Source organism: Thamnophis sirtalis, unplaced genomic scaffold (assembly GCF_051295495.1).
Source record: "Thamnophis sirtalis isolate CommonGarterSnake01/CBP01778 unplaced genomic scaffold, rThaSir2_p1.2 scaffold_4, whole genome shotgun sequence".
Lineage (NCBI taxonomy): Eukaryota > Metazoa > Chordata > Lepidosauria > Squamata > Natricidae > Thamnophis > Thamnophis sirtalis.
In genome coordinates, this window is record NW_028261384.1 from 101633242 (window position 1) to 101755137 (window position 121896).

General features: G+C 37.9%; 2 protein-coding genes across 4 annotated transcripts; one reads left to right on the forward strand and one right to left on the reverse strand.

Annotated features, from left to right (window-relative positions):
- Positions 1-9601: 9601 nt before the first annotated feature.
- On the forward strand, positions 9602-81894 carry IGF2BP1 (insulin like growth factor 2 mRNA binding protein 1). Its single transcript, XM_014075005.2, has 15 exons — positions 9602-9998; positions 11505-11565; positions 58529-58577; positions 61150-61201; positions 62715-62778; positions 68326-68607; positions 68997-69131; positions 70091-70213; positions 72378-72513; positions 73905-74027; positions 74985-75101; positions 75448-75522; positions 76464-76595; positions 78341-78454; positions 81079-81894. The coding sequence occupies exons 1-15, from the start codon at positions 9824-9826 to the stop codon at positions 81169-81171; spliced, it is 1731 nt and encodes a 576-aa protein (XP_013930480.1). The 5' UTR covers positions 9602-9823; the 3' UTR covers positions 81172-81894.
- A 15577-nt stretch (positions 81895-97471) lies between these two features.
- On the reverse strand, positions 97472-121234 carry B4GALNT2 (beta-1,4-N-acetyl-galactosaminyltransferase 2 (SID blood group)). Of its 3 annotated transcripts, XM_087711879.1 has the most exons (11): positions 121135-121234; positions 116139-116312; positions 106892-107029; positions 106087-106193; positions 105410-105447; positions 103209-103389; positions 101813-101899; positions 100143-100330; positions 99583-99723; positions 99084-99303; positions 97472-97904 (listed from the first exon to the last, which is right to left on the reverse strand). In XM_087711879.1, exons 1-11 carry the CDS (start codon positions 121155-121157, stop codon positions 97693-97695), a joined length of 1509 nt encoding a protein of 502 aa, XP_087568005.1. In that variant the 5' UTR covers positions 121158-121234; the 3' UTR covers positions 97472-97692. The 3 variants fall into 3 exon arrangements, with proteins under 3 accessions (XP_087568005.1, XP_087568006.1, XP_013930368.1); XM_087711880.1 differs by lacking the exons at positions 116139-116312; positions 121135-121234 and adding an exon at positions 107159-107422 and having other exon boundaries at positions 106892-107024; XM_014074893.2 differs by lacking the exons at positions 116139-116312; positions 121135-121234 and adding an exon at positions 107159-107422.
- Between the last annotated feature and the right edge of the window lie 662 nt (positions 121235-121896).

Consider the following 121896-nt stretch of genomic DNA (forward strand, 5'->3'; position numbering starts at 1 on the left):
GATTTAATATAAAGAAATTGAACCTGTAACATATTTTTGTAGCTTTGGGTGCTGGTTTTCAAGATTGCAGTTGCTTCATCCCACCCTACCCCCTTGTTTTTTTCTTTGCCTTTTAATTAAAATTGACTGCATATTTTCAGTCTTCATTGGACATCTTTTCAGTGGTTTGCTCATTAGGGTTTTTTTTCCTCATTCAAATCTTCAAGTGTCTTGTACTGTCTCAGAAAAATTTCAGCAAGTATGGGTGGGTATAAATGTGTATGTATGTATGTATATGTATATGTATATGTATATGCATAAGCATATATATAAAAACAGGCAGTTGGGAGTCTTTGTACTAGTTACTTTCTTTCATCCCTAGCCAGTTGAAAACATATATCTGCCATCCCATCAGATTTCAGCTGATTTTATATATGTATGTGTGCATATGAACCTGCACTTATGTATGCATGTACCTCTAAACTAAAACTAAAATTTAAAAAAATCTGGAGAGCAAGAAATGTGGTGCTGTGGATTGCTCAATGAAAGCATAAATTCAAGGGTGTTGTGGAAAATATTTTGAAAGAAATTATAAAGCAATCTTTGTGGCTTTAAGATGTGTGGACTTCAACTCCCAGAATTTCTCAGCCAGCAATGCTCTCTGGGGAATTTTAAGAGTTGAAGTCCACATATCTTAAAGCCACGAAAGTTGAAAAATACTGCTGTAAAGAATGGTACTGTTGTATAATGTTTTTACATCAGTCTCTGGTGCATCTACATTTAAATTTTTACACACATTCTGATTGTTTTGAACAACTAAATATAATAATATAAAAAAGATGTGGAGATTCTAGAAAGAGTGTAGAGAAAAACAACAAAGATGATTAGGGAAATGGATGCTAAAACATATGAAAAACGGTTGCAGGAATTGGTTATATCTAAAGTTTAATGAAAAGAAGGACTAGGGGTGACATAATAGTCATGTTGTAGTATCTAAGGGGTAAAGAAAAGGGAGTCAATCTATTTTCCAAAGCACCAGAAAGCAAGACAGGAAACAAAGGAGAAATTTCCTAACAGTGAGAACAATTAACCAGTGGAACTGCTTGTCTTCATAAGTTATAGGTGCTCCATCACTGGAGGTTTTTAAGAAGAGGTTGGATAACCATTTGTCTGAAATGATATAAGCCAGTCTGCTGTTTCAGCAGGGAATTAGACTAGAAGATTTTCATAGTTCCTTCCAATTCTGTTACTCTGTTCTGTTCTATTTGTGGTATTGGGGAAGGATCAGAAAATGTATAGTTAGAAATAGCAAGTGTTTGAAACATCTGCTAAATGAAGAAAACTTACAATGTTCTTCCCTAATCTCTTTCAAATAAGAAATGGGCTGAAAATCCAGAAAATTTCAGTCCCAATATATTTGGGCTCCAGGTTGGGAAGACTGACTGAAGTATATGGGATATTTTACTTTAATAGATGATAATTTTGGTGGTGGGTAATGGTGTAAAAGGGATGCCATGGCTCAGTGGCTAAGACACTGAGCTTGTCGATCAGAAAGATTGGCAGTTCAGTGTTTTGAATCCCTAGCGGCACATAACGGAGTGAGCTCCCATTACTTGCCCCAGCTTCTGCCAACCTAGCAGTTTGAAAGCATGTAAAAATGCAAGTAGAAAAATAGGAACCACCTTTGGTGGGAAGGTAACAGCGTTCCCTGTGCCTTTGGTATTTTGAAACGGAGATGATGTTTGAAATGACTAGCACATATGTGTGAGGGGAACCTTTACCTTTATCTTAATGGTGTAAAGCTTTGCAAAATGCTAAATGTAATGAAGAGAGCAGATCATTTAACTCACAGTTTTTCAAACTTGGCAATTATAAGATGAATAGACTTCAACTCCTAAAATTCTGGCTGGGGAATTCTGAGAATTGAAGTCAATCTATCTTTAAGTCACCAAGTTTGAAAACACACAGATTTAACTCTTCTTCTCTATGCCTGTGTCACTGAAAATGTTTTTGGTAATGCTTCTTAGTTTTACTGAGGAAAGATTTCTTTGAACTGCAAATAGCAATTTTGGAGAGGCAATATCTATGGAAAATTGCAAAGGTTATGTATTGTAGAAACATACATGTGACATTTATTAATGTGTATACAGACTGTGCTGTTTTTTCACATTCCCCAAGAACATAACATATAAAGATACATAATTGGGATGAAAGTAATAATTCAAATATGTACTGACAAGTACTTGCACTTTAAATATATTCACCATGCTTTTATATGCATTTGCAGGTTTGTACATGTATTTAAAGATAGCAGACGACATTTATAGGTTGCGAGTCTTTATATCCCCTTATATGTTCCTATATAACTTTCACTGTGTAGGTATTTTTCCATTCAATTGTAGAATTTAGTGTTTTAACATAACTTTAAAATAAAAATATTGTAAACGTAGCACTGTGTTTTGGTAATCAAAATAATAATTGCAGAAAAATCTACAGAAAAATTGCCTTGTGACCATTCTTCCTCTGACATGGAGCTATGGAGCAGTGACATTTATGAGGACAAGTACAAAAGGAGAAGGGGGCTGTTGAACCCACAAGCATTTATAACTTTAGTTTGCTATTGTATCCATGTGACTTTTCACTGATTCCTGATTGTGCTGGGTGAGGAAAAGAAAAAGCAGCTTCTGGGTTTAAGAGGACAACACTTTGGGGGAGCTGTCAGGCTAGGTCTCTCTCCTCTTCCCTCAAATGAAAGACACTTGTAAAAGATGAGTATAAACTTACCAAGCAATATATAGAATGGGAAATGCAGGCTACCAATAAACAGTTGGAACAAGTTGGTAACCTCCTTTGCTGCAGTAGAGGCAGATCAGTAGTTCTAAGGGAAAAGCTATAAGGCCCCCAATGTAGAAAAGGGGATTTTTTTTCCACTCCAGCATATTCTTGCATTACATTTTGCTTGTGACAAGGTTCCAAAACACCCAAAGGAATAGAAACTGTTTGTGTGTGTTTTTGATTCTAAGGATAATAAACAGTCCCCTTCCTGCCCAAATCTCTTTTCATTTTCAACTCCAGAGCTTCCTCAAATTGAGCCCCTTTTATATAGGTTGTACTGTGCTGGATAACAACACTGTGGAGTTATATAGGCTTACTGATGTTGGTAATCTGCCTTTCAGGATGAAAGGTACACCAGAGGCTTTAATACCCTGCACTGACCAACTATACTGATGTCATTGGGTAGGATAAAAGCAGGAAGATGGTGCTACCATGTTTTTTGTGCTCATATGGAAGGTGAATATATGACCATGGATTTGGAAAATTAATGATATATAGATTGATAACTTCTTTCTCTTAAGGCATCAATCATAAAGATCAAAAGCTTGATAGAATTATAAGTTTCATTTCTAAAATAAAAGAAGAAAATTCTGTGTAATTATCTTTACCCAATTATTCAGTTCTAATATGCAGCATGACTGTCCTTTTAAATTGTTTCTTAGGTATGTCAAACTTTATCTCCAGAATGATTAGATGAAATGTAATCCCTCTAAAGATCTACATCATTATAAATGAAGTTGTTTCGAGCAATACCACATTACCAGACAGAAAAATGAAAAGCTATACTCTACTTAATGAAATTGCCTCTAGTAGTATTTGAACTAGAGTATCTCTGTTTCAGTATTAGTATCTTTGTTTGAAGGTTGTCTTTTTACACAGTGGTACAACTTCTGTTCTTCATTGTCTTTCTATTTTGACTCACAATACTCAACAGATTGAAGTAGGATATAGACAGTACAATAAAAGAATGCCAAATTATAATATGATGAAGTTGGGTTAATTTTGGCTTGCATGTTTGCAAATTTAGTTACTGTAATCTCTTAATTAAGGTTTCTGGCTGAGCATGTTATGTAACCTACTAGTTATGGCTTATTAAATAAACCATTCTTAACCAAAGTTTCATTGCAACAAAAACAAAATGCTGATAGTAGATAAGCACATGAAATGCATGGGTTAATTTGCTAATGCAACCTACTACCTGCAGATATGCAGACTGCTGGCTAGTATTGATGTGATTTGCAATCTAACACATCTGGAGAAAATCAAGATTGTAGAAAGCATTTCTAAGGCTTAGTTTTAAAAGGAGAAACTGCTGTCCAAAATCATGTTGTCTAAAGTTAATATGCAACTTTCTAACGGAATGACACATCTTGATGAATCTCCCTTCAAATATTTTTAAGCAAAGAAACTAGTTATTCTAAAAAATATGTTCAACATCTGATTCAATGAAAAAAACCTTGTCATTAGTGGCAATAGAGATTGGAAAGTGATGTAAATATCAAAGGTGACAAGGTGAGACTAAGGCTGGGGGAGGAAGATTTCTCTTTTTGTCCATTATTGAAACTTACCTTGTTATTGGTTCAAATGGGAAACATATTTGGATTAATTAAAAATCAGAAGCAACTTAAAAGTTAGCTTTTAAAAAGACAACTGTTTTTATCCTTTCTAGATCTTACTAATTATATACTCTATTTTCAGAAAAATATAGATTTAAATTTTATTAATTTCCATGGGGAGAGGCAAAAATAAAAAAAATCATAAAGAGATTGCATTAAATTTCAGGCATTCTTATGTAGTGAAATAAATTTTGAAATAATTATTTTGGAATCAAATATATAAGAAACTCATATCTAAACAGAGTAAGATAATTCATGAATTCCCAGACTTTAACTCCTTTTATTCCATAATCAATACACAATTCTTTAGGGTGATTTTTTAAATTTCTAATTAAAATTCCTATTTGTTTTATATCTGAAGTTCTGATACACAGTTCATTATCAAATAAACTTTAAATATTAGAACTTATCTTAACTAGTTTTAAACTATAGATGTTTCAATATAATGTACATTTTCTTCCTAATTTTTCAGCATATGTTTGGTTATCTGGAAATATTTTTAAATTTTTTAAAAAAATTATTATTAATTTTATTGAGTGCTCATCTTACCACAGGATAATTTTGATACATTATATCTTCCTGGGCAATCTATTTACAGATACATTCCTAGGACTGCACTCTTATATTTAAATTCAGCTGTTTATGAAAATATTAATTAGTTTAGCAGGTATTGAGTTTTCAGCTTAAAAAAGAACTAACTGAAATATAAGTTTGATAAAAATAATTGTCAATTTCAATGGTATACAATGAATTTTAATATACAATAAAATACATTAAATGTGTCTGATATATACAAAAAATAACTGATTTTTGTACATATTTGATGCAAATCTGCCAAACACAACTAATGGCTTATTGAGATTATAAAGAAGAAAAATTAAAAAGGTTTTAAAAGATTATTTTTTATCAAATTTATATCACTTATGAGAAAGCCTAACAATACAGATTAAAGGAAATGAAAATGATTTGCTTTATTAATAAAACAAATAATAAATTTCCAGAAAAATAAGTTACATTGGGCTGTTAATAATTAGAGGAAAATCAGATAAATGAGAATTTCAATTGAAAAAACATTTTATGTTTTCAATTTAACTTTCTTATTCAAATGAAGTATCAATTATCCCAAGGGGCTTTGAATGTAATAATATAAGATAAAGGAAATATAATAGAAAAAATGAAAAAATGAAATGAAGACAATAGAGAAGTTAATTCTGCAATATTCTGAAGTTAGAGGCAATATTCTAATTTTAAGAAGGGAAAAGAAAAAACTTAATAAAATGTAATCATCAAATGTTAAATTATTATTAGTTCTTTTTGCAACAACTGAGTAGAGGCAGATTTCCCCATTCTTAAAAATGATTTTGCAAGTTCTTGTAGTTTAATTATTTAGCTGTATCTACTGAATACTATATCAGTATGCATCTACTGAATCCTTTTCACTTAAGACTAACATTTTCAGTCAGAAAAGGAGCAAAGCCTCTTGGCATTTTAAAGACTAATAAATGTGTTGGGACCTAGGTAACATTTCCAGTTGCTCTCCTTCTCTCTTTCTCCCCCTCTCTCCCCACCTCTCTCACACAAAGGGAGAGAGAGGGTGAGGCAGGGAGAGAAGGAGGGAGACTGAGAGAGAGAGATGGAATTAGTTACAGAGGACTACACAGGAAAACAAAACAAAATTAATAACTTTAAAACTGTTTACTAACTTCATAATAAAAGTATTGTCATGTTTATAAAACACAATGTAGATACATATTTTAAAGTCAAAACAATTATATTAGGAAAAAATTAAATTCAGTATTATCATCTATAAATAAGTCATTGAAATTGCAAAAGTGAGATGTGCTATTTTTGCAGGCATATGTTTAAAATCTGGTGTTTTAAAAGATCTCAAGTTCACAAAAGTTATTCAAGACACCTTGATTATTCAATCTGAAAGACCAAAAAGCATTCAGATAAAAGTTCTCTTTAATTGCAAGCAACTATACCTCAAGGAAAGAAACAATGTGTCAGGGAAATTATTTTAATATCTTTACTGAGAGGATAAATTGGTTTGGGAAATCGATTCAAAGATGATATTCAAATATATGTGTACAAATGAAAATAATTTTAAACTATCTCCACACTACTTTTTAAAGAAGTTGCTAGGTTTTAAATATTTATATAAACATTTGTTAGTTTTTGCATGATTTGATATTTCTGAAGTGAAATTTAGGATATAATTTTAGGGGGAATTCTATAAAAATAGTTTAATAATTGTAGGATCTTTTTTAAGTAACCAAGTTATTATTAAGTTGCATTCTCATTTACAAAGAAGTTCGAATTAATTTGTAGACCTTTAACGTAAAAAAAAACGTTTAAGGATTATCTCTGTCTAGATCCCTATTACTATGAATTTTATTCATCCAATCTCTCCGGAAGACTTAAAAAGATCAAAGCCCCAGATCGCTACCATTTTAGGAGCCCTATTTCGCATTTCTAAAAGCAGAACGGAATTTCAAGACTGCTGTTCTCTGTAGATCAAATTTCTAGTTCAATTAGAAAATCGATCTCTCCTGCCCACCTTTCACCCTCAATAGTTGTAATGGGGTTTTTGGTTCAAGTCATGTTTTGCTTTTAAACAAAACAAAACAACCTTTGGCAACCTCATTGCGAGTTCACTACAAGGACTCAAATCTTCCATTCATAAGCCCTGTGCAAATCAAAAATCCAAATGAAAGTTTTACTCTAGCCGGTTTATGGAAGAGAGCATGCACGCTGACGCTCGCACAGCAGCCATTTAAAGGGCCAGCACATTCCGACGATGCAAGCTCCCCATCCCCCCCTGCCATTTCCCTTTCCCGCCCCTCCCCCTGCCAGTCTCTAGATTGGTGGGTTGTGACTGGCATGCTTTAAAGATTTCCATCTCTGCTTGATAATGGCAGGCACCCACGTTGCTGAGGGACAGTTGGCGTCTCTTCAGAGGCAACTTAGCTATTGCCGTGACTAAATCCTTTCATTCCATCCCCTCCTCCTTGGGAAGATGGAAGAGCATTAAAAGTGAGGCTGGGGGGTGGGGTGGGGTAGCTGCTAGGAGGGTTGCATCCACCATCTTCCCCTTTGTCCCCGGCTCCCTATTCAGAAAAGCGTCCTTGTTCTGCCTGGATCTTGTAGGCTTCCTTCAGCTCGCCAAAGTAGGATGCGAAGAAAGCCGCGCGATTTTTCTACCTGCGTAAGGATAAGAAAGCCCTAATGAATTCACGGGACTTTCTTCGTAAGTTGTTGTGCCGCAATGCTAAACAGCGGTCTTTTAAAAGCTCTTGGACCATTGCACAAAATTGGGACAGGCGTGCGCTCCGACTGGAGGATAGATCCAAAGCTGAATTCAAAAATGTTTTAGGCGCGCGAGACATTTTCTTCTCTCCGTCTCGCGGATCAATAAGACGGCTCTCCCTCTCCTTTCTGTGCCAACCAAAGCGCCTTTTTCAATAATTGGACTTGCCTCCCCCCCCCCCCCAAAGAAGGCATATGGATGGCCGCTTGAAGGGGATGGGGTGGGGGAGATAAGGTGCACATGTTGCCTCGCGCGACACAAGGGTTAAGCGGAAGCGGCTTCCCTCGCCGCCCTTTTGGTTGGTGGAGAAATATATAATTATTTTAAAGATTTTTTTTTTTTTTACAAATGTCCATTCGGGGAAATCAAGCGAATGTTCGCGCGCCTATCTCAGAAGCCCGTGCCCCTTTCTTGTCATTCCTCCACTTCCTTTTAAAGCATTTGTATTGTTAGGTCGAGGATGAAGAGTTGATGAAGTAAGAAACCAACCAGTCAGCCATCTCGCCCTACAAATTTAAGGTGCGGAAAAGCAAGACACTTATAAGGAGCAAGGTATAGGGCGAGTCTAGTGAGGTTTTTCCCCCCCATTCATTCCGGTGAGAGTAGGGTTTTTTTAAAATCCATCTCTTCTCCCATTTTAAGCTTCGGTATTTGAGTCTAAAAGGGAACCCACGAGCCCTTGATTATAAAGGGGGAACCGGTTTTAAGAAATCGCCTGGTCGTTGCAAAGGAACACCGTGGCGTGCCGATACAGAAATAACTTCCAGACACACTCTTGTTCTTGCTTTCGCACAGAAACTGTATAGGCATTTGCAACTATCCAAAAGTGGAAACGCTTTTCTACCTTTCCTTGTGATCAACACTAAAGTGGTGGCACGCGTAAATAAAGATCAACTTGGAAGCAAATGCGCTTTCGGGCACTCAAGCTCTTTTCTCCGGTACCGCAAGTTCCAAGTATACTGGTTTTAGTTCTTGAAGATTTAATTTACATCGATAAAGAAGGTTCATATTGTGTTCGAACTCACATACCCCTTTGTCCCGCGTCACCCATTCCCACCATAGTATTTGGCTAATCCCGACTTTTTAAAATTCCATCTCACTAACGTGATCCAAAGCCTGAAAAACAGCATCTGAAAGTCCAGGTCTGGTGCGCCCACACACTGAGCGTCACCTTCCACCCCCTTCGCTGTCTTTCCTTTCTAGGGAAGCAGAACTCCGATTAAGTTTACACCCAGAAAATCTCATTCAAAGAAGCTTGGGGGGAGGGTGGGAGAGCAGGCCAGGAAAACAGGAGGAGGGGGTCTGCGATGGAGGCTGGGCTATGGCCCTCCTGGCAGGGAGAGGAAACCAGGAATTGGCGTCCTATAGCTGCGCTTGGCTGAATAATTGCGCTCGATTGGAAAAAGCGGAAAAATTTCTCTTCGCGGGAAAACCGACGGAAACTGTAAATAAAAAAACTCAGTAATGTTGAGAAAAGATAACATGCTTCGGAACAGGAGTCATTCTATGTGTAAAAAGGGTGCCCCGCCCCTTTTTGGCTCCACCACGTGGCTTCCTCTTGCAAACATTTTCACTCATTTTTCCAGGTCTATTTTATTTAGGGGCGGCGCTAAGTCCTGCCTCGCAGTCGGAGACGTCCTTTGCCTTTCTCTCGGTGTGCGTGTATGTGTGTGTGTGCGCGCGCGTGTGCGACACACATGAGTTGCGACTCAAAAGGAGTTGGGGGGCCACTGGAAAAAAAAGCCATTTTCCCAAGCCCGCCGTACGAACTTGCATCCAAGTCAACCGGCCCCATTGATTCTGCAAAACAGGGAACATTCCCCCTTCTTTCCTCTTAGATTATCCCCCTCCCCCTTTCCTTCCCACAACCAAAATAGCCGGTTTTTCTTACTTTGCTAGCCCCCCAACAAAGAATAAGAAACTTTTAAAATATAAAGCAATTGTTAAAAGTTTCGAAAAGCCTAGTCGTCTCCCCTCTCTCTCCACCCGGTGTATGTGAGTTATTTTCTTCTTTTCCCTCCCACCTCCCGTGACTCACTCCCGTTTTGGACCTACCCAACATTTTGTGCAAAAGGCATCAGCCATGAACAAGCTGTATATTGGAAACCTCAACGAGAACGTGACTCCGGCGGATCTGGAGAAAGTCTTCAACGACCACAAAATATCCTTCTCTGGCCAGTTCTTGGTGAAGTCTGGCTACGCCTTTGTCGACTGCCCAGATGAGCAATGGGCTATGAAAGCCATCGAAACTTTTTCTGGTAAGCCAATGGATTTATCGCTCGCTCGTTCTGTCTTTTTCATCTCTTTTTTCTCCCTTTCCTTTGGAAACCTTTGAGATTTTGGAATGAACAATTGTTTTTCAAAAAAGGAGAAAACCCGCGTAATTTTATAAAACGGATACTGCCACTCAGAACCGCAAATACTACCGGGCCGGTTCTTTTTGTGTGTGCAAAGACTCGTAAAACGTGGTGTACAAAGGATGCGACCAGGCAGCCACACTTTGCTCGTACTCGCGCTTCCGCCCTTTCTTTCTTTAGCTCTCTGTAGTCATCAATGAAAGTTACTTTCGTTTCGTATTTTTCTCTCATCCACGGGAGGGGGGCACCCCTTCGTTTCCCCCCTCCCACTTTTCTCCTTGAGTATTGAACTAGGTGGCGAGTATTTTAACTTGTTGGGCCTAGAATCTCCTATCAACTTCCATAGGCTTTCTAGAGGGCTCTTGTTTTTATTATCCAGCCAAAATGTCCTCCTCACTTAATAAAGTACCCTTATTCTTCTTCTACTACTAGGATATTACATAAATCAGGCCTTTCCTATAAACAAAATTTCGTTTGGCAAACCATGAATTAATATTCCATGTATCTGTGTAGGGGAATGGGTGATTTTTTTCCCTCTTCAGAAAGCCCCCCCCCATTTCTCCCCTACAAATTAGTCATCTCTTAAATAAACAAAACTCTCCATCACTTTTATATCTTCTCTGGGATCAATGCTGCCCCACTCCACGTTCTTTCAATGCCATTTGGGATTTATCAAGCAATCCAGTGTTGTATTTTTGCATGTTAAGCGTGTGTGGTACTTCAGGGTGGGAAGTGTGGAAAAAGAGGGGAGGTGTTGGACTTTGGCCATTTTGATTTAAACAGGGGTTTCCTGGGGCATGTGATGGGTGTATTAGCCTGAAGGTCGCCATGCTGTTTAGAGATTTGAGACAAGAGAAGCAGACGGAACTAGCAGAGCAAATCTAATGTTGACTTTTGCTGAGACCAGATGTTTTGTTCCCTATTTAAAATACCACATCAGAGTTCTGGCTCTTTTTAATGTCACTTTCTTCTCAACTGAATGTTTTAATTTATCTTCTTTTAAAAAAATGAAAAGATGATATGAATTATCTTGATAGCCAAGCAAGTTGGACATTGGAATAGGCCTTACAATTCCTGTTTTTTCCTCTCCATTCTCTGGTAAAGCAGATCTTGTAATGTGTATATGAAAATGAGTTAAATTGTTACCCTTGGAATAAAATGTGTTTGGTTTTTTTATCATATATTCTCCATTTGAAATCCATTTAATTTTTTTAAATTAAGAGTAGAAAGATAAGAATATCAAGCAGGAGTTTTTATAGTAAAATGCACCTGAATCTCCCCCTTAGTTGAATTAAAACATGAAAAGTAGGAGGAGTAGAAGTTGAGTTATATGTGACCCATTGATATCCACCTTTTACTTTTTTTCAGTGTACATTTTTTTTTTAAAAAGCAAACTTGTGTTTTTAGGCAAAGTGGAGTTGCATGGGAAACAACTCGAGATTGAACACTCAGTCCCTAAAAAACAAAGGTAATCCAGTTGTTTGTTTTCTTTGAATTTATCTATGTTGAAATGTGACAGAGAAGATAAAATGTGCTTAAAATGCTAAGATGGCATAAACAAAGCTACTTTGCAAGAAAATATTTACATTTTTGTTTTCCACTCCAAAACAAAATTACTTGAAAAACATTTTTAAAAGCCTTTCTTAAACTGCTTGTTTATTTCTTTTCACCCCAAATTACTTTGGATGCATTAAAGAAACAATTAAATTTAGATAGATATTATTACTCTTTATCAACACTAAAAGTATGGTATTTTGGCTTAAATTGCAATATTTATATAAATTTCAGCATGACATGACTTCCTTATGCTATGTTTTTTTAATGAAGCTGTTTAGTTTTAAATTCTTGTTAAAATTGAAGAAATTAGAAAAATTTTGGCCCAATTTCTGGATGTAAAAATACTTGCTTTCTACTTATTTTTGTAAATATTTTGTATTTTTGTGTATGTTTTTTTGTTATTTCATTTTATTCACTTTTGATCTTTTGTTCATTATATTGCTTATCTAGCTTTATCTAGGTTTATTAGTGGAAGCTTTCACTAAATATCTTATAGCAAACAGCTTTTTCCTTCAGAAAAAAGTTGCAATCAATCCTTAGTCATATAAATCCTAGAAAGTGAACATAAAATGTCCAAAGTGTATTTATATTAGAAATTGTGATTCTTTTTTTTAGAAGAATCTAATGGGAGAGAAGGGTAGTTTAGCTGCCTGTTCATATAATTCAAAAGATTATTTTTGTGCATGATTGACATCACAATTTCCTGCTCTTGTATTCACACTGATTCTCATACTTCTTGGACTTCCAAACCTTATGTAGAATGTATTGCTGAAAGACTATAAATAAATATCAGATTTTCTGAAACATTGCAAGAGTCCCAAAATCTGTTTGATTAATTTATTGGACCAATAGTATGGATTTTGTATAATGGATGAACAGTAATGTTTGTAAACAGTCTTTGTAGGTTAATATATAGTATGTATGGTGTTACAGGGTGCCTAAGAGAAATGTATTCAGGAAGCCAATTACACAGTGAAAAAAACTTAAGAAATATTATGGGGGGATTGGTAGCTGGAGGAGTAGGAAGAAAAGGAACTTTTATTCTTCAATGATTTTAAAAAAATCATTTGTATAGATTATAGACGATTCTGAAAGGTGATTGATTCTTACATAATGCTGAAATCAGCCAATGTATGCAAATTAAATCAATTGCAAAATTATCTACTTAGTGAATTGCCTTCAATCCTTATAGATATAAAAGATAATTTTAAAAAATCAAATAATTTCCCAGATTAATATTACCACATTCTTCTCATTGGCTGGGTTCAAGATTTTAAAATCTTCCCAAAATTTTAGATCATATCATTTAGTATATGCTAATATTTTATTGATAGATTTCCCTGATATATTTTGAACCTTGTATTCAAATATCGTAATGAGGTTAATGTAATGATTTTTTTCCAAGAAAATTTATATTTAATTATTATAAAAATAGATAGTTGATTCTTCTGTATTGCTGGGTTAAGTTTCAAATATGTGTGTCTTTTCAACTTGTCTTGGGACTTGATTTTCCTGTTTGGAATGATAATCAGAAGAGGAACTAGTTAATTCAGAATGTTTGTAATAGTCTTAATAATAATGTAGCTAGTGAGAAGTTTTCCACCACTTATCGAAACTTATAAATATTGCCAGCACTTTAGAAAGAAATACCTACAGCTCTCTATATGTTTCAAGTTATCAAAATAAAATAAATCACACTCTGCTTCTTTCATTAAAAAAAAAAAGAAACTGATCCACATTCTTCAGCCTTGTTCAAACTGTTTCCAGATGCATTGAATTGTAGTTCCCAGAATCCCCTTCTGGTATGATTCATGCAGACAGAGAGTTTTCGTTCACTATGACTAGAAAGTGCAGGTTGGAGAAGACTGAATTAGACAATGAGAAATTCAGGTTGTCTAAGGAGGATAGTTTTGGTTAGCTTACATATTTATTAAATCAGAATGCAAAAAGTGTAAAAAAAAAGCATTTAATACATATCTTAAAATTTATCTTCACCAGTACTGAAAGTTGTTTCAAAAACCTTTCTTAATTTTACTGAATTGGCACTTGAAAAATACAATTTGATTTTACTTATTTTTAAAATTTGTATGCCATCCATACAAAAAAAAAAACAAGTTTGAGATCATACATACAGCATAATTAACAAATGCTTTTTGAGGTAAATATTTTGCTTTAGAAATCACTTTTGCGCAATGATAATTGTAATAAATCTTACAAATTGTAAAAGTTGCATTGATTGAAAAGAACTTCTTTCAAGAAAGTGTGCTTTAATTTGCCACTTAAATATGTATAGATTTAGGGAAAAAAGATTATTTGTGTTAGGAGTGTTTTCAGTTGAACATTTATTGAAAGAAAAATAAGTTGGAGAAAATTTGCAATTTTGTCTCTTTAAAAAGCAGCAAAATTCTGTTAGTGAAGGAAAGAGTTAATTAAAACAACCTCAGAGATGTTTTAAGAACTCAAGAATGTTAAGAAATGTTTGGAGGTTAGGGGCGGGGTTGTCTCCCTCTGAAAAGATTGAAGTGGATAGAATTAGAGAGAGGTTTGGGGGGGACAGAACAAATAAGAATGGGTAAAAAAAACAAGAGGAGGGGAAATCAAGTGAATCCATCAAGCAAACATTCCAAATAAGAGGATTTATTCTAAAAAGAATAAACCTTTCAGAACTGAAGTTACAAAAAAAATGTTTCAGAAGCATATTTTTAGCAAGTTAGAAAAAGGTATAGTTTTAAATCTTGTTGCCTACAAAAGGATTTTTAAAATCAGGATGTGTGTGTTTGTATGTATACTGATATTTCCTGTTGATTAAATGTTATATAAGTTAGTGAATAATGAAGTTGCACTGTGGCTTCCATTCTTTTAAGAGTCTGAGCCCCATCATGATAGCGCTAAAAAGACAATTTTGTCTACATTGCCCTACATTTATATATTAAAAGATGTTCTCTTAGTTATCTGCTCATTTATATTGTGTGTGTGTGTTTTTTTGTTTTTTTTTAATCTATGTCCTATCTGGACTGTTATGCCTTGCCAGCAATGCTGGCCAGTACCATTCAGCATTTTAACGATAAATATAAATATTCAAGGTTCTGTAAAATGGGGGATGAAATATTTTGATGGATATTTGTGTAATCCTGTATGGCTTCAATTGAAGTTGGTAGTATTTGTGGTTCTCTGTACAAAAAATAAAGATATCCTTTATTAATCTGTTCAGATTATGCCATCAAAATTCCATGGTAAATGCTGCAGACTTACAATGTAAAGTTTAAAGGAACAATTTACATTATTTTCTTAATTTTAATTTATATTCATTGTTTTCCAGTAAAAATATTTGTTTGCATCAACTATAATAGTAAAAGATGAAATTGCTTCCTGATGCTAAAAGAAATTTTAAAAAGTTAAAATATATTATTCTATAATTTTTTTGTTTTTCTTTCCATAGAAACCTTTGGAGGATTTATTGGTTTCTTTTGGTATAAATAAGAAATAATCTCAGTTTATAAACTGGGTTTGCATGTAGTAATAACTTTAAATAAAAGGAAGTAAGCAAGATAAAAATTACATATTGATTTTGCATCTATGTATTATGAATTGGTTTCAAATCCAAGAATTTGCGGGACAACTGATTACTGATTTACCATTGCTGTTCAATAATAAAATTAAGATGAACTCTCGAAATAATCCCACTGTGTTATGCAACCAACATGGAAATGTAGGTATGAGAGCATATGATGAAAGACACCTCAAAAGCACAAGTTCCTGGTGTAGAAATGTAATCTCATGATTCTGTTTGGGATAATGCATGTTTCATATATTATGCTATTACTAGATATATATTGATGTTCCCATGCTTTACACATAATAAATCCTCATAAAAGAAACTTCACAGATTTTTTTGGGGGGGGAAACTTGCTTTCTTATTCCTTTAGGTTAAGAATAGACATCCTACAGGTCACTTGCACCTATCAAAATTCTTCTGGAGGAATTCATTGGCCAAATAGCTTAATTTTTGGAGAGGTTGATAGAGAATCAAGACAAGTTTGCCTTTGAGAGATCTGCTCTCATATGTACTTTAAAGTTTCCCTAAAACCAAAAGAAGTTCAGAAACAATTGTGTCCTATCTGGTGATATCACAGGATCATTAGTTGACTTCAGCTAGAGTGTTGTAGTTCCTGAGCCCTCTGATACTACACACGCTACTTTTAACAATTATATATAACTCAGAAAGTTGAGTTATATTGTATAGACATTTGAAGTGTAATCTTGTTGATGTTTACTCAAAAGATAAACTGCATGTGAAATTGCAATTTGCTGAGTTTTTATCATTTTAAAGTGTCAAGGGAAGGAAGTAGGAAGTTGCAACCTGTTTCATCTAGTAAAAACAGGATTTTTTCACTAGTAAAAAAAACTCTAGGTTTGCAAAGAAAAAAAAATTGAGTTAAATTTTTACCTCAGAAGTTGGATTTCTGTTGTTGCAATCAGTACTTAGTTTACAGAATAATGAAAACTACATTCAGTTTTGAAAATCTAGGCATAAGAGAAAATACGTAACATGCCAGTTTTAGGAAATCTTGTGTAAATGGCTTTCAGTTGAAGAAATTTTCAGTTATGGCTAGTACTAGATTTGATAAAAGGATTGCAATGTGAGAAAAAGTAGTGGTTACATGATTTTGGGCCATTTACTCTGTCTCAGTCCAATCACAAGGTTAATGGAGAAAAAAAATGAAAAAATGGTATATGCACTGCCTGAATTCCTGAAGGAGTGTGGGATATAAATTTAACAAAATAAGTAACTTCATCTAAGGGACAGTGGTTCTTGTTTTAAGCTAATCAGATATATTAATATGTATGTGATCAATTGCTTGTTCAAGTATTAAAGACTGGTAGAAATAAAGCATATTTTTTATATTCCACCTTGTGCTGAAATCCATTTACAAATTTAAAGCATTACCAAGCCTAGACTGGAAAATTAAATGAAAGAAAATAATTCCTGAGATACAAATTGCCTTGAAAAATTGCAAGTTGGAATCCTGTGAAATTGCATTCTTACAATATGTTTCAAATTTGCAGTTCCCCATTACCAAAATGATAATAGTATTCATCCTCAGAGGTGAGTTATGAGAGCTTGAACTTCAGAAAAGATCTAAAGTAAGAATTGGCGTGCATAATGTGATATGAGCTACTGATAAAGAATTCCTCACCTCAAATCCTGCTAGTGTCATGTTAGACTTAGACAAACCACTTTCCCACTATAATATCAGACTATATATTGTTTTAGCTTACAAAATTTTGTAACAACTATAACTAAATATAGAACATAAAGTACTGAGTATATATACCCAATTAACCTACAATAAGCCCCACTGAAATGTGTAGGACTTACTGAAGGGAATTACTTGGGTTAATAATGGATTAAACCCTAATGATTTTCAATAGGATAGTAACTAATCAATTTCCTAAACGTGTACAATAACTACACATTTCAAAATTTTATACATAGTAAATAGGAAGATTTCAGCATGTGTTTTCCAGCATGTAGTCTGCTTTACATTTTTTTAAAATGCTAATATTCAAGGCCACAGCTTTTGTCACTAGAATAATTTATTTTAAGTGATTACCACTCTGATCTAATTACAATGATGGCAGCAACATATAGCTTCCAGTCAATGCATGCATACAGCATAAAAAGGTGCAGACACTTAGTATTGGTACCCAGGTGCTTAAAATATTTAGCTCTGATATCTACAAAGCCTGGTACGCTATAACGTCATGTTTCAAATAGTAATAGTGAAGAATTTTGTAGCGACTTAAAATAGATTCCTTCTTCTGGTAGCATACCTTGGAACCTCTTTGAAAGTTTTTAATATCACAGCATATATCCTTGAAGTGTGTGTGTGTGTGTATAATAACATAACATATTTCTAAATTACAACTTTGTGTTACATGGATAAAACACTGCAAGTTTGAATTAAATTTAGGTGTCCTATTTTTCTCACTCCTGTGCAATCAGTTGAAAAACTTAATTGATTTAATATGAGTTTCTACAATTTCCAGTGGGATATTACATGTGCTAGCAATGGAAGTTGAAGACAAGTTCTCATTAATTACATAAACAAAATAAGAATTTGCATAAAATTGACTGTCATGTTAAAACTATGATGCCTGAATTGCATGAATTAAAAAATTATGTTAAGGTATAGAAAGAAGAAAGAAAGATGGGTGCTCATGTGATTTTTTTCATTATATGAATGTTTTACATAATGTTATGTTAAAGAAAAGAAAAGAAGAAGAAAGAAAGAAGGATTTGTGTATTGTGTATTATGCTATTACTAGATATATATTGATGTTCCCATGCATCATGTGATTTTTTTCAGGTTTATAGGGTTTTTTCATATAAAAGCTTTACTATTTCAAGTATTGTCTGCTATACTTTTTGTTTTATTTTTCCTTTCACCCAAGATTTAGCTTAACTTTTAGAGACATTGAATCTAGAGATAGAATATGCTGAACAAGGATTGAATTATTTTATCCATATACAAGATTCCATGGATGTGCCCTTTTGTTCCTAAGCAGACTATTTTATTAACACACAAAAATGGAGGAGAAAATAAAATTAGCTAGATAGGAAATAGAATTAGCTAGAGAAGCAAAACAGAGGAAGAATAATCCAGAAAAAGGAAAGCAAGACAAAAGCTTTCAAAAGAAAACAGACAAGAACAAAAGTGGAGGAAAAAAATCCCATATCTGTCTGCTAAAAGGGACACAGCTGGCAAAGGGACATGGCTATGGAGTCAGTACTGCATTGACAGTCTTAAGAGATCCTGCAGCAATGCCTCAGGGACAGATTAAGCACATAGGAGTAGTTGCCTAAACCGAGTAAGACCATTGATGCATTTAAGATAGTATAGCTAACTTTGAGTGGCAACAGCTGTCCAAGATTTCCAAACAGAGTTTTGGCCCTATCTGGGGTTACTGAGATCTGAACCACAGATTTTCGATAAGTTGGGCTGATGATGTTCTATCACTGTTATGCCCTTTCAGTGCACAAGAGCCAGCAGATTTATAGGATCAAGTAAACTGTGATTGTGATATTATATTGTCTGATCAGGTTTATTTGGAAGATAAAGTACCACTCAAGGGATCTCCACAGAGTAGCATAGCAGAGAAGTTGCCAGGGACTTTCTGTTCCAAAAATGATGGCTGACAGAGTAAAATGTTCTACTACTGATGCTTCTATTTTTATCTTATTTTTTGACGCCTTCAAGTCAGTCTTGACTCCTGTTGACTGCCTGGACCAGTCCTTGCAGTTTTCTTGGGAAAATTTCAGAAATGGTTTGACATTGGATTCTTTGTAGGACTGAAAGAGAGTGATTGGCCAAGGCCACTAGTAGGACTAGAACTCATTGTCTCCTGGTTCCCAGCCTGGGACTTTTAATTGTTATATAAAATCCACTCTTTCTGCTTTCCTAACACTTGTTAAAATCTTACCAGTGATCCTCATCCCCATAGAAAAATTACTATATTTTTTGGAGTATAAGACTCATCTTTTTCCCTCAAAAAGGAGGCTGAAAATGTGGGTGCGTCTTATACACTGAATACAGCATTTTCTGTCTCCCGAAACCCCGCCCCCTTCACCAAAATGGCTGTGCATAGCCTTTAGGAACCTTGCAGAGTGTTCCTAGGGGCTGGGGAGGGCAGAAATGAGTGGGAAATGGGCCGTTTTTTGCTCAACTTTTGCCCTCCCACCCCCCAGCCAGCAGGAACACTCTAAGCCTCCTGAAGGCTATAGCAATAGCAGTTAGACTTATATACTGCTTCAGTTCTGCAGAGTGTAAAAACTTTTTTTCTCTTCAAAACCTAGGTGCATCTTATATTCCAGTGCGTTTTATACTCCAAAAATGGTAAATTACAAATCTGTAATGTGTAATAAAATTCCTTATTGTTGCAATTAAATGATTTTGACCAAGGTTTTTTCTCCATGTTATTAGATTTAAACACAGTTCCTTAAAGAAGATAATTCTCTCTCTCTTTTTTTTTTTACAAAGTACTAAGAAATTCCAACCCTTTAGAACTTGGCCACTATTTATTTTATAGTAGAACATAATTAGAACCTTTGGCAGAGGCGTTATTAATAAATCTGGTAGAAGGGAGTAACATAGTCATTCATATATAGGTAGTCCCCAACTTATGACCACAATTGAGCCCCACATTTCTGTTTCTAAGTGAAACATTTGTTAAGTGAGCTTTCCCTATTTTATGACCTTTCTTCCCACAATTGTTAAGTTAACACAGTTGTTAAGTGAATCTGACTTTCCCTCCTGACAGGAGGTCACAAATAGTGATCACATGATCCCAGGACACTGCAACCATCATAAATATGAGTCAGTAGCCAAACATAATTTTGATCACATGACCATGGGAATGCTGCAATAAATGTGAAAACGATCATAAGTCACTTTTTTCAATGTCATTGTAACTTCAAATGGTTGCTAAACAAACTCTTGTAAGTCAAAGCCTACCTGTAGAGGGAACTGGATATATTTTTTGTATAACCAAATGGGTCATTTCCCATTTACAACCTTCCTGTACAAAGCAGAAATCTCCATGTGGATGTTGTCTTCAAAAATCAAAAGTTCAGATGTGGAAGAAACCTGACATGGACCAACTACTTGCACCTGTTCCGAAGGTCACAATCTTTCAACTGCTAACCCTCACCTCCTCTACTTATAGTCTCTATATTGTACTCTAGTATGAGAGCAGGTGTGACATACAAATGTGTAGTAACAGAAGTAGCTCTGGATAAAGAAGTCTCAGTTGGTCATAAGCCAATCTTAACTGTTTTCCATAAAACAGAAGGGGGGATTATTTCCTGATCCCAAACGTAGTTGATCAGTCAGATGTGGATTTTCTTCTTCATATTATTGCAATTAAGAGATTTAGGCTAGTAAATAGTTTGACAGTTGCTGTTCTACAGTCCAGCCTCGCGGATGAGATCTTGGACTTGGGCCTAGAAGATTTTATTTCAGCTCTGGGCTTATCCGAATGATGAGCCGAAAATAGGTTACTATCATATTTTAGGTATTGTGGAATGGTCTTTCAAAACATGATTTAAAAGTTTCATCTAAATAAAACACCTCTTTATTTTTTGACATATTAAAAGAAATAGATTTTGTCAGGAGAAATTTTAGACTGGTCATATAATTACCTCAATATTTTAGACTGGTCAGTAAGTATCCAGTAGTTCATGATAGCACTTCATTGTTTGATCCTTCCACTACATAAATTATAGGCAATTTATAATAAGTCCCTATGGAACTGGCTGACTTGCAATCAATCATTTCAACTGAATCCTTTCATACAAAAGTCTAGTTATAACCTAGCGTGTTTATTTTAGCACTCCATGTTAGTCTTTTATCTTTTGCTATTGTTAAATAATATGAGAAATTAAAATCCTTTTGCAACATTTTGCAGCTCACCCAGAGAACCGCCAATATAAACCCTGTTCTATCTACAATCTTTATGCTCACTCTAGCTCAAATAGCCAGAAGAAAAACGACATTTCTGCATAACAGAAAAGTATCAACAGGCTTGGGGCAACCACAAATATTGCCTAACTGTAGCACTTTTTAGAACACAACATCTCATGGGGAGGAGGTTCCCTTTCCATAGGGACTGAGCATGCTCCAGAGTCATACAGTACTGACTCTTGGGAGGTGGGGAAGAACAGAAAACCACAGTGGTTGGGAATGGAATGGAGTAACTGGAGTCTGGCTGCAGAATTTTGTGCAAGTTCCATTTATTTTGAATTCATAGATTCTTTTACTTCATAGGGTAGGACAAGTTCAATGAAAATCCAGTGTTTGTTTTTCTTATAAGTGTGAATGGGGAGGAGGTTTCCCCAAGACTCCTTTTGTTCCTTCATCAGATGGGTCATTGATTTTATTGTGGGTGCCATACGAAAAGCCCAACATGATCAGGAATAAAATGAATTATTTAATTGACTGCCCCAGTGGTTTCAAACATATATTTGCAACAGAGTAGGCATAGCAGGCCTGGATAACCCAATTTGGTGGTAGGAGCAAGAAACAAATAATGTTTTTTGTTTGCAAAGGTGATATAAAGAAAGAATATATTTTAAACAGTTCTTCTCCACAAGGATACAAATAGATCCAAACGTATTCCATACAGATTATTATGAATGAATATGGTGTAAGCACACAGTACAGAAAACTTGAACATATTCATGTATGGATTGCATTCACTGGACTGATACTTTCATACAAAACATAAGCAATACATAAGCCCGAGATGATTTTGTAATCTTAACACCACTATAGCATGTTATGTTGGGAGAGGCTGCTGTGAGCTGCCTATATAGATTACTGTGTCCAGAAGGTTTTTCTACAGTTCCCATTATGAGGTTCAGTGTGTTGGGATAGTAGGAATTGTAGCATAATAATTTGGACTATGATAATTGTTGTCACATTTCATTCAGTAATATTGAGTGTGAATTTTGGGCTAGTACTAATGGCCACCCAAAATTCTTGATGGCAATGATTTTGTTCCTGGTGAGAACGGTGCTGCAGGTCTGACTTGATCCCAAATAGAATATAAGATCAAATATTTTCTCCTTCATAGATGACATGTTTTCTTTTTTCTGGACTTAGGAAATGTGCAGACATGACTAGAATTAATTTAGTGGGTCCAAAGGGGCACCCATTCATGGACAACACACCAGATTTCGAAAATGCACTCTTACAGTTTCACCACAGTGATTTTATTGCCTTTTCCAACCCTCCAAAAATCCACTGATCTAAACTCATCATCCACTATAAACTAAAGTACAACTGTGGACACAACTAGAGTTGTGTCCAGTCAACTAACTGCCCAGCATGTTAGGGACACTGAGCTGTGATGACTTTTACTTGCAGTTTCATGGAAATCTACTTGTCTAAAACTCTCTTGTTCAGGGCTCCTGGAGGAAGCTATTACTAAATGCCAGTGGACTTAGACTCAGTGCAGTCTTTTGTATATTGTGATTGAGCCCTTTGAACTGAACTTTAGAATCATTTGAGAAAGAATAGTTAATTAATGTTTTGAAAAATTAAGAAACTAATCTTGTTTGCTGCTATCTGTTAACATGACTGTTGCTCTGGAATTCAGAATCAAAGTTGCTACAGTCCGGTCAGTTTCTGCCCATTTTTTGGGAAAAACGTTTAATGACTTTTTCTACCAAATCATCAAGAACTGCAAGAAAGTTATATCATTGAGGCAATAATCTTTCAATTATGCTTTTTACCTTTTGGAGCAGATGTGTTTAAACATTATTAGACCAGTTAGGTATTCTGTTGCCATCCCTTGTCTTTACTATTTCTGCTTGTGCAATACTTTCTCCCCTTCCTCTACATGCTTCGGACTGCAATCTCCATGGGTACCGGTCAAAAGCCAGATATACTTAACTGTGTCATTAACTTAATAAATAGCAGTGTTTCATTTAACAACTGTGGCAAGAAAAGTTGTAAAATGGAGCAAAACTCACTTGACAAATGTCTCACAGCATAGGAAGATAAATTTTGGGCTCAATTTTGGTCGTAAGTTGAGAACTTTCAGTACAACACAAACACATTTTTGTACTGCCCCCCTCCCCGTCCAAAAAACCCCTCTGAATCTGCAGGTGCTTCAACCACATTCTGCATGAAATCAACTGTAATTATTAATCCTTCTGTTTCTTTTAAGGAAGGAACACTCTCAGATGTCTGTCCAATTCTGAGGCATATTTACTCCCATGAGTATGAAGATAGCTTCTGTTTTTGAGTTTAACTCCTTTTTTTTCTCCCTTTTCTGAAATAGCTACCATTTTCCCTTCTTCCTGGCTGCCTAGTCAGTGGTGTAGTTAATTTTGGAGGCTTAAGAAAATTGTTGCCATGTTATTGAACTCCTGCTGGCTCCATTATCACTGCTGTTGGCAAAATGAAATATATAATGGTGGGCATTGCCTTTGCCTTACTGCTGAAGCATAAACACCTTCAGAGTTTGACAAACTTCCTGACATAATAAGATAACACATCTACCTATTCTTTTATGAGCTAAGCTACCTATTTCTGGTAGTTTCTGCCTGAGGTTGACTCAGTCTTCCATCCTTCTCAGGTAGGTAAAATGGGGACCCAAATTGTTGGGGTCAATATGCTGACTCTGTAAATCACTTAGAGAGGGCTATAAAGCACTGTAAAGCGGTATATAAGTCTAAGTGCTATTGCTAAGTGCTATTCTGTACAATCGGATTCAATATATTCTAGATCACTTTGCTCTACAAACAAGCCTTCTCTGTTGTGGCATCTGCCCTCTGGAACAGCTTCCACCCTCCATAGCTCCCATCCTGAAGATGATTGAGAAATCTTTGAAAGCTTGACTGCTCCCCCAGGACATGTAGAATTCTGTCCAATATAGAATTTATAATTTATACACATTTGAGGTTTTTGTTTAAATTTGATTATTCATTGCTTTTAATATTGGAAATCATCAGAGTTTAATTCAATTTGATGGCCTCTAAATTACGTAAGAACATAAGAGGTGCTCTGTTGGATGGGGTCCCTGGAGTTGAACTCCATATATCCAGAAATTGCTAAGATTGAGAAACAAGGGTTCTAGATGTTGCTAAACTGCCATTCTAAGCAGCTGCAGCCAGCATTGTCAGTAATGGAGGAAGCAAGAAGTGATAAAGTTAGCAACATTTGCCAAGTCAGAAGAGAGTTTACTGCTAGGTTGTGCTAATATAGATAGTCCTCGAATTACAATCATAATTGAGTGCTAATTGTGATGGTCCTAAAGCAGGTTGTAATGTGACCGGACCTTATTTTATGACATTTTTTGCAGTGAACATTAAGTGAATAACGTCATACAGTGAATGTAGTGGTTGTTAAGCAAACCCATTGTTTGTTACGGAGCAGTTTTTACCTGAAATGATAAGTAAATACTTGTTTTGTCAAAAACATGGCATGTGACCACAGGATGCTACAAATAGCTGTATCTTTGAACGGTTGCTAAGTGACCAATCATAATTTGAGGACTACCTGTAGTTAACTCATTTTCTGAGTGTGGGTCTGTTGATTGCCTAAAGAGCTCCTAAGTAGCACCAGCGTGATATGATAGGGTTGATAGGATAGAGTGGATAAAATATGGTAGATAGGATCACCAATCTTCGGAGGAAAAAGCAAGGAACATCCCTCTGGAATTATCTCACAGGATGCTGTTGGCTCTTGGAGGAAGGAGACAGAATGGAATATTCTAAAAAAGTATGTGTCTTGTTGGAGTTCTGACTGGGGGTCTTTCACCCTGTACTGCTTGATGCATATGAAATATGTCTGTCAAGTCAGGATGGAAATCACAGGGGCTGTCAAAGCTTGTGCAGAAATTCCCCTAGCCCGAAAGTGCCAGGGAAGCCCCCACAGTGGCTCTCCATGCAGCTGCTGGTCTTTGCTTTGTGCTTGAGAAACTTGGCTTTATCTACTGGGAAATGAGAATAATAAAAGAGAGGGATCACAATGTTCAGTGCCTGGATTGGATTTGCAGCCTGGCACGTGCCCATTTTTCAGTCGCAGCTGGCTTTTCCCAGAGCTTTGCCAAGTCTGTCGGCTCCATGGCTTCTGGTGAGATTGCAGCCTTTGATACCATGACATGCAAGGTTATATGTTCCTACCCTGGTTTTTTAATGCTGCCCCTGATGTCTAGGAGGAGCTTTCAAGCCTGGCAGGGCTAATATAGCAACAGGTTGCTGGAGTTTTTGCTCTTTTCCACGTGTGAGAGTCTCCAGTCAACTGAACTTGGCAGCTGGTGCATTCTAGTTCCTTCCTATTAATGCTGATAGTAGCTGACTCACTGCTTCTGAATTAAGCCCGCCTACTGTTTGTAGTCACTAATTATTCTCCTTTTATGTTAGACTTGAGCTATGTTACAATTAGGGATCCTGGACTAGATGGACTAAAAAGGAAATGTATTTTTATTGCTTTTATTCAAATTTTCTACATTCAGTGCTGCTTTCCTCTTCAAATTCCTATTAACTGAATGATATTTTCCGGAAAAAGAAAATTAATGCAGAATAAGATAAGACATTAGGGATAGCTGTTGTAAATAATGGTGTCACAGAAAGCTTATACATGTATTGAGACAAAAAAAAATCTAGATGTTATTTTTGCAGAGTTGAAATTGAGAGAAGAGGACGAAGAATGGAAAAAAAGAAAAGATGATTAAATGGCCCTTCACCTTTGAGATATTGTACAATTTCACTTTATCCAATTGTCATATAACACACACATAGATTCCAAGTGTATATGCTCACACATACATATATATGCACTGAAACCTGCTATAGGAGATTGCATAGAGATTTGAAGAGATACTTATCCTAAGTGAATGCTACTTAACAACTGCCTTGCTGAGCAATGCAAGTTCCCAATTGTCATAGTCAAGAATTAACTTAATGTCCTTTAATAGAAACAGAAGGAGAGATAATGTTTATCAACTTTGCATATGATACACATTTGGGGTAATTCATAAATAGAAGACAATAAAATATTGATAAGTTAGAAAATGAGTTGGAAATAACAAACTTAATAGATAAATGCAAAGGTGTTCATTTAGGAAACAAAAAGAATGTAATTAGCACTTGTGGAATAGTAATTGAGTGCAAATTAAATATCAGTCAACAATGGGATATGGCTTCAAAAAAAAAGTCATGTTCAACTGTGTAAATAGAAATAAAGTTTCCAAGTCATGGGGAAATAGTTCCACTTTATTCTGCATTGGCTAGATTTATTTCTGATATTGTGTCCTGCTCTGAGCCCTACACATTAAGAAAAAATTACAAAAATTGGAAAAGGTTCTGACAAGGATCACATAGAGTCTAGGATATAGATTCTATGAAAAGAGATGGAAGGAACTGGAAATAGTCCTGAAAAAACAGAAGGGCATATCACTCTTCAGACGGATGAAAGGATGTCATATGAAACAAGATCACAGCTTGTTCTCCACTATTCCAGAGTGAAAGAACAAAATAATGACCTCAAGTTACGGGAAGGCAGATTGAATTTTAGAAAACACTTTCTAAAAGTAAAAGCAATAGGATACTGGAAGCAATTGTCTCTTTTTGCTGAATAAGTTAGGCAAAGGCTAGATAGCCATAGAGAGGGATGCAGTTTATTTTGGCTTCCTGCACTCGGCAGGGATTGGACTCTGTGAACTAAATAATCTCTTCCAACTTGGATATTATCAATATAATATGAGAGTTTCCCTTCCTGTCTAATCCCAGGCGAGATAGGAAATAGAGATTCTGAACCAGTATCTGTGATTAATAATGGATTTCATGTGATTAAACAAACTAAATCTTACACCAGGCAAGTTGTTTAAGTTAATGTTGTTTGACTACCTGGGACCTTGGTGGAGATCATATCTTGGATGAATTACTTTGAAGCATGGGTAGAGACTCCATAGTCTTTCACATGTTGTAACTCCTGAATACCTTTAGCTGTAGCAAGTAGAAACTCTAGTTAACCAACGTTTGTTTGGTTGCTCTTAAGATATTAGACTCACATCTTGGAGTTGCAGAAGTTTTGCTGTTATATGCAGGTCAAAGAGCTGTGTTTATTAAAGTTTTTACAACTGTAATTGAGTATTAATTGAGTCATTAAGCAGGTCCACATATGACCATGTTTTATTTTCAATCATATTACAAAGACCTTGCTTACCGTGTTCATTGTTTAGCAACTACTTAAAGTTATAATGGCACTGAAAAAGTAACTTTATGGCCAAGTCACATTTATGGCTTGTGCTGTGACTCTGTGCTCACATAATTGACATTCAGATGCTTTTCAATTGGCAGGCATTTAATATGATAGCAGCATCTCATGGTTGCTTGATCTCTGTTTGTGTGCTTTGCAACTGCCTTATAGTAAACAGAATGAATGGAAAAGGTGGCAGCAAATCAGACGTCATGGTCATATGATATCTCACTTACTGACCACAGTGATTGTTAGCTTAACAATCACAGTGGAAGGGAAGCTGTAAGTCTGTCACAGTCATGTCATGACTTGCTTGATGACCTGGTACTTAGCAATGGAATTGCCGATCCCAATTATGGTAGTTAAACAAGAATTACCTGTATTCAAGATTTCAACATTTTGTTTTACATGAATCTTGATGAAAAGCATACATTACATATACTTGTTGGGTGCCCTTATTCAGTGCAAATGGAAGTATCATTTATGATATGACAATGGCTTTGGGAAGCATATATATGTGTAGATCTAGTAGATATTGAACCTATGTTTTCACTATTCTTTATTAGTCCAGACAAATAGAAAAACATTATGATTTCAGTAAGAATCAACAGAAAAAAAGTGGCAAATAAGCTTTGCTGCCAGAAATGGTTAAAGTAGTGGGATCTAGGACAAGTTCTATCCTCATATTTGTCGGTGGGTCCTTGGGCCTATCTATATATGAGCAAAACATGCTTGTCTTTCTGTTTGTAGCTTTCAGTTAGCCCAAACGGTTCACCACATCACAAATATTTTTGGATCAGGATATTTCAAATCTGGTAACTTAAAGGATGCATACAAAATCCCGGACTCATTATTTCCATTTAATTGAAATTTCAAGCATATTCACACCAGTTGCATTTATAGTATTGTGGCACTCAGCATCATTGCAGTCAATTACAGTAACATATTTGTGATTTCAGATGCTCCCTTCCTGACTTCCCATGAAGTCAATGGGGAAGCCAGAAAAAATTCAGAACTCAATCCCGCTCCCACTGCTTTTTTGCCCACCCATGGTCATTCTGTTTATCTGCTTAGGTAAGGAAATATCTTTGAAAGGATGACCATGTGGGTCTTCGGTTGTCTAATATGTTGCTATAACCATCAAAGGATAGAAATGGGAGAGGCAAAAAAGTTGTAGTGTATCCTCTGTCCTTAGTGAGATATTCTCGAACTGTACAAGGAACTATGAATCTTAAAGAAGAAAGAAAATAAAATGATTCATCAGCCGTTGCCTCTTGGCAACCTTGATTGAATAGTATTCCTGTAAAATTTGAGTATAATTTGAATCCACCTTCCTTCTCCAAGCTCAGGAAATTTCAATCTCAATACACATAAGTATGGCCATAGGTATTTCATATTCCCATTTAAATATCCAGAAACAATATGTGTGGCCTCAGAGTCACCCAAAGATTCCTGAATTTAAAAAGCAAACAAACAATTGAAGCTACAGCATTTAATTACTATTTTTGGAGTATAAGACATACCTTTTTTCTTCAAAAAAGTGGCTGAAAATCTGGGTGCGTTTTATACATCGAATACAACATTTTTCTGCCTCCCAAAGACCCACCCCTTCACCAAAATGGCCATGCATACCCTTATGGAGGCTTTCAGAGAGCCCCTGGGGGCTGGGGAGGCCAAAACGGGTCATTTTTTGTCCCCCCAGCCCCCAGCAACACTCTATAAGCCTTTATAAGGCTATGCATGTAATTTTTTTTTGACAAAAAACATTTTTGCTCATCTTTGCCCTCCCCCCAAGCACTCTGCAAGCCCCCCTACCCCCAAGGCTATTCATGCCTTTTATTTAAAAAAAAAACACGCTCATTTTCGCGAAAAACAGGCCGATTTTAGGAGGTTTGCAGAGTTAAAAAACTTTTTTTCCATTCTGAAAAGCTCTTTAACTGATTGATGAGAATTATATTGAACAAGTGCTGTGCCAGCAGAAACAAAGTCTTCAGGTGCTGCAGATTGTCAGCGATTTCTTTCTCCAGCACATGGATAAATACATCTGGAAACATCTACCTACCTTCTCTCTCTCTCTTCCTACCTACCTACTGTATTTCTCGTCTCTATCCCTCTACCTACCTATTCTCTCTCTCCCTATTTATCTACTGTATTTCTCTCTCTCTATCCCTCTACCTACCTACCTACACACTCTCTCTCTTCCTACCTACCTACTGTATTTCTCTTTCTTTCTCTCCCTCTCTATCTCTCCATCTACCTACCTACTTTTTAAAAAAATTTGCCTCTTCAAAACCTTGGTGCGTCTTATATTCCAGTGCATCTTATACTCCAATAATATGGTATATTTCACCCTTCTATTTAAGACTTTACAATAATAAAACAGTAGATTACAGAATACAAGTAAACCAAAAATTTTTAAAAATAGTCATCTATGTGTTTATCAATTAAACCAACCATTTATTGTATTTTTCGGAGTACAAGATACATCCCCCCCCCAAAGAGGGTGAAAATCTGGGTGCATCTTATACACAGAATACAGCATTTGTGGCCTCCCAAAACCCCACCCCTTTCACAAAAATGGACATGCATAGGCTGAGGAGGCAAAAAAAGAGTTTAAAACTAGCTGGTTTTTTTGCTTGTTTTTGCCCCCCAGGAGCACTCTACAAGCCTCCCAAAGCCTATGCATGTCCTGTTTTTTGCTCATTTTTGCCCCCCTCACCTGCACAGTCCCCAGAAGCACTTTGCAGGCCTCTCAAACTCTCTGCATTGTTTTTCACAAAAAACAAGACATGCAGAGGGTTTGGGAGGCCTGTAGAGTGCAAAAACTTTTTTTTAAAATTTACCTCTTCAAAATCTTGGTGCGTCTTATACACCGGTGCATCTAATAGTCTGAAAAATATGGTATTTATTTAACAAATAAAGCCTTGATGAAATATGAATTTTTACTATCTTCCTAAATACTGGGACAATGTAAACTCAATGAATATTCTGTTCAAATTTTTAGAGGAAAGCAAGACCAAATCGCCCCAAAACATAGGATTTCAACTAAAAGGCTGCTTTCTCAGCTCTACTCACACTAGCTCTTATTCTTTTTCATCCCTTCCCCCTAAACACTGGCATAATACTCTAAAGTTATACCAGCCTAAGACTGTCATAACCTGGACTGAAGCCAACATAAGGAATTCAGTTGTAATCCTATCCTACGTCCAGCTGGCATAATTCAAATATAAGTTTCACTGGAACAGAGGGGGGAGGAGGAAGAAACTAATTTTGTGCCATTCAATAGGAATAGGATGGTGAAATCAGGAGCCAAGAGTTGGCATAGAAGAAGACTTAGTGCACTGCAGAAGATCAGTGTGTAGGCTTTAAACAGCTAATTTCAGATTTTATATGTTTATAAACTTTCTCTCCAAGCTCTAAAGTGTATTTTTAATTCCTTTTCTTGCCACAAATTGTCTTTCATCCTGTTCGTATTTATAATTTTTATTAAGAAGTTTGATTATAATACTAAACTACTGAACAATAGCTTAAAGACAGAAAAGAGAATAGAAAGGAGTAAAAAGTTCAAAAAAAGAGAAAACTAAAAATATAATAAAGAGGAAAATGAAGACATGGCATCAATCTACATCACAAGTATTTAGTGACTCTTTATCCCCTCTAAGGTTACAAACATTTATATTTTCACCCATATCCCATCTCTTATCTATAAACAAATTATAAAATATCATATTTTAAGTCCTGGTGTCAGCAGAAAGTCCATAAAGGCTTGCCAGAAGTAACAGAAAATTAAATTTCACCCTGAACAATTTTCTCTCCTTTTGTTCTTTTTTTCATTCACACTATCCTTTTGAGGAAATCACATATCAATTAAGATATACAGTAAAGTCAACTTTATCTTGCATTTTTCACACTGTTTCTATGTTAAATTTTCTGTTAAACAACATAATTCTTTCCCATTTCTTTAACCACAAATGCAATATGTATGTGTTGGCTTTTATTTGTTTAATATATTTCTTTCTCAAATATCATTTGGCTACATGTAACAGATGGAAATCTAACTCCTGTATATACTAAGTAAAATCAAATCAATCAATCAATCAAACAATCTCTCTCTCTTCCTTGCTCTCCACCCCCCCACCCCCCTTGTATCAGAGAGATCTAAACACTTGTTTATGGTGATTTTTCTTGGTGGCATTCAACATCAGCTAAGCGAATTGTTCTCATTTTAGGATTTTCCGTTTTTCTTCTATAAATGATGACAGGGAAAAGCACATTATGTTTCTTTTGTGATATATTTTAACAACTCATTTTTGTGTTCCAAAACATCCATCTGACAAACCAGGTGGGAGGATTGGTTTTTCTCATTTGAACCTAGTCTTTAAGAAGATTGCAAGCAAATGTATGTGAAAATATTCTGAGGGATAAAGGTTCATCACAAATTTGGCACATGTAGCTGGCAAGCTGCCTTGAGGTTTGCCTGCTTGCTGCATATCATAGTTTTTTGAAGTCTAAAGGTAGACCTTGACTTAACAGTCATTCATTTAGCGACTGTTCGAAGTTAACGGTGGCTCTGACGAGTGGCTTTACCGACAGTTCTGATGCTTACAAATGTCACAACATCCCCACATGATCAAAATTTGGGTGTTTGGCAGTTGACATGTATTTATAACCTGGGCAGCATCCCAAAGTCATGTGATTACCATTTCTGACCTTTCCAGCAGCTTCTGGCAAGCAAAGTTAATGGGGAAAATGGGTTTGCTTAATGACTGTATGATTCACTTAACAACCATGGCAAAAGAAGGTTATAAAATCAGACGTGACTCATTTAATCTTGCTTAGCAATGGAAATTCTGGTGGCAAATTGTGGTGTCTTCCAGGTGTGTTACCCTATGTCTGCTTTCATCCCATACTTAGTTTATGAATCATTTGATTACAGCAGTCTTGAAGCCCTCCCCTGATTTTAGACAGATCTCTAATCCAGCCTGCTGGGCTAGAACTATGCCTGGTGGTGAGTGATCTTCTCTAGGCACAGAGCAAAGAGAAGAAGGGATCTGGTTCTCTCCTGTTCTTCCATCCTGGTTACTCACCTGCATAAAGTTTCTCATGCCAACCTAATATTTGGCCACCGAAGTTGTTATATATGCGCCCAATATTTTATGATCCTGGCCATTAGGTCACTAGGTTTATTTTTATTAAAGTTAAAATTCAGACATTTTTTTGTGGGGGGGCACCAGCTTCATGCTTAAGGATGTGGCATCTTTTTTTAAAGTACAGTGGGGATAAAACCTAGTGTCTATCAGGATCTGATTCCTGCTGATGTTTGTTCAAGAGGAAAAAAGAGAAGTTCAGCTAGCTGCTATTTAGGTCATCAAAATTCTACATATTTTTTTATTAAACATGATCAAACATAGGAATGCATGATACATGTAAACTCATAACTGGTTGCTTAGCAAGCAGCATTTGAAGTTACAATTCACCTCCCAAAAATGGGATTTATGACTTAGTTCTGGTCCTGCCCCCCCTCTGCAATCATATGACCAAATTTTGGTGCATGGTATGGCCATTTATAGTATCTGCGATCACATGGCTGCTCTTAGTTTCACTTTTCGGCAAAACTACATTCATAGCAAGCTATTTGCTTAATAGCCATTGCTTAATAACCTCAACATTCACTTTTTGACTGCTGCATTCACTTAATGACAACTGCAAAAGTTCTAAAATCAGTTCCATCATGTGGCTGAACCATGTAATGACTTGTGCCCAACTCTGTTCAGGGTTAGTTTGTCAAAGACTGACTGTACTGCCTCCTGCTTGAACCAGATTGTGTTTCTCTCTAGTTCAGTGTTGTTGTTGTTGTTGTTTTGTAATGGCAATCTCTTAAAACCTACCTGAAATATCTTTTTCTATACAAAGCATATACTATGTTTTTCGGTCTATAAGACGTGTCTAGCTTTTGGGGAGGAAAGCAAAAAAAAAATTTTTTTTTTACTCTGCCTCCCAGCATCCATCAGTATTCATCTGGCTAATGTCCTTGCAGCAAACAACATCCAGGTGAGCTTCAGCATGTTATCGCAGCCTAATTCAGCATGAACAGCTTATTGGCGGTTGGATTGGCCTCCTGGAATGCTACCGATCAGCTGTTCCAGGCTGCAGGGATTGTCGCTGCCTCCACGCATCCCATATTTGGCCCATTCCAGACAGCAGGGATCGCCACCTATTGCCGGTGATGAGCAGCAATGATAGGTGGTGGCAATCCCTACCACCTGGAACAGGCCAAAACCAGGATGCATAGAGGCCAAAAGTGGGTATGCGGAGGCTAAATGGGGCATGCAGAGGCCAAAAACGGGATGTGTAGAGGCCAAAGGGTGGGAGTGGGCAGGGCTTCGGCAACATTTGCTCAATAAGACACACAGACATTTCCACCCACTTTTTTTGAGGGGGGAGTGCATCTTATAGTGCAAAAAATACGGTACTTAAACATCTGAGCAATGGCTCCCAGTTTTGTATTACAGGAATGAGAGATAAATTCCAAAATCCTATGCATCCAGCTACATAATTCAGTCTGGAAAACGCACAGAACACACAAGGAAATAAATATAAGGTGAGTTGCATAATCCAAACCAATTCAGTTTCTACATAAGAATGAATTCTTCAACCTTTAAAAATAATACATATTGAGCAATCATGCATACTTCTAAAAATAAAAGCTGAGATTTGGGGAAGCTGAACATTGGTCTTTCTTTATTCAATATGCCAGTGTGCAGAGCCTCCCCTTTGTGCTTGTTTCCTGCTTGCTTTCAAAATCTGATGAAATTTGTTTCTTTAACTCAGCCATTCTACATATTTCTGTTATTCAGTTTTTAAATATGTCTTTAGTAGTGAAATCTGCAACAAAATGTAGCATTCCAAAGAGATTCTATCTAGTATTCTACTTAGTAAGTGAAGGCTTTCCTTTTCTCTGCACGTTTCCAAATTTTCTTCAGTTTGTAAGGCGTTCTGTGGCCAATGAATTTTGGGAATTCTCATCATTGGAGACATCTCCTAGACATGATTTTGACCTTTGCCAACTTTGGGTTTCAACTAAGCCTGCTGATACTTACCATCTATGAGTATAGGAGCCATTTTGGCTACATAAACATATCTACCTAGATAGAAGCCAAATTACTGACATGGTTTGTTCATTCATCTCCAACTATAATGATCTGTTCTTGGTTTTGATTCAGATCAATGAAGTTACAGCAGGGGTTTATTGCTTGTTTTACTGCCATGGTGTTTAAAATTGTACTAAAGTGTTCTCTTGCTGTTATGGGAGGAGATAGGGGTCAACCAGGTTGGAGTGGATGAGGGCATTTGCTTATCAGCCCCTACTCTTCTTCATAGATGGAAGCAATTCTGCTTGGAATTCATCATGTTCCTATAGGTTAGATTTAGACTACAGGGACTCTTTGTCTTATGACCACAATTGAAACCTGATTCCCAGTCATTGAGTGAAATACTTGCTATGAGAAATGTCACAGGAGCATTTTGCTCATTGACCAACATTCCCAAAACTCACATGCTAATGCTCGTTAAGCACCTGGCGAGTGGTTAAGCAGTGTCCCTGATAACCATGGGATGCCTCAGGGATGGGGGAGGTGTGGTGTAAGCTATGCTTGAGTTGTGGTTGCTACTGCAGTTACTCCTTGGAAACTTCATTGGAAACTTCCACCCAGCCCACCAGCAAGGAAAGCTGCTGTGGCTCAGAAAACCTCATTGCCCTGGCAATGCAAACCTGCTGAGACCAGGAAAGACTCAGCACTCACCTGGCACACCACCATACACAAAGCACTCTACTTCACTGTTTTTCTCCAGTTGTTCAGAGGTGCACCCATCCTTCTTATTGAGACTACTTCATTCTCCAAGCGGACTCTATTCTTATATTCCTGTAAGACAGTGATCCCCAACCCCCGGTCCGCGGACCGGTGCCGGGCCGTGGAGTACCTGGCACCGGGCCGCGCAGCGGCCGGGGGCCATGATCGCTGCAGCAGCCGGGGGCCATAGTTTCTTTCTGTATGCAAATTAGGGCTAACTGGCACAAGGGGTGTTACTGGACCGCTGGTGGCACTCTGACGTCACCAGTGGCCCACCGCCCCCCTGTGTCCAGCGCCGCCCTTCTCATTCCTTTTCAGCACTTCAGCGCTGGCCGATTCCTGAAAAAAACCTAAGAGCGCCTGCGCAGCTACGTAGGGCTAGCGTAGACAGCGCTAGTAGCGTAGCCTTACACTTTATATTTATGTAATTGTATTTTATTTTGTAAGGCATGTTTAAATACAATAAAATAAAAGTTGTTTAATCAAAACAATCTGATATATAAACAATGTGTCGTCGCGAACAACGCCCGCCCACCCCTGCGCGCGCTCAGCGGGCCACGGTAAAATTATCAAAGGCTGACTGGTCCGCGGCGATAAAAAGGTTGGGGACCACTGCTGTAAGAGACCCTTTCTCCCAAACTCTGTACTCTGGGGTTGAAAATCCTGTGTGCTGAAATTGAAACAGGAATTTCAGCCCCAGAGCAAGGATACAAGTCCTTCCATTCTGGGACTGAAATCCTTCATGGCTGAAAATCCTGCTTGGATTTTGGCATGGACCTTTTTCAGCCAGCCCCCATAGACTAGGGGGAGTCTTGCAACTTTCTGTGCTAGCTTCCCGACTGACGTTCTGGGGAAGCTGGCAGGGAATATTGTAAATGGTGATTGCAGAGCATTTTGCAACTGTTCATAACTACATATGGGTGGCCAAGTGCAAAGATCACAATTATGTAGTCACAGGGGTACTACAACAACTGTTACTGTGGTCACTTTATAAATTTCTTTGTTGAGTACCATCATAACTTCATATGGTTATTGAAATGTTATGCTGAACTTTTCATATTGACTTCAATGGATTCTAACCCCAAGTTGACTCCCAGCATCATAGGTCACCTTCTACCTCCCATAGGCATAACCAAGATAGGGCTCTTTCCCTATCTGTGGTTAGCGAAGGTTCGATTCTGGGAGAGGATACCCACCAAGATATGGGGTTCTCTGAGGAGAAGGAGGCAGTTCCTCCTAACCCCCTGGTCTTTTCTGGCCTTTTTTCGCCACCTATGTTCAAGACCCTCCTACATAAGGCGAAAAGGACCACCAAAATAGGGACAGGGATGATTCCGGTGTCAGGACCCGAACCTGGCCATGTTTACTAATACCAATATGGATAAAGCAGAGGTCCCTGCACCCCCATTATTTCTGGAGGTGGTCAAAAATCAGTGGGCTCGGCCTTCCACCTTGCCCAACCCCGGAAGCAACGACGGCCGCTTCTATAATATGGAGCAGGCCTTCTCCCAGGCTCTACAATTACCAACCATAGAAGCCCCTATTGCGGCATTAGTCAATTCCCCCATGGTAGTGTCAGGAGATGTGGCCGATAAGCTGAAGCCGGAGGACAATGGTACGGAACTCATGTTGCTTTAACGCTTTTGCATGGGCAATAAAATCTGCCGCGGTGGCCTCCTATTTCAATCGCACAGCGGTTATATGGCTTCGTCAATTGCAGGATCGTATCCCTGTCCAGGATGAGCATCTTCACCAAGACCTCACAAAATTATCTCTGCCACGCAGTTTTCCGTGGACACCACCCTGGATTCCATTAAATTTGGGTCCCCAGCCTTATTCACCTTGGTGACATCCAGGCGCCTGTTATGGCTCCATAGCCATAACAGGCGCCTGGATGGACAACAAGTCCAAATGGAACCTGGCAACAGCACCGTATACCAGTTCCAATCTCTTTGGAGAATCTCTTGATCCGATTCTCATTTAGAATAAAGAGAAAAGGAAGGTCTTACCCATGAACACTAAGAAGCCGGATGCTTGTCTGCCTCCTCATCGTAGGCCTTCTTATAGACCACCTGACACACATTACCGCCAACAGCGGTATTTTCCCTATAGATCGGACAGGCAGAGCCAGCATCCCTTTTATCAAGATGGGCAGATACCAAGGGCAGTCTAGACGGCCCTTTCGCTGGGGGGGGTGGGTGGCAGTCCCTTCTGCAAAGGGAAATGACTCCAACCTGCGTCTTCCCATCAGTGGCAGCTTAGCATTGTTTGCGGATCAATGGAACCAGATAACATCAGATGCCTGGGTCAGGTCCACCGTCAGGAATGGTCTTCGTCTGGAGTTTCTCTCCCCTCCCCCAATGCTCTTCAGAACCTTTCCACCATCCCGGGATCTGGAATGGTGCTGTCTGATGGTCCTAGCCATTCAACATCTGCTGGACATTCAGGCAGTAGAGCCGGTCCTGGCAATGGAACACAGGTTGGGTCACTACTCCAACCTGTTCATTGTTCCGAAGAGCTCGGGGGGCTGGAGGACAATCCTGGACCTGAAGCACCTCAATTCTTACCTAGTTTACAGAAGCTTCAAGATGTCCTCCCTCATGTCCATTCTCCTGGGGATCTGATGGGGGGATTTTCTGGCATCCGTAGACTTGACGGAGGCCTATCTGCACATCCTGATTCTGCCAGACCATTACAGGTACCTTCGGTTCTCATACATGGGGCAACACTTTGCAGTACAGGGCTCTCCCATTCGGCCTAGCCTCAGGCCCACGCATGTTCACAAAAGTCTTGGTAGCATTGGCAGCTCACCTACGGGCCACTCTGGTGAGACCCCAATGTTATTTCAATGATGTGCTTGTTAGGCCCCATCTTGCACGCAAGCGGTCCACGACTTACACCTGACCATTCAAACTCTACAGTCCTTGGGGTTCTCTGCCAACTTCCCAAAAAGTCATCTATCGCCCACGACAGAGATCCTTCACCTGGGGCAATAATAGATTTTGTTACGAGACTGGTCCGTCTCTCCTCAGAACAGCTCACCAACCTTCAGTCTCTGGCATGTCAGGTTTGCGCAAGTCAGTCCGCTTCCATCTTGACATTAGCTCGCCTTTTGGGCAAGATGGTCTCATGCATCGGGATAGTATCCTGGGCCCGCCTTCACTCCCGACCTCTACAGTGGGTGCTTATTCCATTTCAACGTCGCCGCATGAGCAACTCCCTGAGGACCATCGTCACCGGGGACTTCGTCTCTCCCTACAGTGGTAGTTGTCTCCTGCCCTAAGCCAAGGGTCGAAGATTTGGAAGCCGGATAGTGTTACGATTACAACAGATGCAAGTTTATACGGCTGGAGGGACTTGATGGACTCCAGGCTGGCGCAGGGTTGTTGGACGATCTCAAACCTGCACCACAATATCAACTGGCTAGAGCTAAAGGCAGCTCGCCTGGCTCTTCTACACTTCAATTGTAGATAGTCACATGCTCTTTCTGATGGACAATGTAGCCACGAAGGTCCACATAAACCATCAGGGGGGCACTCACTCCAAATGCCTCTGGCTGGAGGCTCTGAAACTCTGCTCTTGGGCGGAGACGCACCTGGTGTCAATCACAGCGGAGCACATATCCAGCATGGCCAACCATCAGGCCGATTGGCTGAGCCATGCGACAGTCAACCATGACTAGTCGCAGGTCATTGATGGGCTACTTTCGAACTGTTGAGAATGGTATATTTGAGACTTTTGTCACTGAAGTATTTCCGGTAGCCGTGACAACTGCAAGGTTGATATCCGAACTAGGTGCTTTGTCCTCCAAAGATGACCTCTGTCAATTCCAACAGGATAGGGTGGTCCTCTGTCTGGACCCGACCTTCCTCCCATAGGTCAATTCCCCCTTCCATAGGGGGAATCCCCCTGTCACCGGGACTTCATCTCTCCCTTCCATAATCAGGAGATCATTCTCCCTAATTTTTGTCCAGCTCCCTCACATGAGAGAGAACGCCTTTGGCACTGGCTAGACGTCCGGTGCACATTGCGCATTTATCTCAGGTGCACGTTGTCGATCTGCCGTTCCAAGGCCCTTTCTATATCCTTCCAGTCTGGCTTCCTAGGGGCCAGGGGTTCTTCCACCACAATTGGTAGATGACTGCCACTACGGTGGCCTGGGCCACCAGATCTCCATTCGAAGATATTTGTTGGGCGGCTACCTGGTCCTCCCCGACTTCTTTTATATGTCACTATTGACTGGATAGTTTCCCATCAGCGGAGGCGTTCTTTGGACGCAGGGTCCTGCACAAGTGGCAACTGCACCTTCCCGGGATCTTAATTCCCTCCCTGGGACCTAGCTTGGGTATGTCCCAGCTATAGCCCTACCCACCATCTCTTCTGGAAAAGGGACATTGGTCCTTACCTGAACATCTCTTTTCGGCAGGATGGTGGGAGGGGCTACATCCCTCCCTAGTTAGCTATCCATAGTTAGTCAGGAGAGGGAAGGGTGGTTGGTCGTGTTTCTTTGCTTGTGGTGTCTGCAGCTGTTCCATTCGACTTCGAGGAAACTGGGAGCCAAAGGGGAAAGGAGAATACTTTAAGAAATTTCCCTCAGTCTTTGGACCAATCAGGCTTTGATAAACCCAGCTGTTGCCCCACCCACCATCCTGCCGAAAAGAGACGTTTAGGTAAGGACCAATGTTCCTTCTTTAAAATAACCCCAGAATCATGAGATGATGAAACATTGCTTCAAGAGTAATGAATTTTCTTGCTTAGGAAGTTGATATAATAAAGATAATTACAAATAATAAATTATTCCTTTGATACCTAATCAACAAAATGAAGGATAGTTAATTTCCAAATGAATTTCTTGTTTTAAAGGCTAAAAATATTGTCCTGAATTGATAATTTTTCTTTGCTAGTTTTTGCATTTATCAAAGTCTTTGGAAACAAAGATTTTTAAAAAAATAAAATAAAATAAATACATTATAGTTATACTAGATATTTCTGATACGGTTTGTAGTAAAAATAGGAAATGAAAAGGAAACAGTAACGTATTTTTCGCTGGAAAGAAAGCTCTGCCTCATTTTCTCCCCCTCTGCCCCCCTTTTTTTTGATGGGGGATGGAAATTGTAATGAAATCTCTTGCTTGAATGCCCTTCCATGTCCCCAAATGAATGGAGGAGCCATTGTTTAAGAAGTCTGGAATTCAAGGAATGCAGTACTATAGGAAGGGTCAGAGGGATTTAAGTTGATAGAGGAAAACATGTGTCTAACCAATTCCTACCCCAGCCAGTTCTGCCAGACATCTACTGAAAAAGAGTGTGTTGGGGGAGGGAATTGGGGATGGAGGGCAGAGAGAATGGATATTCTCTCATATTTTATGAGAAATTCAAACTGCACATATAACATAAAGTAACTGCCTATATATAGGGTGTTAATCAACTACTTTCATTAATAATCAAAATATGCCCTTCCAATTTCAAGGTAAATGTTTGCTTACTTTCTCTTGCCAAGTTTTCTGGGTCATAAAGAACAAAAAAAAATAGCCCACCTGAAACCCTAAAACACGAGCTTTTCTTTCCTAATTTCTTATTTTAATATTTCCAAGTGAAACTTCTGATACCCTCTATTTTAATCTCACTGAAGAAAAATTAAAGACAAAAAATACAGCAGATTTCCACCCCACCCCCAAAAAACCCATCATGCGCCTTCTGCAGTAGTAATGAGTGTTAACCTTGTTCTGGGGAGCACTTGAACCTTGTACATGGGTATGATAGAGTTCTAACTTCCAAGTGTAAGTTTTGTCCCTATTTATCTAAATATTTTATTTCGCCCTTCATTATGATACTTTTCACAACAAATTATAGCCTAACATCAGGGTCAACCATCCCAACAAGATAGCAGATAAACATTTAAAAGGTTGTGATTGGTTCAGTGAAGACTGTAATTCTTTTCAAATTTGATGGTAGAAACATCTATTAAATCCAGCATCTAATTTATGTGTAAAACTCAAGCCACTACATGGTTATTTTGCTTTTGGTTTAGGGGATTAGCAAAATACCTTGTTGTGGCTTAGCTTGTTGTTGGAAACAGGCTGTAATCATTTATTTAGCAACATGTAGATTTAAGTTCTCAGCTAGTTTTATGTTGAGATAGTGCTCCATTGAATAAATAACTGTCATAAATGCGGAGATTTATTATTATTATTTTTCCTTTTCTTACACAATTGGGTGAAAAACCCTGCTAATTACAAATATTGTCCAGCTGCATTCTTGGATGCATTGGAGGAAACCATAGCTTATTCCAGATTTATTCCAGATTTATTTCATGTAGAGTTGGGAAAGACTGCCCTGAGACTTTGGAGAAATACTGCCCACAGTACAGACACTGCCAGATATAGGCTGGTAGTTTGATTTGGAATAAAGCAGATTCTATTGTTATACAATAGAGTTCTCTAGAGCCTAGCTGTTGTTTTCCACTGCTTTCATCAGTTGGCACTTTCCAAATGTATTGGACTGTAATTCTGGCATACAAAGCTCATCAGTTATCATGGGCTACTGTAGCATCATTGCCAATTCCATTTAAAAGTATAAACAAATGCTATGATTTTCATCTAGTGGACAATATTTAGGTTTGAAATCTTCCAACTCTTAAGACTCTAGTGAGTAATCTTGTCCATCTTGTTTCTCTTTTTAGATGCATTTATTATTATTTGTTTTGTCAATTGTTATTAATTGTGTAACGAAAAGCACTATGGCATATGGTTGCTAACATCTCACAGTTTTGATTGTGATGTGTCGCATCAAGTTGATATCTAACCTTTTGGAAATACTAAAGGCACTGCTTCCCTAACATTTTCTCTAATTACCCAAAATGGCTTATTGGAAAGTGTTACCAAAGTTTGAGGATCACATATGTATTCCTTAAGCACTAGTGTAACTTCAAATAATGGCTAAATGGCTGTAATTCAAGGATTGCCAGTATTCCAAATACAATATAATTGAACAATATTTGTCATTTCAACAGATTACCATTGGTAATTCATTGGTTTTCGTCTTAATAGGAATATTTAGCAATAGCAATAGCAGTTAGACTTATATACCGCTTCATAGGGCTTTCAGCCCTCTCTAAGCGGTTTACAGAGTCAGCATATTGCCCCCAACAACAATCCGGGTCCTCATTTTACCCACCTCGGAAGGATGGAAGGCTGAGTCAACCCTGAACCGGTGAGATTTGAACAGCTGAACTTTTGGGAGGTTTTCAAATATATTTTAGTAAACATGGCAGTCTTCATGTCAGTTTAAATGTTTCTGTTGTGGTGGGTAATACGTTTCTTGTGTCATTATTCAAAGAGGGGGGGGAGCACTTTTGGGTAATGCATCTAGGTTTGGGAAGCATACTTAAGGGCTGTGGCAAGAAATCTTTATGTCATCTGTAAAATGGCAACTTGACAGTATTTTATAGCTATTTACCAAATACCCAATCATTGTGGAATTCCAAAATTGCTTAAACACTCTTGTTCTATCTTTTTGTTTTATAATGCCTTATGTCAAGGATCTCTACCATCAAAGAACTCAAAAGAGAATTAGGCAGAATGAGAAATAATACAGTGAATTATTGCTATATATTGCATATAAATTGTACATGCAAATAAAACTGGTTTCCCATATTTTGTGAGTGGGTGGTGGGTTAGCTGCATAAATTACAGAAACTGGCAGGGGCCAATAGATAAAATATAGATTTGTCTTGAAATATAGTCACAGCAGGTAGATAATGATACATATGGCCATGGATCTGTTACAGTATTTGCATTTCACCACTCTAAATCGCAGCTGTTTAGTGAATTTAGGGACCTCCTAGAAGTCTGATGGAATGGACATGTTCCACCTGTAGTTGTATACGGCAGCTGTTACAGAGCAATGAATTATTTTGGCACTGAAAATTCTCCCAGTTTCTATTTTGAGAAGTAGGCATTACAAAGAGTAAAATCGGGAAACGAGAAGTAGCTATTCCCTTTGTATCTGAGGACTTATTAAAATCCTCTGTTGACATTATTCTTCCCCCACCCCCTTCATACTACATCTTTGCTTCAATCTTGCCTAGCTGTTAAAATATGTTTATAGACAACCCTTAGGCTCTTTATAGAGATTCTTTCTCTTCTTTATTAACCCCCCGAGATTCAAGCTGACGCTCTCCAAGTGTAATTTTGTTCGCCACATCTCCTTCCAACAGATGGGATTTTCAGAATGCTCCGGAGAGTCAAGAGGAGACAGGAATCTAGTCCTAAAGACAAGAAACATTAGGAGACTGGATTTAATGTCTTGGATTTTCCTACAGGATGTGGTAAACGACAAGAACCAGGGAAAGCTATGCCAGTGGGTTTATGGTTGCTAGATGCCATTTTCACATGGCCTTTGGCCAGTATTTGGGAGGGGGACTATCAGATTAATGCACATTGCAGTATAAGGTAAACATCCTATTCAGATTCAAAGATCATTTCTTGTGGTTTTTACCTGGTGACTGCTTCTGACTTAGTTGCTTTTAAAGAATATCAAGATGCTGAAACTAAAATGTCTCCAATAAAACCGCCACATTAAAAATTGAGGACCCATGCTGTGCTTATCAGTTATATGAAAAAAAAAATGAAAACAGGCAAGAAACATGCTATTTTTAAAGGTTTTATGATGGGTGAGGAATTGTATTTATTGGGAAGTTATAATTAAAACAATATAAATATAGCAGATACAGAATAGGAGAAAAATAAACTTCCAGAGATGGAAGTGTTAGGCAGAAAAAGTGTTAGGCAGAAAAGAGGTGTGTTGCATTTTATCATCTTGTAAGAAATCCCTGCCAACTTAATTTCTCTGTTTTTGCTGCTCCACAGTGGAAAGGGAAGGGTGGGCAAGTTTGGGATGAATTGGGTAGGCTTTGATTGCATTGAAAACAAAGTTATCCTGTTTACCCAATGGTTTCAAGAAGGAAATATAATTTATATATCAGTTCTGGACTTCACTTCATGAATATCTATCCCACGATTGCATTGTTCTTTGAATTCTTTCCAAATTCATGGAAGTCAGGGCTCTGTACATGCATACCATTCTCTGTTTGTCAAAAGGACAATTCCATTTGATGTGGCTGAAAATGGAATTTGAAAATGTCCAAATCTGAGAAGAGTGCAGGGAAATCCAGAGGAAAATCCAGAAACTCCAGAAAGCAATCCCCGGTGTATCTTTTTGGAAGAGGCAATTGAACAGTGGTTTGTTGTTGATTCTTTTATTCCAGGGGTGTCAATCGCGTTTTCATTGAGGGGCAAATCAGGGTTGTGTTTGACCTTGGGGTGTGGGTATGGCCAGGGTAGGTTTGGCCAACTCAACATCACTCGTGTCAAAGTCACCTCTGGTGGCCCAAGTGTTCTGCCAGCGAAAATGGGCTTCTGAGCTCTGTTTTCAGCTACCACAGCCTCCTGCAACTTTCTGTCAGTAAAGACTGAGGTCCATTTTTACTGGCAGAGGGTTGCAGGAGTCTCTAACAGCCGAAAATGGAGCTCTGGAACCTATTTTTGCTGGCAGAAGCACCTTCGCTATTTCTAGGGTTAGGGTTAGATCTAAGCATCCCAAAGGTAGATCCAGCACCCGGGCCTGTAGTTTGACACCTCTGCTCAATTCCATGCCCATATCTTATTCCTTTCTATCTTATGATTTAAAACGTAAAGAGGAAAGAATATCGAGAGTTATACTCTGCATGCTTTCCTTACCTTGTTTCTGTGACTTTTTGCAGGTAATATCCTTGGAATGTTAGTGTTAACACCAGGACCCCTGGTTGGGGATTGTTTTTTTTGTTTTTTTCCCCCATCCATCAGTATAATTTTTGTGCCCAGTCTGCATTTTGAACTATTGATCTCGGGTTGGAACTCTTGAAACTTCCTGTCTTTGCATGTCCATATTGACATTGTTAAGTTATGGACAGACATTTCTCAAAAACACTATACCATATATGATCTGTCCCAAAAAGATGTACCTTCTGTGAAGAATGATTTCCAGATCTTGAGGTATGAACTTAGTAGTGTAGGTTGTAGGCTTATCTTTTCAGAGGTTTTACCAGTATATAAGGAACAAAAAGGGAAGGGCCAGCGTGTAGCAGAGTTTAATTACCACCATTAGTTACCTCCACTAGACCAATTAGATCCCACAGACTAGGCCTCCTCCGAATTCCATCTGCCGGCCAGTGTTGACTGGCGACTACCCGGAGGAGAGCCTTCTCTGTGGCTGCTCCGACCCTCTGGAACGAACTCCCCGTGGAGATTCGTACCCTCACCACCCTCCAGGCGGTTCCACCACAAAATCGCGGAGGACAAAATCGCGCTCGACGAAAGCGCGCATTTGACGTCATCACAGCGCGACGAAAACATCGCGCTGTGATCGAAAAATGTAAAAATAAAGCTAAAACCTTCCCCTAACCCCCCCAAACCTAACCCTAAACCTAACTCTAAACCTAACCCTTAACCTAACCCTAAATCTAACCCTAAACCTAACCATTAACGTAACGAAAAACCTAACGCTAACCCTTAACCTAACGCTAAACCTAATGCTAACGCTCTAAACCTGACCCTAACCCTTAACCTAACCCTAACCCTAACCCTTAACCTAACCCTTACCTTTATGTGAATCGGCTTGCTTTAATTTTAATTTTATTTCAATTTTTAATTTTTTTCGTCACGCTGTGATGACGTCACATGCGCGCTTTCGTCGAGCGCGATTTTGTCCTCCGCGCTTTTGACGGGTCACGCTCCAGGCCTTCCGCATAGCCCTTAAAACCTGGCTATTCCGACAGGCCTGGGGCTAAAGATTCGCTGCCCCTATCTCGAATGGTATGATTGTTGTGCTTTTTAACTATGTATAGTTTTGTGTTCTTGTTAAACTGTTTGTATCCCCCCCTTCCCTTTTTGAGTTGTGAGCCACCCTGAGTCCCCCTAGGGAAAGGGCGGCATACAAATGAAATAAAACTCTAAACTCTTTAATGTGTGACTAAAGGAGTGGTGTAAAAGGGAAGGTTTTGGTTTTATTATGATGCCTGCACTGGTCCAATGAAAAACTGTACAAAAGAGATGGTTTGCACTCATCCAAGAAAGGGACTGAGTTACTTGGCATTAAATTCAGAGATTTTCTGGATAAACATTTAAACTGAACAGCAGGGATGGAGAATTAATTGATACAGAACATTTCTGTCCCCAGCAATCTAAAACTCATAGGGTTATCAGTACATTTAAAATAGATGTTTGTGTGGGTAAGATTATCACTCCTGCTGTCAAGCAAAACCAAGCATTTAATAGTGAGTATCATACCATGTGCATGAATCATACAAGTGGCAAGAAAATAGGGGCAGTCAGGCATAACACAAGTTATGTAGACAGAAAACACAGGATCAAACAAAATGGACTCAAATGTCTATACACCAATGTACAGAGTATGAGGAATAAACAGGATGAATTAGAAATTCAAGTATATGAATAAAATGGGGATCAGCCATATTGGACTTAATTCTCACTAACAGAGAGGAAATTATAGAAGCCATAGGAACCTTGGGGGCAAGTGACCATGCAATATTGGAATTCAACATTATGCAAACACAAGTAGTAGAACAAAGTCAAACTAGAGTCTTGGACTTTAAGAGAGCTAATTTCAATGAACTTAGAGAGAGCTTGGGAAGAATTCCATGGATGAGAATCCTTAAGGGGAAAACAACTCAAGAAGCTTGGAAAATTTTGAAAAATGAGGCTTAGGCTAGTACAGTACCAATGAAGAAGAAAAATAACAGCTCCCAAAAGAAACCAGCATGGCTGCATAAAGAACTCTCTGACAAATTGGAAGACAAAAAAGATAAGTATAAAAAGTGGAAAGAGGGAGACATAACTAAGGCAGAATATCAAAAATAGCCCGAGCCTGTAAAGATAAACTTGGTGAGGAGTGAGGAAAGCTAAGGCTCACAATGAAAAAAGGCTTGCCACAAAAGTAAAAAATAACAAAAAAGCTTCTTCCAACATGTTAAAAACAAGAAAACATTTAAGGAAACAATTGGTCCATTGCTGGGAGAAAGTGGCAAGAAGGTGACAAGCAACAGGGAGAAAGCAGAACTATTTAACTCATTTTTTGCAACTGTCTTTACACAAAGGGATATAACAGTCCAACCTATCAAAAACAGCACCGCAAAAATCAGATTAGGAACACAAATTGAAACAGGGAAGAAAATGGTAAGTGAGCACCTGTCTACCCTAGACGAGTTCAGTTCACCAGGACTGTACGGATTACACCCCAGGGTTCTGAAGGAACTGGCAGACGAGATCTCAGAACCACTAAACTATATCTTTCAGAGATCCTGGAGCACCAGGGAATTGCCAGAGGACTGGAAAAGAGCTGATGTGGTTCCCATCTTCAAAAAAAAAAAAAAAAAAAAACAGATCCAGGATACAATAGACCTATCAGCCTGACCTCAATACCAGGAAAGATTCTGGAAAAGATAATCAAGCAACGAATTAGCGAACACCTAGAAGTAAACAAAGTAATAGCCAAAAGCCAACATGGATTTGTCAAAAACAGATCATGCCAGACTAATCTTATTACATTCTTTGACAAAGTGACAGAATTAGTGGACCAGAGGAATGCTGTCGATATAGTTTACTTAGACTTCAATAAGGCATTTGATAAGGTAGATCATAACCTACTACTAGATAAAGTAGAAGAATGTGGGTTAGACAGCATCACCACCAGATGGATTCATAACTGGCTGACCAACTGCACTCAACGTGTAGTTCTCAATGGAACTGCATCTACATGAAGGGAAGTATGCAATGGAGTACCCCAAGGCTCAGTTTTAGGCCCAGTATTCTTCAACATCTTCATCAATGATTTGGATGAGGGAATAAATGGGGAACTCATCAAATTTGCAGATGACACCAAGCTGGCAAGAATAGCAATACTTCAGAAGATAGGCTTAAGATATAGAAGGATCTTGACCAACTTGAACATTGGGCACTATCTAATAAAATGAAATTCAAAAGTGAAAAGAGTAAGGTTCTACATTTAGGCAAGAAAAATGAAATGTACAGGTACAGTATAGGTGGTACCTTGCTCAATAGTAGTAACTGTGAGAGGGATCTTGGAGTCCTAGTGGACAACCATTTAAATATGAGCCAGCAGTGTGCAGCAGCTGCCAAAAAAGGCAACACAGTTCTAGGCTACATAAACAGGGATAGAATCAAGATCACGTGAAGTGTTAATACCACTTTAATGCCTTGATAAGGCAACACTTGGAATACTGCATTCAGTTTTGGTCGCCACAATGTAGAAAAGATGTGGAGACTCTAGAAAGTGTGCAGAAGTGTGCAGAGAAGAGCAACAAAGATGATTTAGGGGACTGGAGACTAAAACATGAGGAACAGTTGCAGGAACTGGGCATGTCTAGTTTAATGAGAAGAACAACTAGGGGATACATGATAGCAGTGTTCCAATATCTCGGGTTGCCACAAAGAAGAGGGAGTCAAACTATTCTCCAAGGCACCTGAGGGTAGAACATGAAGCAATGGGTAGAAACTAATCAAAGAGAGAAGCAACTTAGAACTGAGGAGAAATTTCCTGACAGTTAGAACAATTAATCAGCTTGCTTCCAGAAGTTGTGAATGCCCCAACACTGGAAGTCTTTAAGAAGATGTTGGATAACCATTTGTCTGAAACGGTATAGAATTTCCTACCTAGGCATGGGGTTGGATTATAAGACCTCCAAAGTCCCTTCCAACTCTGGTATTGTGTTGTATTGTATATACATGTAAGGCAAAGAGATAGTACTCTTGCAAGCAAGTCTTTGGATCTCCATTAAATATTGAAAAGCATCCAGTAGGCCTTCTTGGTCTAGGACCAAGGCAAACCTATGACACACATGCCAGAGGTGGCACACAGAGTCCTCTCTGTGGGCACGCATGCCATCAGTAGCTGCTTTTCTGGGTTTCGTTGCACGCATGTGCACTGGCCAGATGGTCTTTGCGCGAAGACCAGCTAGCCGACGCGCATGTCCATGACGGAATTCAGAATAGTAGCTGGCCGCTGCGATCTTCCCGGTTCCGGTTCTGAGGAAGTGGACAAGGCCATGGGAGCGATGAGTGCCTCCACCTGTTTGCTGGATCCGTGTCCCTCCTGGCTGGTCTCGACTAGCAGGGAGGTAACACGAGTCTGGCTCCAGAGGATTACGAACTCGTCTTTGCAGGAGGGATCTTTCCCGCAACCCTTGAAGGAAGCGGTGGTAAGACTCCTCCTTAAGAAGCCTTCTCTGGACCCAGCTATTCTTAAAAACTATCATCTGGTCTCCAACCTCCCTTTCTTAGGGAAGGTTGTTGAGAAGGTGGTGGCCCTACAACTCTGACGGATCTTGGATGAAGCAGATTATCTAGATCCCTTTCAGTCTGGATTCAGGCCTGGATACTCCACCGAAACCGCCTTGGTCGCACTGACCGATGATCTCTGGCGGGCCAGGGATAGAGGACATTCCTCTATCCTTGTGCTCCTTGACCTCTCAGCGTCCTTCGATACCATCAACCATGGTATCCTTCTGCGATGGCTGGAAGAGGTGGGAGTGGGAGGCACCGTTCTATGGTGGTTCTCCTCTTACCTCTCTGACAGGTCGCAGTCGGTGTTGGCCGGGGGGCAAAGGTCAACCCCTAGGCCCCTTAAATGTGGGGTGCCACAGGGCTCAACCTTATCCCCCCTCCTATTTAACATCTACATGAAGCCACTGGGTGAGATCATTCGTCAGCACGGGATTAAATACCATCAATATGCGGATGATACCCAGTTGTATCTCTCCGCCCCAGCTCAGCATGGCGGTGGAAGTGATGGGCCAGTGCCTGGAAGCTGTCAGGGTCTGGATGGGAGTGAACAAACTCGCACTCAATCCTGACAAGACCGAGTGGCTGAGGATGTTGCCCCCCAAGGACAGCCCAGATAGTCCATCCCTAAGCCTGGGGGGAGGAAATTTATATCCCTCAGAGAGGGTCCACAACTTGGGGGTCCTCCTGGATCCGCAGCTGACTTTAAAACATCATCTGTCGGCTGTGACCAGGGGGGCCTTTGCCCAGGTTCGCCTGGTGCACCAGTTGCGGCCCTATTTGGATCGGGAGGCACTTCACATGGTCACTCACGCCCTCGTCACCTCAAGACTTGACTACTGTAATGCTCTCTACATGGGGCTGCCCCTGAAAAGTGTTTGGAGACTACAACTAGTCCAGAACGCAGCCGCGCGAGCGATATTGGGTGTACCAAGATACACCCACATTACACCTATCCTCCGCGAGCTGCACTGGCTCCCTATTGGTCTCCGAGCACGATTCAAGGTGCTGGTTATTACCTTTAAAGCCCTATATGGCCTAGGACCCGGATATCTGCGAGACTGTCTTCTGCCACATACCTTCCAACGACCGATAAGATCGCACAGGGTAGCCTTCTCCAGGTGCCATCAGCCAGACAATGTCGGCTGGCAACTACCCGGGGGAGGGCCTTCTCTGTAGCCACTCCGACCCTATGGAACGAACTACCCCCAGAGATCCGGACCCTACCCATTCTCATGGCCTTCCTAAAGGCTATTAAAACCTGGCTATTCCGGCAGGCCTCGGGCTGTTGACCTCATGACTGAGGTCCAGCCTCGATTAGACTGGGTGTATGATGTGGTTTTTTTAATCTGTGTTTCCTCGTTTTTTAACTTTTTTACTTTTTACAATGTATTGTTGTAAGCCGCCTGGAGTCCTTCGGGATTGGGCGGCCTATAAATTAATGCAATTCAATTAAAAATTCAAATGCGCACTCCAGTTTTGGCACTCAGGGCTGAAAAGGTTAGCCATCACTGATCTAGGATATGAGATGCAACTCACAGACCCACCAAGTTACAGTTTCCCCCTGCTGGGTTTCCAGAATTAGTTGGTTGATTATTGTTAGCATATCTTGCCAATCAAAGCTGTTGTAGGCATAAGTTCAATAGAGGATTTCAAAAGCTGGAATTTCATATAGGATGATGTGAAATGCCAGTTTTGTGTTTTGAATGACATTTTTGTATTTAAAATGGGGAACTTTGTGAAGTTTTGTGTTGGAAATTGTTACAAAATGAAGAGTGTTTTATACCCCTACTTGTTGTTATTATGTATGTATGTATGTCTGTAATAACAACGTAGTGATATAAAACACTCTATGCCATGTATTCATCCATCCATCTATCCACCCACCCATCCATCTATCTATCTATCTTTATGGTATATAACAAACATAGATTGATAAAGGTTGCCTGGATCCCAGAGAGCCATTTACTTAGTTTATTATGTATGTCTGGCTTAGACCCTGCCACAATTATTCTCAGTTGGACTAACTATGAACCATTTTTATCTATGAAGAATTTCTAGGAACTTAAAAAAGACCTCAAATGTTGAAATCATGAATCTTAATATGACGGTCAAAGACAGAACTGCCATTGTTCACATCCCAAATTTGGCTGTCCTATTTTACATATTATGAAAATTGAATAATCTGCCTATTCTCTGTTTTAAAAAATTTTCAGGTCATTTTGAGGAGAATAATAAAATCACAATCAAACAGAAAATCAATAATAGAAGCAAATATCTCTGATAAAAAGCTCTGGTTTGGGCAATAGAATATCTGTCAACTGGTTTGGGCAATAGAATATCTGTCATCTTCCAATTTGGAACATATTTCAATGTATCTTTATCAGATTATTTATTTGTTTATATGAAACTGAGAGTTTCCAAATAAAAATACTGTAGTAGCATGCCAACTAATTATTTCACCACTTTTGTGTGTCTTGCTCTATTAATGATAATTAATTGAAGATGATCTTTGGTGATTGATTGCTAGCACTCATGTGCTTTGAAGCCTTGAATGCTTATTGTTTGCTTGTAAGTGAATTTCTCCTCCTGAAACATCAGGGAAGCATCTGCTCACTTGTTCATATGTCTACTCTTCCAGTCAGTTACTGCTGCTGTTTCTCTTGCACTTTTCTGTCCTGACTCATGTGCTTTCTGGCACAATGCACCGCATTGCAACTGAGAATAGGCAAAAACAAAATATAAATGGCCTGAATGAAAACAGCTAAATCCAAGCACTGTCTAGCTCTCCAGGTCACATGGCTATCTCTAGTTATAGTGACTTAGAATAACTTATACATGCTGAATACATAGGCATACTTAATCATACTCTGCAGTACACGATGCTTAATTTGCAGTTTATCCCTATGATGCCTGGATTGTTGCAGTTTTTCTATCCCACAAAATGCGAGCTGAATAGGGATTTTCCTGTGCGCTGCTTGGAGAGTCGAAGCATGGGTTAAATTCTATCCTTCTGCCCAATGGACTGGATTGAAATTTCTGGCCACGCCTCCTTGTCTCCTCTAATATCCAGTTTTCAATACAGTCCAACCCATTCGGACATATCTTACAGTGTCTCCTAATTTATTGCAAATTAGTTAGTTTTACTTTGGTGTGAGAGTTTTTGGTTTGATTTCTTCCTTGTTTGAGTGAATGTAGTGAGTTATCTCTTTCCTCTGTCAGTGAGCTGGCTTCAGCTGAGGCAAGCACAGCTGTACCGCCCTGAGTCTTCCGAGAGTGGGCGGCATACAAAACTAATAAATAATAATAATAAATAATATCACGCGTGCTGGGCTTCCACCCGGGCGCAAGGAACGGCTTTTGCCTTTAAGCGGATCTTCATTTGTTGGCAACCCGCGTGGCTTGCCACTCTGCTTGTTTTCATCGTGTGGCTTGCTACTTGCAGCATTGCGAAGTCCGGAGCAGCGTTTCCTTGCCGGAGCCGATCAGCATGTTCCTCACTGGGGGTGGCCATTTTGGATTTTGATCTTCCGGTGGCCATTTTGGGTGTGAATCTTTCCCATACTCGTATTGTTGCCACTTCCAGCAGGGTTCTTGTGGCAGCAGAGGTTTGCTCATGTGTTGGAAGCAGTGAGGCAGCATTTCGGAGGTTTTTGGCTGCAGCCATCTTCCACGGAGCTCCATTATCTGCTGACCATTGGAATTGTCAACCACCTTCCATCCTGGCAGTGTCGTGACCGTTTTTTTGGTGCACACTTTCCCAGACTTCAATGAGGACCTCCCCAGCGACCATCTCTCCCACAGCATCAGAGTCTAGAGGTCGCGGAGCCATCGTTACCATGGCTGATGACCTCGTGGAAGCACTGGAAGCGACAGGCCTATCAACCATCCACCAGGTCAGATGCTTTAGCAGAAAGGTGGGCAGGGCTGCGAGGGAGACCATTAGAAGGACCAGACCCGGCAAACCCTATGCCGAAAAGGCCACTTAAGGGCCAGGATAAGGATGCCTTTAGGTGCCAGAAAGCAATTGAAAACAGATTGCCAAGGCCCAAAAGCAAGTAGTTGCCCAGGTTCATCAGTCAGCCCTGCCAGATTCCCCTGTTGGACAGGAGACTGCCCAATCTGCTATGTCCATTTCAGGCAGCGAGGGGGCCTTTAGTGCTCTATCCCCAGATGTGGCTTTTGCAGGGTCCAGATTCCCCTCTCCTTCCCTCGGGGAGATGCGGAACTGTTTGATTGTGAATTGGAGTCGGATGGGGAGAGCCCTTCTATCCCCCCTGGACAGGGGTTCACTTCACAGGCCCACCGTAGCGGGAACCTGCCCGGTGGAACACCAGGGCCTGGCACTCTTAGCGGAAATACACGTGCCGTGACTTCTAATGTCAACTCTTCGCCAGAGATCAAAATGGAAGCTGGCCTCAGTTATATTCAAGGGGGGCAAGCTGTTTGGGGAAGCCCTGGACTCAGTATTAGTTGAGAATAAGGACAAGCTGAAGGTCATGCCTTTCGTGTTGTGCAAACTGGACCGCAGGTCTTCGTCCTATTTTCGTCGCCAGGTTCCCCGCTAGGCTGATCCGCGGCCCAATACTTCCTCTTTTCAGTGATCGTACCAACAGAACCAGGATAGGCAGTCATTTTGGGATAAGAGTTACCAGTCCTTCTCCCAACAGCCATTTCGAGGAGAGTCTGGAAACAAACACGTCAGACGAAATAAGTGACCAGCATCCCAACCCTCCCATAGGGAGGTGGCTACATCTATTTGCCACCCGTTGGGAGGAGATCACCTCAGATGCATGGGTCCTCCAAACACTTCTATTAGGCCTGACATTGGAATTTCTGTTCCCCTCCTAGTGCCACTTTATTCGTTGCCCCACTCCAAAGTGTCCTATCAAAAGATGTCTCATGGAGGCCGAGATCAGTCATCTCAGGGAAATCAGGGAAATCGAACTGGTTCCCCCAGGTCAGGAATGCAGGTGTTTTTATTTCATCTTATTCCTAGCCCCTCGATAGTCCCTTGGACACGATTCCACACACAACATCTGCAGTGGTTTCTGCTCCCGATGCAGAGAGCCAATGGCAACAACTCCCTGACCAAGGTGACACTTCCTCCCAAGGTTCTTCACTCCTTCAGATGGTGGCAATTCCCATCCGTAACAAAGGGAACCTTCTTCAAGAAATCTGTCCGTCAGACCATCACGACGGATGCCAGCCTTTTCGGCTGGCTGATCCATTTTCGTACCCTGGTTGCACAAGGTCAGTGGTCACCTCACGATCCTTCTCACAACATAAATTTGTTGGAGTTGAGGGCAGTGAGGCTGGTTCTGCGTTGATTTTGACCAGACATACAAGGTCATCATATTATCGTCCTCACTGACAACATAGCAGCAAAGGCGCACAAAAACCACCAAGGGGGGACCAGATCCAGAGTAATCAGGAAAATTCTAGAAGAGGGAGTGGAAGTTCTACTGGTGGCTCCTTACCGGTGCAGACAGACTTGGTTCACCGATCTGACCTGCCTCTCCCATCGCACACCCCTGAAGAATTTCACAGGAGTCAGTCTCTCTCAGCCAGGGGGTGGTTCTTCACCCAGAACTTTAGTTCCTCAACTTAACCGTCTGGCACTTGAGAGAGACCTTTTGAAAAGGGCCGAGTTTACCAGCAAGGTTATCAGAATCATACAGGCATCCAGATGTCCGTCTACTAACAGAATATATGACGCCACCTGGGGTTCTTTTGCTGGTGTGCGGGTCGGCAAATTCAACCTACCACAGCTTCCATCCCATGGATCCTGGACTTCCTCCAGGAGGGCCTTGAAAAAGGGTTGGCCCCTAATAACCTGAGACACCAGGTGGCTGATGGAATCACCACCCTGATTCCATCTCCTACTCTTCAGCCTCTCAGCAAAAAAAATGGAAGTGCATATTTTCCTGCGCGGGGTTTCCAATCTTAGTCCTCCAATCGTCCACTGCTACTCATCCTGGGATCTTGCCACGGTTTTAAGGGTACTCTCCACTTCACCTTTGAACCCCTCTGCAACGCTTCCTTGTGACACCTGACTCTCAAAACTGCCTTTCTTGTCACAATCTTGTCGGCACGCAGGATCTCAGAGCTAGCGGTCCTGTCTATCCACAGTAATCTGTGCATCATCCATCTGAACAGGGTCGTTCTCTGTCTCGATCCCACCTTTCTGCCGAAGGTCAATTCATATTTTCATCATGCCCAGGAAGTTGTCCTTCCGATTTTTGTCCAAGATCAAAGGATCCCAGAGAACTTTAAAGCGGTACCTCAAGTGTACATCCTCTTTTCGTCGGTCTGAAGCCCTATTTGTTTCGTTTCAGCCGGCATCCATAGGGCGCAAGGTCACCTCGTCCATCGTGGGAAGATGGATCAAGGTTTGCATTTCTTTTGCCTACGAGCAACAGGGTAAACCAATTCCTCACAGGTCACAGCGCACTCAACACGGAGTGCAACCCCGACAGCTGCCTGGGCCACCCAAGCGTCGGTTGAGATCTGCAAGGCGGAGACTTGGGTGTCCCCTTCATTATTTGTCATTATTTGTTGGACAAATTTGTCTTTGCGGATGCTGCTTTTGGCAGAAGAGTTCTGCAGACGATTGTAGCTACCCCTTGATAGGGTTGGGTTATTTTTTCTCCCATCTGTGGACATAGGTTTACTTGGGTATGTTCCCCGCTTGAACTCTCCAAGCAGCGCACAGGAAAATGACCATTGGCTTAACTGAAGAGTCCTTTTATGTGCTCTGCGGGAGAGTCCAACCCCGCCCTGGGGTGAGACTTCCATTGAATTGGGTTGCTTCTAGTCGGTTGGATTCTATGGATTATACTCAATGGATTTACTACATAGTTGTCTTCGGGACCATGCCTTCATTGAAAACTGGATATTAGAGGAGACAAGGAGGCGTGACCAGAAATTTCAATCCAGTCCATTGGGCAGAAGGATAGAATTTAACCCATGCTTAGACTCTCCTGCAGTGCACAGAAAAGGACCCTTCAGATAAGCCAATGGTCATTCCCCCACCACCTATGAACATCTATAATGAATTAAAAAATAGAGGGACATAATATTTTTGCTCTCAACTAGGTATAGCATGTACTTGGATCCTATCATGCAAATAGACACTGAAAATATCAAACCTGGAGAGGTCTTTGTTTTAACAATCAGACAGCTTTTAGGATACAGAAATAGAATGGGAAGGATTTCTGCTTCCTTTCTCAAAGTTACCACTTGTCTTGAGTATTTTTTCAAATGATGTGGAAAGTTGTTTGGTTGGTTGGTGGATTGACTTCCTGTCTTCATTATTTTTACAAATAACTTGGGGCAGTGAATACACACAGTACTCATTCCTCCTCCTATTTCCTCCATAACAACAATTTTGTAAAGTTGTTTAGCCTGAGAGAGAGACCGAGACCGAGACCGAATCAACCATGTTTTCAGACCTCAGGCAGAACTAGACCTCAGAGTCTCCTGGTTTCTAGCCAGCATTTTAACCACTAGACCACACTGGTTCTTCTTACTTAGAAAATTGGAGACCAATCTCTTATAGATTATCTTCAGTTTGTGAATGTAGTAATCCTTCTTGCCACTTAACTCACCCTCCATTCCAGCTTTTCTTATGTGTTCAGTCTTGGTACGAATAAAAAGGTGTTATCATCTTGCCAAGGAGATGAATAAAATAAATGATAGAAAGTAGGGTATGATAAGTAGGAAATAATAGAAAGGAAGTAGAGATGCAAAACTTTTCATTTTATTACTTTCTACCTTTTTATGTCTTGGTTCTGCAATTACTTGAGAAACTCTATTTTTAAGCAAAATATGATGGTCAAATCAGGGTTGCTGATGGACATGGGAGAAAGATGTATTGTAGAAAAAGAAAACTTAGGGATTATGTTTATGTTTGGCCATTCTCCCACAATGTTGGTTTAATTTTGATTAATAGTTTTTTAATAGTAGATAATTTGTTTTTAACTGTTTTTGCTCTGGCATGCCTTCCAGAGTCATGTTTGTGAAATGGGAAGATATATAAATTGGCTAAATAAATAAATAAAATAAAAGTAGATTCGATTCGCTATTAAGTGAAATCCATCTGTATCAACAGAGAAGAACAGTGAGACTTAGTTTGTTGGATGTGGCAAAAGGGAACTTTTACTAAGTTTTATAGGAAAGAGCTCAATAAATATTTTCCTTACCAAAATATTAAATGTTTCATTTAATTCATTGAAGTCAAATTATAAATTCTTCCATAAAATTCTTCCTCTTTTATATCAGTATAAACTGTTTGCCCTTTAAATGGTCACCAAATGATTTGTTGATTTTTCTGTAGAAGAACTTGCAGTGTAGAGAAAGCTACTTTCCCACACTTTTTGTCGGGAGAGTTATAACTCTGATATAATATCCTGTGAGAAGTTGTAATGTATTCTCCATTTCTATATAAAGTTATGAACTATCTTCAATATGAAACATTTGTGCTACTTGTAAGTACATTTCTTTTACTGAGCTACCATAGTTGGATTGCAAATATCCAGACAACTGTTAGAAGGCAGCAGATTGTTAGAATTTTTGTATTCTTTGCTGACATCTAGAGGTCTTGATATATGATCACAACTGGGACCAGAATTTCCTTTGTCAAGCAAGGTGATTGTTAACCAAGTGGCCCCTGATTTTGTGAGCTTTTTGCCACAAATGTTAAATGAATCACTGCAGTTTTTAAGTGAATCACATGGTTATTAAACAAAACAAGCTTATAAATAAAATCTCATGATCATCTGAACTTTTATAAGATCTAGTATACTGAAACTATAGTATTGCACATAAACAATAGTTTCAAGGTAGAGCATGCTGCTAATTTAAATAATTTTCTTCCTCTTTTCTTCTTTCAATTAGGAGCCGTAAAATTCAGATAAGAAATATCCCCCCTCAGCTTCGATGGGAGGTAAGTCTGATAATATGAAAGAGATGTGGGGTTAGCACACAGCCAGGAATTGTTTTTATTTTTAAATCAGAGCTTTGGTATCTTTTGAGATTTGTGTTTCTGACAAAATATAAGAAAATCTCCTTCCTTTGTTTCCCATCTGTCTTCCTGCTGTGACATCTATTAGAGCAGAATAAGAAAAATACTACTATTTTAAACCAGATTTTCCAGTTGTGTTGAGTTATACAAATAAAGGCGGAATATAAATCTAATAATAATTCCTAGTTGATAGCTATTTCTTCTTTTCTATTGTATAAGGATTGAAAATTGTCCCCTATCCCAAGATCATCTACAGAATGTCATTGATCAAGAGTTATCTGATGTATTAATTGGCTTTAGAAAAGGGTGTGTCACTCAAGATCACATTGTCAATATTAGATTGATCATAGAAAAGGCACATGAATATCAAAAGGATATATATCAATTACAGAAAAGCTTTTGACTGAGTAGAACCCAATTAGCTATGACTGACCTTGCATGATATTGGTGTCCCAACCTATCATATTGTTGTACACTGATCAAGAAACAATAGGAGAACACTAACTTAGGCTGCACTGTAATAGTTAGCATGAATAAGATCTGGAATATCAGAGATATTGATATAAATACTAAAAACTGCCTATTTAGAGCAATAGTCTTCTCTATAATGATTTATAGATGTGAGAGTTGAACACTAAGAATGTCGGATCAAGAAGAATTAACACCTTTGAACTGTGGTGCTGATGTAAAGTATTGTGTATACCATGGACTTAGCCAACCAACAGAGAGGAACTGAAGTGTATAAAACTAAACACATCCTTAGAAGCCAAAATAACAAGATGACATCTTATTTACCTTGGCTACGTCATGTTGCAAATTCACTTGAGAAGCTAATAATGCTAGGAGCTCTTAGTGAAATAAGAAGAGGCAAGCAAAGAACATGCTGGCTTGATAACATCAAACCTGATACAAAGATGAACATCCAACAACTAAAAGAAGTTGTGCTTGATAGGTTAGCATGGAGAACACTTGCCTATAAAGTTAACAAGAGTTGGACATGACCGAATGGTTAAAATAAATGTTTCCTAAAAACTGAGTTCCCCTATAGCCCTGTTGGTGAACCTATGGCACATGTGCCACAGATGGCACGCAGAACCAACACAAGGCATTTCCCTGTCAGCTCCAGCATGCATGTGCGTCCTGGAAAGCTGATTTTTGGCCTTGATTTTCAACCATTTTTGCCCAATAGGGATGGAATTCCGGTTTGCGCATTGGGCTGCTTTTCCCCATCCGGAGGCTTTAGGGAAGCCGCCTGAAGCCTCCGGAGGGCAAAAAATGGCCCAATGGGAACCTGGAAGTCCGTTCCTGAACTCCCAGTTTGTGTATTGGGCTGTTTTTCACCCTCTGGAGGCTTTCCTGAAGCCTGAGGAGGGCAAAAAAACAGCCCAACGCACCTCCCGGAAGTCCAGAGGCTTCAGTGAGGCCTTTGCGGATAAATGGTGTGTGTGTGTGTTTGTGTGCACATGCGTGGGGTGGTTCTATGCGCATGCGCCGGGGGAGGGCATTGCATTATGGGTGTGGGCACGCACATGCGTGGCACCCTTCACTCCCCCTGCTTTTGGCACACCTCGTCAAAAAGACTAGCCATCATTGCCCTATAGTGACCAGTATTTGAAATCATGAAGTTATTTATCTTTGTTTAGCCTTGTAAAAACTAAGACAGGATATGGGTAGTCCTTGAGATATGACAGGTCATTTTTATGAATATTTGAAGGTACAACGCACACTCCAAAGCTACATATGGACCAGTTTCAAAGTTACAATTCCTGCAGTACCCCATGGGTACCAATTCCAGAGATAGTACAACACACACAATACTTCAGTACTATAGTGACAGGCTGCGTCACAGAAGAAACTTTGGGGAGCCCAAGGGACGGAGCAGAGCATGGAATATCTCAGAGTGGACTTGAAACAGTTGCCTACAACAAGAAATGACTAGTACCTCATAATCTGAAATTTGTTTACTGTGATAGGAATCAATCTAGACTCCCTTTTCAGGCTCCCACTAAGAATAGCTAATTGCAGAAACATGTCAGTAATTTCTGTGCGAACTTTGCCTGTTTTATTCATTACAACAAACTTGAAATAGAATCTAAGGTGGGAATCAGTTGCTACAATGTATTCATCATGTTTATCATTTATAAACCAATCTGTTTCAACATTTATAGTGTGTTCACCTGTCCAAATGTTATAGAACGAGACATTCTGGGTTTGTTCATTGGTCAAGTAAAGGCAAATGCGGAAAGGCTTGTAATAATGTATAATGATATTATTTGGATTTGAATTGCCAGTTGAAAGCCTTGGCTGTCTCTAGTTTTTGTTCTAGATTTTATAGACTTTTGGGGTAGAAAAGGGTAGAAAATACCTTTTCAGTTTTGTGTTGCTTTTTATAATTTTAAGCATGACTTAATCTTTCCCTCTTTTCTATGTCTGTGTTTGCGTGTCATATATGTGTATGTTTTTAACTGAGTAGTTTTTTTAAAAATCTGAATAGGTCTTGGATGGTTTGCTAGCTCAATATGGTACTGTGGAAAACTGTGAACAAGGTAAGTTTTCATGAGAAGATTTGGGAAATAGAGGTAGTACTTGACTTATGATGGAACACCCCCGCCCCAAGCTACTTATGACCCAAATCTGAATGGCCTTTTAACAGAAACATGACAACATTTTGGGCACTCAGCACCCAGCCCACATTTATGGCTGTTTGCAGCATACCTCGTTCACATGGCCTCAATTTATTGTGTTTTTGCTGAAAGCAGGCATTTACATCTAGTTTTTGGCAGAAACATCTCATTGCAAACAATGGATTTGTTTAATTACAACTGCAAAAAAAGGTTGTAAAATTAGATAAGTTACAGTGATGACCCACTTTATGCCTGTCGTGACTCACAATCATTATTGGCAAACTCCGTTGCAGTTGTAAATGGAGGAAAACCTGTATATCTGTCTGTATCTTAGTGACACAGATTGAAAGGAGGAATTTCTAGCCTAATCCTAAATTTGTTTCCTGCAAGGTAGTTTCACTGGACTCATAAAGACATACTTTTGAGGAAATATCTTTGTGCTATTTTTAGATTCTGATTCATCTGATCCTGAACGTTTGCTTAACAATGTATTCCAACCTCATTCCTTCAGTTGCTTTTAGTGTTTTTTTTTAATGTGTTTATTTTTCTTTAAGCAAATGTACTCCTTACATGCATTTGATATACCTTAAGATGCATTTAATATAGTTTTGGAATCAAGAACAGTGCTTGGACATTCTGAAAATACAAAAAAATATTGGGTAAAGTTAGTTCCAAATTGCACATTAGCATGGAAGGCAAGAATGCAGTCAGCTTGTATTGGAGTTCTCATAATTAAATTGTGAAGTATCTCTATGTGGGATTAAGAGTATTGCCGTACCCCTGCTTTCCTCACCGTTCATTGTTTTCCCCTACTCAACAACTCAAGCAATAATGTGGAAGTCGAACTCTTTACAGCCACATATGAAGGAAGCACTCTTGAGAACTGTAATTAGTTGTAGTCTAGTTGTGTTTAAATCTTGAACAATGATTCTTAATCAATACCTGGATTAAATTGTAAAGCTAAAATAAGGATTTCTAAATAATAGCAATAGCACTTAGACTTTTACACTGTTTCACAGTGCTTTTATAGCACCTTCTAAGTGGTTTACAGAATCAGCATATTTCCCCCAACAATCTGAGTCCTCATTTTACAGAAGGATCGAAGGCTGAGTCAACCTTGAGCCGGACTCAAGCTGCCAAGCTGCTGACAGCTGACAGTCAGCAGAAATAGCCTCCAGTACTGCCTTCTAACCACTGTGCCACCACAGCTCCTATAATGATGTGATAAATAATGTAATAGCCTATTTTTCTCATATATTCAAGCTATAATAAGTGAGGTTCACACATCCTACTGAACCAAAAATAAACAAATCATTTTACATGTATTTGTTATTCTTGGAAAAGTGGAGATTTAGCTACTAATTCTAAGCTATTTTAACCATAAAGGGAATCTTAACTAAACTACATGTATTTTTCTTCCTTTTTTATTTGCAAGTGAACACAGACAGCGAGACAGCAGTTGTTAATGTCACCTACTCTAACAGGGAACAGACCAGACAGTAAGTTTAAAGTGATTTATTGGTTATAGGTGTTTCTGGTTCAGTATTTTTGTGTGCATATAATCCTGCAAAGAATACTGAAATCAAAGCTAGCAGAAATATATTTATATTAGCTGGTTCTGACAGATTGTTAGATCTGCAACATATTTATGATTTATTTATCTAAGAATCTGTGTCTCATCTAATTATAGTCCATCACTTGTATGTTCATTGCTTCTCTGAAATCTTGGACACGATCAGGGAAAGATTCTCTGAATTACACATGTCTCTTTCTGGGGCTCTAGGAGAATATTTTTTTAAAGGAGAATAAATAGATGCTCACAATCAAGATATATTGTTAGGTACTGCTTATTTTTGTCTGGATATATTATTCCATTCTCTACTGGAAGAGAAGGAAGTTCTTAAAATCCTAGATTGTCACATATCGTCATCATCACCACTGTCATCCTTCTTTGTGGAGCAGTCCAGGAGTTCTTGCAGAAAAGGGTACTCCAAATAATTAGGGAAAACTGTAAGTGCATGTAGGAATGCTGCTTTAGTTAAATATTGCAAACCAGTTCGGATATGATCTCTGGCAAATTCCGTGACATATTAATTATTACTTAGCCATCTAAAAGCAAATGTTTCCTAAACAGAATTATTTGCTCTCCTTTCTCACTGCTCCACTATGTGGAGACAATGTGTAAAATTCATGGAACTTGGCAGGAGAATTTTAAACCTAGGTTTCAGATAACAGATTTTAACCGAGTGGCAAATGTACATGGGATGCTTGGTTGCATATAGATTGTCTCATGCTAGGTTATAGTTAATGTTAACACCCCATCTATCGTTAGCTTTATGAATTGCAGCCCATTATCAAAGCCATATACAATTCTTGATGTCTTTGGGCTATTCTCCGTTTAAGGGGCTTTCCCTGCTGTTTGGGAGCTACCAGAAAATTAACCCTGCATCGTTTTTGCTGCCCCACTTCCCAATCCCAATTTCCTCTGTTCTAGCTTGAAGCTTGGGGGTGGGGGGGAGTGTGGATCATTATCCTTATTTTCTCTGAAGGAAAGGCTTCCCTGTACACATTCCTTCTAGATATGTTCAGACAAAAGAAGACAAGTTTATTTTATATTTATTTACACTTTCTAACTAAAGAAATCTTAGTAGGATAAAAATAATGCATATTATGGAAAAAAATAGTGAAGAGATCAGACAGAAAATAATGAAATAGAAAAGAGGCAGCTTCTGATCTTATAAAGTTATAAATACTTTGCCCCTCTCTCTAAAATTGCATCATAATTTCCTTCTTTCCACACAATCCTTTTCAGTAGTTGCTCCGACCCTTTGGAACGAGCTCCCCGTGGAGATTCGTACTCTCACCACCGTCCAGGCCTTCCGCACAGCCCTTAAGACCTGGCTAGCCCGTCAGGCCTGGGGACAAAGATAATCGCCCCTCCCGAATGATGAATGAATGTTGCTCATTATTTTTACTTATATGTGTCTACGTCATTGTTTGTATTCCCCCTCCTGATTTTATGTGAGCCGCCCTGAGTCCCCTCAGGGAAAAGGGCGGCCTATAAATGTTAATAAACTAAAAAAAAACAAAAACTAAACAATCTGTTGCAAAGGGAGGGGAGTTTAGAGAATTAGACATATGCTTCCCTGTGCCCCAGCCAGCATAAGCTTAGCCATCTGTCATTACTCAGTGCTCCTTGTGAAGGGTATAAAGCCCTCCTCTCCTGCCAACCACACTCAGTGTTTGTCAACTATTAATAAGGCTCCTTTTGAGTACTTACTTTTCTGGAAAGTCTGTGTTATTTGAATAACAAGAAATGGGTCCCATTGATGGATATGCCATGAAGTAGCAGAAGATAAGCCAGCTCTCTTTTCTCTCTCATGTCTCACACATAGCCTCTCTCCTATCAGTTCTGTTGGTTCATTTCTGTTTGGAGATTCACATAGAGATCTAGGAGATTAACAGAGGAACTCAGAAAGAATATTTCAAAGAAATTTTTAAAACAATCTTTCAGAAAGTGATATGCTAGCCCTGTCCATAGTCAAAATGACTAGAGTCACAGGAAATATGGAGCATGTCTGTACCAGTATAAAGTGGTGAATAATTTGGACTATTCCAACTTCTAAGGTGCCCTGACTGTGACTACTGGTAAAACATGTCAGGTTATATAGTCAAGGTAAGATTGGCTATGTTGCTCGCTTAAGGCAGAATATACTACAAAACAGCTAAGGATGGTCTGGCTGCCTCAGTTATGGCTGGATTCAATATGAAGGTAATGATTTGTGGACAAGGCAGAGAAAAAGGTTTCCAGAGTATGCCTGCCGAGTTTAGGTCCATCTGGAAAAGGGCATTTTTTTCCCCTTTGGTCCTCTGCACAATTTTTAGTTTTCAAAATGTGTTAGTCATATAAATTTAAAGGAATGTGACCTATTAAGAGTAGAATTAACAGAAAAAGTGTGCGAAGAAACCTTAAAAATGCTGTTATATAGAAGTCATTTAATCACCCAGACATAGATGATGTAGAAATAATATGTAATATGTGGATCAGCAGAATAGAAAAGACAGAATTGGAGAAAATAAAAAAATATCCAAGACCTGCAATTAGGAATAGCATGATGACAAAAGGAAGCAAAGATAGTGCCAGTAGTGATAGGTGCCTGGGTGCACTCCAAAATATCTAAAGCACCACTTGAACACCATTGGCATTGACAAAAACGCTATCAGTCAATTGCAAAAGGCAGCTTTACTTAGAACAGCTTATATCTTGTGACAATATCTTTATCACCATCAAACAATGTCCTATCCCAGATCCGTGAAGAAGATTCAATGGAGAGATAAAAATGCCCAATCCAGCCACAGCATTTAATTGATTGTGTAATGAAATATAATAATAATCATCATCATCCAGCCAAAGCATTTGATTGATTGTGTGATGAAATATAATAATAACAACAGCAACAAAATTCATAGGGTCAGTCATCGCCTGGGTCAACAAGGACCACATCAGATGCTATGGCTCCTGGACATCTGACGAAAAAGGGGCTACAGGGCTCAGTTTTTACTGTCAGGGAACCAGGGCATGCAACTACAAAGCTACTGGAACCAAAGCGCAAAACCTGGACAACCAAAGAAAATCGAGAAATCATCAAATGTGATACCCATTGTCATCAGGACATTTGGTACCATGTCCAAGAATTTTACAAAACACATCAAGAAATTATAGCTTCCTGCAATAAAATCGCGGAAAATAGCACTACTAGGAACATCATATATTTTAAGAAGATACTTGGCTGATACCTAGGATGCTGGGAACTATGCCAGAAGTTTGGATTTGAGTACAGCAAAAACCACTGGGAACATCAGGTTGAGAAGGTTCTACAGAATGAAAAAGTCAAGATCTTGTGGGATTTCAGAATTCAGACTAAGGCAATTGGCCCACAACACACCTGATATAACAATAGTTGAAAAGAAAACAGTTTGGTTCATTGACATTGCAATACTTGGCGATGCGCGAATTGAAGATAAGCAGCAAGAAAAAAATCACAAAGTACCAGGACTGGCAAATTGAAGTTGAGAGACTGGAAAAAGAAATTGTGTGTTGTCCCAATTGTGATTGGAGCTCTTGGAGTAATACCTAGGGGGCTGCCTCGCTATTTGGGAATTCTAAATTTATTGGAATTAAACATTCTGATTCTACAAAAAACCATCCTACTTGGAACAACTTAGATCCTCCGACGTTACCATAACAGTTCCTAGGTTGTTGGTTAGGACACAAGCTGTTGAGCTACCAAACAGCCCCAAAGACTGTGAATCTCACCAAAGAATAACCACCTACCATATTATTCAGAGTATAAGACGCACCTTTTTCCTCAAAAAGAGGCTGAAAATCTGGGTGCATCTTATACATTGAATACAGCATTTTTTTGCCTCCCGAAGCCCGGCCCCTTCACAAAAATGGCTGTGCATACCCTTATGGAAGCTTTTAGAGAGCTCCCGAGGGTTGGGGAGGACAGAAATGAGCAAAAATTTGAGCTTTTTTACCCCACCCCCCAGCAGCACTCTATAAGCCTCCATAAGGCTATGCATGCAATTTTTTTGACAATAAATGGACCCATGTTTTGCTCATTTTTTGCCCACCCCCACCCCCCTAGAAGCACTCTGCAAGTCCCCCCCCCAGGCTATTCATGCTATTTATTTGGAAAAAAACGGGCCCGTCTTTGCGAAAAACAGGCTGTTTTGGGGAGGTTTGCAGAGTGCAAAAAGTTTTTTTTTCCTTTCGGAAAGCTCTTTAGTTAGAGTGATTGATGAGAATTAGATTGATCAAGTGCTGTCCCAGCAGAAACAAGTCTTAGGTGTTGCAGGTTGTCAGCGATTTCCTTCTCCAGCACATGGATAAATACACCTGGAAACATCTACCTACCTGCCTACACTCTACACACTCTACCTATCTACTGTATTTCTCTCTCTCTATCCCTCTATCTATCTACCTACCTACCTACTCTCTCCCTACCTACATACTGTATTTCTCTCTCTCTCTATCCCTCTATCTACCTACCTACTCTCTCTCCCTACCTATCTACTGTATTTCTCTATCCCTCTATCTACCTACCTACTCTCTCTCTCCCTACTACCTACTGTACTTCTCTCTCTCTCTATTCCTCTCTCTCCCTACCTACCTACTGTATTTCTCTCTCTCTCTCCCTCCCTCTCTCCCTCCCTCTACCTATCTACCTACTCTCTCTCTCCCTACCTATTGGATTTCTCTCTCTCTCCCTCTATCTACCTACCTACTTTTTTAAAAAATTGCCTCTTCAAAACCTTGGTGTGTCTTATACTCTGGTGCATCTTATACTCCGAAAAATATGGTAATAATAATATAATTCCCTACTTTGAATTAATAGTCAATTAAAAGAATTTTCCATTTGTTACATTTTTCTTTGACAAAATAAAAGAGCAGACAAGGAAAAAAAGATTGCATTGGAAAAGATGAAGCAGCATTGAGATGGGGAGATGGTTTTCAGTTTATCAGTTTAGGAAAGGCTTAATTCACTTACTATACTATGATTTTAAAATATCTTTGTTTGCTTTTCTTTATCCTTTTTTGTGTATGATTGATTTTAATGTAATTTTACAATTATTTTCCCCATAATGTATATCTAAGTTTGGCAGCAAAACACCCATAGCTGTTCAAATTGAGACAAATCGCTAAATTTTCAAGCTTCTGGTTTTTCATATATGAATTCATGTGTTATTCAGTAAGAATGGTGAAAAAATCCTTTTAGGATATTCTTTGACTCCTTTTGCAAGCTTTGACATGGCTTCTAGATTGCTGAGACCATTTTGGAATAGACTGTTTATTCTACATGAGTGTTGAATTCCTAAAGGCTTCAGGACTAATATATAAGATACAACTAAGATATTTAATAATAAAATTGCTAACCCAGGCTGATGGTGCCTTATCCCTTTAAAATTCCTTCCTAGCTATCATAGCATAACCTCTCACAGATTAGTTCCCCATCCATTTTATCTCTCTTTTTCTTCTCCAGAGCTATCATGAAACTTAATGGACATCAACTGGAAAACCATGCATTGAAGGTCTCGTACATACCTGATGAACAGATTGTGCAGGGTGCAGAGAACGGACGTCGAGGTGGTTTTGGAACACGGGGTGCCCCGCGGCAAGGTTCTCCTGTGGCTTCAGGAGCTCCAGTAAAACAGCAACCAGTAGATATCCCCCTTCGGCTTCTTGTTCCTACCCAGTATGTGGGAGCCATTATTGGCAAAGAAGGTGCCACCATCCGCAACATAACCAAACAGACACAGTCCAAGTAAGACATCGTTTTGTTAGCAAGCATTTTAGCTGCTGCTTTTTCACGTGTTGCTAAATTCCATACAGGGCACAAAGCAAATCCAACCCAGAAAATTACATTTTGGCTTATATTCCATCTACACTTGGCATCTCTAATTCATCATAATCAGTCCAGAATCAGTTTGAAATTTGGATTGAAATGGGTTTTCTAATTTGTTTCATTGCTTAAAATTGGCAACTGGGAACAAATGAGAAATGAGGCATTTGAGGTGTTTTGTAAAGATAAGGAATCCAAGCTTTTGAAGCATCTTATGGCCTTTTAATTAGTTTCTGATTCCTTGGATATATATACCAATATTCAACTGTTCAAATTGAGTGATTTCTTGCTTTTCTTTGAATTCACTGTAGAATTGATGTGCATCGGAAGGAAAATGCGGGGGCAGCTGAGAAAGCAATAAGCATCCATTCAACTCCAGAAGGCTGTTCTGCTGCTTGCAAGATGATCTTGGAAATCATGCAGAAAGAGGCAAAAGATACCAAGACGTAAGATAGGCCATTGTCAGTGCCAAGATCAGCAGGGCTTTTTGGAAAGGCTACCCAGAATTATTATTTTTTTCCTAGCATTATTGCATGAGATCTTTTCCAATGAGAGGCCAAGAAAATGGAAGATTCTGTAGCCAGTTTTGCTTTGCTTCTGATTACTTGTTACCAGGTTCTTTTCTTTCACAAGTCAGTCGGATTTCATGGATACTGTCTATGAGAAGGAACTCAGTAGATATAGTGGCTCCTTTAAGATAAATACCTGCATACATCTCGCAGTTTTTGTTCCCTAACTTTGAAACTCGGAAGAAACTATGCAAATTAAGAATGATACAAAAAATTACTTAATTGTAAATAGAGCAATGAGAGTATATTGGTGAACTGCTTTGGGAAATGGAAGTTCCTTTTGCCTTGTATAACTCTTTCTTCTTGTGATCAAGCAGTAACTGCTCCAAAGACACGAGTCCAACTGCGTTCTGACCTTGCAATAGCTGGAACGTCATATTGCTCTCAATGCAATAAACTGAGGAATAAGATTGGAGGCCAAAACAGGTTTCTTAGAAGATACAGGTGGTCCTCACTTAGCAACAATAGTTGGGACTAGCAACTTGGTTGTTATGTGAAACAGTCACTAAATAAAACCATCACTGTGCTTATGACATTACTTCAATTTTATTTTATAGATTTGTGAAGATCATAAATACAGGCATTGGTTGCTTTTTCATCACTGTCGTAACTGCAAACAGTTGCTGTACAATGTAGGTCCATCTGGTCCATTTTTGTTGATACCAACTGCCTGGCTATGATTCTCCACTGTTTTAGATAATCGTTATTGTTTTAGATAATCTTTATTCAATCTTTATTGAAAGGCAGGTGATTGAAGTGGGGGAACTTTTCTGCATGCCTAGCAAAGAATTTGACACTTGAGTTTTAATTCACTTAATTTATTTTTCATATACCAGTGCTGATGAAGTACCTCTGAAAATCCTAGCCCACAACAACTTTGTGGGACGACTGATTGGAAAGGAGGGCCGCAACCTAAAGAAAGTGGAACAGGACACAGAGACAAAGATTACCATCTCCTCGTAAGTCCTCCTTTTAAATGCAGTTATGAACATTTTGAACTTTACTGTTCTGATGGAGAATATACAAACTGTGCTTGTGTGCATATAATAACAATCCTATTCATCCCTCAGCCCCATTTGCCAGGGTTTTTTTCACAAGTAATCGTCTACTTCTGCAAAAATAAGGGTCTAACGTACAAATAAACTTCTGAATGGGTGCCTTAGCCCCGGAATCCATTACTGATTGATGTAGAAGGCAAAAGGCTGGGAAATAATTGGGTAGGATTATGGGAGCAGAGAAAGCTTCTTTACAATCTAAGCATTTCAGAGGAACAAATTGTGGAATTTTGTCTCCCAGCCTGTAGCCATTATAGATCAAAAAGATTGCATAACACGTAGGAGTTCCTGTGAGCCATGCCTTTCTTTGCCTTAGAAAATAATGCCAGAAGACTTCCAGCTGACGTCACAGCGATATCAGATACAGGGAACGGGTTTCTATTTTCCCTGTGCTGAGTTTTCCCTGTTTGTGGGCTCCCAAGAGGAGCCAAAGCCACCTAGTAGAGTGGCAAAGCTAAGGAGGGGTGCCCAGGGAGGTCGCGGGAGAGATTGCAACTCTCCTGCTGAATCCCAGGCTTTTTTCCCTCTATGCCATGGCAAGGAGAAGAGGCATCCTAAAGATGGCTGCCAGAAGCTGAGACAGCCGAGAAACACCTAAGCACTGTACTGGAGCGGAGTCGGTGAACAGTGTCTGGAACTGGGTGAGAAGAATCCTTTTTATTTAAAACTCAACCTACAAAGAATATCCAGGAAAAAACAGCGATTTAAAAGCTATGATAAGAATTTCAAAATAGAAGGAAAAAGGAAGGGAAAAGGAAAAAACTTTGTAAAATAGAGAAAATTGGATTTCTAGATTGAACAGACATTGTTTTGCCTAGGCATTTCAAAATTCTGGAACTATTTACCTAAATGGAATAAAACTGGTTAATATTGAAATTTGACTTATGAGTGTCACCTGCTGACAAAAGGAAGGCATAACCCATTCCCAAAGTCCTAGAAATACTTTGCTGTTGGAGATTTAAACGTAAGAATAAGAAAGATATTATTACTATAGTGACTCCTGAAAGCTACAACACAAGACAGAATATATAGAGGGACTTAAAAGGTTCTGGAAAAATTTTGAACTATCCAAAGGAACAGGTTTATTAGCTGTGGGATATAAAGACTCATGAATATTGAACTTTTTGAGAAGTAACTTTTAAGTTTGAATATATGGTTTTTGGACTATTGGACAAAAGAGGGACAAAATAAAACTAAACAAGATGTTCCACCAGCAAGAAATGAGTGGAATTTGGGGAGAAACAGCATCGATAACTTAAAGTATTAAGGATATTTTGACAAGAAGCTACAAGGAGATTATGAATAAAATGCAGAACATAAATGGAGAGCTAGAAAATATGATACAAAGGACAAGGAGTGATCAAGATTTCCAGGAAGAGGAGGAGCCAATTGAAAAAGGAGATGAAAAAACAACTGATAAACCAACAAATAAAACAAGATGACAAGAGGGAGATAACAATAAAAATAATAATGACTGATGAAACAAACCAAGGGGGAGAGTATTTTAAGAGAATTAAGAAAGGAACTGAAGTTTCAGGAAGACTTTTAGAAGAGAGATGTTGCAAGAGTAGATATTTTGAAAATTAGACAATGGGATAGGGCAGAGAAGGGAGAAACGTTTAAATGATTGGTCAAGCTGTGGAAGCAGATAAGAGATAAAGATCCAAGAGAGGCAATGAGAGGAATATGAGAGGCAAACTAATAAACAAACAATTAAAGCTTTAAACAGGGCAAGAGACAATGGATAGAAAGGGAATATTTATAAATATAATAGTGGCATAATTAAAAGTTAGAATAGGGATAGAAACACTGTTCATGCATTGATATGTTTGTAAAAAAATAAAAATAAATAAAAACTGGGCAGGAGGGGGGAAGAAAAATAATGCCAGAGCATGTAATAGTGCTACCTACTTTTAAATGAACATTGCTAGAATTATATGACAAAGAAGATTCTTGGGTCGCTTTCTTTGATAAACTGGCTGAACTGAATGCAGGAATGGAGTCTGAAAGATTAGTCAGGCAAGGGTTTTTGACAGAACCACTTTTTTGTTTTGATATTCCCACTCAGCCTTCAGGATTTGACATTATACAACCCTGAAAGGACTATCACTGTAAAAGGCTCCATCGAGAATTGCTGCAGAGCAGAGCAAGAAATTATGAAGAAAGTGAGGGAGGCATATGAGAATGATGTAGCAGCCATGAGTGTAAGTGTATTTGTACCTATTTTGGTTCATTCTTTAAGATTCGAAAGTGTTTGTTGTACCATATTTGCCACAAGTCAGGCTGTCTGTACTGTATAAAGTAATGGGGAAATATGTAGCATCAAAAGACCCTACCATCATTAACATCATTTGCACTGAGACGATCTCCTTCATTGAAGTCAGGAATAAAGAATGTAGTGGAACTGAATCTAATCTGAGTAGGAGAAAATTATTGGTGAAATTCTTGGGGGAAGATGCACATAATTGGCAAAGTGTGCAAATTCTACCCTTTCATTGTACATTCGCCCCATCTGGCTCTGTAGACTCTCTGGCTTCCCAATCTTAAATTTCCGAGAATAAATCATGAACAGATATAGAACATTTTCCAACTGGAAAGGTTCACAGGCGAAAGAGGCTCAGCTTACAACCACCCGAATTTCTGTTGCTAAGCGAGGTGATTGTTGGGCCTACTTTTATCTCTTTTTTTGCCACAGTTGGGTAAATCACTCAGTGAATCATATGGTCCTTCAATAAATCTGATTTCCCCTATTAAATAATAGATCACAGGACTCTGAGCCATTGTAAATACATGCCAATTGCCAACCTCCTGAATTTGGATCATATGGCCATGGGGATGCTCCAATGGTTGTATTAACGAGGACTGGTTGTATGTAACGTTTTTCAGGGCTGTGGTAGCTTTGAAAGATTGGTAAACAAATTGGTTGTAAATTGAGATTGCCTGTATAAAGTAATGGGAAGATATTTAGCAGAGAATAACAACCTAGTCTTTCTTGGCTCAAGGCCTGGTTATATGAGAAACCACCTCCCTTCAGTTTTTTCTGTCCATCTGTAAATTTGAGCAGGAAGACATGCTGCAGATCTCTTTATTTAAATGATGCCATCATGTGGGAGCAAGGAGGTGTGTCCCTGTGTCACCCTCCAGAAGAGCATTCCCCTCCTTAAGACCTGACTCTGTTCCCAGGCCTAGGGTTTTTCTTGAATGTGTTCTGCATTTTGGGGGTGGTGGGCTGTTATAATTTTTGTTTATTCTACTTGTTTTAGTCTAGGCTGCCTATTTATAGGGATTCCATTTTTGTTAAGCCATCTTTTGGGTGGCCGTAACAGTTTAATAAATTAATTAAAACAATAATAAAGCAGACTCAAACGTCTAAAGGAGTTATGGACCATCTTGAGAATGGCATATAAAAATAGAAACATCACTTCAAAGCAAGAGCTTTCATGCATAATATTAAGTATGCTTGTTTAAAGAAAAATGAAGTGATCTTTGCTGTAAGCATTTCAGAGTTGTTAGTTGAGTCCCAGGTAACTGTTTTAATGAAAAATAACATCCCATTCTCCTTTTCTTTGTCTTGTTTTCTCTGTTTTTATTTTAGCTACAGTCACACTTGATACCTGGTCTCAACCTAGCTGCTGTTGGTCTCTTTCCTGCCTCTTCCAATGCAGTGCCACCGCCTCCAAGTAGTGTTTCTGGAGCAGCTCCATATAATTCTTTTTTGGTAATGTTGAGCTCTGTTTCTATATAAGCAACTCATAGTATAGAATTGTCAGTCACTTAACAAAAAAGAGGCAATTTATCTCGGTGGAATGTTTGTACAACTTTCTCTAAGCTGCATATTTGATTGCCACTAAATTTGGTTACATCCAGCAAAATGCATATAATGCATCAAGTGTTTCTAGATGCTGAGAATCTTTTTTTCTTTTGAGGTTTGTATTTTATTTCACAGAATGTCTGGATACAAGATGGGATAGTTGCAAAATGGACAAGGTTTTAAAAGGGGGCCAGGTGTTCCACCTGAGTGTTTCACTGATTCTTGTAATCGGTGTCAGAATTCTTGTAATTCTTGTCAGAAGTGTATCAGAAAAGTATGTAAAATAGTAATAGTATTTAGATGTTTATACTGCCTCATAGCACTTTTCAGCATTCTCTGGGCAGTTTATAGTGTAGGCACTATTTGCATTTTGACCCCAGATCTGGGTCCTCATTTTACCAATCTTAGAAGGATGGTAGGCAGCCTTTAGCCTCTTCAGGACCGAACCTAAGGCTGTATGCAGAGTTTGCTTACAATACTGCACTTTAATCATTGCAACAAAAGGGCTCCTCAGTACAATACATTCTTTTCAATGAGGTTTATATATTTGCTTCTGAGCATGAACAGTAAACAGATGGTTTGATTGAGCTTTCATAACTATCCTTCCTAATTTGTTGCTTCCTGTTATTATAAACACTTCAATTCTATTTTATCTCTAGCCAAATTCACCTATCATTTCTCCCATCTGCATTTATCATCATCGCTTCCTTTCATGCTGAGTTCACTAAACATGTAATGGCATCATTGCACTTCAGCCCATAATGGATAGTAGTAGAAATTTGTTTTTAGCCATTCAGAGTGTCAATTGAGAATGTCCAGTTTCTCTGACATTGATTGGTATTCATAAAACTACTCTTTTGGCAGCCTCCTGAGCAAGAGACCGTACATGTTTTCATCCCTGCCCAGGCTGTAGGCGCAATCATTGGCAAGAAGGGTCAGCACATCAAACAACTCTCCAGATTCGCAAGTGCCTCAATCAAGGTGTCCATAACTTTCTGTTGCTTCAATACTTTAATCTTTGCTAGTTAGTGATTGCTGTTAAACTTTTTATGCAATAGCTACAGCTGTATTGGTTTTTAAAAACAAGGCAGAAACTTCCTAATAATGTCTCTTGACTGCATTGGTGAAATTAATAATGCATTTTTAACTTGTTTGTAAGTAAATCTGGGAAATATTTTTGGAAGGACACCACCATCACCATTGTTTTTTAAAAAAAATTAATCATAATTCTTATTTTCACAACTAGATCCATCTTCCCTGCTCAGCTTGGACATTGTTGTTAGACAGATTAGTATTTCATTTCATTGCCTCTTTTTGTCTTCTCTAGATTGCTCCTCCCGAGACTCCAGATTCCAAAGTGCGAATGGTGATAATCACTGGACCACCAGAAGCCCAGTTTAAGGTTTTTTTTTCCTGTGAATTATATATAGAGGAAGTTACAATTACTGAAATTACTAAAATGTAATTCTTTAGCATGGCTCCCAGAATGAAAGCATCATAGAAAGAAATCGTAACAAAAACAAAGCCATACCCAAAGTTCTGCAGGTGGTCCTGTTTAGCAACTGCCTCATTTAGTAGCTGTTTGCAATTATGACTGTGATGAGAGAGTTAACTTTGTGACCATTCTTTGCATTTATAACCTTTGCAGTTCGCTAAAGCAAACAAAGGCTTAGACTTTGCTGAACGATGAAGTTGCTAGTCCAGTGGTGGTCACTAAACAAGGAGTACATGTACAGAAACCAGACTGATAGCCTGCTACTCCAGGACTCTATGCAGTCCTCAGAATCCTTTTAGAAGTTACTGCCAGATGTTAATCTTTAACATGACAGAAAGCCAAAAAAAACTAGTTTTAAGTAAATTGAGTTTGTGCCCAGCTGTTAATTTTGTGTTCTGCTACCATATTTAATTATGTTTATTATTAAAGTATCACTATTACCATTCCTAGAGAGGAAGTCTGGTTTAGTGGTTAATGTATCAGTCTAGATTGTGAACTGTGGTCTTGCTGTACAGGACTACGTGATACCAGCTGGGTGACTTTGGACCAGTCTTTCTAATCCCTAGGAAGAAGGAAGCAAAGGCATATCACTTCCAAAATTCTTGCCTAGAAAACCGCAGGGATTAGTTGCTAAGAGTCAGCAATGACTTGAAGGCACCCATAGATATTGGCTTACAATCTAGGTTTAGAGAACAAACAATAAGAAGGATGAGCTATTTTGGTATGTATTTATGTCAAGAAATAATTAATACCGCTCTTCCGGTATTAGATAAAGCTAAAGCGTGTTGTAATTTCAGAGGAAATGGACCACCTATTTAATTGCTATTTGGTGGTTTGATTTCTTTCAGGCTCAAGGACGAATTTATGGAAAGCTGAAAGAGGAGAACTTTTTTGGGCCCAAAGAAGAAGTGAAACTTGAGACGCACATCCGAGTCCCTGCCTCAGCAGCAGGAAGAGTCATTGGCAAAGGAGGCAAAACAGTGAGTGCAGGATTGGGCTGTGGAAAGAGTCATCTTGGGGGTGGGGGGAAGCCTTGAGAATGGGTTGCTTCGCCTGTGGCCCAAGGTGGGGTATTAAGTAATGGACGGTCAGCATGATGCAGATCTTTCTCCCAAATGCCTGATAACTAAAGCACAGTTAAAATTTAAGGCACGCTTCAAATTGGTATCTACAGAAGGTTCTGAGGAGATTTAAACATTAACATCAGAATATATTGTGGTTTCCTATATTGTTTAAATTGGCTTTTTATGCAGAGCAACATGAAAGCAGTCAGAAACCAAGATCTGAAATCAGATTGGAGGGAGATCAACAGTCCACCATTTGAAGTTATGATGACTATCCCAAAGATACCTATGACTCAGTTGCAGAGTTTCATTGGTTGTGCTCACTCCCTGTGGTCACATAGCCACATTTCAGGCACTTAGCAAGCAGCTCATCTTTATGACCAGCTGCAGCATTCCATAGTCATGTGGCCATAATTTATGACTTCACTGGTCTCCAGGGTTTGTTTGTTTTTTTGGCTGGTTTTTTGTAAGAAATAGTCATAGATATACATTGATTTGTTTAACAACCACCACATTCACTTTATAACTATAGCATTTGCTTAATCACCACTGCAAAAGTTGTAAAGTTGGGTCTGGTCACATGGGTGTCTCAATCAGGGTTAGGATAGAAATTCCAGGCTCTAATATGGTTCTAGTTTGCTTACTGTTTGTAGTTTTTAGCGAGCAAAATGTAGTGGAGCCTTGGGTGCTGACTGTAATCGGTTCCAGGACTTCGGTAGGCACCCAATTTGGTCATGATCAAAAGCAAGATCCGCGCACACACAAAAATGGCATGGAAGGGGAAATTGCTGTGGCAGGGAAAATCATCATTACTGTGTTTATTCAGCACCAGAGGATGTATTCATGATGTGAGTGAAGCATTTAGCAGATTTTTCTGTCGGCACCCAAATTGTTTGTTTTCTGAGCCGTTTGGGACCCGAGGTCCCACTGTACTGTTTGTGGTGTTGCTCTATGGTCATGGGAAAGACAACTCATAGTTTGAAATCATAATTATGATTATTATAAATCCTAATTATACCTAAACTAATGTTCAAATGTATAGGCCCATCTTCTAAATTTACAATATAAACTTTTAAGACTGACTTCATGGTTGGCATTAAACCGTCACATATTTCACTGATTTTAACTTGAAGCATTGCGCCAGCTTAGCCAATTGTGCCTTATTTATTGGGCTTTATTTCTTTAAAAACAAAAAGTGTGGGCCCAAGTTTTAATGTATATGAAAGTAAGAACACTGAAGGTAATGGCACAATTTCAAAAATAATTCTTTTTAAATTTCTGCATAGTGATTTATGAGCCAGCTGGAATTGTGTGTCCTAATAGAGTGGAAAATGACCACAAAATAGGGTATTTACAAATCTGTTGGTTCTTTTCAGTATAGAGTAATTAGCATTTTGAGCCATCGTGGCACAGTGGTTAGAGTGCAGTACTGCAGGCTACTTCTGCTGACTGCCGGCTGCCTGCAATTTGGCGGTTCGAATCTCACCAGGCTGAAGGTTGGACTCAGCCTTCCAAGGTCAGTCAAATGAGGACGCAGTTTTTTGGGGGCCGTAGGCTGACTGTAAACTGCTGAGAGAGGGCTGTGAAGCACTATATAAATCTAAGTGCTATTGCTATTGCTATTTTAAATGCGGTAAAATTATTTTACGTTTTGTCTCTAGGTCAACGAACTTCAGAACCTGACAGCAGCTGAGGTAGTTGTTCCCCGGGATCAAACCCCTGATGAGAATGAGCAAGTCATTGTCAAAATCATCGGACATTTCTATGCTAGCCAGGTAGCAGCTAATACAGATCACTGTGTACTATGCTAATATGGACTTGGTTCAGAGTTGATGCTAGACAAGGAGGCAGGCAGCTTGTTGTGGCATTCAGTTTCTCAGTTCCTTCTTGGCAGGAGATCAGCATTGCTTGCTCCTTCAACATTACATTGCCTTTCAAAGATAAATAGTGATTAGGTCTCTTAAGCCTCAGCTAGGTTTATTGTATCAACTTTACTGGGCAGATAATATCAAAAATGGCCCCAGATCTCACCCCATGTCTTTGGTGATGTTATTGCAGCACCACTTGTGGTGCCCCCCAAGTGGTTTTAAAAAGCAGAGCCCCCAGCTGCCTTTTTGCTAAGCTGCGGATTAATATTAATTTGGATGAGCCCAGCTTGGTTGAGAAAAGAGCAATAAAATCTATATCAAATAAAGTTAAATAAACCAACAATTCTTAAAAACTATAAATATACAAATGAAAACAAAGTTAACTTTGAAAAAAACAATAAAGTAGGCAATATATCAGAAACTCCAGTCATTAAAAGTGTTGGTCTTTTTTCAAATGCCCAGACAAATATGCAGATCTTCGGTTACTATTTAAAAGAAGGAGTTTGTGGGGGCAGCTGTATTCCCATAAGAAAATGTTCAATAACTAATTGAGGCATTAAAGCTGTAAGGATTTACAGATTTAAGGATAGGAAAACTTGCCAGTATAATTATTGAGAAAATCCAATTCCCAGCTATTGTTTCATCAAGTGATCCTAGTAGGAACTACTGAATAATTTCAGTGCTTAAATTACATGGGATTGGGGTGGTCACACTTGCACTTGTTTTGGCCTCAAACCATTTCGAATTTTCTGGGTGAAGATTTTTTGATGTGTATTACATAGTCCCACTTAACCAGTCTGGTTAACTCTTGATTATTTGCAAGTTGTGGACCATCTTTAAAAGTAATTTCACATAGCATGCAATATAGTAATCTGGTTATGAGACTAGTAAGACATAGAACACTGCAACTAGGCTACCTTAACTCAAGTAGAGCTGCAGTTGGCACATTAGTAGGAATTAGAAATAGAACTTCCTTGCCTTCCTTTTCAAGGGGACATGAAGGGGCTTGGCCATAGATAATTAAATCTCATAATCTTAGATAATTAAATTTCATGACAGAGGTGGATTTTCTTAAGAGAATCCACCTGCCTTAAGGCCCATCCACAAGAAAGGTGGATTCTTAAAGCATTAATGACTGGATCACTTCCATTCTGGTTTCTCCCCCAAACTGGATTGGGATTCAATTCTGTACTATGTTTTGGACCTATTATGTTCTGAGAGTATCCAATAGCTGAGATGCACTTGAGTGAATAGCCACTGCAGGGATATTGATGTTTCCTGGGATTCTCCATGATGACCTTAAGAGATTTTCTTCACTAGCTGAGCCAAGGAGAACATTGAACAGCAGAGCAGGTGATTCATCAGTGAAATCCTTGTTTTTTGTCTGTGATCAAAAATCAGCCCAAAATCAGTTTTGAGATTCCTGGATGAGATGAAATTCTAATAGATGAGTCCCCCTCCCCCTTTTGTCTTTCTGAACTGAGCTGCTGCTGTGCCAAATACCTGGTTAGGCAGACTGGGTTGGATCTCACAGGTGTAAATGAGGCTAGTCTCCTCTTCTTCCAACCCGATTTGACATTGACCAACAGTGTCTCAAGTTAAGAGAGAAGGCCTACGTAGTAATCCAAGATAGAGTGATGGGTAGCAAGGCAGAGCACTATTTCTATGTATATTTTTCTAATTACATGCTCCCTACCCCCCCCCCCCCATCTCAACCCCACTCCCAGCTTCTTCACAACCTTATGCATAAGATTATGCATATTATTATATTCAGGTTAAAGAAGGAACATCCAGTAACAGTTTATTCCAAGCAAAAATATGATAGTAGTAAATATTCTCTCTCTATCTTTTCTCCCTCGGACACAAACATACAAAAGCACATACATATTTAAAATTTTGAAAAAGAAAGATAAAAAAGAACACAAACTAAACTAAAGTAAGCAAAAGAAAAGAAATGGAAAAAAATAAAAGAAAACTAAAAATGCAAGAAAGGAAAAACTAAAAGAAATGTAGAAAAGAAAAACGTTACAAAGAAATAGCTCCTTACCTTACAACAGTTTCAAGCAGTCATTAATTTACCTTTTATACTAGGGTTACTACATAACTATCTTGTTTCTACAATACATTGTTTCTAATCATCAAAACTATAAATCTTAAATTCATTTTGTTTTTCTGTTTTGTGCAAAAAAGGGTTGCATAAGGGGTTTCAAATCAGCAACAAAGTTGCAAAGTTGGAAAAACACTAATTGGGAAGCATTGTGTTTATAACTGCTTATAATTTATGGTAAGAAACAAAGAGAAACTTGTAATTACCTGAATTCTTACTTTATTGATAATAATGTCAAATCATGGTGTTTTTTTAAATCTTAGTTGATTCAATAAGCCACCCATTTGAAACCTAGCTAGTATCCTCCTCTAGAATTGTTGAAAAGTAATTACCATAATTCCTAGAGTTAGGAAAGAGAGTTATTTGTCTTATCTGTCTTTATCTTCCTTTCCCTGCTCAATCTCCCATCACTCTTTTTTACCAGATGGCTCAACGCAAAATACGTGATATCCTTGCTCAGGTGAAACAACAGCATCAAAAGGGACAGAACAACCAGACACAAGCACGAAGGAAATAGGAAATGACTTGTACCCGGGTGTGTGAAAGAAGAGAGAGAGAGATGGACAAATGGATGAACAACAATGACAATGGATGAAACAAAGCCAAGCAGAAAAGAATGATAATCTATTTCAGAACCCTAAGAGTGGCTGGGATTCAGTTTACCGTAGGCAGGTCTTAGTAATTTTTTGGAGATGGGTGTTTTACTCTTATCATGAGCATATACATATCTGTTTCCGTACAGATGTGACCTCTCACACAAAGGTATTTTCACATGGTATTCCTTTTTTGGGGCGGAGAGGGGGTATACTTGGTTTAGCAATAAACAAAAAGTTCCTAATCAAATTACTCCTATCAGAATATCAAACTACATAGGATCTTGATTTTATCTAGGAAAGCAAGAAGCTTACACATGGAAGTATTCATGCTTTACCAGATCAAGGCCAATTTTTTTTTTAAAAAAACTTAATACTTCCTTCCCCACCCCCAATAGTTTCAGGATTTACTTGGACAACCCTGCCCCTAGCATGAATTGCAGTTAATATTTGCACTTGGCAAGAGAAGGGCAGAGGATGGAACCAGCCTCCTCAATAGGCTTTCTTATCTGATATTTTCCAGATAATTGGCTTCTATGTGATACAGTATTATTTCAAAGGTGCTTTTTTCTTTAAAAGGCAATCAGACTCCTTTTTTTTTCCCTTGAAGAGGCACAAGAAAATGTTTCGCTTTTCATCCAGGAAGCTTCATCAGTTGATGGTGGGGGATGAAAATTGAGACTGGATGGTGGGGGAGAGGGGAATGGAAGGATAGGTTCTGATAGGATGGGAGTGGTGGTGGAAACTTTGTATTCCTTTGCAATGATCTGTCATTAGCACTCTGAGAGCTATTGAGGTCTTTTGAGGGTTTATCTATGCCCTAATCTAGTGCCCCAATCTATCTGTGCTCTAATCTAGTGGCTTTATCTTAGAGCTATTGCCATTTGGGAGTTTATCTGTGCCCTAAGGTAGTGGCCTCAATATCTCTAAAACAGTGCTAAGAAGTACAATCCTTCCATTTCCCCTTCACATCCTATCAGAACCTATTCTTCCACTTCACACTGCCCCAGCATCTAGTCTCAATTGACAGTACCTATCCATCTCCCCACCATCAGAACTGAGGAAGCTTCTTGGATGAAAAGTGAAACACTTTCTTTTTCCTTGAGGAAATAACAGTCCAGTTGCATTTTGGAGGGGGAGGAAAGCACTTTTGAAACAAGTATGACCTGGATAATAGAGAATCTTCACAGACAGATACAGTATTATGTCCTTACAATTATGAAAGTCAGGTGTCAAAAATCCCCCCCCCCCCAATAATTCTATTGGCATACAGTGGAGCTGTCCATTGTTCTAATCTAGGCTTCCCCATCTGGACACTTTGGCTACATTGCCACTATGGGAGAATGAGCTCAACAATCTGATTGGGTGATTTTCATGTTCCATCCAGTGTCTGGGAGAAAACACTGGAGCCTAAAGACTGACTCTAGACCTGCATATCCTCAGTGGACCATCTCTGCTTTACAGGAAGGTCATTCAACTTTACATTTAGAATCCAATGCAATTTCTCTCTTAACATCCATATGTCCCTGAGAGGCATCTTGTCTCTTTAAAAATGTTTTGAATGTCTAGAATTCATTCTACATATTAATACGATAACTTTTTCCCAACTTCCTTGGAAGTTGTCAAAATACGAGGAAAGATTACATTCTTCAAATTGGCTGCGTGTTTCAGTTGTCCTAAAAGTTTATAAAAATAGGGAGAAAAAAATAAACAAATTTTACTTTTTGGTACTCTCTCTTGGAATGGTGCACTGGCTCAATTCAGAAATTTATACCAAATCATGAATTGTGGGACTCCAAAATTAAGAATTCAAGCTGTTTTTTAATTTAAAACCTATGCCATGATTTGATATTCTTAATATGTAGGTAATTCATGGTCAAGATTCATACAACAGGCTAAGCTAAGTTAAAACACTAACTTGGTGTACTCTGCAAATTTATCCAAATTGTGATTAATAGATTTAAGAGCTTTGTCCAAACAAGAAAATTTGATTATTCAGTAAATCCTTCTTAAATTACCGTGGCTCTTTGTGTTGTCCACACCTAACTATTTATTTATTTATCTGCTTTCCATTGTTAATACTATATTTTTTATAATACGGCATGGTCTTAAAATGGCTCTCTTTACATGATAAACCACCTCAAAATTGACCTTTCAAATTGATTTTTAGCCTGGGTTTCTGATTTTTGTATGCTTGGCAAATAACAAAACATGATTTTATTACAAAGGAGTTTTGTCTGATATCTGAATTGAGCCATGGTTGATCCATAATTGAGGAAATAAATAGCACATCTGTCTATCCATCTCTCTTCCTCTCCCCTTCCCCTATTCCTTTTGTTAAGCTAGAAAAAGTATTGAAATAATTAGAAAATCAATCAGTGAAGAATATGCTTTAATTCCACCTAAGATGTATATTCTTAATGAGATGGTTAATGAAAGACAAAAATTGTCGCAAGTGGCCATAGAGTTTTAATTCTCTTGAACTATTAAGTCGTCAGATTCAAATTATTTCCAGTTCAATGGATAAAGTGGCTTTACTTTTCATTTTGTGAAAAGTGGCTTAATGTCCAGTATCCTCGCCTCTAATTTGGTATTTACACGTTTTGACATATAAGTCCAAGCCACAGTAAAATCCCTATTCCAGGCAAACACAAATGCAAATCCTATTCCTATTTCACTAGTGTTTAACGTTTTAACATTTCAGGACTTTTGCTTCTTCCTGTGGTTAGTACACTGAATGTTTTCAGATGAAGTTACACGCTCTGTAAAAATAAGTGTGACTTAGGATTTATTATAGATTCTGGAAGATGTATAGTTTTCCCCAATCTGTTGTTCTCCTCCTGATGCGTTCGATTTCAGTTCCAGTACTTCCTAACATTTTATTGGTTGGGAAATTCTGAGGGTTGAAGCCAAACATATTTGGAAGGCGCAAGATTGGGGAAAACTGCTTTACCCGAATTTTAAAGTCGATACTATGAAGCAATGAATTGTGAACTGCAGTCTAAAGATAAATAGCATTTAGATCTCCTTCAGTTCAGCCTTTCCCCAATGGTAAATCAACTTGCCCTTGACTGCTACTGAAGATAAATTGCAATTACTGCTGTATGATCGCTAGCAAATGACCTGTAGTTACTATATTTGGAGAGGTTGCAGCCATCCTACTTTAATTGTTGAATGGCAACTTTAGATAAAGTAGCAAGAGGTCTGCCAATCTTGGAGAATCTCAGCCTCAAAAGTGTTGTCTATTGAGATGTCATTTGAAAATGCCTCATTCTCTTCCTGATTGCCAGTTTCCATGGCTTCCTCTGTCCATGTAATTATTGCTTCCTCCTCCTCCCAAAATCAGTGGAGAGTAAGAACTCAATATATGCATAAGTGTTTGGGGTACATTACATGTACCTGACTTTTAAACACATTTTAGGGGAAGTGTGGGATAGTACATTGGTTGCAAAAGAAAGATATACCTCAAGGCTACTTGCCATATAGATTTCACAATCAAAGGACCTTAGAATGTAGCAACCTAGGTCCTTTTCCCCCCCAAGAATGGTTAGGGCTCCTGTCCACTTCAGACGCTTCTATCATGAGACAGTGTTATGCTGCTGGGAAAGGTTCAAGACAGGGGACATCACTTGCTATACTTCCTCCAGAGTTTTAATAACATCAGAAATTATCTTTTTTCATATGTTATCCTATCTTTAGAAGAACCTCAGTGCTTAGTCATACCAAAAAGGAGAAGTACTAGTTCCTGTCTTGATACAGAGAATAACAAAACACTTACAAATTGGTGCACTAAAATCTGTGGATCATTTACGAAAAGTGCCTTTAATGTAGGCACTCTTGGAGTTGTTACTGGGAGATTTTTCTCTAGGGAGCAGTCTTCCCCATACTTGAATGAGTGAAGATACACAGAACATCTTATCTGAGTTCAAACAAATGATTACTTCATTGATCTTAACTATGAGATTAAAATGGTTGACTTACCAGCACAACCTTACACCTTGGGCATTGAATTCCAGGTATGTACTGGATTGCACAGTAAAGGACTTAATCTCCAGATTAAAATTAGTGCCAGTTTATCTCTGTAGAAGACAAACCAATGTGTCAGATAATCCCCAGAAAAGGAACTAATTACCTCCAGAAGGAATGAAAGAAATAGCAAGTATGCATAGAGAAATTGCTGTTTCTTTTTCGGCTTGGAGGAAGAAAAACAATGGGGCCTAAAAATGAAACCAAAAGTGATTTTTAATGAAAGAATTGGTGTGATTAAAATAATAGCAAACAACCCCCTAATTTTGAAATGCTTATATATATTTTTTCTGCCACAAAGTTATTGATTTTCTTTAGGAGGCGATACCAAATATAGACATCAGAAGAATGTAATATGGTTACTAATCCCAGTCACTCTTATGCAAACTTTAAAAAGAAAAAAAATGTTTAAAATATTTACAATGGGTTTTTAGAATTTATGAAGAGCAGGAACTGCTCACCTGGCAGCCTGAGCCCAGAACAAAGTTTTGTCTCTGCATTGACTTGGGCATCAATTAAACTGTTCCTCTGAGGATAAGTTATTTTCCCCAAAAGAGCCTTGAATCCTTACAACCAGCACGAATGTAACGGAATTGATTTGAAAAGGTCCACCCAGCGAAAAAAAACCTCTTGCATCCTTATCTACCTCAAGGCAATTTGATCGGTGGACATGGAAAGCTGTTTGCCCCAGAGTGGTCATTACATACCCTGGAAAGCAACAAATTGTATACTTTTGCCAAATTAATGGAAAAATCAAGTCAATGGTTTGAATTTCATTCAGTGGCTGCAAAAGCCCTGTTAATTTCAATATGGACATTGTGTTTTACGTGGATTCTTGAGCGTTAGGCTTCTTAAAAATGCTAATGAAATAACTTGACACTTGGCAGCGATTCAAGGCATGGAATTTGTAAACATTAATTCATTTGATTACAGATGTATTAACACAGAGTGCAAATCATGTTGCATTCTAATTTTGTAATTTCTTTAAAAAGGAAATAAGTAACAATATGGGGCAAATTATCCCTCTTTGTCTTGATATATTTATATCTTAGCAGAGACAAGACTTTTGTTATATATTGACTCATCGATTGTCCAGGTTTAACAATGTTTTTGGGACTGGGCTGTTTGTGACAACTAGCAAATCCAGGTCCAGTGTATTTCCATATGCCTGTTACCCGAATGACATCTTTGAATTGAAGCTAAAGTGGCTGCATGGATCTTGCTGTTTACACTGAAGCGGCTGCTTTCCTTTTTTTCTGAAACCTTGCAAGAACGGGCATGTACAGAAATGTCAGGCATTGCTTTGTGTTTTAAGGGAAAGGAGGAAAAAGAAGAAGAAAAAAGAAATGAGAGAATAATGGAGGGGAAAAGCTACCTCAAGGTATGAAGTTACCTCAACAATTGTTTTGTTTTTTGGGCTTGCTGATATTTTATATAAAAGCTGATAGTCTTGAATATTTTATTTTTTTAATGAAAAGAGAAGTTACGTTTCCTAATTTCTAATGAGCCAGAAGTTATTATGCAGGTTGGAAATGTTACAAGCTCTTTATGGAGAACTGCAGAGACTTCAGATGTAGCGGAAAAGACGGCAGATTTTTCCCATTCTCAAATTTGCAGCTTAATTTTACTTAGATCTAAAATTCAAATTATAAATTCTGTCCGCTCAAAAAATTGGCAAAATTAAAACCTGTGTATTTCAATGTCAGTGTCCAGGTTGTTAGCATTTGTGTGAAAAGAAGCAGTTGTCTAAAAGACAAAGTAATATGGCAATCTTGAGGGTGTAAATTGGCTAATTCTACTTAAATATATTTAATTTGGAAATTAGGGTGAGTTTCTTTGATTAGCATAGTTGATATCATTCTGTGGCAGTTGGAATTCAGATTTGTGATTTTTTTTTTGGCTGATTATCTGGTTTATTAAAGCTGGGGTTTCTTTCACATATTTTTCAACATTTGGGGTTGCTCAAATGCTGTTTGTGCAGAAAATGGCATAATGAGAGCAAAAAGGAGACAAATCTCATGAAAGTGGTTTGTCCATTGGATCTCCATGCAGAGAGATATTAGCATCTCAAATATTGAACTACAGTACATTTATACAAAGAAATTTGTGATAGATCACTAGAAACATAAGAATGATTTTTGCATATCTTTTGCGTGTTGAAACTAAATGAAGTGTGCTTAGGATTGGAAAGCCACAGATGAGGTTTTTTAATGAAAAGTTACAAAAATATTCCAATTAGGAATTACTCAGTTGACATACATTTTTGTGTTTGCATTTACTTGACCGTCTTTTCCGCTATATTACTGTGAAATATTCTACAAAGATTACCTCAGTTTTACTGAGGAGAAGCAGACCGTTATTTTTTTTAGAAAAAAGAAATGGGAGCCAAACTTTCTTGTGACTTTTTGTACATTCTTCTTGAGGAGAAACTGCAACTCTAACTGCCATGCTTTGAAAAGTATGGAGCTGGGCAAGTTTAAACATTGAATTTGTTTTATATTCCATTGCACTTGGAACAGATAACCCTCTCTACGTGTAATTTTAAAAAGCAGTGGTTGTAAATGGATTCACAAATGATTGTCTTAAAATGATTCTGACCCGGAAGCTCTCCAGCCAAATGCAAACTGGGTTTTTGAGAGATCAGATCTATTGTTCTTAAAAAGTCACTATCATTTTCCTGTAGAGATTGGAGTTTGGGATGAGTTGAAAGCCCCAATGCCTCTCCCCCTGCTTTCCTAGTTGGAAAACATTGATGTTCCTATCAACACGTTTCTCACCCTTCATAAATAAAGATAGTTGCAAAATACAGTCTATTTAAGACAGTATGGACTATACTGTAATGAATTATAAGTTAAGAAGAGTGGGATAAAAAGAATGCTACCTCTAATGCTCTTGTCCCCACAGGAAAAGATGTAGGGCAAAATGTAGGTTTCCTTTCTTGAAGATCTCTGACTTCTCTTGCTTTTAATACAGACTTGCATAGATCAGGATTTTTAAAATTATTATAATTCAGACATCAGCCATAGCAAATAAGTTGGCTTTTTTCCTCAGCAGCAAGCAATTTTTGGTATTCTTTGAAAGGAATGGGGTGGGTGGGAAAACATTCTCCCCTCTCTCCTCTAGTGCTCTTAGCATCTAAATGTTGCTGTGTTTTCTTTTTCAAAATTCCAGCTATATGAAGTGTTTGGAGTGAAGACATCTTGCATTATCCAAATGAGCATAACGTTATTCAAAGGGTAGGCAGTTTTAACAGCCTGGCTTTAGGGTTCAAGCTGTAGGCTTTACATGAATCCTATTAACATTCAAGAGGATTTCAGTTGCCTTGAATAGGAGGCCTTTGTCCTACTGAGGGTGCATCTGTTCTTATTCATCTATTAAGTGGAAATGATGATGCAGTGGTTGAGTATGATACAAAGGTTGGAGGGGGTTATGATGATTATTTTTTTAAAATGTGCAGTCATTAACGTTTGATCCTGCCACACCATGATAGTGGCCCCTTTTGCCATTGAATTATGAGTTTTGCAGAAATTTCTCATTTTGCATTGGATCTTTGAACACTTGTGTTAATGCCAATGTAACTATCAAATTCTACTGGAAGCAGAAGTCCTCTCGTGTTCTGCTCCCAAGGCTTCAGATGAGATTAGGAACTCAGGGTTTGGCTCTTATTATCAGCACTTATAGCTTCTCCCTCAGCACCTCAATTTGCTGCTATTTTCTGCCATTGCTTCCACATTTCTAGTGTCCAAAAAAGATCAGGTATATAGTAACTGAGACAAATGTTGGCCTTAAATTCCACCACTTTATTTCAGTTTACAATGTGTATATGTCCATGTTGGTGAGGGATGGTGGGAATATACTCATCAAGAAGTATGTAGATGGACATACATACTTTTGCAGCTTTATATCAATGATAAGCAAAAAAAAAGACTTATCAGAGAATATATTAAAAAACAAGGATTTGTTTTAAAATTTTAGTGTTAAAGAATCTGATGATTTGAAAGACTGCCTTTTCCTCTAATGTAATCTGAAAGTGGCTCAGAGAAAATCTTTTTGTAAAAGATTATTTGCCAAGCCAATAAAATTGAATCCTTATAAACAGAAAACAAATCTTAATTCCACAATACCTCAGCTATCTCTGTTATCTTAATCTGGATAGTTGGATGAGTTTCATCTTGTTCATCAGAAAAGTCTAGAAAGACAACATTGTGAGTTGGGTTTGATTGAACTTAACTGCTCTGATCATCTGTAGCAGCCTTCTGTTTTCTCCAGATGTGTTGGACTAATGCCCATAATCCCTCAAGCAACCTGTCTGCTGGCTGGGGATTGTAGAGATTGGAATTCTACACATCTGGGGAGTAACAGATTAAGAAAATTACTTCAAGGCATTGCTGTGTACTTAATGTCCCATTATAGATGATGTTGATGGTTTGTGTTTTGATCTAGGTCTACTCCATCGTAACCTCCTGTCTGGAAGCATTAAATCACTTTAGCCATTAAGAAGTTAGCATATGGCGATGTGGAAAAGGCCTTTCAAAAATCACTTTTGAGTTACAACGAACTAATAAGGACACTCTCCCCAGGATTTCACGTAATTGATTTTCTTTCCTCAAAAGGCTTACTATAATTGAAGGAGAAAGGAGGAGCAAGACAGTGGAAAGGCAGAAAGTCTCGGGAGGATAAGCTTCAAGGGGTTGTGAGGGCAGGTAAGAGAGCTGTGTGACACAAATGACCTAATATTATTGGACCTTCCATGCTGATGTATGCATGTTTTAAGAACGTGTGTTACATAGGCTGTCTCAGGAGGCTTAGAAATTTTTAAAATTTCTAAACTTGGAATGTTATACATAACAAGAATTATCTTATTTGGAACCGTGTTTTGATTGCACTTCACTTCAGTTGACTTGGAACCAAATCCAGAATATATTTAAATAGGTGCAGTGTTTTTGGAATCCAAGATTCAACGTATGTGAATGAATGTTAAATTACGCCTTCTGAAAAATTTTCAAGTTTTTCCAGAGTTAGACTTTCCAAAGAGATTAACATGCACAAAAATCTTCACATTAGTTGCTTTACAATTAAAACTAAAATCTTAGGAACTATATCCAAAGCAACAAAGAAGGAACTGGATCAATCCGTTTGGAAGAAGACATCTCTAAACTGATGTAGGAAATGACATAAGATTTTTTTTTAAAAAAAGAGATGTATGTCTCGTATTTCCAAAATAATAATAATAATAATGAAATGTAAAAGACTCCATTACAATTTTAGTTCTTCAGTGATGTACAAGGAAGAATATAATGATAGTTTGTGTAGTAGGTAAGGGCTTCACTTTGCTGCATGGTCTGGCCATTTTAGTTCTGCCTTTAGGGATGCTCTTGCTATCTTTTGAATTGTTGACAGTAGCTCCATGGTTTTGGACAAGGTTCTTGTCCAACCCTATTTAGAGATGCCTAAATTGAATGAAGCATTTTTTTTATACTTGACCATAGAGATTCTATCTTTCTCATTCCCATTCCAGTACAGTAATACTGTACTGTATTACTGTACTGTAATACAGTAGTACAGTAATACTCTATGTATCCAGTTTCTTAAAATATTAATTTTACACATTTCCTCCAATTTGTTGGACTTAGTAGAATATTCATATTGTTATATGCAGTTAGCAGAAGCACTGTCTCTTATTTAGCAAGATTCCAATGTTGCTTAGGTTTTTTTCCCCTTGAAATGAAATATCATCTGAAATTTTAAGGTCTACAGATAAGTTAATGCTCAGGTTTAAATTTTAAAATTCTCTCCAATTTCCTTAATAAACAGTGCCAGAAAACTGGAGCTCTTTATGCCTATATGCTCAGAGGTAGCCATTCCCCCAATATCAACATACTTCAATAAGAATTTCAGATGAAATTGGTCAATTGCTGACTGACATAATAGTAATAAACAGAAGGAGGATAAAAAGTTTTATTTGAATGCAACAGTCATAGAAATGGGCAGAAAACTGTAAAACAGAGAGAATTGGATTTACAAATGGATGGATATATACGTTTTCTAAAGAAATTCTCAAAATTTCTTGCCATGTTCTGTGACCATTGCATGTGACACAAAGTATTATTTTCAGAGGAATGCATTTCTTTGCAAAGCCTCGTTGTAATTTATGAGAGCTACAAAAAGATCTAATTCAGTAGTGCTTGTGCTGGCTGGGGTCTCATTAGTAATTCTGAACCTTTTATATCTTCCTGCCGGTCTTATTTAGGGACATCCTCAATAGAGTTTTGCTGCCCCAGCCTGGAGATAACAGGCAAATACGGCTGATTTGCAGCTCTCCAAGAGCAGTCAAAAACATTAGATTTACATTTTGAGGAAAATGACATTTGAAAAAGACTGGGAACCAGTGCTGGTGCATCTTTTCCAACAAAGCACAAATTCTGTAGACACCAAAAGATTTGTATGTGAAGGCATATTGGAGTTTACTAAGACAGTTTCCAAACAAGATGATCCATAAAAGCAAAACATTTCCATCTGTACAGCTGGTGAATCCAGGAATTGTTTCATGGCTGCTGCACTTTTGAATTAGCATGGCTGTGAGGTAAGTAGAAGGAGAAGTCATGCTGTGTGTAGCCAAGGGACGGCTACCTATCATTTTTACTCAGCAATAGTTTATCTGAAATTCATGTTATGCTTCATGCTGGCTTGTTGTACAAGCTATGCTATTTTATTTCTTAGATAATACTAAGCCATAAATCAGATTACAACTATAATGCCTGGTTTCACACATCATAATATATCAAATTGAAAAAAGTAACACGTCTTAGTGCAATGTGCAGACACAGCCAAAGTAAGTGTTATACAAAGCTAGTAATTTATAATGCCTGGCTTATGAAGTGGTTATATTTGCAGGCTATAAATTGCTGTCTTTTTGCACAGCTTTCTAAAAATCAACCCACTCATTAAAAGCACCCTATTCCCACGCTTGATTTAACATCGATTTAAATCCTGGTACTTTATTACAGAATCTTATTTTTAAACTTTGACTTTTTCAAAGATAAAATACCTCTCCAACTTGGTTGTTGGTGTACAGGCACAACAGGGCAACCGCTTTAGGCATTGTATTTTTGTTTTTGTACTTTTAAAACCTTGTCCTTCTGACGGTGGGGTTGGCTTTCCTGCAAAAGTTTATACGTTTAGCAATTTTCCCTGTTTCTGTGATGACATTTATAATATGGAGTGGCTGTGATTGTTCAGTCAAGAAGTTGCTAAAGGGAGTGTGTTGGATGGAGACGGTCCTGACTCCCGAACTGAAGCAGGCTTTTCTGATTTGTTCAATTTAAAAGGAAAAGAAAAATGAAAAGGACATTCTTCCCATGAAATTAAACAACTTTCAGCTCAATTTATTTTGAGCTTTTAATTAACTATATTTAATGAAATTTCTGATTGATAGCATCAGCAAACATTAGATTTCCTTCTAAGAAGAAGGGAAAACATGTCTCTACATAAACCTCAAAAGACTATAGGCATTTATTAATGAAAAATATGTTTTTCTTTAGCTGTTATTTGCTTTCCAAGGGTAATGGACTAATGCTGCAAGCTGTATGCTTTGGATATTAATTTCCTAAAGGAAGTATAATTAAAATCTCCTAACATCTGTACAAATTTAATCCTTGCAGCATGAACGAGGGAGTTAGATCCAGATTTAGTAAGTCCACTGAAATTGATGGGATTTAAGATTCAGTGTAACTACCACTGATTTAATGTTTCTGCTTTATGCATAGCAGCTCAAGCTGTTTGGACCCAGCTTGGAATCAACTCAGATTCTAATTTTTACTTGAAAAGGTGAGCTTAAAGAAGAGTTCTACCAAACGTAGAAGCTCACTTCTGTTTTTTGACACACTGCCTGTTAACAGATATTTGTCAGCAATAGGAATTCAAGCCATGTCCTTCACTCTCTTTATTAATCACAGCCATTCCATTCATTACATGTTAATCATGAGCCAGAGATAGTATCTCCTGGTTTAGTTCAGGTTGGGTGCCACTAAATCATAAGTCAGTTCTCCCCAACCTCTCATTGGTACCCTGTTAAGTGCCTGTTGAGCTGCACTTCATGTCAGTCTAAGGGCATGATGACCATATATACATACATATGATATGATATGAATATAACCAATTCATGTTTGTTTTATCTACCTCTTAGCACCTATAGATTTAAATAAATAATTAGGTAGTGATAATACAACATACTATGTAGTCTAGGGAGAAAAAAAATCCCCCCCCCCAATAATCGTACTGCTTAAAAAAAATTTTTTTTTAAAAAAAGAAATAGAACTAAAGGCTCTCTCTGCACTCTAAAGCAGGTAAGATACAGAGGGCCATGGAATTATGGGCAAGAGGTTTGGTTTCTGCATTGCTGGTACGGAGATAGTGTTCTGGCCATATGCCTAACAAAGCCAACGCACTCCAGAGCAGCTTAGTCAGCTCAGTAGGTATCCGCATTGGGGTTCCTGCCCTGGAATCAATGGAGGAGCTATTTGCCCTAATCCAGTGAGCAATGGAGGCAGTCAAAAGCTGCCCAAGCATGGCTGATGCATGTGGAGCTTGCAACAAAACACAGTTCTCTTACAATCAAGCAGGACTGCTAGGTACATGCCTGGTATTGTGGATTGTTGATATGTGGAAACCCGGTCTACAGATAGATTTTGTGTTTGTTGGATCTGGAATCCTGATTTTCCCAAGCCTTAGCGTTTCCAGTCTGTAAAATGGGTCTCTCTTTACCTTGTTGAATTGATTTGAAGACAAAAACAGATACTGGAAAGCAGTTTGCTCACTGTGAGCACTGCCAAAAACAACTTATGCCTACAAGCTAGTGACATAAAGCTAGGAAGAATTGCTTGGGTTCCACTGAGGCTGCATTACGACATTACAGATGATCAACCTTGATTTTTGAAGTGTTTGTTAGTTTGTAAGAACCCCAACACCTCAGTCATTCTTTCCCTCCTTTAATGATTTTTTAAATATATATACACACACACACACATATTTCTTCCTTCTTTTTCCTAATAATTCATATCAGAACTCATGTGTACCATTTTCTTTCAACGTTTTTAGCATAAGTGCTGACCAGCTTACACAACTATCAGTGTTTAATTGAAATTGTGCCTTAGACACACAAGTGCGTGGTCTTTTGTAACTCTTTTATACCCTCCTTCAATAATGCTGGACAACCTTGTTGCATTTTTTTTTTAAAAAGTTGTTTTATTGGCAGTTTATCAAATTAATGAACACAGTAGAAGGAATCATAAGGGCTGTTTTATTGAATGAGCAACTGAGGCTACTATTTATCTAAACTAGCATTTTGTTTCAAGTGAAAAGAGAAACTGGTAGCTCATAGCAAATTGTTTCGGTAGTTTGCCAATCCTTATTGCTCGTTGTCATCATCTGATTCACTGCCTCAGAAGATGGAGGTTCAATAGAGTTTCCTTGATGGATGGTTGTTCCCATGAATTTCTGTAATATTTTAAAACATATTTGTGGCTAATGAGGAAAAAAAATCTCACATCTTCCATTGGTGTAAAACTATTTTGTTACTCTATGTCAATGTTTCTCAGGTTCAGTCAGTTTAAGAAGCATGAACTTTTAACTCCCAGAATTCCCCAGCCCTGTGGCCTCTTAAAGTGGCTGAGATTGAGAAACAATGCTTTTGGACCTTAACTTCTGTTAGAATAATCAATTGCTACAAATGTATTAGACAAATCACTTTTATGTAAAAACAAATAACTTGTGTGAATTTGGAAAGGAAATTTCGCTCCATGTATTGATTTTGTGAAATGTGTCAGACCTTATGTTCTAAGCCTTTGAAACTGTTATGAATTCAGCCCTTGAAAATTGTACTCTTGAGTAATTGTTTTCCTCTCTTTGGTCCGCTGTATTTTTAAAAAAAACTTTCTCCGCTTAATTTTCTTTTCTTTTTTAAAAAAATCTCTGTTCTTTGACCCCTTGTCTTTTGCATGAGGCAGGTTAAGTTGGCTCAGATCCAAAGTTGTGATTATGGATGGACACTGGCTCCATTTTTCTTCCAGCTTGTTTACTGCCACAAACTGCTTTACTCCACTGTTTCATTTTTTTAAATAAAAAGGAGGAAAAAATCCATTTGCCGTCTGTTTTCCATGAGTAATTATTTCCACATTTTATTTAGGTAATTAAATGTTATTAAAATCCATGTTGCGAATGGGTGGTGTAGCGAAACTGAAAGTAAAAATCGAAGACACCATGAAGATGATTGAAAAGGAAATTGAGATAAGAGATCTCTTGATTTGCACTGTTTGGGTCTTCTTTGTTTTTTAAAAGCTGCAAAATTTCCAGGATCCATATCCATCCTATAATTTCGAGGTAGATAGTTGAATAAGAACCTTCTCTTTAACAACAAAAACAAAATCCAAGTTTCATACCCAATTTCCACAATTTGTGTAAAAATTATAGTACGTACACACACACACACACACACACACCCCTTCCCCAGTGTAATTGGTCTCGGAAATCATGAAAGAATACAAAGAACGTACAGATATAATGATTGTAGATTCATATTGTTTACAGTGGAGCAACATAGCGCATAGCAATGAGAACAGTACAGGTAGTCCTCCCACAATTGAGCTCCAAATTTGCATTGCTAAACAAGACAGTGTTTTGTTAAGTGAGTTTTGTCCTGTTTTACAACCTTTCTTGCCATAGTTAAGTTAGTTAAGGGAATCACTAGTTATCATTAGTAATTCAGATTATTGAATTTGACACATTGATAGGCTTTTGCCACACTCGATGTAAATATCTTTTAGGCTCCAACAAGACTTTTGTTAGTTTAGGATAAGAACATGATACTTTTTGCAGAATGCATGTGATAAGTCGTAGGAGTATTTACAAAAATTAAACAAAAGAAAAATCAAATGAAGGAAAAAACAGAGCAAAAGTTGGCAAACAAATATTCTCATTAGTTGTATAACCTACCTAGGAATAGAAAGCATATCTTAACTTGATGTTCTCTTATGGGCAAAAAGCTTGACCTCATGAAGGGAAGGAAGGGGAAATAGTTTTCACCCGTTGCTTTTAGACTATTTGTTTTGATCAACTTTCCTTTAAAAAAAAATTGTACAGGTACAAGAGCAGCAAACCAGATGGAACTTAAATCAAGTGCTGAGCTTCATATTACACACACACTGGCAACAAACTCAGTCCTCCTTTCTTCTCAATTTCCAAGACGGAATTTGCATGAGATGATCACTTCTAACCATGGTTTGTTGTTTCAGTAATAGCCAGGTAATATCAGTTTACAGTGCTTTGACTTACACCTAAAATGGGGCAAAACTCAGCAATTGTCTTACTTAGCAATAGAAATAGAAATCTCAGCTTCAGTTATGTAAGTCAAGAATTAACTACACCAAAGTTTTTAGGAAGATCTTTCAGCCACTTCCTTCTCATCAACAACTCAAGATAGCTAACCTCTTGACTCCTCCCCTCAACTCAGCTCTGGATTCCATCTTATATCCTAATTCAATGTTTTAATCACTGCACCAGATTAGTAATATTTTTGTCATTTTTTAAAAACTGCATTGTAAACTGTTAAATATTGCTGAATCCTTAATGCCCAAAATATTAGAAATAAAATAGTTAATATATATAGGTAATATCAGGAGTAAGAAGCCTGGTTTGTCAAGCAAGAGGTTGGCCTTCCATTTCCTCCCCAAAAGATTAGCCGTTAAGATTGAGTAAGACAGTTTCAACTCCATAATCCACTGTAAAAGCACTTTGAAATGGAACAAAAAACTCTCTTTTATTTGGTCATCGAAGATTAGAAATTAGCCTTTGCCATTTCCAGAGAGACATTTAATACATTGTACAAGGCATGTCTAATAGCCTCCTAGCTAGAAATTGCAAGCAACATTGGACAAAGTTTAAGGATGAAATATACATCTCCAATTAGAGTCACTGTGAATACAGTGAGTATTCACAAGTAAACAGTAGAGGCCTAAGAAATTCCTAGATAGTGATGTGTTCATCTTAAAAGGACAAAGGCCATTTTAATTCTCCCTGTACAAATGGGACACCTGCAGATTTGGAGGCATAATTTGAAGAATTATTTAAAAAGTAAATAGTTAAAAAAATTATTTAAAGAGAATGGGATTGAACAGAAATAATGGGTACAGGCTATAAGGTTGTCACAAGAATTTATTGTTATATATAAAGATCTGGAAGGAAGGAGAACTCTTCTATTAGAACTTCCATAATAGAGAAGATTCACAAAGTACATTAAAAACCATCATTTTTTGATGAAATCTGTAAAACATTGAGTTGTCAAGAGAAAAAAGTACAATTCCTAAAACAAAATAATTAAAAGTTGCTGAATTCATTCCAAAACTATTCAGACTTGGAAAAATCAATCACTTCTTTGTATAGCATTTCATTCTGTTTTTAAAGTAATGTAAGGGCATTTTAAAGTTAATTTCACTAACAAAGGCATTCCGAAATGTAGCATACAACTTTTCAGAATTGGCTTCTTGTGTGTTGGTGGGCCTGTGGCGTCGCTGGTGACCAATGATAACATCATTGCAGGAGCCAACCCTCAAGATTCCAAGCCCATCCACGAAATATTCTGGAAAGAGAAACAGAGAGGGGCACCCATATGTTAATTATATAAAGCATTTAAGAAAAAAAGGGCATGCAAGAATTGTATTTATACTTACCTTCCTTACACAGGGGAGGTATTTAGAAGACAGTGGAATCCACCCAGAAGACTTATGGGATAAACTCAAATGCTAGAAAGGGGAAAGCTATTTTTTCATGAATACTTATTTCCAACACAATTGCACAGGGATTGTCCACTACAAGGAGTAGATTGTCCACTACTCCAGAATTGATTGTGCTACAGAAATGCCTCCTCAGTAGTATAAGAGCAGGGCTACCATGATCTCCGTGTAAATTCTGTGTGGCAGCTTGACCACACAGTTGTTTTAAAAGTAAAGACAAGGATTAATGAACTATTGATACCATAAACTTTACTTTTCATCAGAAAGTCATTTTATAGAATTGTGGAGGATCAGAATCTGCTCATAACAAAAAAAAGTCAAAAATTCAGAATAAAATTTGAAAAATCCTGAGCACAAGTAGTAAATATTTGCATCTCTCTCTCCCTCCCTCCCCCTCTCCCTCCATCTCTAGTTGATTTCAATAGCAACTCATCTCAACAAGTGATTCTAGGTAACGTATATCATAAAAATTTAGCATTTCTTCTGATAATATTTATCAATAATTTTTAAACATCAATTAGCCTACTCACAAGTATTTTCAAAACAAGATTATAATTTAAAAGATATAAAAGCTAAATTAGTGTTTTCTTCCTGACTTGAATAATACAGGAATGAAATTTGGAGGATGGTACAGACTTAGGAAATTATTTGGAAATAATGCTATGAATGAATCTCACATGAACCAATCACCTTTCTGTGATTTTAAAAAGCCATTACATTATAAAAAGTCAATTCATTAAAATTAATGAAATTCTCTAAATCAGCGGCATCTCTTTCTCAGGAGGAGAAGCCTGGAACAAATAAGCTACCTTAATGAACAGCTGAAAGATTTTATGCTTGTGTGAACTCTGAAGTATTCCTCCTCAATCAGTTTTGAAGGGTGTGTAGCCCTGAAATATTGTAGTTTGAACTTTCTGTGAGCAAGGTATGCAAACAAACCCAGAATGCAGTATGATTTATCTGCTTCTGAAAAGGATTTTAGCCCCAAACATAATTAAAGGGAGGAGAAGAATTTAGGTGCTTACCTAAATGAGCCACCTTCTGTAGCTTAGGATCAAATCCAACACGCCTGCTTTCCTCTGTATGAGCCAGGAAGAAATTGACAACACAACTAGTCACTACACAGTTGGGAAAGCCTTCCAAGCGATGGTAGAAGCCACTTCTGATGTGCAAACAGCTGCTATCTTCTCCTTCCTCATAGAACATCTTAAATTTATATTCATTTCCTTCTACACTGCCTCCAACCTGTAAACAAAAAAAAAATGTTTTATACTATTCAGTCTTGTTCCCATTGCTTGTTGGTGTATACATTTTTAAAGATGCAAAGAATAGAAGTGCTTTTCTAGGCAAACTCTAGGGACCCTTGCAAGTTCAGCAGGGGGCATTTCAGTGAAATTGAAAAATTCTTTAATCTTGTCTACCGCATCTTAGCATTCTCTGGAATAGACAAAGTATGAAAATCTCCCTGTATTACACCAACAGACTGAACTATAAGAGAAGAGGAGCAAGTGACAAATGTCCTACCACATCCAAGTTGCTGTTCTCCAATACATCCACAAGTTTCTCAATCTTTGTTTTTTCAGTGAAGATGTAGTCGTCATCTAACCAAAGATAATATTTGGTTGTGACCTGTGAGATTGCAAGGTTCCTCCCTGCAAACCAGCCCTGATTAAAAATCCAAAAAAGAGGGTGAGAATGTGTAGATTAGGAATTAATTCAAATGCTGAGAAGCTCCGGATAATGGAAAGTCAAGAGCCAGTTGAAAATATAAGAGAAAACAAAAGAAAAAAGTTAAAAGTATGAAACAAAATTAGGAGATACCTAATAATAAGGAAGCAATAGATTAACTTCCCAATTTATTAAATTCAGTTTCTGCTTCCGTCTCTTGAACTTTTGCCTTGCTTTGTTTAGTTGACTAAATACTATTTATTTAATTTATAATCGATGGGAATAAAGTTAAGCTTGTACAATGGGCCATCAAGATTCTTTCTGCAACTTAATTACAAGAAGACCCAGTTGTTATCGTATGTAAAAACCCTTTATGGAAGTCCTAAAAGAAGAAGCCCCACATAGACATGTGGTACCTTTCCAAAAGGCATAATGAAATGCTGAACATTTGCTTCTTCAATCTTCTCTGGGTGTTCACTGTCATCTGCCACAATTATTGTTATATCCGGATAGTATTGTTTTATGCTTTTCAGGAGGATCCGCAGCTTGTGGTAGCGTAAAAATGATTTTATTGTGATGGTTACCATGTTTCTAAGGCTGTTATCTGAGACACAAAGTAGAGAAAGTAAAAGAGGAGACATCTAGCCAAGTCTATGGATAGCTTCATGACACAATTCAAGACTTTTTTTTGTAAAGCTAGAATTCCTCTTTTGAACCAAAAACCTTGGCTTAATATTGACCAGTATATACAGCTTGTTTTATTTTTCTGAACTGTTAGCTGCTATCAAGTGAGAAATCCCCAACTTGCACAAAAAGACTATGGAAGGATAACCTAATTTGACCAGTGCATCACTTCTCCTCTTTCAACTTTTTTTTGGGGGGGGCGCAGGGGGCGCTGAAAGAAATAGAGACCCAATAGTTCCCAATTGGAAAACATAGTCCCATCAGCCATATCAGTAGAAACAGGAATAGCTAGATGGGTTTGGGAATGAGGCCAGCAGCCAGAACTATGGTCTTTCTACAGCTAAAAAGTGACCAAGGATGACTAAAGTTCATAAATTGCCAGCAAGCATGGACATCAAAAGCTCTCTGCGGCAAAAAAAGAGCAAAGGAGTAAAATGTAAAAGTATACAAGAATAAAACCAGAGCGATAAAGGATAAGGCATATGGTAGAGAAATAAACTGTGAGGTACAAAGGGATAAGAAATGAGATCTGTTATAGAGTTAGGAATTAAAAGCCATAATTTATGAGTAAAATATATCCTTATTTTTATATCCTGCAATAAATGGAGATAAAAGTTCATCTATTATTTATTTATTTTATCTGCTTGATTAAGATTTTCACAAGAAAGCAAATTATGAATCTAGTTATTTATTTAGCAATAGAACTTAGACTTTTATGCCACTTCACAGTGCTTTTACAGCCCTCTCTAAGTGGTTTAGAGAGTCGGCATATTGCCCCAAAAAATCTGGGTCCTCATTTTACCGACCTCGGAAGGATGGAAGGCTGAATCAACCTTGAGCCTGGTGAGATTCGAACTGCCAAATTGCAGGCAGTCAGCAAAAATAGCCTGCAGTTCTGCATTCTAACCACTGTACCACCACAAGCTCTTTAATTAAATCAATCCATTTATTTGATTTATTATTTTATTTTATTGCCAATCTCAGCAAATGTCTCTGGGCAGCTTTTTATATTACATTGTAAAACAATAAAAACAGTAAAAACCATTAAAATAATTTTAAAAACATTAAAACGTCTAATTAGAGTACATACAAAGACATTTGGCCTGTTAACCGTGTAGCCAGGAGGCGGAGCCCTTGGTGCATGTAGTGCCCTAGACTTGGGAGCATAGCCAGGTTTTTAAACTTTTATGGAAAGATAAGAATGTCAGGGTCATTCTCATCTCATAAGGGAAGAGAGCAGAGGGCTGCTGCAGAAAAAGCTTGTCTTCTAGTCCCTGTCAGCTGACATTCTTTGGCTGATGAGATCTGCAGCATGCCCATCTTATTTGATCTAGTTGGACGGGCAGAAACTCTGGGGGAAAGATGGTCCGTAAGGTTTGCTAGTTGCATGTATGTAACTCACCTGGCCCTGGGTCAAATAGCCTAGGAAAGTGCAGTTGTCGAATGGTAACAGGAAATTTAACAAGGTAAGTTCCTTCTGTAAAATTCACTAGGAAACAAAAGAAAGGTAGCTGGTTATCAATTTTATGGCTATGCTTGGCAATATTTGTCATCTCTCGCTCGCACACCATATGTTAAAACTGAGAAGGAGAACCACTCCCTTATCTTCCAATATTGACAGTCGTCATCAGAGTTGATGGGAGTTATTCAATATCTGAAGCAACAAAACTCCCTGTCTAACTTTATATTCTTTTTCACCATAACCAATAAAAGAAATGAATCATTAATCTGTCTCACTCATATGCACGTACACACATACAAACAAACAAAATAGGCTTCCTTTGGTGCTTAAAAATGGCACAAGCCATACTGTCCAATTCCTTGTGGATGATATAGAGAATGATCAGTGATACCTCCTGCTTTAATTAGATTTCATTAGAGGAAGGATACATGATGAAAGCTCTCCAATAAACAACTAAAGATGCAATAGAGGGCAGTACTTTATATTTCACCCAAGCAATTTAGACCAATTTTCTACTTTTATTCTTTGTGCTTTCCACTCAATTGTAGAGTAGATTATTCAATCTCCTTTATGTGACTTAAACGTTTTATTTATTGTAGGCATTCATCTTGCCCTTAAGTTAACACATTTATATCATAGGTCTCAAAATAGTCAAAAACGGATCAGAAATATGAGAATAAACATATAAAAGAGGAAATGATGTCTTTGAATAAAAAGGGCTGCTCAAACGAAAAATAGTTATTTGCATTTGGTAGGGACTTGCCCAACCCTTACCTAGATGCCAAACAATGAGTAAGTCTATAAATCTGAATGGAGCATATGTACAGATGTGTGACTCTGCAATTGTATGTACTTTTAAATAAAACCAGAGGAACATCCATTCTGACTAAAAATAGACTTATATCAGTTCATTTAAGAAATGCCTGGAACAGAACCCGGAACCTTTTGAAATTAAAGCATGGGCATAATCAAATTAGAACATGGGTTTAATCAAAAGCAATCAACATTGTCCTGATTTCAGTGCAATACAGCCTCATGGTGTACTCCTCGGTTGCAAATGTCCTTTCTGAAAAAGAATGCTGTTTGCCTTCTCAGTTTTTAAAATAGTTTTTTCTCTCAAAGCTTCAAATTGGGAAGGTCAAACGATCATTTTTTGAAAATTTCAAAATAATGTGGCTTTGTAATTTTTTTTTTCAAGGGAGAACAAATTTTGAAGAGACAAAAGGTCACTGTTAACTAAAAGATGATGTTCCTTCTTCAAGTCTAGAGCAAGTCAAGTCAAGTCAAGGTGAACTCCCAATGAAGGGCTTGTCTAGTAGGACACATGCAAACTTACTCATATCCACTGCATCTAGTAGATATTTTGTACTAGTATATGTAACATGTTCGAGGATGTGATTCAAAAGCTTCACATAGGAAGTAGTAATGGTTAGTAATTTTGTCCCACGTCCTTGGACCACTTCTTCAGGAACATCAGCAAGGGTATTCAGATTACCAAAGGATGCTTGTAGAACTACCTGTAATAATTTTTTTAAAGGAAAAAAATCAGAAATTTTCATTTTCCAGTTACATCACATCAAACCAAAGCATTTGTCAATATTTGTGAGCCTTAAACCAGGACCATGAGAAAATGAAAAGTTATCCATGACAGCTAATTTCCTTTAGTTATTATTTTTATGAGGGTGGGATATATATATAGGACTTAAAATCAGGAGTTTGACAGTGCTTTTTCTGACTAACAAAATTTATTATAAGCTTTCTTAAGCTGATCGGATGCATAGAGTGCATCAGATAAACTGAGTGGCCACTCACAAATGCTTATACTTTTCAATAAAATTTGTAAGTTGGGGAAAAAGCTACAGATTCCCACTGATTTATTGCCACCATAGCTTCCCTCCTACAATGTCTGCAAAGGCTTACGAAAATGATTTGGTTAGAATGTTGCTTTGTGTGAATTAGATGGGTGGAATACTTATTAAACATTTCACATCTAAACATAAATGCTTGTAGAAATATTTCTTTTGTGGGTCAAGACTTGGACATCATAAGAATGTGTTTATACACAAACCCTTTTTTCAAGTGATAATTAATTTCAGAAATACCTCTCAGGTAGTCCATTAGTTACCATTCAAAGTTACAGTGGACCTCTCCAGGGATATTTATGACACTAGCAAAGTCAATGGGGAAGCCAGCAGGAAGTTGGAAGTTCTCTGCTTAACATGAAGTCTTTGTTTAAAAACCCATGTGGTACTTGCTTAATGATAGTAACCAGGGATTGCCAGAACTGCTACCACCAGGTGTCATAATCACATTTGTATCATTTGTAACAATCACATCACTTAATGATAGATGTTCCAGACCTCATTACTGAAGTTAACAGAGAATGACAGTATCTTTATTACAAGTAATTTGCATCCTCTCAGTGGACCTTTGTTTTGTGTGACTGCATTCTTGTCTGCAATGAAAATTATTTTCTATTTTTACTAGCTATAGCTAGTATTTACAAGTTTTATGCTGAGTCTAGTCACGATATTGAGTGAAACCATTAAGGGTTCAGATATCTATGATTTACTGCCCAGTCCTAATAGGGGAGCCTGACATTGGCCATTGTTTCACAAACCTCACAAAGGGACCTGGTCCTTGTGCATCTATGCTTCCAGAGACATAGCTGTCTTTTCCTGCCCCTGGAAATCTGTTTTTTTTTTTTAACAAAAGGAGAGCACTTGCACCAGCTTTCTCTACCCTGAGCCCTCCAGCTGTTTAGATGAACTCTAACAATCCTCAGCAATTGCTGTGCTAGCTGGGGAATTCTAAGAATTGAAATCTACATCTATTGCAGGGGTGTCAAACACACGACAACAAGTAGTCACATGACTAATCGCAACTTCCTCCCCCTTCGCTAAACCAGGGGTGGGCATGGCCAGTGTGTGACACATCTGGCATGAGGACTGGAAGTTTGACACCCCTATCTACTGGATGCTTAGGTGTTGGAAGGTGGTTTTTATAACTAACCTTAGCTGGGAGGAATAGAAGTGATGTACTTTTTCAAAGCTCTTTATTTTACAAACATACTATCATTCTCAAAATATTTCTTACTCATTAGCTGCCATGGAGGAACGATCAAACCAGCTGCTCTGGGCCATTAGACAACCAGTTTGCATCAAGTAAAAAACAGTCCTATCAGAGGGCCCAGCAAAACCTTTGGTACATATCTGGGATGTTCTACTGAGGAAGTACCATTGAAATGAAGAAGATAAAATGCATTTAAAGTTAGATGTGTTTTCAAATATGACAGGAAGTATCTTAGGCACAAAGACAGTTGGTGATCTTCAGCAGTCTCTCTCTCTTTCAGCCCCAGGAAGAAGGAAATGGCAAATTTCTAAAATCTTGCCAAGAAAACTCCAGGGACTTAACCAATCACTAGCTACATGGCAACACTAACTCACATGCACACACCCAGCAAAATGCTCCCTACTTCTCTTTTCTGGAAGTCTAGAATGATACTGCATGTTCCAAAACCTGAGAAAGCCACATTACCTTTAGATTTTCTCTACTTGTTCCATGGAAACCTAGCCCTTAAAAAAAGAAAAATAAATAAATAAACCCTTTTATTCAGTGAATGATAAATAGAGAGCCAACTAATGTGTTTTGCTTTTTAAAAGTTTAGTACAGTTTGATACCGTTGGAAATAAGAATCTTTTCACCACTGGAACTTTTGGGAGTCCCATCAGTGGAAAGAGCTGGTAAGTTACACCATAATGCATTCCAGATTGTCCTGATTGCTACCTACTTTTAAGATTGCTGCATTGGGAAGCAAATCCTGGCACAACTTATGATCACAATCAAACAACTATGAAACAACCAAGGGCCCATGTTTTACAGGATGCATTTCTGCTGAGAAATATAAACTGCAAGCTAGAGATTGGGAGGTCAATGCAGCCTTTTGAGATTTCAGTCACAGAAGATCACATTTTCTAGTTTTCAGTTAATTATTCAGTCTCATTTTTACACACCACCATATCTACTTTCTTATAAAGTCAAATGGTAGATGGTAAATACAGATCATCCAATCTTTTAAAGTCCTTTATCTCTGGAGGGAAAAGTAAGCCCAGCCAGCAAAGTAGAAATGTTTGCCTTTCAGCCAGTGAAAACCTTTGGGCAGTAAACTTAGACCAGGGTTGAAGTTTCTCCTTTAGATCTTGCTCTTGACCTACCTGGAAGAACAATGGTGTGCAAGGGCATCACCTCAGCCCCTTGAATGGGATAACTCAATGGAATATTTGGTGGAGCAATAAGGATATCTTTTTTCTTGGATGGATGCCTAAGATAAAGTAAATAAAAAGAAAAGAAGTTGTACTAGAACTCGTATCTATTATTGTTTTATGAAAAGCCAGGTGTTTTAAATGTTTTAGATGTTTTGGATTTTGTCTTGATCTAGGTTAGACTGAGAGGTAGTGGTTGGTCCAAAATTCCACAATTTGTGGATCAGGTTTTCCTAACACCAGATTCTGTCCTCCTAACATACAAAGCATGCACATACAACAGACCAGTTCAACATGCATACTTGTATTATTTAATTGACAATCAAAATGCCAAAGATATTTAGGCCAGAATCTTTTTTAAAGATTCAGTATGAAAGCATTGTTAAATTTAATTACAAATGCTGAGATAACATTCAAGTATCATTAAAAATATTTTTTTTAAATTAATTTTTTAAAAAATATAATTTTTTATTTTAAAAAATATTTAAAACTTTCCTATTTTTTGTAGTGCAATATATGTACAGTTATTCTGGAAACACTGCAAATCAAAGTTATGGCTACACAGGTCAGATTGTTTCAGATGAAAACACAGATCCAATGGGCTTGCTATCTTCAGAAATATAGCTATATATTCTGCGTCCCAATCATTAACTTGTACAAACCCTTTGTATGTTAGGAAGAAAATTCATCAAGAAAATTCTGATCCATGAATGCCTGATCCATTATATGAGTCTCATTTACAACACTTTATGGTTACCTGCTCTGATGATGTTTGAATTCCTTCTCACGTCTTTGCCTTACCGATTCAATTTTATCTTTATCTATATAGTTTTCCATTTGAAAGACCTCCATTTTATCAGTTTGGGAACACTCACAGTGATTCTTTGGACCTAACCTTGGGGAATAGAGGGAAAAAAATAGTCTAAAACATTTACCAAAGATTCATTTAATGCTTTCCCTAAAATTACCTAATGATATCTAAAGTGATTTTGTTCACATTGAATTATTGAAATATTTCTATCACCTCTCCCTCCTCTCCAGCTTCCATGGTTTCCTTGGGTAAACCCCTGTTACATAAAATCTTCAAGCTAAACTTTTTGTCTATATCAGGGGTCTGCAACCTTAAACACTCATAGAGCCATTTCAGAAAACAAAACATCGGGAGCCCGCCCTGCTGCGCAGGGGAGCCGGACCTCTTCCCTCCCTGCATCCGACGGCGGCTACTCCTTCCCGTTCCCTTCCTTTCCGAGCCGACGTGAAGGGGACTGCGGCTGGCGCTGAGCTGGCCACAAAGGACACGGAATCACAAAAAGCAGCCAGTCGTGGGAAAAGCATAGAAAACACTAGGAACACTGCGCGACTCTCGGCAAAGGCTTCCGCTCTCTCGGGGCAGAGTGCATTTTGCACGACTGGGGCCGGTAGAGAGATAGAGGTGCAAGTCCTGAGAATCAAACTCAATACTCCAGGATATTAATTGCAAAAATAAAGTTATTTAAAAGTGAGATTGAGGGAATAGAAAAATAATGAATGTTCGAATTATTGTGTAATTATGTAATATTGCTCTCCATTTCAAATGTTCTTAGTATGATTAGGGAATAGAGTGCCAAGATAATGGAGAAGCGGGCTTTTAAAGATGCCTGTTAATGTTTAACATCTAGACTGCAGGTTGAGCAAGCTGGGATAAGTTGGATGATATTATATAAATCAATAAATTAAGTGCCTATACTAAAGTACCTATAATAATAATAAAAAAACCCCGAATAACATTGCACTCATAAAAACACTTCTCCAAAGATCCATAAGGAATAGGTGTCAGTAAAAAAATGGTCCAAAGGTTGTTGGTTATTTGTGATTCAAATCGTTTTTTGAATTTATCTACCAGACAGGTTAGGTAGAGGGTTCTATTAAGATAACTATATCCTGCAAACATCCACATAGATTATGTTGACTTATATTATTAAAACATGGGATTTATTTGTGGTCTGAGCAAAGAAAATAATATTTACGTAGATAGTAGTAAACTCATTTTCTATGTTACGAACAAATAATTCAGGGTTTTGCTATCAAGTTTTGAAATATGTTTATATTCTAAGCCATTAGGTGGTTTACTACTACAAATAAGTGAATGGAGCTATTTTTCTATATAGTCTAGAAATTACTTTCCCATATGCGTGACCCGTCAAAAGCGCGGACGACAAAAGCGCGATCGACAAAATCGCGCCTTTGATGTCATCACAGCGCGACGAAAAAGATCGAAAAATTCAAATAAAAATTAATAAAAATTAAATTAAAGCAAGCCAATTCACATAAAGGTAAGGGTTAGGTTTAGGGTTAGGGTTAGGGTTAGGTTAAGGGTTAGGGTTAGCTTTAGAGCGTTAGCGTTAGCGTTAGGGTTAGGTTAAGGGTTAGCGTTAGGTTTTTCATTACTTTAACGGTTAGGTTTAGGGTTAGGTTTAGGGTTAGGTTAAGAGTTAGGTTTAGGGTTAGGTTTAGGGTTAGGTTTGGGGGGCTTAGGGTAAGGTTTTCGCTTTATTTTTACATTTTTCGAACTTTTTCGTCGCGCTGTGATGACGTCACAGCGCGCTTTTGTCGAGCGCGATTTTGTCCTACGCGCTTTTGTGGTGGAACCCTGTCAGAAGTTTTTACACTAGTGTTCATATTATGTTTATTTGGATTATAGGTCAATATATATATCTACCATATAATGATGTCATATGGACATCCTAAACCACACCTGTGTGGATTGCATGTAATATAGTATTCTAGATATTAGTATACGGCTTTTTATTTTTTTCCTCTCTAGACAGTTGTTAGATATAGAAATCTTTATACTTCAATGCACTTATATATTAGTTTCATCTCTCAGTAATACAGCCCTGAAAAACAATAATATAATCTTCATTATATAATATGTCAAAGCTGTACTAATATTTATGTGACATATAAGTTAAAGGAAGCAGAACTTCAATGACAACATCAGTTTTTGATAACTTTCTCCTGGCAAATGCTATTATCCAGAGGTGTGCTTCACTTAACAACCGATTCACTGGTTGTGAGCGTGCATGCACCTCTTTAGGGCTGAAACGCAGTTTCAAACATGCAGCTAATCTACTCAGGCAGCTCCAGTGAGTATAGCAGGCACTACATGGAACTCAGCTGGGCAGTGTTTGTCAGCGGGGGAGGGGGGAGACGAGCTAGAAAGTTAGTTATATATGGAAAGGATAGTGCAGAGGCGACTGATCACAACTACTGGTTCAATTGAACCGGTCTTACCAGGCAGAAGCCCACCACTGCCCTTATCTAGGTCTTTACTTAGTCTCTGGTTTTCAGAAACATATGAATGCATATCTAGTTGTAACCCAATGCAACTAAAAGAGATTCTATGTGTGGGAAACAGTATTTGTCCATATACTCAATGGAACATATATGGAAAACTTATATAGAAATGTATCTTCAGTAAACAGCCTTGAGATTAAAAGAAGCATTCAGTGAGAAAAAGTCATTTACTGCTTCATAAACCTTTAGCAAACATTAAATTTATAACATTAAAAAATGTTATAAACCCAATTTCTTTGTTTGCTGAGCTATCATGACCAACTGCGTCATAACCAATAAAACCAAACTGAAACTTCTTTACATTAACCCCCATCAATGTATTTAGAAAATTCCAGGAGAATAACAATCAAGATTACCGTAAATCTTTTTGGATTAAAATAAACTGAAAAATCACAGAGATTAGTAATGTTACCTTTCTATATAAAATAATTTCATATGATTTTTCCATTTGTGTATCCATTAAGCCCAAAGGAAAAGTTTATGCTTTCATTCACTTATTTAATTTTCATCAAAATACATGCCTGAATCCCATATTTTCTAGCTTTGTTATATATCCACCAAATATGAAAAATATTCTCCCAGTTTCATTACATTCCCAACAAATATTTGAAATTGTTTTACACTATTTTGAGAATTTCATTGGTGGTATCCATCAGCAATACCTCATTTTATCAAAGTGCTCTTTAAGAATATAATTCAGTGTAAATTTCAACCCATTTTTCTACGTGTTCCTCCACTGGTCCTATTTTTATATTATATCAAAATTTTGTCTATTTTATCATATAATTTTAAATTTGTTCATGCTCTATTTACTTTGTCAATAGAGGTTTATATATCTTAGCAATAATATGTACATCAAATTTATTTTTACTCTTTTCAAATCAATAATTCTACAGAACTCTACATCAAATTTATTTAACCATTTTAATTTAAAATTGTTCTTTTCCAATATAAATTGTTCCATTTAGCTGAGAATAGGAAAACCAATGACGTATAAGTCCTAAAAGTTTTCTCTTGCTTTTTAAGTTAAATTTTCCTTGAGAAAAATTCAATAAATCAGAAAAGGTTAATAATTTTTGTTTAATTATATTTTCTTTTTGAAAAAAGTCTTTTTGAGATGACAACATATAGAGATTTTAGGGGACAATTTTGCTTTATACTTACTCCAATAAATCTAATACATCTAATACAATTATTTTAAAAGTCCATATTTGCCTTGACTTTACATACAACAAATATGCTCAAAGATAGAATGATTTAGAAATACCTACAGTGAAAAAATGTATGGTGAACCTACAGAGATAGAAAAATTGACAAATTTAATAAAAGAAAGATTTTGGAAAATTTTGCTTTTTTATTTATTTAGTTTGTCAAACATGTACAAGATAACAGGCATAAGTATAAAGATGGACATGAACAAAGGAAATGAGTACAATTAAATGGGGACAGTAGATCAGGGATGGTAAACACACTGGTGCACTTATGCATGCCCCCTTTACGGACCTCTTAGGAATGGGAGACAGTTTAACGTTGAAGCTGTGGGGGTTTGAGGATGTAACAATGGAGTGAGGTAGAGCATTCCAGATGTTGACCTCTCTGTTGCTGAAGTATTTTCTGCAATTGAGTTTGGAGTGGTTAACCTTGAGTTTGTATCCGTTGTTTCCCCTTGTATTATTGAGGTTGAAGCTGAAGTAGTTGTTGACAGGTAGCAGATAGTTTTGTGTACTATGCTTAGGTCAGACCATAGGCGACATAGTTCCAGGTTGTCAAACCTAAAATTTCTAGTGAGTTTATTGTGGAGTTGAATTTGCGTTTGCTGGTCTCAATCTTGCAAACAATTCTGCAGAAGCATGGGGCCACCGAGCCGTCACTGTTTTTGAACTCAGGGCAGTGGTGGGTTGCTTATCCCGTTCCAACCGGTTCGGTTGGAACGGGGCCGGCAGCATCCTCGTGCACGCGCGCAGTTCACGCATGCATTGTAGCGCCTGCGCGATGCTCCAGCTGCTCACGGAGAATTCCGCAGGCGCTGTATGTGCCATGCACCTGCGTGGAAGCGCAGAAGCCTTCAAAGACTGGTAACGAGCGTGGGCGAGCGGGTGGGCCCTTCAGCGTTCCCGGAAGTTACTTCCGGGTTCACCGACCAACCGGTTCCGGGGACCACCGCAAACCGGTTGAAACCCACCCCTGACTCAGGGCCACTGCAGGAAACATCGATGATTTCATCAAGAGAGATGGTTGATGCCTGAAAGTTGCTGATGATGTTATGAACTTTCTGATGTCATCGGATTCATTGGTGTCCTCAAGTCCAGATAAGATAGCATTGGGACGCTTCTTTTCGCATTCAATCGCGTCTTTGATGATGATGGAGATGTTACTTGCAGGGTTGGTGGTTTCCTGTGGTAGTGGTTGTTGGATTGGGATAGGATAGGATTTCAGGATGTTGGAGCTTCTCTTTTCTATGTTATATCTTTTTTTCCCCCCAAGGGAAAAAAACGACCCTTTCAAGTAGGGCAATAAATTTGTCTTCTCTGGGTCTGCATGATGGGCAGAAAAGTGGAAACACAAACTGGGAGGTTTTAAGTGATGCTGATTGTAGGAACTGGGCTATGCTTTTGGTTAAGCCCAAGCACTTATGGCAAGCATACATGTCACATAGAGAGCACTTCATGGTACCCTTGTTCTCCTCGAAAGCTTCTTTACAGATGAAGCATATGCAGGAGTCATGTGGCTTATGAGTAGAGATCTCCTTCTTTTTGGGTGGGGATTTGGCAGTGGAATGTTTGCCTGGCATAGTAGGTTTGCTATAGAGGCACCGATTAACCTTTCCTGATTTGTTTGTGCCACAGAGTGCCTACCATCCCTGTCCTACTGTCCTCATTTATTTGTACTCTCAACTGTGTCACCCCTCAGCTGGGCTACCTCTTACTTCTTTATTCAGGGAGTTCAAATTTTCTTTTTAATCCCTCCTATAGCTAATCTTGATGTTGCCCTCTTTATATAATTTGTAATCAACACATGTATTGAAAATGACAGATAAATAAAATTTGCAAAGTAAAACAACTTAAAAGGTGGGGGAGTATTTCAACTGAGAGTAAAAAAAGAAATGTCAGGTTGTTTGTGTAAAAAAGATTGTACAAATATATAACAAAAACAAAAATCCACAAAATATTTAAAAGTATTAGAAATTTAAAAATGTTGTAAAAAAATTGGAGCCTCTGACTATTTATAATCCACAAAAGAAGGTAGAATGATAATTGCAGTTCAGGACAATAAAAGCAGTTCAGGGCAAGTTATCATCTAGGTAATAAAAATTTACAGTTCGGCTGTAAAATATTGCAATAGTTGAAAGCAACTTTTTAAAATATTCACTCAGTTGTCTCAGGATCATTCAATATATTTTAAAAATTGTATTCAATTCATTTATGATTATTTAGTAAATAAAGACTGGAGTCTTTATAAATCCTTACAAATATGCAGAGAAAAAAAGAAAGAAAAAAACCCTTGTAAACAGATCTGCACTTCATTAGAGGAAGAGGGAAAAGAACACTCAGATCTGTATATAATTCATTTAACAATTATGTTCTGTTAACAGTAAAAAGAACTATGGAGTCAATATTGAAGAAAAATAGTTCAGTCTATATAAAGAAATTTTTCTTAATACTAGTATTTTCTCAAGGTCATCAGGAAAACAAAGGAACTGCAGTCTGATTATGCTACAAACCAGAATCAATTTCTTTGCATCCAAATAAATGTTTGATTCCCAAAATTTATCTATAACTGTCTGGTTTAGTTATGCAACCCAACAAGACAGACACAGACTTCAGAGGATAATTAGAACTGCAGAAAAAATGATTACTGCCAACCTGCCTTCCATTGAGGACCTGTACACTGCACGAGTCAAAAAGAGGGCTGTTAAAATATTTATAGACCCCTTGCATCCTGGACATAAATTGTTTTAACTCCTACCCTCAAAACAACACTATAGATTACTGCATACCAAGACACCTAGGCACAAGAACAGTTCACCCCCGCCCCAACACCATCACTCTGCTAAACCAATAATTCCCTCCCCACTGTCAAACTATTCACTAAGGCTGTATTACTATTAGTCTTCTCATCGTTCCTATCAGCCATCTCCTCCCACTTATGACTGCAGGTCTGTAACTTTTTTCGCTTGTATCCTTATGATTTATATTGATATTGATTGTTTCCTAATTGCTTATTTGTTCCCTAGGGATAGTTCCTTAAGGGATAGTTCCCTTAACTATAATTAAGTGTTGTACCTTATGATTCTTCACAAATGTATCTTTTTATGTACATTGAAAGCATATGCACCAAAGACAAATTTCTCTCTACATGCACAGCTGGAGAACCTGTTCAAAAGATTCTCTTTTTTTTCTTTTCTATTTCTACTTTTTCTTCTTCTTCTACTTGGTCTTTTTTCTAGAAAGAAATTAAAAGCTGATTGGGGGTTGGATGATTGGAATTGTATTGGATTATCAAAAAGTTAGCTTTAGAGTAGGAGTTTGAATGTTCTCATGTTTATTTCTGTACCAAAGATGGTGTGAAGTATTTATTTTTCTATTTCTCTTACTTTTTCCTTCTTTTTCCTTCTCTGCACTTTTATTTTTATTCTTCCCTGATTTTCTTTTTTCTTTTTTTGTTTTCAAATTTTTTATTTCTGTTTATCTTTGAACTTTGTATTTTTTTGAAAATAAATAAAAGTTGATCAACAAAGTATTTTATTTATTTATTTATTTGGTTTGTCAAACATGTACAAGATAATAGGTATAAGCATAAACATGGAAATGAACACAGGAAATGGGTATAAATAAGTGGGAACAGTAGGACAGGGATAGTAGGCATGCCTGATGCGCTTATGCACACCCCCTTACAGACCTCTTAGGAGGTCCACAGTAGACAGTTTAAAGTTAAAGTTACAGGGGTTTGAGGATGTAACAACAGAGTCGGGTTGTGCATTCTGGGTACTTGAGAGACCGCCTGCTGCCAATTACCTCCCACAGACCCATTAGATCTCACAGGGTTGGCCTCCTCCGGGTGCCATCTACCAGCCAATGCCACCTGGCTATTACCAGGGGGAGGGCCTTCTCTGTGGCAGCTCCGGCCCTCTGGAATGAACTCCCCGCAGGGATTCGGACCCTCACCTCTCTCCAGGCCTTCCGAAAAGCCGTCAAAACCTGGCTTTGCTGGCAGGCCTGGAGGTGATGAGTTCCCTCCCCTCTCGACATGTATGATTGTGCGACTGTTGTCCACTTTTATTATTTGTATTTTGTCTTTTATGTTCCCCCTTTTCTTCCCCTTGAATTGTTCACCGCCCTGAGTCCTCCCGGAGAAGGGCGGCATACAAATAATAAAATACGAATACGAATACATTCCAGGCATTGCACTCTGTTGCTGAAGTCATATTTTCTGCAATTGGGTTTGGAGCGATTTACCTTGAATTTGTATCTATTGTTTTCCCGTGTATTATTGTGGTTAAAGCTGAAGTAGTCATTGACAGGTAGGACGTTGTAGCAGACAATTTTGTGTACTACACTTAGGTCAGACTTTAGTTGGTATAGTTCTAGGTTGTCCAGGTCCAAAATTTATAAAACAGAGCATTTGTTGGTTGAGATTTGGAGTTGCCAATTGTTCGACCATTCTGATACATAATTAAGGACGTTTTGTAGGTCAGAAGTATTATTGGTGGTGTTAAATAGTTTTATGTCATCCGCAAAGAGGAAACAGTTACTTATCACATGATAACAAATGTCATATAAAGTAATATCACTTCCTTAAATATATCATTATTTAAGTAAGGCATAACAAAGGTCAGCAAAATTTGCACAGCACCTGAAAGAGAAATTTTCTTGCTCCCTCCCCACAAACTTTCATTCATTTTGATGAACCAGAATTAGCTTTAGTAAAGGAAATAACTAGCTAGGAGTTCACTAGCAGTCATTGCTAAGGAGAAGACCTGACCTTGATAAATTATGGTAGAATTTCTACTTCTTCTGAAGAAATTTGAAGAAAATGCTCAGCCATTTCCTACTAATTGGATGAATGTCCAATGGCCTTTTATGCCTTGTTCTAAGTGAAACTTACACCAGAAAAGCTTGTGTAGTCTTCTCTAGCCACACTTTTGGTTAAACTATCATATGATATCACTTCTTTGGATAGAATTTCTCCTTAGTCATAACTTCTAGGCTCCAGAAACACTCCATGCCGCATTACTGCCACAATCTATCTCTTCTTTGGCAAGTAGCTGAGATTTTCACGACTTTACTACTATTGGCAGAATGAAAACTGTTATATGTGCTCTTACATATCTACATGCATCCAGCATCCAGGCCAAACTTCCTAATTAGATTGCGTTGCTTTATTTCTACTGAAAAATATTTTTATTTCCACTTTCAAACTTTTTTTAAAAAATATTTCTAAGCACTTATGAGAGTAGGCATACTTAGGATCACCAATCATAATTAACATTCGTATCCCAAAGTTATGTCTTTACACTGGTCTTCTTTAATTGTCTAGCTTGTTCTTGCATCTATAATCAATATTTTAATAGAAAGGTTCAAAGAGAAATGTGTTAAAATTACCTCTGTTACACCCCCTTGCAATTTTACATGTTCCTAAAGAAGCAGCATTGTACTTAGAAAACTTACCACATTCCATCAAATAGAAATATGGTTTTGTATTCTTCTTCTGGAAGAAGTTTAAAAAGAGATGCTTCCTCTTGAAATTTCCCCATCATGTTGGCTTTGATATCATTTTTTGTCAGTATGAAGGCGTACGTGACAAGAATCACACAAACTATTACTGCATATAAATATTTGGATCTACAGAAAAACAGGAAAAAAAACCAGTTTCCAAACAATTCACCATTTACATATAATGAAACCATGGGTTCTTGCAAAAGGTAAAAATATTTGTCATTGTGTCGGCTATAAAGGAAAGCAACTCTGACTCCTGGAATGAATCAATATACTGTATTTTACAAAGTATAAGACACACTTCCCACTCTAAAAGAGGCTGCAAATTTGGGTGCTTCTTATGTTCTGAATATAGCTTTTTTGAAGCTTTTTTTCAGCCCTAATGAAGCGCTCACGAGTGAAGCGATCTTCCCCCTGCAATCTTCCCTTTGCCTGCTTTTCTCATTGCTGCTCCCTTCGAAGATCAGCTGTGTTTTAGAAGCTGTTTTTTTATCCCCAACTAGGGGATAAAAAGCATGTGTGGTGCACTCAAAACTAGTAAATTTATATGCTGAAGCTGACCAGATTAAGGACCCAAGCCAGATTAATACCTGGTAGGCAAAATTTCTTTTTCCTATTTTCCTCCCCCAAAACTAAGGTGTGTCTTATACTCTAGTATGTCTTATACTCCAGTGCGTCTTCTCCTCCGAAAAATACGGTAGATTCATTTAACTCGGATTTATCCAATGCCTCTGTCATCTTTGCAGTAAAATTTTGTAACATGCACATTTGTTTTTCCTGAAAACTTTTGCAAAACAGGAAGAACTATAAAAAGGGTACTTTAGGAATTATAATCCCATCTGTAGTTCATCTTTACAAAATCGAAGTAAAATTATAGGTTGAACATCTATTAAAGTGGGTAGTATATGATTTGCTGAGATGAAGAATATGTTGAAAGAAGTAAAAATGGCTTTGTATTAGAATGTGTTTCTGTCCACCTGTTATATGGAAGTCAAATTTGGATATGTCAGGAACAAAAAACTGAAAGAACTTTTTTCCTCTTTATTTATACTTTATACTTCTCTATTTCTTTGAGTTCTTTTAGTCTTTTTCTGTATTTTTATCTTATAATGGAATTTAATAAAAAAATAAGAATAAAGGGAAATTAATATACCAAGAAAGAGTGAATTGGTCTAATAGAAATGAAAAACAGAAAGTTGTTGAATGTAGTTGATGAATTGAGAAATAAGAATTTTAAAGAACAAAAGGCAATCTGATGCAAATGAAAATTGAGAAATAAGAGTAGAAAATATGGAGACCTAGGACTAATCTTGGTATAAACTAGATTTAGCTATGTTTCCTTTTCTTTTTCTCTCATACCTTTCAATTTTTTTGGTTAACAATTTTAATTCCTTTTCTAAAGTATTTTCTTCACTTTGCCTAATGTTGCTTATCCTGAAAAGTAAAGCTGCATCTAACAGACCCCTCACACACCCAAGGTACTTGACCCTGCAATTTAACCCACAGGATCAGCCTTCATGCCAGAGCAGCATAGAAAGGACCAGAGACCCCCAAAAGGTATGACTACTCAGCACCTTTTCACCACAGCAATGCACAATCAGCTAATCAAACCACCATAGACCTTGCCAATTTAGTCACACAAGGACTTAAAAGGTTTGACAATCATCCTGAGAGCTCTAGAGCTTGCCGATTGTCCTTCCAAAATGTCATCAGAGGCTTGGATCTGCTGCATAGTGAGGAGATAGATCTAATAATTAAATGGCTTGGAAGTGAATCTGCTGAGCATGCAAAGTGAATCAGGACAATAAGTATAAACTATTCTGAAACATGCCATTGGAACAATCTGGGCAGACTTGATGAATGCTACGGCTCAACAGAAGCAGTGGAGAATGCACTGTTCAAAAGACTTGATAGGTTTCCCAGGATACCCAGCAGAGCCTATCAGAAACTTAAGGAACTTAGCGACTTACTAATGGAACTTCAAGTAGCTAAGTCGGAAGGGGACTTGCAAAGGACTTGCATTCCTTGGCAAAACCAGATATGTCAACCCCATTGTACAGAAGTTACCATATAATTTACAAGAGCAGTGAATTACACCTGGCTCCAAATATAAAAGAGACACAATGTTCCATTTCCTCCTTTCTCTGTTTTTGTGTACTTTGTGTGCACTCCATATTCTGTCTTGTTTGCATCTGGCTACCAAGTCAAGTCGGTAGATGGGAAAATATGCCTGACTTTACCAACTCTTATTGAATGCAACTAGATTCCTGACCATAGAACTGAAATCCCTACACCAGATGCAGGAATTCATTACCCACATTTGAACCGCATAGCATATCTGATACCAGAGTTCAATCCTCAGGGTCAGATAGTCTTGCTCCTAGGGAGAGATATTTTATGAGTCCATAAGGTGAGAGCTCAGATCAATGATAAACCACAATGCTCCTTACGGTCAAAAATTAAACCTAAATCAAGATATAATTCCAGAAGAAAAAATAGAACAATAGAAAAAGCTGAATTATCCACAGTACCAGAAACTTTTTGTGGTACCTGAAATAGCACTAAAAGAAAGAATAACAATGATGGAACTAACAGAAGCAATTGAAAGACAAAAGAATGGCAAAACACCAGGTCCAGATGGACTACCAGCAGAACTATACAAAACATTACAATATACCATAGGTAATTCAATGTTGGAAGTATTTAATGAACTACTGACAGAGGAGAAAGTACCAAATTCTTGGAGGTATGGAGATAAAAAGGAAGAATATAAATTATAGGTATTTGCAGTTAATCTGGACTTTATCTTAGAAGAACTACAAGAAACAGGTCTTAAATTACTGAAAAGAATAGAAGAGTATGGTGAAGTGGCAGGTTTGAAAATAAACAAAGAAAAAAACTAAAATCTTAATGAAGAATATTACAGAAAAGCAAAACAGACAGCTAATGAACAGATTAGATATCCAGTTTACAAAGAAAGTAAAATATCTAGGATTCAATTAACAGTGAGAATTAAGGAAGATAATTATTATAAGCTAATACAACAAATTAAAATAGACCTATAAAAATTGAAAAGCTTGCAACTATAACTAATAGGAAGAATAGCCACAATTAAGATGAATGTATTACCGAGGTTACTATATTTATTTCAAACAATCCCAATAAGACTGGAGAAAAAAATATTTTGAAGATCTTAGTAAATTAATAATAAAATATATCAGGCAGGGAAGAAAGGCAAGAATTAATTTAAAAATGTTACAGGATGTAAGGTTTGGGATTACCAAATTGAGAATGATATTATCATGCAGCGGCGGTAATATGAATGAAAGAATGGATTGTACTGAGAAACACAAGATTATTGACACTGGAGGAACACAATTTGCAATTGGGTTGGCATGCCTTTTTATAGTATGGGGAAAGTAAGAGACATGGTTACTTTCAAAGACACTATATAAGAAATGCTTTACTGTTAACATAGAAGAGAACAACAATATTTTAAAGATACCGGTTTGACTTTCAACAATGGAAGCACTAATGCACCCAAATATTATGAATAAGAGGAAGATACAAAGATATTTTGACTGAAAAGGGGGAACTCAAAACTAAGCAAGGACTAGAAAAACAAGGATCAATATGGGTTGGTATGCACAACTGCAAATACAATCAAGGTATGAAAAATATGCTAAATTATATGGTTTTTATATGGATTTGACAGAATTAGATAAGATATTAACAGGAACAGAAGAAAGGATGATTAAAAAAACTGCAGCTACTTATTGAATAATGAATTAGAAGAAGAACAAGTGAAGGAAACAATGATAGCTTGGGCAAAAAATATTTGGTTATACGATAGAACTAGCTAAATGGCAGCAATTATGGGATATAAATTATAAATTAACAATGTCAACTGCGTACAGAGAAAACTTGTCTAAGATGTTTTATAGATGGCATTTATAGACCGGCAAGATTGGCGAAGATGTTCAAAGATAAATCAGCTAAATATTGGAAATGTCACCAGACACCTGGCTTGTACTATCATATGTGGTGAACATGTATAGAAACAAAAAATATTGGACTAAAACAGACATGCAGTTGGAAAGGATGATACAACAACACACTGATTTGAAATCTGAAAATTCCTGTTGGGAATTTTACCACAAACTTATAGTAAAGAAAAGTATATTTAATTATCCATTTAATAACAGCGGTTAGGATTGTATTTGCACAAAATTGGAAAAGTGAAGAGATTCCCACAGAAAAGAATGTGATTAAGAAAATATTAAAATGTGCAGAAATGAACACTGGCAATTAAAGAGAAAAAGCAAGTTGATTATTATACTATATGGGAATCTTTTTATCGATGGTTAGAGAATAAATATAAGAATTAGAAATAAAAGTAGATGTGTAAAATATAAAAAATGTATCAACAGAGTTAACATAATTAATAGAGTTAAATAAATCAAGAAGAGGATTGTTATAGTATTAGACATTTAAGGTATAGGTAATTAAGCTAGGAATAGCTTAAATAATGAATATGATTGTAAATTTTAATTGTTATTACACAAAATATTTGAACCCAGATGACACATTGTTTAATGGAAGATGAATTGTTTATATTAAAATAAAATAAAAAAAACATTATACAAAACAAAAGAATAAGAGGACATAGCAAGAATAGAAGTCAACTGTCTTGCTAGTGGCAAAGAATGAATATATTAAAGAGGCTCATACATTAATTCTTGATTCTTCTATTAGAATAAGATACAATTTACCTCTTTTTCTTTGATCATAATCTTTTCCCTCTATGGCACATTTTAATCTGTTTGTCCTGTCATGCCAATTAAAACTTAGCTCAAGCAATTCTGAATACTTTTCCTACATTCCTACCTCTTTTATTATACAGTACTGGATTCTAGAAACCAGCATGAAAATGTGAAGATCTACTCACCTCCAAAAATTTTGAATTTTCATTCTTAGAAATTTACAACCAGTCAAAGGCAGGTAGTCGTCTGATTATTATGTATATCTCTACTCCTTTTACAGGTACATTTAAGCATTTATTCTTACAGAATAAAATGTCACATCCCACAACCATATAGTCATTAACGCCCAGCCACCCCACCCAGTGCTATTTCACCTAGTTTGGAATAGCAAATTATTTCCTAAAGACAATAAATTCCGTAAGCCATTTAGATATTAAAACCTATCCTTGGCTAGTCTCGTCTCTGGTTTATATATTTTAGAGAATTGCTCTCTTAACTCATAATGAGAAAGTACATTTAGAAGTAATCATTTGATTTTTGAGTCTTTGTAAATAATGGCATACTTGGAAAGGTTGCAGAGATTTATGATCTGGTCTACACAATACTCCTTTTTGTGTGATTTGATGTTTGAAGATTAGTTTTTAACTATAATTTAAAATACCTTATTTTTCGGAGTATAAGATGCACCAGAGTATAAGATGCACCAAGGTTGCACCAAGAGGCTTTTTTTTAAAAGTAGGTAGGTAGACAGAGGGATAGAGAGAGAGAGAAATAGGGGGAGAGAGAAATACAGTAGGTAGGTAGGGAGAAAGAGAGAGTGTGTGTGTAGGTAGGTGAGTAGATAGAGGGATAGAGAGAGAGAGAAATAGAAATAGAGAGAGAAGTACAGTAGGGAGAGAGAGGGGGGTAGATAGGTACATAGACAGATAGAGAGGGGGAGAGAGAAA

Bases quoted from the DNA above. Each gene is read 5' to 3' on its own strand.
- IGF2BP1 (XM_014075005.2), top strand. From the start codon at position 9,824: ATGAACAAGCTGTATATTGGAAACCTCAACGAGAACGTGACTCCGGCG. The intron at 61,202-62,714 runs GTAAGTTTTCAT...TTTATTTGCAAG, and splicing joins TGTGGAAAACTGTGAACAAG to TGAACACAGACAGCGAGACA. The intron at 75,102-75,447 runs GTGTCCATAACT...TGTCTTCTCTAG, and splicing joins TCGCAAGTGCCTCAATCAAG to ATTGCTCCTCCCGAGACTCC.
- B4GALNT2 (XM_087711879.1), bottom strand. From the start codon at position 121,157: ATGAAAATTCAAAATTTTTGGAG. The intron at 101,900-103,208 runs GTAAGTTTGCAT...TTTGTTTCCTAG, and splicing joins ACTAGATGCAGTGGATATGA to TGAATTTTACAGAAGGAACT. The intron at 99,724-100,142 runs GTACCACATGTC...ATTTTTAATCAG, and splicing joins TCATTATGCCTTTTGGAAAG to GGCTGGTTTGCAGGGAGGAA.